We start from the raw sequence: 144,179 nt of genomic DNA on the forward strand, positions 1-144,179 counted from the left end.
TACCCCTTACGTTTTTTTTTTTTTTGGGTGAAAAATTAAGTATCCCCAATCTTCCTTAAACTCTGGATTCTGATAGCAGGCCATGAGACTTAGACCTGACTGCAAAAATTGAGGCTCTAGACCCTTCCAGAGCTGAGCTATCGAAACTCAAAATTTCGACCAGAAAAAAAAACGACAGTGTTACCCCTTACGTTTTTTTTTTTTTTTGGGGGGGGGGGGGGCAAAAAATTAAGCATCCCCAATCTTCTTGAAACTCTGGATTCTGATAGAGGTTCATGAGACTTAGACCTGAGTGCAAAAATGGAGGCTCTAGACCCTTCCAGAGCTGAGATATCAAAACTCAAAATTTCGACCAGAAAAAAAAAACGACAGTGTTACCCCTAACGTTTTTTTTTTTTTGGGTGAAAAATTAAGTATCCCCAATCTTCCTGAAACTCTGGATTCTGATAGCGGGCCATGAGACTTAGACCTGAGTGCAACAATGGAGGCTCTAGACCCTTCCAGAGCTGAGATATCGAAACTCAAAATTTCGACCAGAAAAAAAAAAACGACAGTGTTACCCCTTACGTTTTTTTTTTGGGGGGGGGGGGGGGGCAAAAAATTAAGCATCCCCAATCTTCTTGAAACTCTGGATTCTGATAGAGGGCCATGAGACTTAGACCTGAGTGCAAAAATGGAGGCTCTAGACCCTTCCAGAGCTGAGATATCAAAACTCAAAATTTCGACCAGAAAAAAACGACAGTGTTACCCCTTACGTTTTTTTTTGGGGGGGGGGGGGGCAAAAAATTAAGGGCCATGAGGGCCATGAGACTTACACCTGAGTGCAAAAATGGAGGCTCTAGACCCTTCCAGAGCTGAGATATCAAAACTCAAAATTTTGACCAGAAAAAAAAACGACAGTGTTACCCCTTACGTTTTTTTTTGGGGGGGCAAAAAATTAAGTATCCTCAATCTTCTTGAAACTCTGGATTCTGATAGTGGGCCATGAGACTTAGACATGAGCGCAACAATGGAGGCTCTAGACCCTTCCAGAGCTGAGATATCAAAACTCAACATTTCGACCAGAAAAAAAAAAACGACAGTGTTACCCCTTATGTTTTTTTGGGGGGGGCAAAATATTAAGTATCTCCAATCTTCTTGAAACTCTGGATTCTGATAGAGGGCCATGAGACTTAGACCTGAGTGCAAAAATGGAGGCTCTAGACCCTTCCAGAGCTGAGATGTCAAAACTCAAAATTTCAACCAGAAAAAAAAACGACAGTGTTACCCCTTACGTTTTTTTTGGGGGGGGCAAAAAATGAAGTATCCCCAATCTTCTTGAAACTCTGGATTCTGATAGAGGGCCATGAGACTTAGACCTGAGTGCAAAAATGGAGGCTCTAGACCCTTCCAGAGCTGAGATATCAAAACTCAAAATTTCGACCAGAAAAAAAACGACAGTGTTACCCCTTACGTTTTTTTTTTTTTGGGCAAAAAATTAAGTATCCTCAATCTTCTTGAAACTCTGGATTCTGATAGAGGGCCATGAGACTTAGACCTGAGTGCAAAAATGGAGGCTCTAGACCCTTCCAGAGCTGAGATATCAAAACTCAAAATTTCGACCAGAAAAAAAAACGACAGTGTTACCCCTTACGTTTTTTTGGGGGGGCAAAAAATGAAGTATCCCCAATCTTCTTGAAACTCTGGATTCTGATAGAGGGCCATGAGACTTAGACCTGAGTGCAAAAATGGAGGCTCTAGACCCTTCCAGAGCTGAGATATCAAAACTCAAAATTTCAACCAGAAAAAAAAAGACAGTGTTACCCCTTACGTTTTTTTTTTTTTGGGTGAAAAATTAAGTATCCCCAATCTTCCTTAAACTCTGGATTCTGATAGCAGGCCATGAGACTTAGACCTGACTGCAAAAATTGAGGCTCTAGACCCTTCCAGAGCTGAGCTATCGAAACTCAAAATTTCGACCAGAAAAAAAAACGACAGTGTTACCCCTTACGTTTTTTTTTTTTTTTGGGGGGGGGGGGGGCAAAAAATTAAGCATCCCCAATCTTCTTGAAACTCTGGATTCTGATAGAGGTTCATGAGACTTAGACCTGAGTGCAAAAATGGAGGCTCTAGACCCTTCCAGAGCTGAGATATCAAAACTCAAAATTTCGACCAGAAAAAAAAAACGACAGTGTTACCCCTAACGTTTTTTTTTTTTTGGGTGAAAAATTAAGTATCCCCAATCTTCCTGAAACTCTGGATTCTGATAGCGGGCCATGAGACTTAGACCTGAGTGCAACAATGGAGGCTCTAGACCCTTCCAGAGCTGAGATATCGAAACTCAAAATTTCGACCAGAAAAAAAAAAACGACAGTGTTACCCCTTACGTTTTTTTTTTGGGGGGGGGGGGGGGGCAAAAAATTAAGCATCCCCAATCTTCTTGAAACTCTGGATTCTGATAGAGGGCCATGAGACTTAGACCTGAGTGCAAAAATGGAGGCTCTAGACCCTTCCAGAGCTGAGATATCAAAACTCAAAATTTCGACCAGAAAAAAACGACAGTGTTACCCCTTACGTTTTTTTTTGGGGGGGGGGGGGGGGCAAAAAATTAAGGGCCATGAGGGCCATGAGACTTACACCTGAGTGCAAAAATGGAGGCTCTAGACCCTTCCAGAGCTGAGATATCAAAACTCAAAATTTTGACCAGAAAAAAAAACGACAGTGTTACCCCTTACGTTTTTTTTTGGGGGGCAAAAAATTAAGTATCCTCAATCTTCTTGAAACTCTGGATTCTGATAGTGGGCCATGAGACTTAGACATGAGCGCAACAATGGAGGCTCTAGACCCTTCCAGAGCTGAGATATCAAAACTCAACATTTCGACCAGAAAAAAAAAAACGACAGTGTTACCCCTTATGTTTTTTTGGGGGGGGCAAAAAATTAAGTATCTCCAATCTTCTTGAAACTCTGGATTCTGATAGAGGGCCATGAGACTTAGACCTGAGTGCAAAAATGGAGGCTCTAGACCCTTCCAGAGCTGAGATGTCAAAACTCAAAATTTCAACCAGAAAAAAAAACGACAGTGTTACCCCTTACGTTTTTTTTGGGGGGGGCAAAAAATGAAGTATCCCCAATCTTCTTGAAACTCTGGATTCTGATAGAGGGCCATGAGACTTAGACCTGAGTGCAAAAATGGAGGCTCTAGACCCTTCCAGAGCTGAGATATCAAAACTCAAAATTTCGACCAGAAAAAAAACGACAGTGTTACCCCTTACGTTTTTTTTTGGGGGGGTGAAAAATTAAGTATCCCCAATCTTCTTGAAATTCTGGATTCTGATAGAGGGCCATGAGACTTAGACCTGAGTGCAAAAATGGAGGCTCTAGACCCTTCCAGAGCTGAGATATCAAAACTCAAAATTTCGACCAGAAAAAAAAAAACTACAGTGTTACCCCTTACGTTTTTTTTTTTTTTTTTTGGGGGGGGGCAAAAAATTAAGTATCCCCAATCTTCTTGAAACTCTGGATTCTGATAGAGGGCAATGAGACTTAGACCTGAGTGCAACAATGGAGGCTCTAGACCCTTCCAGAGCTGAGATATCGAAACCCAAAATTTCGACCAGAAAAAAAAACGACAGTGTTACTTACCCCTTACGTTTTTGTTTTTTTTTTTGGGTGAAAAATTAAGTATCCCCAATCTTCCTGAAACTCTGGATTCTGATAGAGGGCCATGAGACTTAGACCTGAGTGCAACAATGGAGGCTCTAGACCCTTCCAGAGCTGAGATATCAAAACTCAAAATTTCGACCAGAAAAAAAAACCACAGTGTTACCCCTTACGGTGTTTTTTTTTTTTTTTGGGGGGGGGGGGGGGGGGGGCAAAAAATTAAGCATCCCCAATCTTCTTGAAACTCTGGATTCTGATAGAGGGCCATGAGACTTAGACCTGAGTGCAAAAATGGAGGCTCTAGACCCTTCCAGAGCTGAGATATCAAAACTCAAAATTTCGACCAGAAAAAAAAACGACAGTGTTACCCCTTACGTTTTTTTGGGGGGGCAAAAAATGAAGTATCCCCAATCTTCTTGAAACTCTGGATTCTGATAGAGGGCCATGAGACTTAGACCTGAGTGCAAAAATGGAGGCTCTAGACCCTTCCAGAGCTGAGATATCAATACTCAAAATTTCGACCAGAAAAAAAAACGACAGTGTTACCCCTTACGTTTTTTTTTTGGGGGGGGGGGGGGGGGGCAAAAAATTAAGGGCCATGAGGGCCATGAGACTTACACCTGAGTGCAAAAATGGAGGCTCTAGACCCTTCCAGAGCTGAGATATCAAAACTCAAAATTTCGACCAGAAAAAAAAAAAACGACAGTGTTACCCCTTACGTTTTTTTTTTTTGGGCAAAAAATTAAGTATCCCCAATCTTCTCGAAACTCTGGATTCTGATAGGGCCATGAGACTTAGACCTGAGTGCAAAAATGGAGGCTCTAGACCCTTCCAGAGCTGAGATTTCAAAACTCAAAATTTCGACCAGAAAAAAAAACGACAGTGTTACCCCTTACGTTTTTTTGGGGGCAAAAAATTAAGTATCCCCAATCTTCTTCTCTTGTCTTTCAATCTTCCTTCTCACACGGTTTCTCAGCATCCTTCGGCTTTTAGTATGGAACACAACATTAAGGTAATACATTTTTTCTTTTACTACTTACATGCATAATACTGGTTACATTCCATTAATAAAGCATTCTTGTTACAATATGTTTCTGTGTCTTTCTTATAAAACCAATAAACATTTGTTACAATATGTTTCTGTGTATTTATTATAAACAGTTTACGTATAAAAGAAGACTATCTATAAAGTCTTTTACATATGGTTTTATATAAAAGCTGTTTTACATAAAAGACTGTTCTATAAAGTCTTTACAAGCAGTTTACATATAGTTTCATATGAAAGCTGTTTTACATAAAAGACTGTTCTATAAAGTCTTTACAAGCAGTTTACGTATAGTTTTAATATAAAAGCTGTTCTATATAAAAGACTGTTCTATAAAGTCTTTACAAGCAGTTTATATATAGTTATTATAAAATAAATTGCATCATTCCACACAAAAACGCCAAAAAAAAAAAAAAAAAAAAAAAACACGACAGTGGTACCTTGTCTCGAGATCATGGAACTTACACCTGAGTGCAAAAATGGAGGCTGTGGACCCTTCCAAAGTTGAGATATTGAGATCCCACGTAGTATTTATGCCCTTATAAATATATCAATATCTCAGCTCTGGAAGGGCCTAGAGCCTCAATTTTTGCACGCAGGTGTAGGTCTCATGGCCCTCTATCAGAATCTAGAGTTTCAAGAAGATTGGAGAAACCTTTTTCGCACCCAAAAAAAAAACGACAGGGGTTACACTGTCGTTTTTTTCGGGGGTCGAAATTTTGAGTTTCTCTGATCTTCTCAAAACTCTGGATTCTGATAGAGGGCCAAGAGACTTAGACCTGAGTGCAAAAATGGAGGCTTTAGACCCTTCCAGAGCTGAGATATCGAAACTCAAAATTTCGACCAGAAAAAAAAACGACAGTGTTACCCCTTACGTTTTTTCTTTTTTTTGGGGGGGGCGAAAAATTAAGTATCCCCAATCTTCTTGAAACCTAGTCTCCTCACGCCAAGATTGAAATTTTACTGAAATCACAGACAGGTGTTTGTCATTTGAACTTGACTCACGTTCATCGCTCGGCTCCGTCCCCTCCCCACTCTCCCGCTACAGATTTCGCTGAACCACGCCCATTGCATTTATTAGTGGAGACAGATGTTCGGAAATAGAATTGAGCGAATAAACACTGACACATTTTTAATATCATCATTTATTTCAGGAACCTTAATGTACATAAAATCAAAATATATGCGACACAAAAAAGGGACATTGTTAGAGCTGCCCCTAAATGTCTCAAAGTAAGCTTTCAAGGGAGCTCAGGTCCTTTTCAGGGGAGCCGAGCTCCCCTTAGCTCCCCCGTAATTCGAACACTGCTCGTCCATTTCTGGTTGTGGAGATTAAAGCGAAGGAAAACCGAGGAAAATGGGATTATGGCAGTCTTCAAAACTTACTGTCCTCCCATCATTGAAAACGAAACGTACATACGTTTAGATGTAATTTAATATATATAGTTATGTTTATTTAATATAATTTTAAAAAGAAGCATAAACACAACGAGGAGTGTCTGTTTTATCTGTTTTTGTGACTAACGTTCATTTAGTATAACCATGGAGTATAAAATTCAATATAAATTCTCGGTATTGCATTGGACTCTACGATCGGCGGAAGTTATCGAGCATCATTACACCTTCACCGGAAATACTGCCGTGCATAGAGCCCATTGACCTATGATATTGACAAGAAGTGAAAGCCAATAGAACGTTCCATTGCATACTAGCGCCCAGCAGCAGCCCTACGCTTCCGCCATTTCGGGGTGAAAGCGACTCGGCCGTCATATAACATACATATATTTAGTCCAGTGCAGAGATCATTTTTAGGTTGAAATAATTAGGCTAGGTGATTATTTAACTCACAACAGTTAACTTTATAGCAGTTAAAAAATAAGTTGCTACTTAACCAGGCTTTTACCCCCACATAACTTGAGACAGGGAAGTTCAAGGATTTAATTAATTATATTACTCTCCACATTAAGTGATAGGTAAGAATAAAGTGATATCAGTTCATAAAGTTATAATAACATTTTTACGTTTACAATAACGTTTCCCGGGAGGTACACGTAACGTTACTTACAAAAAAAAGTTATAAATGAAATAAATTAATTCAGCAAATAAATGTTGTACTAAAATGTAAATGTTTGACAATAAATATATAACAGCAATAGAACAGGTTTACAGTAAACAGTTTTAGCAAGACCATGTAAACAAACAAAAAAACACAGCCAATGTCCAAAGTGGCAATTAGTTATAGGATAACACAAAAAACTGTTATCTGTGCTGTTGTCCAGTAACTCCAGTTGGAATTTTCACCCCGATATGGCGGCCGCGCTACCGAAGCGCCATCTAGTGGCTGTTACCAAAAAAGCATCCGAGTTTCGCCTCTTGTTCTTCTATACCATTTGCGTGAAGTGAACTGTCTTTATAAAGTGCTTCTTATTAAACGGTCTGTACACTTAGAAAGTTCTCAATGCTTCGTTTTGCATGTATGGAGCCTTGTTAGTGGTATAAACATAGCGATTTCTTTTTACTTAGTCAATGCCCCCATTACTAGCATTATACGCTAAACAGTTTTTAGAGATAAAACTCTTTACATTCGATTATCATGAAAACAAATCTCAGAGAACAATTGACTAGGTTCCGATGTTTTATTAGACCAAAGGTTCATTGTTCGCCGGAGTTCTCCTTTAAGGTTTTTGATTGAAAACATTCCAGGATTTTTCTCCATATAATGGACTTCAATGGGAACCAAACAGTTCAAGGTCCAAAAGAGAGTTTCAGTGCAAACTGTTCAAAGAACTTTAAACGATTCCAGACGATGAATAACGGTCTTCTCAAGCGAAACGATCGCTCATTAAAAAAAAAAAAACAAGTTTAAGTTTTATAAGCTCAAATGCTCGCCTTGCTCTGTTCTGTGATGCACGTTCGTGACTCTCCTGTTCGAACATAGGGGGTAGGGAGCAGTGGTTTGAGAGGAGATTTCGGACACAGCAAATGTCTTCCTCAGACTACTACAAAAAGTAGTATGTAAAACATCTTAATTCAAAGCTAGAACTATCACATTTTGTACATATATTCTTTAAAGGGTCTACTACTGATATATTATGAGAATTATACTCCTGCATATATATTTTGCTCGTAAGACTTGTAAATTTGTTAACGGTCACAATTGTGACCAGTAGTATTTGAACACGGTGCTTTAATTGAAAACACGGGTATTGGCTGGTATTGGAAGTCCTACACTGAACATATGCCACACTTGTTTAGGGGGATGGATGATCTTGGAAAAGGAGAAGTGCTCACTAACACAGTTTTGTTCAGTGTAGTTAATAGTATCCCAGAAAATTTCAATGTGTTAGACGTTATTAGTCTTAAAAACTATATGGCAAAATTATAAAACTGCAATTATAACATCATGAATCAAACAACTGCTATTTACTATTATATTTTTTTTTTTTGTGGAGAAGACAGGATAAAAAAAAATGCATACAAGCACTTGTACATACATATTGTACATGCACTTGTACAAGCACAATGCATACAAGTTTTTATAAGCAAAAATCTGTTTGCTCATAAATAAACATTTAGTATAGAAACTGTAATGAATTTTGCATTTGGGCTCTCCATTAGTTCGCCATAAAAACATTGTCACATATGTTCTGTCAGGATTGAACAAATGTGTCAACATAGGATGATGAACAACAAATGCCTGCATGAATGGATGAATGTTAATGGATGATTGCACACACAGACACACACACACACAAAATCATTTTTCAATTCAATTAGATCACATTTCTCATTCAGTAAAGTGCTGAAAAGCTCACAGCTTTCCATGAGATGTACTCGCGTTTTCCCGGGTATCATGGCATATGGTGCTTCAGAAGGGAAAGAATGATCGATTACTCTATTAGCGCCTAATGTTGCTCTCTTTTTCAAACTGGGGCAATATGACTCTCTGCTGTTGCTAAATTCATTTTCTTTGCCAGAAGCTGTTTGACCGATTCCACATCAGTTCGCGTCTGCCACATGATCCTCCTAATGCATTTCAACATCCTTCAGCACGGTGTTATGTAAATCTTCAGATAAATCAGACGACTCATAACTCTATTGCTACTGAGCGACTGCTCGTGTTGTAAACCTACTAGATGCATTAAAAAAAAAAGTCAACAAAAAATAGAAGATTAAGAAATTCCTTCAGCCTGAGGTTTATTCATTTCACTTTTGGTGGGAAAAGAGCCCTTACATTTGACAAAAATCTATTTTTTTTTTTCAGAACAAACAAAAAGTAATCCAAACATATCGTAATGCATTGCTTTCCAAAAAAGTAAGGCAATTAGTAACTTTTTTAGAGAGTAATGAATAACAATATTGTAATGAATTACCTTTAAAAGAAACTTTCCCCAACACTGACTGTAAATAATCAATGCAATGCACATGTAATTATAAAAGTGATTTATTCAGAGTGTGAAAAATGAGGTGAGTGACAATAAAATAAATCAAAGAAATTGAAACTACAGCTGATTTGACTGTAGTCAACCGTTAGTGACCTGTGCATCAAAGTACGCTGGTAACACTTGTTAGAGAAATGCTTCTTCGGTCCCATTAAGACGTTGTGCCTTTGAGCTTCGGCTATTAAAGCTCTTGCTTGCTTTTATTTGCTCGGTTGGCTGCTTTCTTGTCTCCTTTCTTCTTGGTGTCGTTTTGCTCATTGCCCTTGGCATCTTTCTTGGCATTTTTCCCAGGGAACACCTGTCCTTCCACGGTCACATCCTCACAGCGGTCCTGAGCGATCAGGAAGTCTTTAATCTCCCAGGCGTAACTCCCGTCACGCAGCATGAAGATGACTCGGTTGGATCCCACGACAAACCTGATGAGACAAAAAACAAACAGTAACCTTCAGTGATTTTTCACAGAGCAACCAAAAAGCATTTCAAGAGAAAGAAAGCTGGTTAGGAAAGCTTAAAAAAAAAGCAGCGATTCAGATCTGCAAAATGCATCTTTTGCATATTTGAACTCTTCCTGACAGTGACTGTGATTTTGAGATCCATCTTTTCACACGGAGGACATTATGGGGAGTTAAACGCAACTATTAAAACAAGGTTGAAACGTTGACTGATGCTCCAGAAGGAAACACGAAGCATTAAGAGCCGGTGAAAACTTTTTTGAAGGCAAATACATAATTTGTTCCAGGAACGTACATTGTAATGCTTCTGTAAGCCGTGGATCATTCAGGAAATGACATAGTACTGAGAATCAAGGGTACGTACAGTTTGAATGGGGTAATTTTTTATATATTTTTGTCTTGTGGACTGTTACGAAAAGCATATTACATTCACTTGAAGAAAAAAAAATCAACTCTGTTTTTCTGAATTAACAAGTTAATTATCTCAGAATTACAATTTCAAGATAATTTTAATGTAAAAAAAGTTTTTGCTCTGTTTTTCTGAATTAACGAGTTAAATGATCTTGTAATCCTGAGATAATCAACTCGTTAATTCAGAAAAAAACTTTTCATGAAAAATTATCTTGTAATTCTAAGTTAATTAACTCGTTATTTAAGAAAAACAGAGCAAAAACTTTACATGAAAAATTCTCTCGTAATTCGAGATAATTAACTCGTTAATTCAGTGAAACAGAGCAAAAACTTCTACATGAAAAATTATCTTGTATTTCTGAGATAATTAACTCGTTTATTCAGAAAAACAGAGCAAAAACATTTTACATGAAAAATTCTCGTAATTGAGATAATTAACTCGATAATTCAGAAAAACAGAGCAAAAACCTTTACATGAAAAAATGATCTTGCAATTGTATTTCTGAGATAATTAACTCGTTAATTCAGAAAATGGAGCAAAAACTTTTTTTACATGAAAAATGATCTTGTAATTGTAATTGAGATAATTAACTTGTTAATTCAGAAAAACAGAGCAAAAATTTTTACATGAAAAATTATCTTGTAATTCTGAGATAATATAACAAAAAAAACCAGAAAAACAGAGATTTTTTTTCTTCAAGTGAATGCAATACGCTTGCGAAATACGTAAACATCTTTTAAGTTAAAAAATATCATAGTCAGGACAGTACTAAATAAAAAAATACTGTCCTGAAAATATTGTCCATTCATTTTGTATGATACCTCTTATTTTGTTAAAATTAACACTTTCTGTTTTTATTGAAATAACATTTTACCAGAAACTTTGAGTTAGAATAGTTTATAAGTGTACACTTATAAGCATAATGAGACTGTAAAAGCGGACTGAGTGTACCTGTTCGGCGGGATTACATTTAATCTTCCTGACAGCCTCTGTAGTCCCATTTCGCTACTTGTTAGCAACCGCATTTTTAAAAACTCGCAACAGCTTAAATTTTTGTAAAAATAAATAACGAGTGGGGTAATGATGTATTTTATGCTTTGGAATAAAACCTGAAATAATCTTTCAGTATTTTAAAGGAGTAGTTCACTTTAAAAAAAAAACTTTTGCTGATAATTTACTCACCCCCATATCATCCAAGATGTCCATGTCTTTCTTTCTTCAGTCAAAAAGAAATTAAGGTTTTTGATGAAAACATCCCAGGATATTTTCTCCATATAATGGACTTCATTGGGAACCAAACGGTTCAAGGTCCAAATGAGAGTTGCAGCTTCAAAGGGCTTTATACGACACCAGAAGATGAATCGATCATTAACTAGCGAGACAATCGGTCAGTTCAAAAACAAATAAAAAACGTTTAAGTTTTATAAGCAGAAATGCTCACCTTGCTGTATTGTGATGAGCGTGACTCTCCTGTTCAAACTCGTTCATCAAAATGAAGAAATCTTTTTTCGAGTCATGACTTGAAGGGTCCTAGATAAGAGCCTTATTCATCGTCTGGTGTCGTTTAAAGCCCTTTGAAGCTGCACTGAAACTCTCATTTGGACCTTGAACCATTTGGTTCCCAATGAAGTCCATTATATGGAGAAAATCCTGGAATGTTTTCATTCAAAAACCTTAATTACTTTTCAACTGAAGAAAGAAAGATGTGGACATCTTGGATGACATGGGGGTGAGTAAATTATCAGGAAAAGTTTTTTTTTTTTAAGTGAACTACTCCTTTAACCAAAAACACATTGACTTCAGGATGATAGAACCATAAGTGCTAAAATGCTCATTTGTTTCCATGTTTTTATATTTGCTTTCATTGTTTGTAGAACAACACTGGCAAAGATGTGCATTAACAACAACAAAAAAAAAAACGCTCTTTTTTATCCAAGTAGAAAACACAGAGATATATCCTGTATATCGCCATTCAGCCCGAAAATATAGAGATTAGGGATTGACATTTCAAGCAAAAATAATACGCGGAGATCGCTGGGTATTATTCGATTATTAGTCGAAAATCACACCCCTCGCCCATGTGCAAGTATAGGCTACACTGTTTACACGCTTTGATCCTAAAATGTGACGTGGAAACAATGCCGACTGCTGATTGGTCAGAGGGAATCGTCTCTATTCTATGCGTCAGCATTGCACGCGCCAGATGGAGTATCCAGTATAACCCCGCCATTTTCACATAGTTTCCTTTGTTTGATTGCCGAAGAGAGGATCCAACAAGAGCTTGATGGGGCAACTAAGAACGAAAATAAGATTACGTCACGGCAGTTTCCTGCGGCGTCGCTATGACGACCGGGTACTATTTGTGGCGGTACTGTCTGCAATGGAAAACGCAGCGAAAAGCGAGCCAAGTCGAGCTGGTACTGGTAATGGAAAAGCGCCATTAGACAATGTGTAGGCCTATCTTATTCTGTTGTCTGAGAGTAGATGTCTGAGAGATATGTTCATTTTTTTTGTTCACATTTCCCAGCCCTGGTTGTTACCTCTGAACATCAAAGTTGGCATTGAAGAGGCTTCCCTGCCACAGGCCAGTGATCTCTTCCGTCTCCTTCTCTGTCGGGTTTCCTGACACAGAGGCAAACACCATCAAGGTCTTTCCCTTCTTGGACATCTTCAAGAGCTCCTCTGGCTTGGATGCATCTATTTTTGAGAAGTCGATGGGTGGAGGAGACCTCTTGTGCTCCGGTAAATCGCCCTCTTCGATGTCATCATCTTTCTGTCATAAATGAAAACATGTCAATGAGAAACACTGAAGAAAGAAAATCTCTTTTTAAAATGGCAAAATTGTATGGTTGTTAGGGCAGGGCGTAGGAGATAAAAGTCAAGCAAAGAAGGGAAAATATGATAATCACGTTAGAGCGTCATTTTATTTTCAAACTTTATATATCCAATATTTTATATTTAGATACTTAACTTTATTAATATAATATTTAATGTTAAAACTTTACAACATACAATTTTAAACTAAAGATTTTATATGGTTTATTTAGAATAATAAATATATTCCAATTTTAATGTATTGTCCACTGTAGACTCAGAATGTAAATATATGCAGGTAATATTACAACAGTTTTAATCTTTAAATATTTGTATACTTTAATACTTTGTAAATGACTAACACTACCTGGCTAAAAACTGTGAACCATAGTCTTTCACAGGCAACCTTTGACTCAAGGAGTGTCCCTATAAAATGTGTAAAATCAATCCATCTATCCATCTATATACAGTGCTTAGCCTTAGCATGAGAGAATACACCCATGCTAAAGTTGATTAAAAAGAGGAATAAAAAAAATAATCTTTTGGAAATTGATCTTAATGTCTAAATTTAAAAAAAAATAGGAAAAAAAATCAATCTTTAAGGACACCAATTTTCGTTGTGAATGAGTAATGTATTGTAAATAAATATTATTCCTTAAAACACAGTGTGCATAAGTCAGGACATCCGTATGTTAAATTCCCATAGAGTCAGGCAGAGTTTTATTTTTAAAGGCCAGTTATTTCATGGATTCAGGATACTATGCATCCTGAATCTTGATAAAGTTCCCTTGGCCCTTAGAATTAAAATATACATCACATAGAAGTCTACCCTTCCCCATAGCTAAAGATTGGCATGATTGGCATTTTATTTCAGTTAGCCAGCTGGTTTGATTTGCATTGAGAGACAATCTTATGGAAAATACCCCATGCCAATCTCTAGGTATTCCAATCTCAAGGTATGAAGGGCAGCCTATGTGATGTGGGGCTATTTTAATTTCATAGGCCAAGGGAACTTTATCAGTATGCATAGTATCCTGGATCCATGAAATAACTGGCCTTTAAAAATAAAAATCTGCCTGCCTCTATGGGAATTTAACATAGTGGTGTCCTGACTTATGCACCCTGTATTTTAAGGAAGCAACTTTAGCATGGGTGTATTAACTTATGTTAAGCACTGTATCTAATGCAATATGCATACAAAAGAAAAACTACAATTTTGGAAGGAACATTGAACAACGAACTTTTTTAAAACGTGTACATACACAGAAAGAACTTATGAATGAAGAATATACAAAAAACATGTAACCATGTTTATAGTTCACATCAAAATATGGCAGATACTGTTGTGGTAGAAATGTGGTAGTTAATCGATAAAAGTGTGGGGTTGATTAACATACAGACGCACCTACATAAACTAAATGACAAAACGACGGTATTCTGGCGGTTGCCGTGGTATTTTATTGTTAGAGGCACTTGAATGAAGTCTGCATCAGCACAGAAAACAGCGTATGAAATGCCTGCAGCTGCAGCGTGGATGAGTTCGTTCATACCTCCCATTCCTCCAGCAGTCTGGCCATATCCGCGTCATTATAATCCCTTATGTCTTTCTTCTTCTTTGCTTTAGTTTCTGTACAATGAACCGATATGAATAATATGAGAAAAAGCAATACTGATACAGCCCGGCAGCTGACGGGAGTCGCCATCTTTAAACATGGAGCTCGCTGATTGGGTAAAATCGTTCCGCTCGTCATTGGCTAAAGGAAGAGGACGTGTTTGCCTGATCACGTGGCAGGATTTTTTTATCTTCCATTTATTTGTTGCAAGGAAAATATAACACAAAATACTATAATATACATATACATTAAATAATTAAGTAATAAAGTGGCGAATGAAAAATCAGCATGGGGACCAAACACAAAATAGAAAGTTAATAAGTTTAGGCTACATTGTAAACAACAAAACAAAATAATCCACATTTAGGCCTACGTTTGGAAAGATTTTAATTTAGTTACAGATTTTGCATCTTTGAAAGAGTTTCAGTGCATATCTTAGTGGATTTACATTCTTATAATACAATAATAACATCCACTAACTCTATTTTAAAAGCTGTTTATATATGATCTACACAGTTAATTGGAATTTAGGAAAATAAATACTGACATGTACAGAATTACAACACTGTTATGCTTCACTGATTATTCTGAAGAAAAGTTAAATACTCTTACTCAGGCATACATGTTGATCAAATTTCACATTCAGTATTTATTTGATATACCTGAAACACTCTTGTGTTGATTTTATATTACCCCTAGCAAAAAAAAAAAATATATATATATGCATTGTTATATAATGTTCAATTTTTGCATAAAAAGGTGCATGTATAATCTTAGTGTATGTTTAAGCAATAACAAAACAAACAATGAAAACAAAAGGAAACCACACAGTCACAGTTAAATGAAGAGGAGACAAAATAATTCAGATTTCAGGGGTTTTCAGCTCTTCACTTCACATGGGTCTCTAAAGTGCTTGTCATGGGACTCATGTGAAGTGTGTGCGGCTCATTCAACAGAATCGGAACTGTTTCCTCTCAGGACACCCCACCCAATGGCACAGTGCCCCGTGCAGCTGTACAACTGACATGCAGTGTTCACAGCCTCCCTCAACCCCCAGTTCAGATACAACACACTTCATAACAAATGCTTTGTGTAATCCAGTAGCTGTCTACTTTTGCAATTTAATAATGAAACAGACCAAACAATGCCTACATCAGGGATCTATATTGAATATGAAGAGTATGTTGTTTGAAAATGGGCAATTGAGTAGTGAAACACACTGTATAATGTCAAAGGGTTAACGATAGGCCAACGTGTACTTATGAATGCGTATGCTTGTAAATCTTCAAAATGCAATATTTAGATAATCATAAGTAGTTCTTTGACGAAAGCCCATCCCAAATCCAAAGAGGGGTGGTTTCACTGCAACAGCCCCACCCTGTAGTTTCTCATTGGCTCCTTCACACTCCCAGCGTCTCTTTTTGTCTAATGAAAAGTACTCTACTGCATTTACGCGCATTTACGTCATAGTTTTGCATCGGCGAATCCTATTTCCCTTCCCAAGATAAATCAGCTGTTTTGAGGCAAATCTGATGTTTTTATGAGCGCGGTAGGGTAGCTTTTTGTTTATTATTATTTGCATTAGGATCCCACGAATATGTATACTTACAACTAAAATCCCACAGCACTAACATAAACGTTAATAATAGATAAATAAACAAAGTACTTACTGCTCACATCAATATAAATAAATGGAGCAAACTCCTATAATTAAAACACTATATTAACACGAAATATACTTAAACAACACAAACCTGTGACGGCAAATCTATTCAAGAAAGTCAAAACAATACAAGTTTCAGTACGTTTAAAATACAAACGCATAATAATACAACCGGCGTGTCCACTAAACAAAAAAATAACTCACTCTATGCCGCTCTGAAAGCGAACATTGTGAAAGTAGTAAATACCCCACACGCGAGAGACCTGTTGGATTTACAGGGAAGCGCAAACTGTATGGGCGAAACACCAGAAACAAGAAAAAACAAACAAACAAAAAGGGTAACACAAGGAACTTCTCTGGGATTTGTCTTTGGGTGTAACTTTTGCCTTCAGACCGGTAGTTGAGTCTCACAACGGGGCCTCGGGAAATGATGACTGGTGAGGAATGAACACGACTTCTCGCGCGACTAACATTACCTCTGTAAAATAAGCGTATCGGTTGAGCGGCTGCTGGATTAAAAGGAGGAGTTTCGTCTCTATGACCAGGAATAATGGTTGTGGAGTGTATAAAAGTGTCGGAGTTTGAGGGAAGCTAACAGGCTATTCAGCCACACCCTCCCGTCGCTTCCTGATACGCAAGATGTAGCGGGAGACTACAACCGACGCGCGAGAGTCTCAGTAGCGAACTAAGTTCGTTATTGTCGAGGAAACTACAATAAAACATTAAGCTGAACGTTAAAACAATGGCAAGCAAAAGCGAAACTATCTGCCACTGGACAACCGCTGCTTTTCTGCTGGAGAGGGCGTATGGACAATAGATATGCATAAGGAACTGTGTTTTCCCACAGAACTTGGATTGTGTACGAAAAAGAAACGGCTGAAAGTCGTTCGGGAATATTTGATGAGTTTTCAAGGTCTCGTGGGATGATGGTGCAGTGGCGCCGGGCGCCCGCGCGTCTCGAGCTTCGGACGCAGGGTCAGCAAGACGGTCAATACATCATCAGCATCATATTGCAGGACGTGTATTTCAATGCATTTAATTTGCATGACACGAAGAAAACCTGAAATGACAAATTCTGGAAGTCAACCTGCACTTTGCCTTCATCTGGCCATCTTCTCGTTCATGGCACTGCAGTAGCCTTTTAAAAGATTTTTTGGGGTTTGTTTGCATTGTTGGAGCAACATTGACAACCTGTGAAACTGATCAGACTGTAGCCTACCTTACCAGAGGTAGTTGTGAATTGTATTATTTCTTTCATTATGCACATTTAAAATCTGATTATTTAAACATTGGGCAATTCAGAGTTTTTCAATTGAAGGGATATTTAACTATAGCTCTCACCAGCCTATTTTGCCTGCATTTTTTATTATAGGAATATTTTTTTTTTTTCTTCAAAAGTACTTCCCTTATTCTCACAGGTGCATTGAGTGAAGTTTCATATTATTTTGAGTTATCAAAGTGTCCTGTGTGTTCGCAAAGAAGCTGAGTGGACTTTTTCTTCTGAAGGACATTATATAAGACTCTTTGGCCAGTTTCACTCTCCTTGAGAAGGTGTGGAAATCTTTTATTACTGAAGAAAATGACATAAATCACATGTTTCGCACAAGAGAACGTGTGTTGCGATCTTTATTTTGAACATTAGAGCGACCACACTACTATGGCTAGTAGTGGCTCTGGAAAATCAGATAGTGAGGTTTCTACCAACATCCCTAGTGGCAGCTTGCAACAAAGAAAAAGACTTTTATCCATCTGTGACGCATGCAAGAGCAAAATGCAGCTGGTGGCGGACCTGCTCCTGCTGTCCAGCGAGACCAGGCCGGTGGTGAACTCCGACGGCCTGCTCATAGCGGAGACGTTCGAGAAATGTCGCGACACCTTGATCGCCCGAACTAAGGAATTGTCTATTATTGTTCATGACATTCAGAGCCAGCTCAACATGGGGAAGTTTGTGGAGGTCGGGGACCGACTGTTGGAGATGGGGGACCTGGTGGTCTCGCTGACAGAGTATTCGGCGCATGCCGCGTACTTGGCGGCAGTGGAGATCCCAGGCTCACAGGCTGCCGTTCCCGGCCTGGTGGACCGCTATAAAGTCACCCGCTGCCGCCACGAAGTGGAGCAGACGTGCAACACTCTACGCCTTACAGCTCTGGCCGACCTGACGCCACAGCTCCTTCTGGAGGTGTCGCAGAACATCCTGAAGAACCTCACCACGCTCACGGACGCCTCCTCTCTGGCCAGTGATAAATCCAAGGACAAGTTCGCCAAGGAGCAGTTCAAAGCTAGCGTCAAGTGCATGAGCACAAGCGCCACGGCTCTGTTGGCGTGCATGCGTGAGCTGAAGGCCTGCCCCAGCGAGCTGACCCGCAACCGCTGCGTCCTCTTCAGTGGCCCGCTCGTGCAGGCCGTCCACGCCTTGGTGGGGTTCGCCACCGAGCCGCAGTTCCTCGGAAAAGCCGCCGCCATCACCCCCGAGGGCAAGGGGGTGCAGACGGCCGTCCTGGGCGGCGCCATGAGCGTGGTGTCGGCCTGCGTCCTCCTGACCCAGGGCCTCAGGGATATTTCCCAGCATCCCGAGAGCAGCTCCCAGATGCCCGTCTACCGGGAGCGTCTGCGCAACTCTGCGTGCGCCGTCTCGGACGGATGCACTCTCCTGTCTCAGGCACTAAGGGAACGATCCTCACCTAGAACTTTACCGCCAGTTAACTCTCATTCTGTGAATTAAAACAACTCCCCAGCACGTTATTTTTGAAGTACCAAAGAATCTAATCAGGTTTAACCCCTGTGTAGTATGAGTTAGGGCTGGGCGATAGTTTGAACATTGGAGAGGTTATCTTTTAATGTTAAAAGTATGTCTTAGAAAGGCCGTAAGCAGCTGCTTTCAAACACTCCCACGCATATGTGTGTGAGAGCACCGTAGACGGCATCAAATGTTTCTATTTGCAACATGTTTAACAGCGTTGAGCATTGTAGCCAATGAGCTCCGAAACACAATGACCAATCACAGGTGCTTAAATTAGTCAACGGGGAATCCACTTGTTGTGTTCTACATGCTTGAATCGTCTCATTATAACTAAACGTGATGTAAATAAGAGGTTCATATAAATAAGTAACTAGTGTTGATTTTTGCAGTAAACAATTTGTGACTAAACGTTCTGTCCAGATGTCTTTTTCACAGGGGACATTTTTTTTTTTTGAAAACAAATTAATTGTTAAATCGAATATAATGAAAATATCACGATTTTTAGCTATATCGCCCAGCCTTAATTTGAGTAAATGTAGTGTTTATCCATCTAAATTTACTTTTCATGGCAGTCGGCTTTACTCAAGGTCCCATTTATAGGTTATTTTCTCATACTGGATGTGATTGTGGGGGGAAAAAAACAGTAGCTTTTACTAAAACTGACAAATTTTCAGCAAATCCTCCTGTCGGTTGAGAATGTGGCCTAAAGCGGTCTTTACAACAGAAGCCTTAAAATAAAACTGAAAGTCTTTACCTCAGTGTTCAGCTGAATGGATGTCATTGAGATCTGTAGAAATCATCAGCATCATATTGTTCGTATTCCATGTGTGAATTTCTAATGAGTTAAAGCTGCTGTGAGTGTGTGCCATAGGTTTTACACTATTTACAAGACTTACAATGATATTTTAATGTGCTGTTCCCCCCAAGCCCCCCCCCCCCTCCCCCCTTCTCATTTTTTATCATGCATGTACTGGAGTATTTATTTCAAGTAATTAAAAATGTTGTTTCTCATAACTATCGTGTGACATCTCAGTCTAAAGATTAAAATACTTGATTATTTTAAATCTATGAAAGAGGCCGAACGTTTTCACTGAATGAACAAAATGTGTGCTCTGAGCAATTGAATGTGATTTATCATGAATGACGCATCCAAGCATTTCTAGTGAAGCATTTGTCCAAATTTCTATACAGGTGGATTGGTGAAGTTAAAGCTAATAATCCTGGTGCCTTGAAGAGCTCCTTTACGCAAAAGCTACCTTGACTAGTTCCTGATGTGTTCCATTTGTTATCATAGTCCTTGATAAGCCGCCTGCTATACCTTCATCTGTGTGTTTGAAGTTTGGAATGTTTATCTCTTCCACCACACATCTTATGTGCAGGCGTTTTTCCACACATTTCCTGTACATGGAAAACCCCGGATTAGACCAATAGTGAAAGAGCTACTAGCAATTTTTACTTAATATCCCTAGTCTAAGTTATGGGAAAATTATACAAATAAAAACAACGATCTGCGTTACGGTAAATCTCGCTATATCTGTCAATATCCTTATTCATATTATACCCAAAAAATAACTAACTAATATTTTGATGTAAACTATAGGCCTAAACATGGTTCAGTCATATTATACCCAAAAATCAAAAGATTTTTATAATGCCTCTACTTTGAATGTTCATCTTCTGTGAATTTTTGCGTTATATTATTATATAAAAAATAATGCACGTTTTTACCCAAAATTCTCATTACTGTAATACGAAAACAAAAACTATATGATGTATATATTAAATGATAAATAATTGTATTACATATATATTTATATTTAGTAAAGGGCTGTCAAATGGATGAATCACACATGTATGCATAAGCGTGTGTGTGTGTCTAATATATATGAATATGAAGTTCAGATGCAAAATCCTCTAAGTGCCATTTGACATTTTCTTCTAGAATGATCATTATCAAGCTTGTATATTTAAGCTCAGTAATTTTACTTAAATGACAATTAATAGGTAATCTTCATTGCTATTTCAGTGAAATTAGTGATCACACACACATTTATGCATGTGTGATTAATCGATTTGACAGCGACACACACGCACACTTTTATACATACATGTGTGATTAATCGATTTGACAGCGACACACACGCACACTTTTATACATACATGTGTGATTAATCGATTTGACAGCCCTTTACTATATAAATATATTTAATAAAAAATGTGTATATACACATATTAAAAAAAAAAAAAACTTTTGTGTTAGATGCAATGAATCAATTTTACAGCACTAAGTAAAATAATGTTTCTGAAATAGTAAAACACTCATACAGTCACAGTGAGATTTAAAGGGAGAAACGTTGAATTACAGTAATAATGCAGTAATATTGTAATTGTGCTTGTGGTATTAAAATATCTATGAATTTTATATAATATATATATATATATTATTTTATTATTTTTTTTTTCTGGGTTGAAATGTGTGTGTGGGGGGGAACTGTTGGTGCACAACAGGAAACCAAATGACCTCTTCTATCAGGAGACACTTCCTTCACAGCACAAAATGTCGGAGAAATAATTTCGACCCAGGTTTCGCCCATTTCCTGCTAAAAGGAGAGAAGTGTAAGCTCTTCCCCATCCTATTATGCAAGTGTGTGCTGTGAGGGTCTGTCTTCTCCCCCAGTCACCCAGTATCCTGTTTCAGATTCGTTATTATCAGTGTAAACACCTCACCCTCAAAAGCAGGGAGACGTACAGATGATGGGGGAGAAAGGGATGTCTGGAATGTTAACATCTATAATGAAATGTGATTGACATGTTTAGGGGGGAAAGTATTTTTTTTCTCTAAAAAAAATGTGTAATGTATGTAATAATTCATACACACAGTCATGTTTGCCATTGATGAATGCACAATGCACTAGAAGATGAAAGTGGTGCTTGTCCAGGCAAAACTCACTGATCACTTGGAAAAATTAACACACCAATTGAGTTGATTTGGATAGAAGCATCTGCTAAATTAATAGATGTAAAAGTTAACCTATTATTCATGTCTGGAGCACAAATGGTGTAAAATCAGCAGTAAAATGTAATACTTAGGGCTTTGTTTAAATTCATAATACAAACTCACATTTGGCAAGTTTTGATACTGTGGATATGGGTCTAATCTGCCATTTCATTTCTGGTGGCATTAACACTTTGTTGCTCATTTGAGACCTAATAAGATGCGCGTGGTGAGAGTAGAATGACACTGAGCTCATAATTTATGGAAAAACCTTATCAAATGGCAGACATTGCCGTCTAACTGACTCGTTATAGAAGGCCCGTTTGAGGGGACTTTCTAGTCCATGCATTTTGTGTTGCCCTTTTTTCTGCCGTGTCCTCAAAATAGGAATAAACATAAGATGTATGTATTAAAATTGCATATGAAATTTCTATCCATTTGAATTAGACCATTTTAACAAACAAACTAATAAAATGTTATGCATGTTTGTCAGTTTTGCATAAATGAAACAGGTAACAACAAAAGTTAACCAGTTAAAACATAATGGCATAGTTTAGCATGGCAACTATTTGCATCATATTTAAATAATTTTCTAAATGCATTTATTTAATATTTTTCAAATCATCAACCATAAAACCCATAATCAGTATGGCTAGCAGTGGAACAACCAATATGTATTACTTAAAATATATTTACCATTTAATTTATGTATGAATAACAACCATAACATTAACTTTATTAGTATGTTTATGTTAAAACAGTGTAATCCAAATAGATGCAATTTACATAAATCTTACATTTAGGCCTAAATATGTGTCTTTTTTATCTTTTGTTTTACTTAAATTAGCATAAATCTGAGAGACTATATGGGCTAGAAATGTTAGACACTGAAATAGACAACATCCTTTAGAGAAACTCAGTTACCCATTTAGGTTGGATTAGGTTTAGTGTGTCAAGCAACAGCTGTCGTCTTGGTCAGAAGTGTGACGTCTCTTGGTAACCAAGGCCAAATGTCAGTCTAGTGTGATTCGATACCGATCGTATCATATATCCCTCCGCTCACATAAAAGACACACCCAGGTCATTGTGCTAACGTTTGCAAAAGGCAGATCAAGTTTCATTTTCAGCGTTTTATTGAATCTGCATCATAGCTGGTAAATGTTCAAATGTATAACTGCCTTGTTCATAAATCTAAATGTTTAGCAGTGGCTTAGTATAGTTGCAGAGAATATTTCTCAGGTGATGTATACTGTACTTCATTTACAATTTTTGGTGAGATAGAACCAATTCGTTCAAAAGCACTGATTCCTTTTGTAACGAAACAAGCAACTGTCATCATAAAGGAGTCATCAAATCAGTCACTAAACTTGAACATTGAATGAGAAACACTGTTCACAGTTACTCTAAACAAACCGTTTTGTTAATTGAAAATGTGTTTTTTTTTAAAGCAATAATGTATTATTTTTATATAACATTTTCCACAAACAGGTACCAATATGCATTAGTTACAAAAATAATTCAGACATCATATATAATTTTTTATATATATATTTTTACTAGTGGGTGCAGGACACTAAAGTTCATTTATGCAAGTAAGGATAACAAAATAAAGTAAACTGTGACATATTATACCCAAAAAATTCTTCCGACAGTGGACTACCAGTAAAAATGTATTTGGGACCAAAAATTATTCAGACAAATTGACCTGACCATGTTTTCCTTAAGTGTTTTTTTTTATTTTATTTATTTATTTAAAGGACAAGTTCGGTATTTTACAAGTAAACCCTGTTTTAAGATCGTTTCTGATGAAATAGAATGGTTTTCAGTTTCTGTGGTTATAAAACGCATAAAACTTTAGTTTACAAAGACGTGAAACTCACCAAGTGGTCTGGGGTGTTCACTGATATGCTCACACAAAAATCGCTGAAAAGATGCTTTCCAACAGGTTTTATCGTAGTTTTTGTACAACTCCATTGACTTGTATCGTATGTTCTGTGATGTACGGTATTACTCCGCCGCCGGAAACGGAAATGGGGTTGTTTGTATTCTTTCTGTAGTCTAAAGCAGTCATGGTATCGTAGGCTACAGTATACAAGTGGTTTGCTTGCAATTGGCAAAGGTGCATTATCGCCACCAACTGGGCTGGAGTGTCTATTATTCAAGCTTTCAACGAAAGTTTGTACGGTTGTGAGGCGTTCGGACAAATAGGTCTACAGTTTTACAACGAATGGTAAAACATCTGTTGGAAAGCATCTTTTGCAGCGATTTTTGTGTGAGCATATCAGTGAACACCCCAGACCACTCAGTGAGTTTCACGTCTTTGTAATCTAAAGTTTTAAACGTTTTATAAAGGATTGTTCCTGTGCATCTATGCTACCATTGTAGAGGTGTGGGTGTTAAAACCACAGAATCCGAAAATTCTCGGGACAGCAGCATCTGTCTAAAAAACAATCCTAACCATTCTATTTCATCAGAAACGATCTTAAAACAGGGCTTTAATTGTAAAATACCGAACTTGTCCTTTAAATGCTAATGCGACCATTTTGCACGTCAAAATTAAGCATTGCTTGGTAATTGGTTGACCTCAATTGGTATTATCTAATTGTGTACAGCTGACAACTATTCAACCTTATTCATCTGTGAGACAGTCTAACGGAAGAATGACTAAAACAAGTGAAATATTGACAACTATTTGATAAGTTATTATCCTATTTTATTATTATTTTCTAAACTATAGTGAGTAAACTGTGATAAAGTGAGAAATGTTGAAGGTGTCTGAATACATTTTGGTTTGACTGTATATATTAGGTGCAGGATTGCTCTATAATATTCAAGGGGAATCATATTAGGAGGATACATTGCCCTGTGCCATCTGTTAGTTTGACATCTGCCCTGAATATTCAGCATAAACCACCCAGAAATCCTCCCAGCCTTAGAGGCAGAGAGAGTTTGGCAGGAATTCAAACAGAGCTGAAATTCCTCATCCTTCCCCTTTGGCTGACCTTGGACCAGCAGTTTTTTCACACTGCCCTCTCATACACCCACACCTTCTTTTGACCACCAACTGCCCAGGGCCTGTTATTGTCTCTTCTGAAGGACCAGGCTAGATGGGACGGTGCGTCACTGTCCTTAAATAAAACTGCACCACCCGGGAGGATGACAACAGAGAAACATTTCCTGACATTGTCTTATTCTGTCTTTGTCTAATGAGGCCTGGGAACAAAGTAATTTCCCTGTTAGGGCCAGACGCACTGCAAGCTGCCAAACGTAGACATCCGAATGGGTGCGTATGCTTTTGTCAGATGAGTTGAGGAAATACTCAAGAGGCATTTCAAAAATAGAAGAGCTCATCTGCAGCTTGAACCAGAGTTATTATCGCTAAATAAACTGAAAACATTTTTAAAAATTATTTACTCGAAATATAATCAACAATGAAAATAACATTTAAAATAGTTACTCATTTTATTTCAGCTTGCCAAGGCAGCATTACTCAAGTTAAAAGTAAAATTACTAAAACTTATTAAACAACAACTTTATAGACATATGTATATGTCTGCAAAAAAAAAAAAAAAAAAAAACAATAAAAATGACAGAAACATAAACAATTTCTTAAAACGTTAAAGGGGACCTATTGTGCCCATTTTTACAAGATGTAATACAAGTCTCAGGGGTACCCAGAATGTGTCTATGAAGTGTCAACTCAAAATACTCCCCAGATATTTTATTATACCACGGTTAGGCAAGAGCAGGTCGGTCCCGGAGAGCCATTGTTCTGCAGAGTTTAGCTCCAACCCTAATCAAACGCACTAGAACCAGCAATGTCTTCAGGATTACTATACAGGCACACCTTTTTCAGGGTTGGAGCTAAACACTGCAGTGGCTCTCCAAGACCGATGTTGCCTACCTCTATGTTGACTTAGGCTATGTTTACACGGAAACGAATCTGAAGAGAAAACGCAAAAGTGGCGTTGCGTTGTCACTTTTTATTCTGCGTATAGACAAGCGTTTTGCATGGGTGGGAAATCCGCGTGCATATGATGACGCAAAAGTGTGTGAAATTCAATGTAGTATGCACTCCAGGCGGCTAGGAGTGCATACTACAACAACACCAAGTCCGTGCGCCTGCGTACAACCTTCACTGTCAAGCAGACTTTCACGTTTTTACCCTTTACACAGGAACGCGGCGGTAGAGCGTTTTTAAGATTTCCACTCCGGAGGGTGGTTGCACTTTTTTGCGTTTTTAAGCCCCAAACACGGCGTCGCAATGTAAACGAAAGGCACATCCGATCAAATATTTTTACGTTATCCCCCACGAGCGTTCTCGTGTAAACATGGCCTTAGACTTCCTTTATTATTCCCAGATGGAAATACTTTGAGTGGAAGGAAAAACGTGCTGTTTTCATGCATGTATCTTTAAATGCAAATGAGCTGCTGCTCCCCACTCTGGAGGGCGGAGCCTGTTCGTGCATCCAAACGAAAACATCTGTTTGGTTTTGATTATCTAGTGATTTATATCATGCAATTCTAAATATTTCCCGCAATTGTGACTTAATATTCAACGCGTTCTCATCCCAAAGCGCCATATACGACGCTTTTGCAAAAGCGTAAATATCCAACACACATGGCACCCTTTAACGTCTAATGAGATGCTTTGGTTATGGTTAAGTTTAGGTATGGTGTAGGGTAAGGGTTAGACCACTAGGGGGTGCCTTCTGCCCAAATATATCTGCGTCTCATTTGACGTTAAAGGGTGCCATGTGCGTTGGATATTTACGCTTTTGCAAAAGCGTCCTATATGGCGCTTTGGGATAAGAACGGGCTCTAATATTACGCAATTCTGACTTTATAACCCACAATTGCAAGTTTATATCAAGCAATTCTGAATTTAGAACTCACAATTGCGATTTTTTTTTTATCACACAATTGTGAGATGCAAACTTGCAATTGCGAGGAAAAAAAAAAAGAATTGTGAGATAAAAAGTTGCAATTACCCTATTATTTTTTATTCTGTGGTGGAAAAAAGCTTCCATACATACATTATCAGTCTAAACTTCTGATATGGCACACATCCGAAGCATGCACACAGAAAGCTAGAGGTCATTTAAAATGTAAAATACACACAAGGTTATGTCAAAAACACAAAGTTCACAAATCTGTAGGCCTATAAGCAGCGTAAAATCACTCACTGATCTTGATTGAATTACTTTAGTAGCTTTAATAATAATTCATCTCTTACTTGAATGTTGCTGTTAAATGCTCTGGCAAGAAGATTAACATGGTGGACTGTGTACAGCTCACTAGGGGGAGGAGCTAAGCTAATAGGGAAGTGGGCATAGCTTGTTCCAATCTGACATCACATTATAACACATTCCTGAATGGCTCATTTTGAGACACTGTGAATTTGAATTACTACAATTATTCACACCCTTCGAAAATTCAAGTGAAAACAGAAAATATAATTTAAAAAAAAATAAAAAACAACTAATAGCAAATCAATGATGCTAAAATAACATTGGCTTGAACCGGATTGACCAACTCTGACATCTACTGTGGGCAATAGAGGACTTTTACTCAGGCTCGCCTTGTTTGTTTAGTTTTAAAATCATGTGATACTGGCCTTACGTGTGTCAACAGACTGTCATATAAATAAAAAAGAAAGCTCAAATCATCCAGCTTCGTGAGGAAATGTGTGCTATCATTTATTCAAATCATTAGACTAAGTTAAAATTTTCAATAAAGATAGCTGGAAGAAATTTTCCGTATTGAATTTTCACAGTTGTTAAATTGCGCGTTTCATTGTTTTTCTGCATTAAAGAAAACGTCTGTAAACTTAAGTTCCCGGTAGAAATTTACCAGTGGGCCTACTAGTTTCTTTAAAAATATAAAATGTTGTTTCATGGATTATTTCATTGCATTTTGATTTCTGCAATTGTTCAAAGAAAAAGGCAAAACATCCCACAGCAGCTTCTATCTATTTCAAGGCAAAACACTTAATGGATGAAGGAACGAAGGAAAAAATACTCTTGGCTGCATCTGTGTCGTAATCCATCTTTGTACCTTCCCAGTTGCTAATATAAACCAGCTCTAAGAGCATCCTATGGGAGCATTCCCAGGGAATGATATCATCCCTCCCTGACAGGCAGCATGCTGAACAGATAAATAATGTGTTTACTCACACTCACAGGGCTCAATTGTGCAAAAGACAAGAAAGATTTGGTTCTTGTTAGAAAAGTAGCATCTATAAGTTAAAGAAACACACACAAACACACTGCAGTATTGCTGCATGGGCCACGCGTTCACACAGATGTACTGAGAGTGTTATAGCAGGTGCGAGAGTGTCTGTGTGTTTAAGGCGATCCCAAAGACACAGACAGATTTGAGGTCATAACATCATGCATAATAATTTACTTTTGGCCAGGGTTTTCACTCCGCTCACTGCGCTCAGAATTGTATAGACAACCAGGAAGTTATATATAAATATTAAACACTACCCTTCAAAAGTTCAGGGACAGAAAGAATGTATACTTTTATTCAGCAGGGACAAATGAAATGGTTCAAAAGTGATAAACAATAAAGATATTTATGATGTAAAAGTATGCTTACAACATTGAAAATAATAAGAAATGTTTCATGAGCAGCAAATCCTCATATTAGATTGATTTATGAAGGATAATTAATGTGACACTGAAGACTGGAGTAAAGTATTTCTGAATGATAAATGCAGACTTGGTGAGCATAAGAGACTTCTTCACAGAAAACATTAAAAAGCTTATACTGACCCCAAACTGTTAGTGCAGTGTTTAAAAATACTACATGCTGAAAGTGGTGTTCGTGTAGGAGGGCAGAGAGGCGGGTGTTCCTTTAGCAGGGCAGCCAAAGTACAATGTCTTCCTCTTGGCTCTCTCTTTCTCTGTCTCTTTCTCTCTCTCTCTCTCTCTCTCCCTCCCTCCCTCTCCCTCTCTTTAAGGTGGGGCTCATTTCCTCTGACACAGACACACACACAGTCTCACAGTAGAAAACCATCATGTTCTCTATACAGCAGCTCAATGTTCACCGTCTTACAGCACAATGTTCACAAGCTTATGTTCACTGTCTGTCCAGAGGCCCCAAAAAGTATTTCAAAACGCTTTATTAAATGTTCATTCATATATCATCCTAAATGTTCATATATCATTATATTACCTAATAAAATATAAAATCAGCTAAACAAGTCCTGTTCATTGGCTGACACATGGTAACCAGTTATACTTTGTAGCCTAAGTAATTTTTAAAGAAAGCACATATTTTTGGCAAAATATTCCATAAAAAAGATGTTTGTTGGGTGATATACTGTTTAAAATGAAGAGAAAGAAATATGCGTTTAGCATGCACTGCTTAAAGTCACCATCAAAACGAATTTTTTTTTTTTTTATGGAATATTGCAGTGCTTATATACGATTTATCTATGCACACATCATTATTTATTCTTATTCTTATGCCCTTGTAATCTTTAATCAAAATAACTTCTCCATCTTGCAGTGACATCTCTTCTCTGATGAGTGTTTACCGGGTTTACAGGGCGGGACAACCTGTCACTCATACGAGATCCACCAATAGAAAACCACAACCATCAAATCAATTCCCAGTGGACAAAATCAAGTCCTGCTTTACATATTTTCTTGTTCCAGGAGCCATTTCACTTGTAAATGTCACAATATTGAAAATGGTTCTCACTGCAGAACATGAAATCCACGGGGAGGAGTCGGATCCAGATCCAGCTCCTCCCACCTTCCATATACCTAAACCTACCCAACTCCACCCCTCAGATCTGTATCCGACTCCGCCCCCTGGATCTCGTGTACAGCAGTGAGGTGCTGCTGCAATATTGAAGAAAAGACAATCGCAACTTCCATTTCATGCTGACTTTAAAATTTACCACACTGTATACTGCCAACTAGTTTTAAAATATACAGGTATGAAAAAGAATACATTGCATAACTAATGAATCAAGGTTTAGCTTGTTAACATGACCCGAATGGTAATAACATTTTCCGCTGCTCTAGTGATTATTCACATGGCATCTAGTGTGCAGGTGAGTGGCCCAAAAAAAAAAAAAAAAAAAAAATCTATATGGTCCCATGAGCACATGAGCAAATATCCCACTCTAGGCTTTGAGAAGGTCCTGTGCCAGGTAAGCAAGTGAGAATGCTAACCGTCCGCTTTCTCCAAGTATTATAGACCTGCTTGAGTCATTTGGTACAGCAAATGTACATACTGTGCAAAAAGAAAGAGTATTACAGTTTTGTGCTATTCTGAACATAGCAAGTGTGTCTTTCTAAGTGAAACTGAATGTGATGTGTTACAGTTGATGATCACCAGGTGGCAGAAACTAACTGTGAAACCAGACGTGATCTACGTCAGATGTACAGATAATGCTGCTGTCTACCAGTAGATGGCGTCACTGACCATCAAGGTGAACCTGATTTTACCAAGTACAACATGTTCCTGGATCAACATCTTTGTTGATTCTGGAACAACATTCAATCAACCAATCAGATTTAAAGGGACACGTTTACAGTTTTTTTCAAGTTTAGGCTTACAACCAGGGTTAGGTACTTCTACATCAGTGTTATACACCTATCACTTCCCTCAGATTTTAGGGATAACTTATGGGGGTAGATAGGGATAGGGATAAGGATTTTTTGACAAGAATGTTGTTCCATCAACAAAATATATTAATCCAGGAGCATGTCTTGTCAAAATCAACCGTTGTGAATCAACAAATGAGATAATGGCGTAAACCACAGTAAATATCTATAAACCACTGTAATGATAAAAGGATTTTTTTTAAACGGGACACTACAATTGTGTTTTTTTTTAATTTGTTTTTTTCTTTTCACTATTATAATTAATTATTTTAGTAGTTGTAGTATTAATAGCAGTAGTATAGCCTTCAAATTAACCTTTGAATATAATACAACTTCTGCACAGACAAGAAGCAGAATAATTACTATGACTAGATTGAATCAGAAAATGACAATTAAAAAAAAATATTTAAGCTTCAAATCACAACTCTTGTTAATGTCACTTGATATTGCTTGGAGTGTCAAAGCTTTTATTTAATTGAAATTGTTTCATTTTATTTCATTTAATTTTTTTTGTATAGTTTGTTTACATTTTTAGACAGTTTATACATTCTTCATCTTAGTTAAACATATACTCCATAACTTCACATATCCATAGCCAAGCTGATATGAAGTTTGTCCGCCAGAAAAACTAGAGAAGTACTATTTTAACATATAACATAGTGTTTTACTTTTGTCTATTTGTGGAGTCTTCCCAGGCCTGTGTATTTGCACATGGGATTCCTGTTTATCCAGTCAGAAATACACTGCACACAGACTCTCTATTCAGGCAAGGCGTGTGTGGGTGAGTGCGTGCACGTGGGTGAGTGCGTGCACGTGTGTGTGTGTGTGTACTGAGAGACCTTCTGTGCTATAGGACTGGGGTTAATTAAGGTAAATTACCCTAGCACTTCATTTAACACAAACCCACTATGTCCAGCAAAGCTACTAACATAAACACACTCGGACAGAGAACTCCTTCATACTGTATCTACAAACTCGGCATACTGCAGATCTGGACACTGAAAGGCTATAAAAGTGAAACCCAGATGTAAGGTACATGCACGAAAATGATTTGGTAAATTTGCTATTCGTGAAAGACAATGCTTGCAAAGCAGCAAAACAATAGTGTTGACTTGAAGACTTTGGTTTGTGGCATTGTGCAGATTTTGTTCTGTCAACTGCGCACAACTCACAAATCAAAACAGTTTAAAAAAATTATAAAATGTTAAAACATGAGACAAAACCAGTCACAATTCACTATGCAAATAGATGTAATTAAAAAAAAATATTGCAATGTCATTGCTGTCAGTTCACATAGATTTTCACTTACAACAATTATACAATAAATAAATAAATAAATAAATAAATAAACAGTAATATGCTAATGGTTGAAAACTAATTAAATGGAGACTCTCACCTCAGAATTTGTCTCCTAAAAAAAGTAATCTCAACGTCTCGGTTACACTTTATTTTATGTCCTTGTTACAATGTAATTTGTTCTGAGTTATATTATTTTGCTCTCACTATAGTGTTAGGGTAATGAATGATTATGGTTTGCTTTAGGGTTAGTTGCTTGTAATTATGTACAATTTGCAGTTGTAGTAAGTACTTGTAACATTTGTAACAAATACACCATAAATCTCAACAATGCCAAAACGGTTCTTATATTTGCAAAGACACTAAAGTCTGCAATCAATTCCAAAATAATCAAACAAGAGCAAATATACAAATATACTTTTGTCAATTAATGATAGATTAATATGAATTTATTTCTAAGTCTCCTACAGGGAATTTTAGAAAACCATTTGAGACAAACCTGATACCTAAATGAAACATGACAGAGAACTCCATTAGGATTCCTGAGCTATTAAAGAGCAACCTCATGGCAATAAGATATTCCTCTGAGTGATGCTCTCATAATAACTGCAGCAGTGATCATATTTATAGCATTACTGTAAGCTGCCACCACAGTCTCACTCTTCTTACAGACGCAACAAATTCATGATCAGAGTTTTGCATCTTTAGCCTGCAAATTAGGTCTGATATCATAAGCTTTGACAAAAATTACATTTAACACAGTATACAATACACTACAATACAATGTAAATGTTTTTTAAAAGAAGTCTCTTATGCTCACCAAGGCTGCATTTAATCAATCAAAAATTTAATATTATTATTACAATTAAAAAACACTGTTTTTATTTTAATATATTTGAACATTTAATTTATTTCTGCGATGCAAAGCTCAATTTTCAGCAACGTTACTTGAGTCTTCAGTGTCACATTCCGAAATCATTCTAATATGCTGATTTGCCAAAACATTTCAAGAAACCTTTTTTGTTAGTATTACTGAAATCAGTAGGGCTCTTGCTGTTTATGTGGAAACCGTGATAGTGATACAGTGTCTTTTCAGGATTCTTTGATAAAGTTTAAAAGAATAAATATATATTTTTTATAAATATATACTGTAAAAAATAACGGTACGGTAAAAACAGCAGCTGTGGTAGCCAGAACTTTACCGTTAAAAATACGGTAGGAACATTAATGGTTTTACAGACTTAGCTTAAAATTTACAATAATAAACCGTATTCCATTTTCTGATAAACTGTTGATTTACCAACCATTTGACAAATTGATATCTGTTTTGTACTATTGTAATACACTGACAACCAACAATCATCACAGCAGTGATGAGTCACATAATCAAAATCAAAACTAGTCTTCCATAAGAGGGTTAATACCAACGCATTCTCACCCCAAGGCGTCACCTTTGACCATGCTTCAATATTTGACGTTTTAGGCGCCCTTTAGCGTCACTTACATGACGCGATCCTACGGCGTCATCTAACTGACGCTAAAGGAAAGCGTCAGTTAGAGGACGCGGTTAGGTTTAGGTGTGGGGTGGGGGTAGGGTACACGCGATCCTAGGGCGTCATCTAACTGACGCTAAAGAGCGCCTAAAGCGTCAGATATTGAAGCATGTCCAAATGCTTCCCAAGGCGTCAGTTAAGTGACGCCTTGGGGGTGAGAATGGGCTGTTAATACTTACTTAAAGAAGCTGCAGAGTGTCATTCTCACAAACATTTAACACCATGGTAACACACATGAAATAAAAAAATGCAATAAACATTAATTCAACAACATTAAATGTAACGTAAAACCCTAATGTACATGACTGATTAGAAAAAAAACTATGAAAGAAAAAAATAACTATGGTTCATTGTAGTTTTCTTGTTTTTTTTTTTCTAATAAAACTACAAGGAACCATAGTTACTTCAACAAAAATACATAAAATGTGAAGTGTCACAAAGGGAATTGTGGGAAAGTCACTTCACAGTTTTTCACTGTAAATTAAACAATGGGTTGTTATTTTTCACTTTCAAAAACTGTAAATGTAATGGTATTTTATACAGTAAAATTATATCACAGTTATATACCATATATATTACGGAAACTTTCTGTTACCAATAAACAGTTTTGCACTGTAGCATTTTTAAGTCTTTTACTGTTGATTATTTTACAGTGTAAGCACTCGCATCGCTTCATAAAACCGAGGTTGAACCACTAGAGTCCCAGATTACTTTTCTACTACCTTCTACTATTCTTTACTATCTTCCCAAGGCTTGAAAGTGGTACAGTAATTGCATAGACTGTCAATGGGGGGGACAGAAAGCTCTCAGATTTCATTCAAAAGATCTTCATTTGTGTTCTGAAGATGAAAGAACATTGACATGAGGGTAAGCAATAATGCAGATTTTTCATTTTTGGGTGAACTTTCCCTTTAAGGTGCTTTTGTCCAATTCCACCATGAAAGAAAGCAGCATGAACATCTTCAAAACCTCAGTCATGCGGGTTTATTAAAATGACACCAGTAAATGTTAACAGAAATGCATCTTTTTAAGTATAAACCCAGTTATAAACTAATTATGAGAATGCATCGATTCAGTCAGAGAAAATCATCTTCTCATGCATCTCTGGTGGCCAGTATAAAAAAAGGCTTGCGCACTGACTAGGTGTAGGGTCACTTTCAGATGGAGAAAGTCTCCCTCTCTCTCTCACTTTCCAAACTGTCAGACAGGAAGAGGGTTGTGATTTGGTGGCCGGTTGTATGAGACGCCACTTGTGTTCAGCTGGCCGCTGGAAAGGGAGGGTAGGCGGCAGTTACAAATGCTCCTCTTAACCCACTGACAGCCTCTGGCACTACTCGAAGTGAGAGAGAGCGAGGAGAGAGAGAGAGACATTTCTGAGTATAGAGGGGGAACTTGTTCAGCGGTGGACTTTTATCATGCTGAACTGACCAGCGTCTTCCCCTCTGGAATACTCTACAAAACAACTGCTAGCAGGACGAGACTCGCAACACACGGATCATTTCACTGCAAGAAACCAAAATGCTCAGCTTTGGTGAGTGTTTGTTTGATCCCTCTTCAATGGAAACTTACATGCGACGTTTAGCCACACCTGATTCAGTGCTCAGAAACAGATGTTAGGGCAGTGTGATTGGCATCAAACTAACACATGCAGGACAAAATTGCATTGCATGCAAGGACAGAGCCACAAAAATGTGGCGAATCACAGAGCTTGTACGTTCAATACTTTACTGAACCCCAGACGCTAATGTTTGCCTTAATTAGATCGGATGGAGACAGATCCATCAACGGGCTCCCAGCTAAACCATGCAATCTGCCCAATGCATCAGTGGAAGAACAACATGCGCTGATTCATATTGCAGTTCTGAGACTAACCTACAATTTATTACCATTACAAAAAAGTTGAATGTTGTGTCTCAGGATAATTGAATGCAGGGTTTGCTTGGATGGCTTTTAGTCATTGCATAATATGGAAATGGTTTGATTAGAAAAGGCTCTGCTTGCTAGAATTTGACAAATGCTTTTGATTAAACGGGGAACTGTTTACATAAACAGTGACAAAGGTGTTTAAGGGAGAGGGGTAATAAACCAGAGTAACACACAAACTGAAATCTGTAATCTAGATTAGTTAAACTTATTTCAGTTCGTTTGCAATAATTAGGCACCCTAGCAACCACACATCAACTCGAAACATTTTAACATAGCAGCAAGTTTGCATCGGCAAACGCAGCTCAATTTCCTTCATGTGTCTCATTTTGGATTCAACATACTTCAACAAAGAGATAACAGTCGCATTATGATTCGTGCATTATTCTGCTCTCGTTCTGTTTAATGAAAGTCCGTCTGATCATCAGGGAGGACAGGAACAAACGCATCTTCAAAAAGTCTTTGTGGTAATCTATTTATTGAAATGCTATTTCTGTCAAGTCATCCTTTACAAACACAGTCATGAACCAGTGTTTCTTTTGGTCTATTTTTTTTTTAGAATGTTAAACAGTATGACGGTTCTGCACCATTACATCAATGTTTGAGTCAACATTTCAAGTGGGAAACAGTTTTATACTGTGCCACTGAAATAACTGCAAATTAGATTCTGCACACAGTTGGAAAATATCATTGTAAATGACATAAAAATAGAGTGAATATGTAATTCAAACATTTTACCCCCATTTTAGAGTTTAGTTTTTCAATCACGGTGTTTCAGCACAACATTAGGTTAGTTACACACTGCAAACACACTTCTTCTGGGAGATAAATCAAACAGCACAGCTCGAAACTAATCAAACACAACTTTATAAAACATAATTATGAAGCTTGCAAAAGATACTTTTTTTACTAGGCTTAAAATGTTGGCAAAAGTTTTAAAAAAGAGTCCCAGACATCTAAAGCAAAGTGCTAGACTATCAGCCAGAGAGCTGATCCCATTGCAAAAGATGTTGGCAGATATGCTACTTTTGCTCCAGTCTAAAGCAGGCAAACACAATGCTTACACAGACTTCACAGTGATCCATCCAGATGTCTATTAAGAGAAGCAAAATTAACTTCACAAACATACTGCCTTGCACTATACTGCCTATATACACAAGTGACTTATTTGAATGCTCTACAAAGGCAGTAGCCCAACTCACAACTGATTTCAATATAGCATGCTTCTAAGCAAATGACTCATAAGTTCAATAACAATAAGCAAACATAAGCAAAACACAAAGATTTGGTAAGATACATAACATACATAACTATTTTTATTTCATCCTTTTTTCCCTCTCACTCACTTCATTGGCCATCTTGAATGATTTTTTTCCACTGAGTTTGTTGTAAGATTGCCTTCTCCACAATGGATACATGCTAATAGAACACAGCAGTGTGACTTACAGTATGTTTGTAGGCCAACCTGCAAGTTACCATCACCCTACTCTCAGCCTCAGACTTCACAACCATGATGCATATGCATGGCACAAAAAAAAAAATGGAAACGCTTCAGGAGTTTTGAAGTCTTCATCTGATTGGTTGAATTCTACAGGACTTCTGGGAGACGTGTGTGTTGCGTACTTTAACGGTCCATCTGGAAACAAAGATGCAGTGAGGCCAAACCCCCCCATGGAAGAAGAACACCGTCATACAACTGTGAAAAGGAGTGCTTAACAGGATTAACTAAACGCTGCATGTAAAGTTCGCTGCATTAAAATACGTCCAAGAGTTTTACACACCAGTCTGTTATTGTAGGGATATTTGTTACATTTTCACGACCCTAAACATGACATGGAACAAAACAAACTGCGATTGGTTGCGCTGCATGTCGGTCAGACGGCATCCTTGGCCAATGAAAGCTGTTATGGAGTCTAGACATTCTGCCATCAGTCTGAAGGTCTGGCTATGCGTGACTGCATCACCCTGGTTCACTTTTGGTTTTGTGACCAACAAATAACACATTTTATTAATCATGATCATCTTAATGAAGCTTTTATTCATTATAAAGCCTATGAACACCTTCGTCAGAAGTAAAAAAGCTAAATTAAGTCTGCAAAGTCATTCCAATACCTCAAGGTTTTTGCATCTGACCACTTGTCTAAATACATGATGTATTTCTGGAGTTTGGCCAAAGTGTTCAAGTGAAGACTAGTGCAAGTTTTTTTTTTTTTTAATTTTGTTTACTCAGTGGAACACACTTATACAGTACACTGATGGATCGTGGTGCTTAAATTTCAAACGTTTTACAAAATACATATAATCTCTGGAGTCTATACCAATAAAATGTGCAACACTTTATGACCAAATTATATATGTAACATCTAATTAATTTAACTTACACTGGAAAGTTTTCCTAGACATGACACACAATCGTGGCACGTAAGTTCCTGAACGTAATGAATGAGGGGATACGCTCAAAAACTGCTCCAAAGTGGTATTAAAGTTAGTATGGATCAGTGTGCGTTAAATGTACTGTGCTTTGCCATTTTTCAGACCAGGGGCGGTCACTTACTTCCTTTCATGAGCACATGCTCTCAAGTGGCCAAGACTGCAAGGCTGTTAAAGTGGATTAGTGAGATAAGTTTACCTGTTGGTGTGGTGACACTTAATGTCCTCGACAACCTCTTTATAGTCCCATTTAGCCACTTGTTAGAAACAGCCTTCAAGACAAATAAAAGCTTTTAAAAAAATCACAAAGGGGTATTACTGATGTGTTTTATGTAGAATAATATCTATAACATGTGTTAACCACAGTGCTTGTATTCAGGCATTTAACCAAAAAACCCATAAAAGCCATTAACTTGGGATGTTGGAAGTGATGGTGCCAAAATGCTAACTTGTTTCCAGATTTTTGCCTCCAAAAATACACCATCCAGCACTCAATGCTGCCATACCTCCACACGTAGCTGTTAGGCCAATATTATCACTAACGTTACACTGAATCCAAAAGCAATCTTTAGCTTCTGTTATACGCGGTATATAACAGAAGCTAAACTTATACCTAATAACTTATACCTCCATACTGACAGGGCATTGATCTATTTGAATCATAGAGAGAGCATGGTCTGAATAGGTACATTACTAGAAAATAAACGAGTAAAGGCAACATCTTGTATAAAAAAAATCAGTAACGTAACGTTATGGCCGATCGCAAACGCTCGAGGCGTCGAGCAAATTCAAAAAATCGATTGACGTTAATGACTCAAGTAGGCCTACTGTATACTCCTAGTAGGCCTATTCATGTTCATAAACAAGGTTAACTAACTCTAAAACACACATAGCATTATCTAGAATATTGATTAAAACAAATTTCCAAGTTCAACCTACCTTTCAAACAGTTCAAGACGCCGTGGGTCGTGACGTCAGAAAAAACGTCTGACGCATGTTATCAAGTTCCCCAGTGGTGGAAAATAAAGCTGACCAAAAATCAACGTTGATTCAATGTTTGTCTTTTTCAACAGTGAAAGTAATTGAAATATCAACATTGATCCAATATTATTTAAGATTGAATTTTCAACCTCAACCAAAATGATGATTCTGATGGAATTTCAACATTGAAATGTCACATTGCTATCTGGGGATAATTTTGCAGGTTAAATTTTTTTCACGCGTGTGTTCATTTAAGTAAGATAGGCTACTGATTTGATTAGCTGGTTTTAAACTGGACATTTTTATTTTAAATTGGTATATTTGAGCACCTAACCCAAGCCCTACTTGACATAATTTTTAACAGTAAGTAGGCCTACTTCAATCAGTTACTTTACGTGTTCGGTGTTCTATATTGAGAAATGTTTAGGTTCAGGTGCTCAAAAATATTTTACATAATGTAGCCTAATACGATACAATTCCAACGACTTTGGCGGCAGGATAATTTTAAGGTAGGCCATATGCCTATTTACTTTGTATATTTACGCTAAATATTTGTTCTCACTCAATACAATGTATTTCAGTCTGCGTCGGTAAAAATACACTTTTCTTCGCGACGCGAAGTAGGCGGGTTGTGAAAAATCATTCCGCCTACCTTTATGAACATTACATCAGGAGCACGGCCATAACTGCTGTCTGTCTGTAGGCTGCTCAACAGAAAGCCTCACGATTCATTGCGTCAGGATCCATGCTGGTAACAAGCCTGGACAAGGGTCTCTCCTTAGACTAATTTCCCTATCAAACTTCAACAGCACCACAACATTAGAAAACTTTCTGGACGCTGGAGCCATTTAGTAGGCTATTTGAAGTTGGGACTAACCTATGCCAGAGAAAACAATGGAGCTGCTGGGTAATGTAGTGTTTAAAAGCCAAGAGTGGGAGCTACTATCATAAAGTTTCATTTGTGGAGGTCATAATGTTTCTAGACTTCAAAGGAAGGAAATATTTTAATTCTCACATGAGCAATCTGAGTAGCCTAAGACTGAAGGTAATGTCTTTCCATATAAGTGATTCATGCAAAAGTGATTTGGATTAAATGTCAAGTAAATTTGTGATGGGTGAAGGAGAGAATGTGCATGACAATTTATTAGTCTCACAATATGGTTGAAGGGATAGTTCACCCAAAAATGAAAAATTACTCACCCTCATTACGTTCCAACCCATTCACATTAGGCCAACATTTGCTGTGGAATACAGAAGAAATTTTGAAGAATCGTGTGTTGAGAGAAACAGACCAAATTTTAAGTCTTTGACAAGTAAGATAGCTAGGCTACTAAACCTGAATGTCCAGCTATATCAAAAAATGATTTTTAAAACAGTAAAATTGTACAATATTTTAGAAAACATAAAGTGTGTCTCTATGTTGTTGTTTCTCAGTGGCACAATAGCATTGTACAGTATAAGGCGATACTGCTCGATTGTTAAAGCATTGAATTTTATATCTATAACATTAAGACATATGTGAAATAGTTTTTGCATAATCTATCTTTACTGCCCCTTTCATTTCTAAACACTGTGATGTAAATAAAAACAGAAGCAATATTAGCAAACAACTTCTGGCTCCAATCCACTGATTTTAAAAAGGTCCCAGACCATAAGCCTTCAATAGGCCTATGACAAAGAGAAATATGAATATCTGAGAGATCATGAAACTTTGCACATGAAATCTTCTCTTTGTGGCACAGTAATGCCCACTATCACCACCAGGTGACTATGACATCATTCTCACCAAGCGCTTTATCCAGAAAGTACATTGCGATTTAGACGCTAGCAGTCACAGTATATTCCCACATGTCAGCGTGAATATGAGCTCATCTCACATGACTCCTAATGTATGTGCAGGGGGTCATTTATAATGCATGACAGATCCCGTCATGCCTGTAAGGAAAGAAAACAACAAAAACCATTAGGTTTAGGCCCCTTTTACTGATGATAATAATGCTTAATTTGTATAGTGAGATTTGCATAAATGGATGAAATGCAATTATTACTGGGGGAATACAGTCACCCTTCAATTACAGCATATTTAATTTTGGATTAATAAAATGAAAGACCATCATTATCCATATATTACAGTTTTTCTTCTTCATAATGGATTTTACTTATTATTTTGTATCTTATATTTATTAATTCCTTAGCACCTTCCATACAATTTTTTATAGGCTACTGTATCAAACCCTTTCCTTGTCATTAGGCTACTTGTTTTGTTTACAATGCTTTGTTGATATTGTACATTGAATTGATTTATGTAATCAGATTGTTTTTTAAAATTGGATTGATAAACTTGACAGTTTCACATTTAAATGATGTAATGAATTCAAAATGTCCAAAATGAACTATCCCTTTAAATCTGTGCAATCCATTTCATTTGTGCGTTTCCTTCATTTTGAAGGCATACAGTAAAAAAATTCCCTCTCACGGTCATGGGGCAATACTTTCTCTTTTTTCCCCCCTCCCGTCATGGAGCCGAGAAGAAAAGCGCTCTTATCTGTGCCTGTAGCTCTCTATGATTTCTGAGAACACTTAGGGCACAGAAGGATGGTAGAACGGACTCCTAACTGAATTTTCTAATTGCTCTCCTCTGCAGAGCGGCCCCCTCCATTAGCAGTGATGCATCCTGGGAGAGAACCTCCCTCTGTGGCCATCCTGCCTCTGAGAAACACCCACCACCAGCAACTGCACCACAGGAGGAGAACCAAGAGGATGGAGAGGGGGAAACCGGGACTGCGCTCCAAGAAACTGGCCATCCTGTCACGGTCGCTCATCATCTGTAGCTCCAGCACCAATGAGGACGCCTCCAGCCCAGAAGAGAGGTACTGTGAGGCCTGGGACGCTGGACTGGAGGAGGGATACCACAGGGACCCGCTGGAAGGGCCAATGGGAAGTTCGGAAAAGTGCATCACGAGGAGCATCAGTGTCCAGGCGTCTCAGAGGGGACAAGAGGGCCCCAAAAGGACTATTAGGAGGTCCTTCTCCATCAAGGTATGTATTGCTGATGACATCACAGCAGCTGGGCTTTCCTATTGGTTACATCAGATGACATGTGATGTGATTTTCACATGCAGGTAGAATAGACCTTAATCAGGGTAGCGCCATATTTAATGAAAAGTACAGAAGTAGTGTGGTTAGTGGATTGGACTGTTGTTAGTATGTTCATATGAAGAAAGTCTTTATTGTCTATATAGCCTCATTTTCATCCGAGTTAAATTCAATATGACGTCTAACCTGACTAAGGTCTATTAACTTTTGTCTCATTTAGGAAGAACTTAAATCATTTAAGTTTCTATCGCTATTTTCTGAACTTAAACCCACTGTAAAAAAATATATATATATTTTCATGATTTGTAATCACAACATTTCTTTCTTTTGTCAAATCAACTTAAATAATTTATGTAGTTCAGATAACATAATATTTTGAGTTTCTAATGGTTAAATCAATCTCCTTCGTTGTATGAACTCAATTTTTCCATTTCAATGAACTTAAAATTTTAAGGCAACCAGGTTACTTAATTTTTTAAGTTAAACCAACAATATTTTTTTTTTTACAGTGTCTTTTTCTAATTGGACAAATTAACGATTTTCCAGAAACTTTCGAAAGAGCTTTTCAAAAGATGAATCTGCATAATGCATAGCTTTTCTGTCATGTTTAATGTATTCTGCCGTTTACTAAATATAAGTGGTAAAACATTTTTTTTTTACTCAATTTTGTATTATTTTGTATTGAGGGAAAGATATGCGTTCACCGGGCGGTCTCTAAAGTGTTAACACTGTTATTTTTGCCGTTTATTAATCTGAAGCTGCTTTGAGACAATCTGCAAATGTGACTTGACTAAAACAAAAACAAAATGGGTATTGTTAAGAAAATGACTATGGATAAAAATGCACAGCACAATAATTTCACTGCAATAATATCTTTCATAAGCCTGTCACTTATAGACCTTTTAGAGACTGTGTCATTATGATGATATCTGAGAACGTCAGACTATTTCTTAAAAGTTTTCCAATGTTAATTCTGGCTTGCCTGGCTGGGATCACAGGGATCTCTCTTGGAAATGAATCATTATCACATGGCTGGTGTGATGGGAGATTCTGTGGTTCTGCCCAACTCATTACTCCTGCACAAAAGAGAGCTTGTTGTGATACAGAGAGACACAGAACGCAGAGCTCATACAGCTCACATAGGACATTCTCACATTCTTGTGAAGTCTTAAAGCAGAACATACTGATAAATCACTCTGTGACCTTTGCACAACATATAAAAAGTGTTGTAACAACATTTACTTTGTAATGGCACTGCTGGGACTTTATGAATAGGAGATAGACTATGTTCAGAAGGGATTGCTATAGCCAGACGTTTGACTTGTGGCTCAAATGCTGATGCACTTTGTAACTTATTCTGACCAAAAACGAAGAAAAAAAATTGAAAAAAAAAAAACATTGTCAGTTTTGGTGTCAGATCAATCTGAAATAGATGATGCCAAAATAATAATACTGCAGAAAATAAATATCATTCAGAGTATGGTGTGAGTAAGTTGCACACAAATTGTAGCACTTTACAATAAGGTTCCATTAGTTAACATGAACTTAATAAGTTGTATTTATTCATTTAGCTGACTCTTTTCTCCAAAGTGACTTACAATTGCTATATATATGTCAGAGGTCGCACACCTCTGGAGCAACTGGGGTTAAGTGTCTTGTAGGGGTGGCAGGTTCACAAAACCCACGGTTCGGTTTGTATCACGGTTTTAGGGTCACGGTTTTCGGTTCTGTACGGTTCTTGTTATTTTTTCTTTTAATCTTTAACACTCCAGAAATGTACTTCAGCATGTGATATATAGCTTAATTATCCACACTTTAGGATACAGTATTAAAAAAATATATATTATATTCATGCAATCATGCACAAACTGAATTTTAGATTTCATCTCAGATTTAGATACAGCAAGAGAGAAGAAATTGACATGCTTTTTGTTTATTTGGCAAAAAAGGAGAATGTGTATCACTATCTCTACAAGAACTTGTGCATTTTTATCACATAAATCTTATTTACACAAAGAAATTAACTTTCATGTATCAACTGCTAACTTTTGTAGCTCTTACCAAAATTCTATCTTTTAAAAGAAAAAGAGAGGAACTCTTAAAACACTGTCTTTTAAATGTCAATATACATGAAACCTCATTGCCTATAGATAATTAAGCTATAGCAATAGCAAAGGCCATAAACATAAAGTGAAATTGAAATTCAACCTCAACACAAAAACAGTATCAACAATGCTTCTATTCCCAAAATGTGAGGGTACTTTTTTCCACTTAAAATTAAAGTGCAGGGTTTGGAAACGTATGACTGAAGCTCTTATCTATACATAAAGTGCCACTGTAGTTAAATTAAAATATCATAACATGAAATCCAAAATGTTCCCACACACCGGACTTATACCATAGACTTATACGACGCTGGCGCATCCTCCAACTCCCTCATCTCTCCCACTTGCCACTTCTCCGCGTGCCGTGACCTGCAGCGCTCCATACTCCACTTTTACTGGCTTGTTTATTAACTTGAACCGGCGCTGCACAGAGCGATCGGTAATGACATCAAATACAGCGAAAGTGATAAATGCATACGGAGCCGAATCGCGCTAGATTGATGTTATTGATGAGCGCCGGTCCAAGTCGAACAAGTTTATGTCGCGCGAAAAGAAAACACACGTCACATACGTGCACGAGGTTACATTGCGCATGCGTCGAACCGTGAGACGCACACGCGCTCCGAACCGAGACAAGCGAACCGAACGGTTCGGGTGTTTTTTCATGTACCGTGCCACCCCTAGTGTCTTGCTCAGGGACACATTGGTGTCTCACAGTGGATTCGAACCCGGATCTCTCACACCAAAGGCATGTGTCTTATCCACTGTGCCAACACCACCCCTTGTTGTATCTGTTTATTGTTTAATGGACCCGCGCCTATATGATCTAACAATTAACAGTTGTAATTAATGCAGCAAACATTACTACTGTAACAAATGTATTTTGCATTGTTAGGTAATATGCATTAATTTGCACTAACTAAAGGGAGCCTATTGTAAAGTGTTATCCACAAAATGTATTATGAACCGCTATAAAACCAAACCAATCTCTTGTTACCTTAAATTACATGTTTATATCTATAAAGCTGCTTTGAAACAATCTATATTGTTAAAAGCACTATAAAATTGAGGATAACTTGACTTGACATGATACTCAGTTGTGAGTCCACAAAGCAATAATCTTTACACTAAAAATGAAAGGTCAAGTCAGCCATAATGCATTGTGGTATACAATGTTTCATAACTGATCGTCTGAGTATTTCACACTCTTAAAAATGCTGGGTTGTTTTAACCCAATTTTGGGTCAAATACGCACAAACCCTTGATGCACAAACCCTTGATATCTTGATGCTTATTGTCACTTATTCCATATTCTTAGTTCTGAGTAGCTGCAGATCATGATAGGCTCTCAGGCCACAAACTGTTAAAGCCTGTATCTGCCAAAGCACCACAAAAAAAAAAAAAAAAAAAAAAAAAAAAAAAAAAACGTTGGGTTAAAAATGTAATTAAAAAATTAACCCAAAATAATGGCTAGGTTTGTACTGTACATATTTGACCCAAAATTGGGTTAAAACAACCCAGCATTTTTAGAGTGCATGCAAACCGAGCATTCGGTGCACAGTAGGGTAGTTTGGTATTCCAACCTGAATGAATCTACGGCTGAAAAGACGGCCTTTTTGGAAAATTTGTTAAAATTAAAATTACAAGCACTTGACAATTTCGGTTTCCTGAGCCTAACACTCATCTAGTTAATTGTGAAGGCTCTCTACAGAGGGGCCCTGTAAAGGTCACTGATGTGGTTCATGGTCTAATAAAGCACAGCTATTATGGTCACATTAACTTCAGCTGTCAAACCATGGATTTTTTTTTTTTTTTTTTTGGTTGTTAACAGACTTTTTATTTGAAGAAATAGTAGTGCCCTTGTCTGACTGTTCTGATGGTTCCTCTGGAACAGGAAAGCAGTTTTTGGAGAATGTGTGTCGCCACACGTGAGGAGGGTCTACAAGTGGGTGATAACAAACTTCAGTCCAACGACAATGGGGCTACTGTTGGCCAGGATTTACACAGGTAATAATCAGCTCATTTCAACAGTTTTATGTTGTTTAAACACAGGCCTCAACAATAAAGATCTTTCTGCTGGTCAAAATGGGCCAGTATTTCAGAGTTTCACTAACCTTGAGACAAAAATGACACATTTTGCAATTTTTGGTAACATGTTGCTAAGATTTACAGTACTTTCAGATGTAATAATAATTCAATAATGATAATGATTTGTTAAATTGTATATTAAAGCTTATTTACAAGCAATATTTACAACAGATATAATAAATATTTATTATTAAAATGTACATTAAAAGTTAAATTTAAGGGTTCACCATTTAATGAAACCCCACAAAGCATGCATACATTTATAAATAAAGTGTAAAATTAAATAAACATAATTCATTAAATAAAATTCATTATTAAAATTGTAATAAAATAATAAGTATTTATTATTGGAATATAATTATATAATTTTATTATTTTATAATAATAATAATAATATTTTTATAATAAAAAATGTACAAAAAAGGGCCCCTGTTCATACTGTCAAGCTCTAGCAAATAATAATAATAATTGTTTTTATTATCAAAGTATTGAAATTACTTTCAACTATTAAATACTATTAAATAACTATTAAATAACATAAGCATAATTCATTAAACTAACATTTATTATTAAAATTATATTTATTATTAAAAATGTAAATGTTATTAATTAAGTAAAACAATAATAATTATTAATTAATTAAATTATTAAATGGAATCATTAAACCCAAATTAAGTATAATTCATTAGAATAATATTTATTATTAAAATAGTCTTTACAATCAGCCCATTCTCACCCCCAAGGCGTCACTTAACTGACGCCTTGGGAAGCATTTGGACATGCTTCAATATCTGACGCTTTAGGCGCCCTTTAGCGTCAGTAAGATGACGCCCTAGGATCGCGTGTACCCTACCCCCACCCCACACCTAAACCTAACCGCGTCCTCTAACTGACACTTTCCTTTAGCGTCAGTTAGATAACGCCGTAGGATCGCGCCATGTAAGTGACGCTAAAGGGCGCCTAAAACGTCAAATATTGAAGCATGGTCAAAGGTGACGCCTTGGGGTGAGAATGCGTTGTTACAATTAAGTTTTTTTAAATGAATAACAATAATAATATTGTAAATATATATATATAAACTAGCCCCAATCCATGTGTAATTACCTCTAACAAATAATAAACATCATCATTATTAATAGTATATTCAAAAACAGTCTATCAGTCCATCCTTATTGCTGGGCCCTCTAATCTATTGGCATATTCCCAAGAAAAATACATGCATGTAAACATACACCACACACACGTGACACAACTCTATGCATATTACAGTGAAAATGCAAGTGCCCTAATGCACATATTTTCTTTGTTGTCTCTAGGGACACTTATGTCTACTTTGGAGACAGGCTTGCCCCATTTAACGGACAGGTTATAAACGATCAAAGAAAACAGGAGCCTGATCCAGAGAGAAAGCCTGTGCTGAAGACTGTGTGCAGAACCACCAGTACTGAAGTAAGACTTTATTGTCCATTAGAAACATCAAAACATTCCTCTGATCTGATTAGAGGCCAGTTCTGTGGGTTGGGATAGATGAATGTCTATTCTAAGCTTTCTGAAAATGTCAGACGACCAGACGAGATCCCAAATAACTTCACTCCTACAAACTCTGCTATGCTACTGACAGCGGGCGGACATTGCTATGCAAAAATCAGGAGCTTACTCCTCTCAACAAAACATCTATTGTTCTCGTTTGATTTTTCAAGCCAACAAAATGAGCATGCTGTTAAGTTGAGAATGGTTTGAATTAGCCATATAACAGAAATACTTAAACTAATCAGTGAACTTCAAACATTCGGGAAACCGTCTGCCTTGGAAAAATGAAGGAGCTCTTTTGAATGAAGCAGTCTGAAACATTTTTTTTTTAATCTGTACAAATAACCATTTTGCTAATGAGATTTAGGTTATGCTTAAGATAAACAGTCCTCAAAGAAACTATTTTTATGACATTTTCAGTGAGAAAACTGGGTTCTTGGTGGTTGAAATCGTATGTTTGATATCTTGACCACTGCATTTCCAAAAGCTATTTGATTTGAGGTATAATTTAAATGTGTAGCACAACTGTTGTGAGATAAGTTACAACCAAAGTTTAATACTTAGGGACAGTAGTTTGTACAAATCACTGAGGTTATTGAAAGTCCACTTTAGACATTCTAGTAACTAGTTACTTAGTAACTTTGCAACTACTAAGTATGTCAACTAACTCTCATGTGTTAGTATAAATAAATTGAAATGTACTTGCAAAGTTACTTATAGTCAGTGGAATGTCTGTTGGGGAGCATCAAAATAAAGTGATATTAAGATAGTCTACTAATAATGTACTAATGAGAGTTAGTTGACTTGTAACTACAAAGTTACTAACTAGAAACTACAAAGTTACTTTGAGTTAGTAGAATGTCTAAAGTGGACCATTGGAATAAAGTGTTACCATCACATACCCTAAGTACAGTATAAGTAGTAGCAACAGTGATGTTTAACTTAGCAAACACCACACAACTAGCTAAGCACACTTGGTTCTTCTACCTCTCTGTGAGCAGATCTGAAATGCACAGGTCAAATGTGATTAAATAGACCTTAACCAACAGAATCCATTCAAGACACTGAGCAGATCCCAGATGCAGAAGAAACTAATTTGATTCAGGACGGGAGAAGAGACAGAATCTTACAGGGCTTTCGGTATGACCCATTCAGATTTGGAGGAGAATTGTTCCATGTTTTTCTGTTGTTTGTACTGCAGGGTTTCTCTCCATGTGAAACCAGAGCTCTGTCCACTAATGTCAATGAATCAGACCAGCTTGGCTACAGTTTCGGAGAAAAGGAGGTGATGGGAAACAACAATAACTTGAAGGTGGGAAGCAAACCCTGTTTTTCCCTTTAAATGGAAAATCCTCAAATTTAGAGTGTTTTGTGATGCCTCTTCAACTACATTAGGGTTATATATGTTGTGTTTTTTGTGGCATGACTAAAATGGATATATTATGGATGCCAGTTTCTGCCTTACAGTGAAAAAATATATGAGAAATAGTCATATTGTAATATTTAATGTCATAAGAAACACAGTTGCAGTTGTGTATACATACTCCCATAAGAAGCTTTAAAAATATGTCAAAAAATTAAAATGTCTTTCTAGCCCCAAACTTTTTAACGTCACCAGCCCTGATTCGAAGTGATTTGTAGAATCCTACATTTTTCTTGCAAACTACCACTATGTTCATGTATGCAGATGCCAATTATTAAGGTGTCAGACGATGACAGCAAGAAATGCGATGATGAGGATCAGAGCTGCCAAGAGACGTCTTGCAAAAGATCTCGCTCCAACTCCACCAGTGAGACAACCCTGCATGAACACAAGATATTTCACATAATGCAAGAGTCATAACACTAGTCCGTATTTATTTGTATAGTATAATTTGATCTTGCTAATCCCATTTTGGACCTCTGACTACACTCATGCAACACTGCACTGCAGATGAACGGCCCTTTTTCATTATATAACCTAATAAACTCTTGAAAACATCCAACAGAAGATGTTCTGAGCTCCTGAATGTAAACATATGATGTTCTCTTGCTTCCCAACTTTACACTGATCCATGCACATGCTTTTCACGTTGTCTAACTGTGCTCATTATCCAACACCGAAAGGACGTCTTATGTAACTTCACATGTCCACGTGCTTTTAGGCGTTCACCCGTACTGGATCGGAGACTTGGATACCATCATTATGAAGACGCCAGAGCTGTTCCCGTGTCACGCCCACGCCACCACAGGATTTTACGGCAACAGGAAGTCTCTCTCTCAACAGCTGGAATTTCCTCATAGCATTCCACAGGTGAGGGACATTGACCGGATCATGCAATCTGATTAAAGGCCACTTTGCACCAAGGAAAATAACATAAAAAGGCATAATGTTAACTTATGAGTTATGGCATAAAAAGCCTTAACTCATAGTGCCGACAAGGCTTAAATCTAGTCACAGACTGAAAGCTAAAACTTGCACTGATATACCTTAAAATATGTCAGTGGCATTGTTTTGTCTCAGGCATGTTTATAAAAGCTACTTAATGTCCTAATTTAACTAAGGCCTAATCCTGGATTAATCTAAGCCTTGTCTGTGAAATCAGGCCTGAAAGCCATCATTTTATTTTTTAATCTCATTTCGACAAATGTTTGACATTATGATCTGATAAATATGACTTAGCGTGTAATAATTGTGATTTTAATTTAAGTTTTAGACATTTTGTTATCTGCTTTTGTTATATATATATATATATATATATATAGTAGGGCTGTGCAAAAATTAACTGCGATTAATCGCATCCAAAATAAAAGTCTGTGTTTACATAATATATTTGTGTGTGCTGTATATAATTATTTTGTATATATAAATACCTATGCATGCATGTATATATTTAGGAATTATTTGCGCTTAAATTCTGTATATATATATATATATATATGGCATAATTAATTTTTTATAATTTTTTTATAATATATAAATATATATATATATATATATATATATATATATATAAACACATAATCTATATTATATAAATATAAATATTTTATATATGAATAACACATTTTCTTAAATATATACATGCATGTGTGTGTATTTATATATACAAAATAATTATATACAGCACATATATACAAATATATTATGTAAACACAGACTTTTATTTTGGATGCGATTAATCGCAAATAATTTATATATATATATATATATATATATATATATAAATTAATTTTATATATATATATATATATATATATATATATGGCATAATTAATTTTTTATAATTTTTTTATAATATGGCATCATCACCACTACAAAATGTACTTATTTTGCAGTAAATATAATAAAATAAATATAGTAATAAAATAAATATAAAATTTGCAAGTATATATTTTATATAAATAAATGATAAATTTGTATTATAATACATTTTTACTATAAAAATAAAAGTTTAAATATAAATGTTTTTAAAAATGTTTTTAAACTGTAACTGATATAACAGATATAGCAAAATCGCAACATTTTTACAATTGCACCAAATACATTGAATAATGCTAATCATTTAATGTTTTTGTTAAGTTAAGAAGCTCAAACTTTTTTTGCCAATCCATATTTGCCAAGCATAAGTCCTCTTTTTGCAGGCTGATTCTGGGTATAAAGTTGTGGAGAATGCAGCACACATTTACAATCTGGTGACTGAAGGACTGAAAAAATTACAATGAATTTAAATATGGCAAAGTGCCTGGTTATACTGGATGGGGATGGTTAGTGAATAACGTGTTTACACTGGGAAAATAAACACTTACACAAGTAGTGCAGCTGTTGTGTTTTAAGTTCAGGAATTGTTTTGCCTGAACAGTTCTGAATGAGACTACAACAGTGAATGGTCAATTTCCTTTCAGCTGTTGCACTTTATTTGATAAGGCCATCATTATACTGGTAATCAAATAAATGGCTGTTGCAGTAAGTGCTCAAAGCATCTCTACAAAGTGCTTTCCCTCTCCACATCAGCAAAGTGGCTATTTTTTAATGAATGTCATGGGAATGCCACATGTAACACAAATACAATACGAAAACATCTGCTGTGTGAAGCAGAATTTCATGAAATGAAAACATCTCATATTGTCCTTTTTTGTCCTGAACGTAGACCTTTGACATTCTTACCACATTATTAGTGTTCTCCCCGTTCTCTGCAGGCTGTGGTTAGACCATCTCGCTCTCTAAGTTCAGCGCACTTGGTCCCCTCCTGCAGTAGTGTACAGGCGTTCATCATCTCCAACATCGTTCTTATGAAGGGCCATGGCAAGGTAACCAAACACAAGTCAGATATGCAGCAAATAGTATGATGCATTGAGTTCTCACCATATAAAGCGCTCTCGTGGTATTCCAGGGCTTGGGATTCAGTATAGTAGGAGGCAAAGACAGCATGTACGGCCCAATGGGGATTTACGTGAAGACCATCTTCCCTGGAGGTGCAGCGGCCGCTGATGGAAGACTACAGGAAGGTGGACTCATTAGTTAAATATCATGCTGTCTGTAATTGGTAATCTATCCAGACACTTACCTCAAAATGTAGCTTTCCCATCAACACTCACAGCTGCATTACCCAGAAGTGGATAGAAAACGATATTAGTGTTTCTGGATTACAGGAGACGAGATACTGGAATTGAATGGCGAATCTCTGCACGGCTTGACACATGAAGAAGCCTTACACAAGTTTAAAGTGAGTAGCCTCACCTGGATGCCTTCATTTGTCATTTGACTGATGTGGTTGATGACTGATGGATGATTTAATAGTGACTTTAATAGAAAATGAAAGTAAAATGCCATTGTAAAAACTGTAATTGGTTAAGTGAAATACCATGTGTATACAGTACATACACTATATATATAAAAAAAAGTACAAAAGCTGTCACTGGGGCTGTACCTTTTCTAAATGTAAACTTTTGTACATTTCAGGTGCTAATATGTACATTTCAGGTGCTAATATGTACATTTTAGGTGCTAATATGTCCATTTCATGAGCTAATATGTACATTTTAGGTCTTAATATGTACATTTTTGTTGCTAATAAGTACCTTTTAGGTGCTAATATGTACATTTTAAGTGTTATTATGTCCATTTAGTTGCTAATATGTACATTTTAAGTGTTAATATGTCCATTAGCACCTAAAATGTTAAAATGTAGTACATTTCAGGTGCTAATATGTACATTTTAGGTGCTAATGTACCACTAAGGTACCAATATGCAGCCTTTGGGTACAAAAGTGTACCTTTTGAAAAGGTACAGCCCCAGTGACAGCTTTTGTACCTTTTTTTCTGAGAGTGCACATACATACACATATACGTACACACTCATATATATGAGTACAAAGAAAACGTATCCAGTAACCAAAATCCAATCATTATAAAAGCCAACATAGCTTACATTTCTTTCTATAAACTTAACATAAAAAGTAGTGTACTTTTTGTACTTTAACATAATATTATGTTTAACTTCCTCATAGAACAACATATAACATATATGTAATATAATACTGATGTGAATACTATAATATCTGTAATACTTAGGAAATTAATACATATTTATTGTATTCAATATTTACTCAAAAAGTCTAAAAAGGTCCAACTATTACCTGATTAATCTGCCTAGACAATATGTCGATCTATCAATAATCCATCATGTTTCACCTGCAGTAAACTTCGTTTCTCTTTTTTGAAGCAAGTGAAGAAGGGTTTGTTAACGCTGGTGGTGAGGACCAGTTTGCGGGTGGGCTCCATGCTGGGCAGCAACGGACAGGTTTCTCAGTTATGCAGATCCAGATCGCTGAGCTCCAGCACCGGTATAAGTCGAGTCAGTGCTGATTTGGGAGACTATAACTGCCTTAATAACTCTGCAAAACCCCAGGACAGAGTCATGATGGGGATCATGTTGCAGAAGGGTGAGTATCCAAATCTCATTGTTCAAAGTTGTAGGCTACACACCGGTACAAGTGCAGTGAATTGTTTTGTTAATCAGCACAAGCTATGAAATATAAAATTAGCTGTTATTAGTTTCTCATTCAAAACTACTATATGACTTCAGGAGAGTTATACATAATGCACAAGTTACATTTTTCTGATATCTTTTTAAGCTTGCGTTCAGTCTCTATTTGTAATTGCACAACAATGCTAGTGAATTTTTCAGCATTGCTTGTCTTGCATTTCACAGAAGAAAGAAAAACACACATTCGAATGACATGAGTCTTTTAAAGTGAGTGAATGTTGACAGAAATGTCATTTTTGAGCTAGTGGACTGCATTTCTACTTTACACATATCTGACTGGGTTACAAACTGCATTGCAATCATTCCTTAGACTGGGTTAATACACTATTCTGAGCTTCGGCCAGCTGTTGCTGAAGTTTCATGTCACACATCAATCAAACGCTTTCATTCTAAGCCCTGTACATAAACTTCTCCAGAGATAAAGTGTGCCTCATTCGTGCCTAACACCACCAATTAAAATCCTTGGGTTACTAATGTTAGGGAATTTACAGTTAAAGATGATTAATTAAGACCAGGAGTTAGAAGTGCAGTCAATTTAAGACAAGATCACAGCAGTTATACCCTTCAGGTCTAAGCTATGTCATTACTTTGGGTTGAATGATACTGATGGGCTAAGAAATAGATAAAGATAGTAAATTTCCAAACATGGACTGATAGGCAGTAGCACACCTCCAAAGTAGGGACCCTGTGTCCCTCCGAGGTCACGAGACTGTGCCTAGGCGCCAACATGTTGAAGAAAACAAGTCAGTCTATCTCCAATAATGCCACTTGTTCCTTAATCTGAAACCAAGAATAATAACACACGCCGACACACAGGGTTCTTCAAGGTTGGATATGGTCGGGCTCTAACTATAAACAGAAGACTCTTCCCAAAACATCCAGATAACATGTTGTTTCTCTCAGTGAGAAAAGTAAATGCTTTAACTAAGAAATGGTCACTGAAAAACTATTGGTTCCAACGACCCTTGTGATCTATAGTGGTCATGAACTAGAAGAACAGAGATCTTTTAACATGTTAAAGACCTTTCTTAAACTAAACGAGTCGGTAACACTTTACAATAAGGTTCATTAGTTAACATAAGTTAACTACCTTAACATGAAGTAAGAATGAACGCGACTTTTTCAGCATTAATTAATATTGGTTAATATTGATTTCAGTTAACGTTAACAACGATTAATAAATCCCGCAACAATAATAAAGTTCATGTTAGTTAATACATTAACTAATGTTAAAGCTGCAGTCCGTAGTTTTTCCCTCTTTGTCGCCATCTCAGTTCGAAATCCGCAATTGCAGTCATTTGAATTATCAACTTTACGTGGGTTGTGCCTCGGCACGGCACAGCGCGGATGAATCCAATGTTTGAGGAGAGTGTGCAGCTGTCAGTCACCGCGCCGGTGTGGATACTGGCATTCAGAATCACAGATTATTCTTTTTGGAAGTATGACCAACACAAGAATGTTCACCCTAAAATGTAATCTGAACAAATACATCCACTTTTGTTATTCTGACCAACTAACTGAAAAAAAAGCATTCCAGTAAATCCCGCTGATTAAATTTAACGCTCGATTATCATATCACGTCAAACCGTGCAAATTATACTTTGTTCTCAAATTGTTAATGTTAACAACGTCAGCATTGCGTGACTATATTTAAAGCTCTTTAGATATGTATCCTTGTTTTTGCATGGGCCCGGTTGCAGTCTCTTTTTCCAAACTCTCAGTCCAAAGTCTTTTGCATTTTACAGCGGGTGAAACTGTTGTCACTGGTGATTGTCGTTTGAATGATTTTGGATCAAATTGATAAGTTTAATATTATATATATATAATTAAACTTAAACTATAATTAAACTTATATAATACACTCATAGCCTACTAGCTGCGACGACTCCTTTATGTGTACAGATGTGACGTAATGACGCAAAGACATGATCGAATCTCCCGCAGAAATCCACAAGTACCACTGGAATTAAAAACATTATTACAAGCTTACCGCTTTGAATCGAGTTAAGGCAAGCAGATCGTTTTGAACACTCGCTGGTTATGTACTTGATCAATTTATTTTGGATAATTTTTTACCCCCAAAAAAAGTTACGGACTGGAGCTTTAACTAATGAACTTTATTGTAAAGTGTTACCAACGAGTCCATTTTTCATCCCTGGAAGCTGGGCTAAATACTGCATTCCTGGGGCCAGACCCTCAGTCACTTTACTTAAATGTTGTCTTAAGCTAAATTAAAGCTAATACTATTAGCCACCATTTTATTGTTCCTGATTATGATGACTACAAAAGTCTGAGAAGAAAATGAACATGTGAGTATTTCTTAATGTGTATTTTCGGAATATGTCTAGAGATTGGCGTAGGTCTAGGCATTGGCTTGTGCTGTGTACCTTCAGCTGGCGGCTACCCGGGAATCTTCATTCACACGCTGTCGCCAGGATCAGTGGCACACATGGATGGACGATTAAGGTTTGAACCTGTCATTTTGACAAAAACATAAAATACATTATTATGAGACATGAGACTCCAATGTTTTCTGTTATATATTTCTTCATAGTTAATTAGATTTGCACTCAAAAATAGATTATTCAATGAACTTAATTACCACTAAATTAATGAAAGCTCTGTGCAATTAGTTTAGATATGTACCAACAGGACTAAAACAAGTCTGAATCAGTTGGAAGAGAATGTAATCCTATAAAGCTTGCTGGGAAATACAGATCCATTGCCCAGTTGGTTATGTCACCAAAATCAATACATTTAGTCTGAATACAAAGTGATTAAGTTCACTTAAATTTAGCTAATTTTATGGGATTGGACTTATTTAAATTAAGTTGTGACAAAATATTCAAGAACTGTCGCATTAGCGCATTTTAGTAAAGTAATTTGATCAAGCAGCAATAAATAAATAAATAAATCAAATCAAATCAAATCTATCTATATATATATATATAGTAAAAGATTATGTCAATTTGATGTTTTGAGGCTACGTAAAGGCCTTTTTCCAAAACGTATTACTTTAGGATTAAGATGTATACTAAAAAAAAGTAATTTTACTCAAAGTTGTGGTTGGGTGCTGATCATTTTTGGTAAACCAAATGATACACTGCATATCATGTCATAAATGGCAATTATTTTATTTTCATAAGTGTGGTTTCTAGAACGTTTTTAAAACTTACCAAACTGCAGCGGTGTGAATTGTTGTACTAATGTGTGTGGTTGCTGGGTTGTTACTAAGTAGTATGTGTGTGTTTGTCAGATGTGGCGATGAGATCATGGAGATCAATGACACCGTGGTTTGCAACATGACATTGAACGATGTGTACACGGTTCTGAGTCAGTGCAGCCCGGGCCCGGTTCAGATCATCATCAGTCGACACCCCGACCCAAAAGTAGGTTTACTTTCCCTTCAAGAGTATAACATAAGAGAGTATCATGTGCCAGATTTACTCACATGTGTCAAGACAATTTGCACTTCATTATGGCTATGAGCAGTTAAACCTTCACATTATTGTTCATAAGTTAAAAGTTGTCTGAGTGTGTGCTAAAATTTAAAGGCTATTTCTCTGTGTACATGAAGGTTTCTGAGCAGCAGCTCAATGATGCAATCGCTCAGGCGGTGGAGCACAGCAGACTGAGGAGAGACAGGAGTCAGTGGAGTATGGATGGATGTAACAGCAGTGAGTTATTGATCTTTTGTTTGCTCTGAAGGCCTATTTCACATAGTGATTTTACAGAACAATTGCAACTGTAACTGTACAGAGCGTAAACTTATTTCAAGGTTACCACATTCACAACTTTCTTTATTAAAGGAGTAGTTCACTTTTGCTGATAATTTACTCACCCTCATGTCATCCAAGATGTCCACGTCTTTCTTTCTTCAGTCGAAAAGTAATTAAGGTTTTTGATGAAAACATTCCAGGATTTTTCTCCCTATAATGCACTTCAGTGGGAACCAGACGATCAATAAGGGTCTTATCTAGGACCCTTCGAGTCATGACTCGAAAAAAGATTTGTTCATTTTGATGAACAAGTTTGAACAGGAGAGTCACGAACGCGCATCACAGAACAGAGCAAGGCGAGCATTTATGCATATAAAAATTAAACTTTTTTATTTAGTTTTTAAATGAGCGATCGTTTCGCTAGAACAGACCCTTATTCATCGGTTGGTGTCGTTTAAAGCCCTTTGAAGCTGCACTGAAACTCTCATTTGGACATGAACCGTTTGGTTCCCATTGAAGTCCATTATATGGAGAAAATCCTGGAATGTTTTCATCAAAAAACTTAATTTCTTTTCGACTGAAGAAAGAAAGACATGGACATCTTGGATGATATGGGGGTGAGTAAATTATCAGCAAAAGTACTCCTTTAATGGCATTAAAATTGTTATTGTGAGTGGCCATCAATCAAATGGATGAGCATGAAATCTAATTAATATTAAAGGGTTAGTTCACCCGAAAATGAAAATTCTGTCAGTATTTACTCACCCTCATGTTGTTCGAAACCTCTATGTGTTTATGTTTTCTGCTGTACACAAAGGAAGATATTTGGAAGAATGTTTTAATCAAACAGATCTCAGTCCCCATTGACTACCATAGTATGTATTTTTCCTACTATGGTAGTCAATGGGGATTGAGATCTGTTTGATTAAAACATTCTTCCAAATATCTTCCTTTGTGTTCAGCAGAACAAATAAACACATAGAGGTTTGGAACAACATGAGGGTGAGTAAATACTGACAGAATTTTCATTTTTGGGTGAACTAACCCTTTAAGGATCGCAACCACATCCAAATGATGCAGTAAGCCATTTCTAAGAAACACTGTTTGAACACTTGTAGCCAATCAGCATTAGGGGGCATGTCCACTCATGATGGGGGAGGAGAGAGAGTAAGCAAGAGGGAGATTTGAAGAATTTCTGTAGAAGGAGAGATGGTTGAGAGACATTACAAAAGGAATATCACTGGAAAAAGAAGTGTAATGATCAGGCAAGAGCTTTTAATATTAGAAAAACTTTCCAGCACTAGAGACACCTAAGCGGGAAGGTCTGAAAACGGACTCCGAGGTTGCATTGTTTCGTCTCCATATGTGAGTAACATAGTTTTTTGCTATGTTTCACAGAACCATAATATGCGGTTGTTGTAATGCTAGCAATAGTAAAATGACAGTTTTGGGTGTCATTGTTTGTCTGGAGCTGGTGTGTATACATATATATACACATACACACACTGGGCCTTCGAAAGGTATAGTGATGATTCTCTGGGTCAAATCTCAGACGCGCACCCATGTCTTCTTAGTCGCTTATTTACACTGTACAAAATGAACTGTCCATGGTGACTCTTTTGCAAAGAAGATAGGCAGTTGGTTTAGACATGTCTGTATCTGATCTCAGGTCTGAAGAGATTAGAACCCTGTTCGCACAGCAGACAGAAGTGCATCCGCTGTCTGGACAGGAGCGGTAGCCATCTGACCTGTCGACGAGCACAGAAACCCATGATCCGATCCTGCAGTGAGGGCGCCTACAGCCAGAGCCAGCGCTGTACACCAGCCAGCGCCACCACTCAATCCCTTCTACAACCGGAGCACGTCACCAGAGTACAGAGCTTGGACGTCTCTTTAACAACCAACAGTGAAACCTCACTCAATAACACATTTTCTCCAGCCTCGTTCACTGATGATGACTATAACATTCCCTATAAATGTCCAGTAAATTTCATTGGACAACAAACATTAGATGTGGATACAGGTGGGGTGAGAAATTCTACGCTAGGACCAACAAATCAGACACGAAGGTACTGCAGACGACAGGAAGTCACCAGTCAGGAAGCGCTGACTGATTCGAGCGGCTCTAGTCGAGGTTCTCCGGTAAAAGAGGAAGATCTGCTGCCTTCTCAAAGCAATTGCCAGGTATGGCTATACACTGTACACGTATATGAAATGCAATATATTCTACTGAGCAAAAACGTTTTTGGTCAATTAAAATGTTTATTTCTTTGTTTTCTCTTCCTTGTGTAGGGTTTCACATCATTTAATATCATGTCAGTGATGTTATTTCTAATAAATGAATTAAATACAGGATTTATCTACATGTACGCTTTGGATTATATTTGTACTGTTGCTTTTTTTGCTCTCTGCCAAAGAGACTATTCACAAGTATAGGCGTTTTTCACAGTGAGATTGTTGCATTGCCCATAAATGGTAGTTGAGTATTGTAAGTCAACACATGATTGGCTTGACTTCAACACTTGCCTTATTGTCAAATTCTTCACAAGTGTTGCATATGAAAATCTTGCACCATCATTGTGCATATGAATAGCTGTAATGTTACGGGTCTTAAAGGGAAAAATACCATTACATTTTTTCTTATAGTCTGCCAAGTCTCTTCATGATCTGTGAAAAACAGAAATGTGTCAAAATTAACCAAAGCATTGATAGTATCTAATTAGATATTCTTTCCCCCACACCTGCCAATGGCCAGTGATTTAAGGAAGTGTACCGGTCATGAACAATTTTTACCGGCCATTAAATTGTTTTTGCAAAAACAGGCAGTAATGACACCAACATTTTAGATGCCAGTGAAAATACACAATTCTCTATTCCAATATACCACCGCTAAAGGTACTAACTAAAATAAAATTTAAAACATTGTTAAAGACAAGTAATCAGTCAGTAATAAATTAAGAACAAATAATCATATTACAAGCAAAAGCTACATAAAAAATACAAGATTGCGACAATTCAATTAAACAGTGCTTTTAGGTTGTTTAGGTAGGTCCGACAGAAGTTTTCAGGTACAGAAATTTGATAAAGTAAGCAAATGTAAAATAACTGTATGGTCTCCACTGTATAAATTAAACATCCCTAATTAATTAATCCTTAATAAAGTTACAAAAGTTATTCAGTCAAGAGCATTAAGTTATTTTTTCTTTATCCTATGGTTAACATTAAAATACAGACAGCAGCAGGAATATTAGGCTGCTGTCACTTTAAGACCAAATGAACGGATCTAATATATACTAATACTGAAACTTACTTTCTCAACTGTTTACGCTCACTTAAGACATAACCGACTATGTTTATCAGGACCGCAACAGGAAGTAAATAAGACATTTTAAAACTCTTAAAGGTGCATCCGGTCAACAGTGTTAGATTTTCCGATATCAATGCCAGTGTAGAAATGCATTATTTTAGCACAATTTAGTTTAATTTATTCTACAAATAAAATTGTACCAAAACAGGGGTTTAGCCATGTAAAAAAGCAGTATTCAGCTGGTATTTTTATTCTAAATATTTAAACTACACTAAATATTACACATCATCATTTGTCACACCAGTGGATCATTAAAATAAAATAGTTTAATGTTAACAGCATCTATAACATGCACTTGCAACAATTTTATAAATATATGTCCTTTATATCAATATTTCCTTCACAAATAAATAAATTCTACCTTAAATAGACCTATATATTTTACAGTGACTCAATATTTAAAGTATTTTATTGCCTCACAGTCTTTTATTGTCTCTCCACATGCATCTAGTTTTTCTGCAGTCTATACAGGGCTTTGAGAAAGATCTCAAGGCTTCTGTTTAAAAATGTACGTAGAAAGTCATGCTACCTCTTTTTGGACGTGTTCATGTCAGTGTTTGATGACAGTTTGAAAATGAATTTGTGTGCGATTCATACTAAAAGTTTATCGCACAAAAGTGCATCTTTTTGTTACAGGAATCGTAATGCTTGAGCGTTTTGCATGGGGCATGGCTCTTGTGTGTGTACTGTGTACATGCCTGTGTTTCTGTTTGCAACAGTGATGCATGACGAAATGATACTGAATGCATTTCTACACCTTTTCAAATTTTTTTTTTTTAAAAGATTTAAACTCAGCCAGTCATTTCCTGTTTTTGTGACAGGAAGTGGTTGAACACGCAGAAGTCAGAACTAAAGCATCTGCCTGTATCTCCGAGCCTAAAAGTGACTCAACACACAGAGGGGACAGACATCACAAAGGTACGTTAATCAGAAATACACCTTCTAAAAAAATAGCGATATGTCATGTAGGTTGCAAAACTTTCATAAGAGACTTTTACTTTGTATTATTCTGATATCTGATATTCAAGAAACGTATGCTGAGACTTTTCATTACCTAATTCAGCTGTAATAGTAATGGTACATTTTACTATCCTAATAACAATATTTTTATAAAACAAAGTAGCATTTTTTTGACATTTATATTACAGCTGTTCTGTTTTTAAATGAAAATAGAACAAATATTGTGACAACTATTGGATGTGTGGCTGCACGTGAGTTAGTTCTCACTTTGAACTTCTCTGTTCTGCAGCTAAGGAAAGGGAAATAAATGTGAAAACTATTATGTTACAGGTTCAGAGTCCCCATCTCAAGTGTGTAGTCCGAGTAAGCGGGTCAGTCTGAGACGTCAGGCTCGTTTGGAGGTCAGTACAGATCAACCACTTGACCCTTGGGTAAAGCTGACCGAAAGTCCAGAGAACCAGTCATTCTGCTCCAAAAACATGGGTGACCATAATGGAGATGCTGAAGTTAACAACACTGCCTCTGAAACCACAAACATCACCTCAGACTCCAAATATGAACAACCTCCCAATGGTAAAAAAGGGCCCCCGGTGGCTCCAAAGTCTGCAAGAGTACGTCAAAGCATGAAGAGTATTAAATCTGGGAAACCGATAACAGAGGCTTTGAAGCACCCAGATAACAGCAGCCACGATACTGGCAGGACCTTTGGGATTAGTCGGAGGGCTGCTTCATCAGGAGGCAATTTGTCAATCAGGCAGAAGATCAGCTCGTTTGAGACTTTCTCAAGTGCCGAAGGAGCCGAAAAGCCGAACAGGCGACTGGCCCCAACAGCATCTCTTCCTCCAATGGCTAAAAACTCATCTGCAGACTACAGCAATGCAGAGAGAACCAAAATTAACACAAGCAACTTGCACAATAATGATAACTGCCAGTCGACACCAACAATTTCAGCCACCACCCAACTGCCAGAGGAAGAAGAGCAAACAGCTTCCCTCAGTTCAGATATCATTTCAGCGCCCCATCCTGCAGAGGAAGAAAAACAATCAACTTTTCATGATTCAGAGCCCTGTAAGCCAATCCCTATTGAGGAACCCGTGCTGGACTCAAAAGAGCTTCCACCTGCTGCTGAGAATGAGCAAGAACCCCAACCTTCTGAAGAGGATTTGCCCCCGTCAAGCCACGTACCAAGAAGATCTAGCAGCTCCAAAGAGGGTCTTGGAGAAAAAACAGAAGGTGCTGGAACTCATACGGTGAGCTTGAGGACCCGAAGTCTACCCCTCAGTCCCTCTTCAGATAGCCCCACCTCAAGCGGATTGGAAGGGGAGAGTCTGGGGATAATCTTGTCCTTCAGCAACCAGGTGTCCAATGCTCTGATGCGATCCATGCAATCCCTGCCGCAGTCCCCTTGCATTCGAATTGGGAACCCTTGGAGCGCCCCACCTGGATCCCCTCTTCATAACCCAATAGAAGAAGACTCTTCTACCGAAAATCCCTCACCTTCACCAGCACTAGAAAACAGTGAGAGGGGTTTCTCTGTTAGGTATGTAACTTATCCAAACATATTACTGTATCTCTAAAAACAATGTAGGACAAATGCATTCAGAAGATGAAAGCGTTTGGGGTACAATTATACTCGATGCAGTGTTTTGTTGGCTGATGGTAAGGAATAAGATCACTTGCTGGGACTGAAGCCAACAATGTCAACTTCTTTCAAGTTGAGAACTGGCTCTACGATAAAGGCATTGCAGAGTTTTGAATGATTCGGGAGTCTGTTTTAAATGAAACGAGAAGAGGAAATGCGGCTCAGTTGAGTTAGTCACAAACAACAAACCCTTTCATGCTAATGTCTTGTAAACTCTCACACTAGTTCTTATCACTGTAAGAAAGAAAAAAAAAACGTTCCCGTCATGCATGTTTGACCTAAAGTAGTTTAAAGATAAATGTGGTGAGATAATAGCTAATTGACCGCAACATTTGCAAGTGAAACCTAAAATTAGTCTAGTTTGAAGAAGTTTAAGGTAGTAGACCAGGGTAGTCCAATCCTGCTCTTGGAAGGCCTCTGTCTGGCAGAGTTTAGCTTCAGCTATAATTAAACACACCAAACTGAGCTATTCTAAAGCAGCCGGGGTAGTGTCCAAATTTTCAGTTATAATAAAACATAGGCCAAAAGTACCTGGGTGACCTACTACTTCCAGCAATATTTTGAATTTTGCATATGATGGATACTTTACTATCCCATGAGGCCACAGGAGAGTATTATGAAGCGCAACTGACGCTGGTTGTAACTCTGGAACTGACCAGGGGTGCGTTTCCCGAAAGCATCGTTAGCCAACTATGGTCGCAAGTTCCGTCGTTTTCCAATAGAGTTCAATGGAAATTGCGACCAACTTGCGACCATAGTTGGCTAACGATGCTTTCGGGAAAAGCACCCCAGACTGATCTCATGAAATGGCGTATGTATGACACGCCAATTCGTATTTCCATTTTTGCCGTTCTATCAACACGCATTATCGCTTTTCAGTGTGTTTATGAACGCAGTTGACTTAACGTTATTACTGTAGATATAAATATATGACCTACCCCAACCCCGTCCCTAAACCTAACCGTCACTGACATTGGGGTTAATAGCATTTATGAGTCTTCCCCTACCATCCTAGGAAAAAAAGATCGCTCCCCAGATGTATATCTACATTTTGCTTCGTTTCGCTCTGACATTTAACAGCGTGTACATACACACGGAATCACTCGGACATTAATGGCGTAGACATAGCTCAAAATGCTTGACTTGAAAGTGGCGTGTATGTTTACGCAAAAGTCATGTCATATTGAACCGACATAGTCTCAGCCATGTCCCAAATTGAGTTTGAGCCAACCCTACTCCATGAGGTATACCTTTCTACAGACTTCAGTTTCAAAACACAAGTAATCCTGAACACCATTATTAGCTGGCTCAGTTGTGTTTGATTATGGTTGGAGCTAAACTCTGTAGGATGGCAGTCCTTCAGGAGCAGGCGCTAGGTTGGCTTCCCCTGTTCTAAATCACTTTCAAACAAGCTCATTTATATCTGGTCTACAGCTTGGCTGAACTGAGAGAGCGCACCATCGAAAGAGGGGAGGAGTGCGAGGAGGAACGGAAACCCGAACGACCGCTCACTTCAGCCTCAGCCCTCTGTGCCCAATCGATGCTCTCGGCCCTTCCTCAACAGGAGATTCAGCGGATGATTCAGGAAGTCAAGGATCTGGATGAAGACACGCTAAGGGTGGGTTTAGCTCTGGTTTAATAATCATTGGACCAATACAACAAAGTACATGCTGTCGGCTATTGCCTGGCATAGATTAGTTTCATATCCTGCTATGCAAACCTGAATATGTATGAGGTGTGACAGATTAACAATCAGTTCTCTAAAAAGAAACAGCATGTTAAAAGTGCTTTTAAAGTTTAGTGAGCTTTCTTCTGTTTTGCTATCTAAAGCTCACTTGCTAGCAAGTAGTCAAGAGTGTGACTTCCTGACCATGGCAGTGTTGCAGTGTTTCTCTGGGGTGCATTTTGCTGCACTGTTTATGACATTTATGACCGTTTCCTTGATCAATTAGTTAAACTAATGTGTCTAATGTGTAAAGTGATATGCGCTCAAAACCTTCACATGCCTAAGACATAATGTGCTTTAGAGCTGTAGGAGTGAAATGCAGAAGAGGAGGAAGTGTTGATATTTTGCAGAAATTTCTTGAAAGCATGCCAGGTTTTTTCCGTTGGCTGTAGAAATAAGAGAACAACCCTAAAAGCTGTTTAGGATGAGTGATTGGCTGTATTAGTCTTCAGGACTGGATTACTTACCCAATGCCTTGAATCAAAAACGCTTGTTTTAAATTGTCCTGTGGTGTGGCAGATTATTATTTTGTAAAGTATTCCAGTGTCTTAACTGATATTATATGATCAAAACAGCATGCACAACAGTTTTAATACAATTTGAAACAAATATTATTAGAAAAAAATGTTTTAGCTTAAAGCTAACTATTAGCATATCCCTTGATAGCCTGGTTAAAACCAGACCATTCTCAGTTGTAACTAGGGTTGGGTATCGTTTGAATTTGAACGATTCTGATTCCGATTCCTTGGTTCGATTCCGGTTCCTAACGATTCTCGATTCTTTTAAGAGGCAGGGTCAAAAAAGTTTAGCTAACCTTGCTAACCAATGGCCTTTCAGAAGGAAATAATCCTTTCTGAAGGAAATACTCCTTCTGTAAAAATACTCCTTTTGTCACAAATTTTGCATTTTGCCGAGATTTCGTTATTTTTAGAAAAGCGAAGCCACACTTTGGATCGCCGACGTAAGGTACTCATGTTCGACTCGCGTGGTTATGCCAACACTTCCGGTAGACGCTTCTTTGTTGGTGTTGTTCAGCGGTTTCTTCTTCCGCTCGGCGGACTGTGAATATCGAAACTAGGAATCGAAATTTTAACTTTTGAACGATTCCGGGAAAAACGAAAAGTTAGTCTCGGTTCCAATCGATACTCGATTCTCGATACCCAACCCTAGTTGTAACTCAGGCGTCACCAACGGACGTCGCGGGTAGACCTAAAACCAATCAGAGCGATGAAGGAGATGACGTATGCAGAGCGGCGGCCGCCGAAGAAACATCTCCGAGTGTTGTTCTTTGCTCGGTTTTTAACAAAAAGGAAACGTTCAAATCGCGTAAAACAGACTAGATAGCTGATTCGAACGAGTGATGTTCGACGGCGGCATCCATCTTTGTAATGTAGGCTATAAAATCTGCTTCAAAATCCCAGTGCTGTCATCATCGTGTAAACCCCGCTCCAACGTTTCTGATTGGTGCCGCGATTTCGACGGATTGGAAATGGGCTTGAATGAGCTCTTCGCCAGACTAACTTTCAGAGCAAATCTAAATTTGCCGGAAGTTGTCTGGGTTTTCCCAGGCTAGTTGCTTGATGTAATTTGTCTTAAGTAAATAAGCTCAAAACACCAATGGAAACAAATCAAATGTTAGATCCACCTAAATAGTGTCACACAGCAGGACTGTTAAAATTAACCTTTAATGATCAAATAGTATGAGAGGTAAAACAAGATTGTGCCCTGTTCAGATTTGCATATATTTCCCTACAATACAGTATGCAAAAAGCAGTATGTAAAAGGAGTAGTACGTTTGAATACACAGTTTTATAAAACAGTAGGTGAACATGAATACCTGCATTACCTGATACTTCCGTAGAGATTAAAGTGTGTATCATATCTGATCCATAAAGCCATGAGAGAGTCATCTCCTCATTGATGAAGAACAGCAATGAGGCTGACATCAATACACTAATTTGGATGCAGCTCTGGGATATTTGGCTCAAATCCCAAGACAAATTCAGTAGGTATGCCTTTAAGGCTTTGTATTTGAAGACACTTATGATTCATATGGCTGCTAAGATAGATTTGTATCCTATGTAGACCAGATGCTTGACAAAATAACTATTCATGAGATTATTTTGTGCTATTCAATATTAGGAACATACAAGGGAAGGCTATATCTTAATCTCTTTCTCTCAAAACTGCATGATGTAATAGAGTGGGAACATGATCCAGCCCACCTGGAAACCATCAATGAGGCAGCTGTTCTTTACAAAGCGATAAACCCATGTTTTTAAATGCAGATTGTTCTCTGGCATGTTCTAGAAAAACTGCTATCCTAAATGCATTTGAGTACTAAAACTCAGCTTACTATACAGCTACAGGTACAAAGGGTTTTTAAACCACAAAACACTCTATAAAAAAGGCTGATTTGGATTTCTTGATGTCCATTAGCAACTGGAAGGCATCCAGGTTGTGATTCTACATAAAGAAGAAGGAGCTGGCTTGGGTTTCAGCATTGCTGGAGGTATTGATCTGGAGAACAAAGCAACTACAGTGAGTGACGGCTCCAAATCTCCATAAACCACACACACCGCAGCTCATTTACTTCACCTTTCAACAAGAAACACAGCCTATTGAATGTTGTCATCATTTCCACACACTCCTGTCGTTCAGTAGCCTGGTAATACCAAACTCTGCTTCACTTTGCTTTGTATACAGAGTCTGGCATGGCATAATTGATAAGTGTTTTCTTTCTCACGGTGTGGCTTGTCTGAAGTATAAAATCATTGGTTGCCCGTAAGCCAATCACAAAACGTTTGGTTATGGCGTGTGTTATTCGGCAGTTCAGCCGCATCAAAAACGAAACCATCGAGCGAAATACCGAAGTGAACATGACTGACCGAGTTTTGCTGCTTTCTCAACCTGATCCTCCATGAGTGCAACCAAGGCGGACACAATCACAACTATCACCTTGCCAGCCTTTGGCCTGCCCAGTTTCTCGCTGACAATCAGTAATATTTGATAAATTAAACTTTTACCAAAACCTGTCGGGAGTAGGGCCACAACATCACCTCCATTGAAAATGTCTACCAAACACTTTTCTTGTTCGGACTTCAGTTTGGAAATGGCGGGAATATTCTCCACAACAGAGCAAATTGTATAACGTGTCTCCTTATCCGCGGCCATTTTTCATAGCGTCTACGTCACGGCTTTCAGCCCACCCTCTGTTCGTTGATTGGCCGGCTGTTTTCAGGCCGGAGGAAAACTGAGAGACATGTCGATATCTCAGACTGAGTACAGAAGTGACAGACTGATCTCATGAAACGGCGAATGTATGACACGCCAATTCGTATTTCCATTTTCAGCTTGTTTATTGACTTAACGTTACATTACTGTATAAATATCCTACCCCAACCCGTCCCTAAACCCAGTGGTGGAGGAAGTACTGAATCTCAGTACTTAAGTAAAAGTACAAATACCCAGATAAATATTTACTTTAGTAAAAGTAGAAGTAACACAATGACAACCATACTTAAGTAAAAAGTACTTTATTTTAAATGTACTTTAAGTATTAAAAGTAAAAGTACTTGCATAACAATTTATTATCTCAATGTCTATTTTCTAATGATTAATAAAACATTTAATTCTAACTCATTCAACCTAATAGCCTACTCCTATAATGATGTTCAATAATGATGGAAAAAAATGTCACCATTTCTGAAACAAGCTTGCAATTAGGCAATATCATGCTTATCCTAACTATATGTTAATATGTTTGGCAGTAAACGCGATTCATTTATGGTGTAATTCTGAACCTCTTGGCTTGCCATAATCCTAACCAAACCAAACATATATTACACACGGTGTGTTTCTTATGCACGTAAAAACAAATTTTCGCGTATGAGTTGCACAATAAACACACTGCGTGTGAGACGCATTTAGTGTGACCGGGTTGATATACTGTATCTATGGCAACCAAACGTCACTGGTGAGACAAACGTGCAACGAACGGACGGTCAGATTACGTTTTGGCAGGGAAAAACTGATCAGAAAATGTAATGAAAATGTAACAGAAGTTGTAGAAATGTAGTGGAGTAGAAAGTATAATAATTGCTGCAAAATGTAACGAAGTAAAAGTAAAAAGTATGAACTATTTATTTTACTTAAGTAAAGTAAAGATACGTGAAAAATGTACTTAAGTAAAGTAACGAAGTATTTGTACTTCGTTACATTCCACCACTGCCTAAACCTAACCGTCCGTCACTGGCGTTAATACCATTTATGAGTCTGACCCCATACCATCCTAGGAAAAAAATTTTCGCTCCCCAGATGTAGATCTACATTTTGCTTCGTTTCGCTCGGACATTTAACGGCGTGTACATACACACGGAATCATTCGGGCATTTTTAACGGCGTAGACATACACGTGGATAGCTCAAAATGCATATAGATAACACGCCACTTGACTTGAAAGTGGCGTGTATGTTTACGCAAAAGTCATGATGCCATGTTGAAAGTGAACTGAAATAGAGTGGAAGTATAAAGGCTGACGTTGTAGTGAGGCTAGTCATTCAGACTCTGAAACACAAAAAAAGACCTTAGGCAGAATGTCAAAGCTTCAAATCTAATTCATGCTTCTGCTCAATTAAAAATGGCACATTTGTGGCAGGGTTGACATCATTGATAATAATCATCCCTCCTGGCATGGCTTTCAAATGTCATGTTTTTCATATATTTTTACACACGAAATTTGCTATCTTTGCCAGAAGAGACTTATTTGGGTCGGTTCCTTACACAAAGCTATCATGCGTCTTGGACATTCTTGTACATGTAGAAGCAAAAGAAAAAAAAAACACAAGCTCAAAATGACACAAGGATGAGTAAATGATGACACATTTGAACTATTTCTTTAAGAAATACACTACAGGTACATTACATTTACACGTGTAGAAGACACTTTTATAAAAAGCAACATAGTAGAGGAACATTAAGTTTCATACCATTCAAAACATTTTTTTTTTAAATAAATTAATACTTTTACTTTTAAATGATTTCTGAAGGATCATGTGACACTGAAAATTCAGCTTTGCATCAAATTTTCAAAACTGTATTTATACAAGAAAATGCAGGCTCAACGAACCTAGGAAACTTCTTTCAAAACATGAAAAAAATCTTATTGGTAACATGAAAACATATTTTCCAAACTTATGAATGGTGTAATCTTATAGGATACTATGGTAGCTTGTTTCTACTACAAAATAAAAAACAAAAAAGGTAATTGTGACTTTTTATCGCAATTCTGAGAAAATTCTCAAGAGTTGTGAGATATAAACTTTCAATTGAGAGTTAAGTCAGAATTGTGACTTTATAATTCGCAATTGCTAGTTTATATCTCACATTTATGAGACAATAGTCAGCAATGTGAGATTATTATTATTTTTTTTAAAGATTGGTCGCAATTACCTATTCTTTGTATTCTGCTTCGCTTCCATAGGATACAGTTCCAAGCTTCCAGTGGTTCCACTTTAGCTGTAAATGCAAAACGAATTCAGTTAAAGCTAGAAAAATAATATTTTAAAGTATTTTAAATAATAATTGTATTCACTGTATATGTACCTTCAGGTTCACAGAGTGTTTCCCAGTGGCTTGGCAGCTCAGGAGGGCACCATTGAAAGAGGAGATGAGGTGTTGTCCATTAATGGTCAAACGCTAAAAAATGTCACGCACAGCGATGCCACGGCGATACTCAGGCAAGCCCGCACCATGAAGCAGGCTGTGGTGGTGGTGTCCAAGAACAAAGAAGCAGAAGGAAAGGGAAGCGCTAACGCTAATGAGTCTAGCAGCAGCGGGGCAGAAAGCAGCGTCACAGGTGGGCCAACATTACTGACGTCAGCACAGCGATGGCAATAACACTTTTGTCAACACTGAAAGAGATAGTTCAGCCAAAAATGAAAACTCTGTCATCATTTACTTACCCTCGAGTTGTTCCAAACCAGTTGTTCAAAGGAAGATAGTTTGAATAATGCAAGTATCCAAACAGTTGATTGTGTATGGAAAAAAAATACTATGGAAGTCAATGGGGTCCATCAAGTGTTTGGTTACTCACATTCTTTAAAATATCTTCCTTTGGGTTCAGCTGAAGAAACTCAAACAGGTTTGGAACAACTTGAGGGTGAGAAAATTATGCATTTTTGGGTGAACTATCCCTTTAATACAGCATAAAGGGAAACAGAAATAGGTTACAAAAGCTACATGATGTGTAAAAAAAAAAAAAAAATAGACCAGTTCAAATAGGGCTTTTTATTTTACTTAAGGAAATTAATTCATGTTTCATATATGTACTAATTCTGTCCATATTTAACCAACAGATGTTCTTGCACAACTTTGGTAGTTTTTTTTTTTTTTTGTATTTTAGATGACTTGAATGGAAAAACATTTTTTTCAAATGCTTCTTAATTTTTTGTGCCGCCTGGTGGGCCTTCATTCTCCTTTTTTTGTGTACATTAACAGTTGGTGTAAAAACGGACTAATAATGATAAACAAATCACATTTCAGTGGGTTTCATGATGCATCTAAATGTTCCATGTTAATATTTGCTACTCATTTAGAAGATTAATCCAAATAGATAAAGACTAACATAATGCAAAAATATGTGTACATTCATTCTATGATCTAAAATGTCTCTTAGGGGACGATGGAGGTGAAGCTGTAACAATCGAGCTGGAGAAGAACGCGGGTGGAGTTGGATTCAGTCTTGAGGGAGGAAAAGGCTCCATAAACGGAGACAGACCACTAACCGTCAACAGAATATTTACAGGTGAGATTACGACTGAACCTTTATGCAAAACCTGCTCCAATATCTTACATTCGTGATGACAAATCAGCAGATTCTATTCACATTTAATGTGCTGAATCATGAAATGGATGTAGACATGGTAAAATCTGTTAAATAGCCTTGTGAATTCTGCAGTCTCACTGGTATGTGAATGACAGTGTCTCTATTCTGCATGAATCTCTATCGCTTTCTTTTAAAGGGATAGTTCACTTTGAAATTAATTTTTGGTATGTTTTAGCTTAACCCCAAGGGCATCCAAGATGTAAGTGTCTGTGTTTCCGCAGTAGTTACAATTTTGATATTTTTTAGGTTAAACTGTTCTTGTCTGTCAGTCATATAATGCAGGTCTATGGTCACCACCTCAAAGAGCATGCTCAGAGAAGTCCAAATTAAACATGATTTAATGACTCGTGAATGTAAGTACACATTGATGGCCTAAACACGAAACAAGTGGTTTGTGTGAGAAAATTAACAGTATTTATATCGTTTTTACCACTTGTGTCTGAGGGCGAGGTCGCTTTGGTCTGCGGCTGCGCAAGTGTTGGAAGTGATCTCTCGCGCGTGTACGTCACTCATTGTTTACACAGAGATTTCGGAAGCGTTATCTTTCACTGTGAAGATCTAAACATATTTATATAAACAGGAAATCGCAATGGAAGACGATTTCGATATATTAACAGACAACGTTGATTTTTTTTTGCAACACTTCCGGCGGTCACTTGGACGTGGCTGTGGTTACAATACTGTTCGTTTTCTCCCACAAACTGCTTGTTTCGTGTCTTAGGCCATCAATGTGTACTTACATTTACGAGTCGTTAAATCATGTTTAATTTGGCCTTCCCTGTGCATGCTCTTTGAGGTGGTGACCATAGACCTGCATTATATGACTGACAGACACGAACGGTTTGACCTAAAAATATCAACATTTAAACTACTGCGGAAACAAAGACACCTACATCTTGGATGTATTTGAGGTAAGCTAAAACATACCAAAAAATAATTTCAAAGTGAACTATCCCTTTAGGTTTTCTGAGCCATATGGAACCTGCAAATCAGTAGCATAAGTCATGCAGTACATACTGTGTTTTCTCTGGCAGGAAGTGACGCTGAGCAAAAGGGGCTGAAGTCTGGCGACGAGGTACTGCAGATACAGGACTCGTCTCTGCAGGGTCTCACACGCTTTGAGGCCTGGACATTCATCAAAGGTCTGAACGACGGGCCGTTCACACTCGTCATTAAGAGAAAAAGATGCGAGTAGAACGAAAACTCCATTCAAAAGCAAAAGCAAAGAAAAAACCGAACACATACTGGACTACCAGTTTTGAATCAACTTTAAATTATGCAAAAATGTTATTTCAAGCCTTGAGGAAATGCCGCCAATTGCTAAAAATGACAAATCACAATTTCTTCAAAGCAGGTTTCCCAGTTGTTTCGACCAATGAGTTTAGTCTATTTTTGCAGAGGTTGCAATACAAGAGAGCAATTTAAAAAAAAAAAAAAAAATCAAGTATTTTAGATTTGAGCCAGAAACATGCATATTCACATGACTTTTCACATACACTCCTCACTCTCATGAGTTTCACAATTTAAAAATACCCTTATATTTCCAGGTTTTCCAAGACTGGGAAACTTGCTAGGATCATTCAGTTGCATTTATTGCTCCATATATGCATTTCGACAGTTGTATGACTTTCATATCTTGTATGACGTGCATGATGTGCATCACTGCATGATGTGGTACTACGTGATCAGGAAAGTTTGTTTTTCTGAGCAGAGTCTTATAGCACTTCGCTGTGCTGGAGTTGTACTGTTTTACTGTCACGATCAGGGATTCATAAAAAAAAAAAGAAAAAGATTCTTGTCAAGTCCTGTTTTGATGCAATGATTTGCACAAGCCTGTAAATATACACTTTCAGATATCACATTATATTTCTCTACATCATTTCACCAAAGCCGAATGTAAAGAACGTGTCATGAAGTGATCGAGGCACAATGTTTTCAAGAGGAAAACAAATGGACTAAGCATTAAGTATAATTTTAATAATAATTATTTGTTTGCTTTGTCAAACGCTGCCCCTAACAGCACATCACTCTTGTTTTTCATCATATGCAGAAATAATAAATACATAAAAAAAAAAAATCTATGCTCTTCTATTAGATTCCACCTTTGTCTTGTTAGTTAGGTATTTTTGGTTTCCCTTTAAAAGAAAAGCCTTAATATATTGAAATGGTGTCAGAACAAAGATGAATATTAAATGTAATTACTTGGTAAGGTTTGTAATGTCCAAATAAAGTATGATACAAATCATAAACGAGGTCAATCAATCATTTTTAATATCCGAAAAACAGAATCAAACAATGGGTTTGACAAAGTGCAATTTCTTTTTGGGTATTAACACACAGTACACAGACGTCCCATTGTGCAACTACACTGAGCAAAAATATGTTTGAAATCAACAGGAAATGACAATTGACACAATTTGAATGCATATTTCAGGGTCTTATAATGCGTGATTCATCATCATTCATCATGTTATTAGCAAAAAACAGTTCAGCGTCCAATTCTCGCTATTAACTAGTCGCTTATTTGCATGTATATTACTAGTATATTGGCTGTTTATTATTACTTAATGAGCACACATTTATGCCTTATTCTGCATGAGCATATTCAAAATCCCTTAATCCTACCCAATTTCATACTACTTTGCCAACCATTAATAAGCAGAAAATAGGAGTTTATTGAGGCAAAAGTTGTAGTTAATAGTAAGAATTGGACCCTAAACTAAAGTGACCAAAAAAAAAACTTGACAAAAACTTGCCCCGCCTCTAAAATGACAATTATCTGCCAGCATTCTTGTTTGTACCCCCCACTTTTCACGATCCATTCCAATCAATTCCAAATAGATAAAAAAATCAATTGCCTCCAATCAAAATGTAATATTAAAAACACTTGTATGTCAGTTTACACAGAAGTAAAATGGTTTGCCGACAACATTCCATGTCGACTTCAAAATGAAAAAACCCGGAGCGAATTGACAAACATTACACACTGATAACTAGTGTTGGGTATCGTTTGAATTTGAACGATTCTGATTCCGATTCCTTGTTTCGATTCCGGTTCCTAACGATTCTCGATTCCGATTCTTTTAAGAGGCAGGGTCAAAAAAGTTTAGCTAACCTTGCTAACCAACGGCCTTTCTGAAGGAAATAATCCTTCTGTAAAAATACTCCTTTTGTCACAAATTTTGCATTTTGCCGAGATTTCGTTATTTTTAGAAAAGCGAAGCCACACTTTGGATCGCCGACGTAAGGTACTCATGTTCGACTTGCGTGGTTATGCCAACACTTCCGGTAGACGCTTCTTCATTGGTGTTGTTCAGCGGTTTCTTCTTCCGCTCGGCGGACTGTAAATATCGAAACTAGGAATCGAAATTTTAACTTTTGAACGATTCCGGGAAAAACGAAAAGTTAGTCTCGGTTCCAATCGATACTCGATTCTCGATACCCAACCCTACTGATAACAGAATGTAAATCTGCGTTTTATTAAAGGGGTCATATGATGCGATTTTCAAAGATCATCATTTAGTGTATTGGTGTAATATGTGTAAACATGCTTATTTTTCTCATACTGTACATTATTGTGTCTCCTCTTTGTTTCTAAAACGCGTGGAATTCTACAAAACTCCTCCTACTGAAAAGCGCAGTGTACTCTGATTGGCCAGCTGATCCAGTGCATTGTAACAGCCCTTACCACAATCACGAGCTTCAGCTTCCAAAGCAATTATAACTTAATAATAATGTTGTCAGTTTAACCACATCAGTCGGATTCTGAAAACGCAGAAGACCAAGCGGAACCAACTTTGTAAGCGTGACTTCAGCAGAATGTTTTTAGTTTGAAACTCTTCCTTTTCAGTATAACCTTGTTCTCCCACTGCACACACACAAGCATTTTGGGTAGTATTGTTCTGGAACAGTGTTGTAAATAAATTTGAATCCAACTTTCGCATTGAAACAAACAGCATCTCCCCATGAGACGGCGGCGTTATGCAAATGTGAGGGAGAATCCGGTCGAGCCATTTTAGGGCCGGTTCACATATCGCGTCTTTTGCGCGCTCAAGTTCGTTATTTCAAATGTAGGCGCACGGTATGCGCGCTCATAATGAAAGCGGTGCGGCGCGCTCGTTTTTTCCATGCGCGTCGAGATAAAAACATCTCAACTTTTCAGAATACCGCAAGCGCACCATACGCACACAATAGGTCATGTGACAAGAACCAACTGAAGCGCAACCGCCCTGGCGCTTTGCAAAATGGAGAATGCGGCGCGCCCAGCGTTTTCTACACGTTTTTAGGCGCTATATGTGAATCCGGCCTTATCTAGGTTCTGCCTTCTCTTTTAGATTGAATAAATCTTTTTGTGGAAGACTTTTGTAACTTATAAATGCACATAAAACAGCTACATAGCACGCTTAAGAAAACGGAAAACATAAATAGCATCTTATGACCCCTTTAAAATATATAGAGAACTTTGCACAATACTACTGAAGGCAAGCACCTTGCAAAACAGATGTGTCCCCAAAATAATCTTAAAATGCACTAGAGAATTTTGCTCATTTACAGCATATAAAAATAAAAAAGCACAGAACACATCTCCAGGCCATGAGCATGCGTTCACAGTCATTTCACTGATGGCATATAGGCATAAAAACACAAAGTACGGATTGGCTAAGACGCATGTCAGGAGGATGGACAGGCATATAGGCATAAAAACACAAAGTACGGATTGGCTAAGACGCATGTCAGGAGGATGGACAATCGTGCAGCTGGACACAAAACGGGCAAACGGTAATTAAAGAGATAATAGTCAACAAACAAGACATACAATACACTCTCTGTTCTCTCTGAGGTCTGTGACATACATAGCATTAAACAGTACTTTTGTCCATGTGCAATTTAGACAGATTACAAGCAAAAATGCAAAGGGATTCATTTCTCCTAATATGGGGGAAACAAATATTTTTCTTCCATGCTTTTTTGGAATGTTCTAATAAGGCTTGGGCAAAATCCTGAATTTAAGAATCAACTCCCTTTCGATTTATGGCCATAGCCCACATGATTTAAAAGAATACATTTAAATTTGAATTCAAATGACAAGAAGTGATTGACATTCAAAGACATTTAACACAATCAAACAACAGAACAATTCATTAATCTAACACGACGACAAAATGTAGACCTTGGGGAAAATGAGAGCATTCTAGGAAGTTCAATCAAATGTGTACAGTAAATTAATATTATTATTACAGCTAATTTATTAAATATGTATTCTTTTACATGCATTCATACTTATAATATATATATATAGGGCTTGGTATTGTTATTTGTTCTTCGATATACAATAGTCAACATCTGAAGTGTATCAAAACCTTTCATCAAAGTTATACATGAATTTTGACCAATACCCGTTCTTGTCTTAGGACAACTTGTTGATGGACTTTTTTGATCCACTTCAAATGTTGACTACTGTAGATACAGATACCTTGATTTCGACACCTATTTTTTAAAAATCCATTTTAACAAGATTGTTAACTGTTTTTAACAGACTCAAACTCATATAGGCCACTGGGGGGCGGAATATATCCCTCGCGCTCAAGCACACGCGCTGAAGCTTGCCGCAAAGCACTGGCAAAAGTAGCCTAATGATTATGAATGTGTCTGGAAAAAAAGCCATTTCAATTGTTTATTAATAAACGAGTGTTTTCTGAGTCAGTGTTGGCTGCAAAGATGAAGTTGACGTTTCCGACTCGTCATCTCCGCAGCATAGTGAACATGCGTGCGCCTATAGAGAGAAATGCACCTTTCATTTGGATTACATAATCAGAGATTATTTGTTTTAGATTCAAATTGGTTAGTTTAAAAGTATACATTTCAAGCTTTCTACATGCCTATTTCTCATGTCTGTGAGGCATGTAGCCTATATGCAGAGTTTCGGTTCATTTATGTAACGCCCTTCAGTTCATCTTGTAGTCGAAGACGAAGCGACTTTCTGCTCTTAAAGTCGGCGTGAAACGGAAGAGAGTATATCCGAGTATATCCGAGTGAAACAGCTTCTGAAATTAGAAAAAATTTAATTTCCTCGCCACAGACAATTGGCTCACTGACGTTGACGAGATTAACCACTTAGGTATCGAAATTTGGTACCCAATGACAAGACTTGTCGTCAAGATGCTTGATGGTAGAGGCAATTCGGTCGTCGGCTTGTAAAAGTATTGAACTTGATACCCAGCCCTATATATAAAATGTATATTACATTTTATTCAGGTAATTGTCAACTTCCATGAATTCAAATTAGAACTGTGCATCTTGTTCTCTACCTCATTTCAAACTCAGGAAATCTTTTGGAATTGCATTAATTTTTAATTACTCTGATTCCACTGAACCATATTCCATAAATGTATTATTTGTTCCTTTCAAAGTGATGTATGAAATAACTTTCATCCATTAGCTTATCCCAATTGTCTTAATGGCAGTTGCTCGGCTGGCTGGCACAGAACACGGATACTATTGAGTGGCCATCAATGGAGAAAAACACTTTTTACTGGTTACAGAATCACCAGTGGGAACTAATAGGGTCACACTAACCAACTAAACCTTGAGCCTTTGCGTTGCTTTTTTTATCATCATATCACAACATCCCTCATTCGGCCCTTCTTGTGTCAATCTCAAACATACAGTACACAATCTCAGTTATGCTAACCGAGAACAGCAGCAAATGCAAATCTTCAAATTTCTGAAGATACTCGTCTGTCGGTAAACATTGGATTGCCAAAATTCCAGTTATGCGCAATAAAATCACTATTCAAATATAGAAATACTAGGTTTCAGACTTGTGATTTAAATGTCAAACTCAATTATTCAAATAAAAATGTAATCTTCAAACTCAGACAACTGACATCAAATATTGGACTGAAATTCTAAAAACAGCTCATTAAAAGAAGGCTTTGTTCCAAAAACTAGTGAACTGCCTATTTAGGCCAGACATTAAAGGCGAGCTCCTGACAACAGTTTCAAAAAGTAAGCAGCAACCCAACGTTGCCTTCTAAGATAGCTCAATCTAAAGCAGCGCTGCATGTGACTGCACATGTCAATGGTAAGCTTTATTAAAATCAATTGCGAGTCGAGTCTCTCGATTTGTACGACACACACAAATCAGTAACTTAGTAGAAACTATGTTTACTAAGTTATTTTAGGCCATTTATGAATTATATATTTATCATAATGCTACATTATAGGATCACACCATTCCCCTGAAACAAACTGACTGATATAAAATGTCATTTGAATGCATTGAACGTCACTTTGGATAAAAGCATCTGCCAAATGCATATGTGTAAATGTCTGGTTTTTTTTGCAATAGTTCCTCATTTGAATCACTAGTTTTCAGAATTTATGAAAAAACATGGTAAAATGTTCCTGTTTTCTATACCTACAAAACGGACTGTTCAAGTGTTTGGACACGGTACTGTAGCCGCTGGAAGAATCAGGAATAAGGTCATTTCACTTCCCACCTAAAGCTTGATTAAATGCAAGGTGTGTCAAATTATCAAAATATCCACATATATGATTAAAGGGGGATATTTTCTATAAAGTGTCTGGAGCTATTTCATCGATTTTACAGCTTTGGTCAGGTTGCTGTAAAACTCCACCATACTGGAGGGGAAAAACGAATCGACAACTGAACGAGGAAGTAAACCTCCAAGATCAGTCTGGAAAAAGCTGAACAGCTGCGTTTTGCCTGGTTCCCTACAGAGAAAAAAAAAAAGGTATACTTATATCTGTTTTTTATGCTCCTGAAAAATTTGAAATGTCATTTTGTCACCATCTGCTGTCTTGTAGTTGAATTACATCAACCCAAGATGCTTGCATTGAATGGCATGCCTATCTTTCCGAGACACTTACCCAGGAACTGGAACACATAAACAACCACACGGGTGGTTGAAGCCTCTGACATAGCCGGGTTGAGGAGGACAGTTTGGATGGCTTACATTGGTAGCTATAAAACAATGAAAATCTGATTTTCAATAACAGTATTATTAAGATAGATACAAAGTCTTATATCAATGGAAAAATTTCTGAAATTCTGCATTAGAATAGTGTCAGACTCAAATCCAATTAAAGGAGGAAGGCCAGAACACTGCATACCGTTTGAGGACACCGTGCCATCCTCATAGCGTTTAATGGAAATGACATCAACAAAATCTCGAGGTGATATAATGCCCATAGCAGCCGAAGGCGTGACGGTTCGGCAGATCAAAACGTCCTAGGCAATGAAAAAGAAAAGATTTGGAAAGGTATCAATCTGCCGTTGTACGCATCAAATCATTGCAATGCCATGTGCATCAAAAAACATCTCAATGGAAAGTAGAAATAAGGCTTATTAAAGGTGAAGTTTCACTAGGGTCAGAACGAAAAATTACTGTTTTCAAACAGGTATCCCAGACATTGATCTCCAAACTCACGCCATTGGTTGAGCCAATGTTACTTTCGGGCTGGTTTGTAAACTCCATGTTTTGAAAGCGTCATAGAACCGTTGAAAGTGTTTTAACAAAAAAAGTACAAGCATCACCTTTAACGATCCAAGTAAGAATACAGAAATAAAACAATGTTACACTTAGCTGAAAGGAGGAACTGGTCAACCATGAGATTTAACTCGATAATCTGCTTTCATATATGAGTGTATTTGTGTTGATCTTACCGCTGACACCTGCTCAAGCAGCTCAAACTTTTTTATATTAGAATCCCATTTTACACGAAGTCCATTGATTTCAGGTTTCAAGCAGTCCCACACTTTCTCTGGACTGCCATTGACAATCCCCTCCCCTTTATACCTGAGAAAACCAGAGAACACACAATCACTGCTCATGCATACTGGACAAAGGTTAATGTCACTGCTGTCATGTTTGCACATGATGTCGACAGTGTGTGAATGCAGCAAAAATATATCTTAAAATATTAAGATTATGATGTAAATGTAGATAAAAAGCAAATGTTGATGAATGCAAATACAAATAGATGATTTTACCAACAAATGTACATTTTTTTAAGACTGCACAACAATGTTTTTGATGTTGTGACATTATGGACATTACAGCAATTCGTAAACAAAAATAAAAATAAAATGTCTACACTAGTGCAATTGATGGGAAGGTTTCTGAGAAGGGGACAAACCTAAAATGAAATTCTGGGGAACCTAATGTTTCACTTTCGAGGGGAATTGAAGAACAGCATTGAAAGACAAGTAAAGCTTTTGTTGATAAATTCAAAACAGTTTACATCATATAACTATTTATTTATTTTAACCCTAAAACCGTATTGTGGAAAAATGTGGGCAAAATAGTTTTGATTAATTTTTTTAAAATACTTCCCTTGATCTGTTCGGTACAAGACTTTTCCTAAGTTTACCTCCTGAACACACACATTTTTTTTGACTCAATTCTACAATGTTAAGTGGGTGAGAGAAAAAAAAAAACTCTTCTTGTATTTGAGTCAAAAATGGGCACCCATAGAAATGAATGGGAAACACTGTAATTTAGAGCATTCTAAAATGAGCCAAAATAAGACACCAGGTGACAGCGAAGTCACTTCATTTTTAGGTTTTAGCTCTAAGAACGTATTGGAATTATATTTTAATGTAGTTAAAAAAAATAAAAAAAAAAACATAAATTTACGTAGAAAATATGGTATTTTTAAATTCAAAAATACCCCTAAAATAAATTAAAAACACCATAAATGGATAGACAAAACTTTATCGAAGACAGTGATATAACATTTACAATAAATAAAAATTAGGATCACACCTGAGTCATCTGTGCCCACATTTGTCCACAATTACAGGATTAAGGGCTATATAGTGAATACGGTTTGAGGGCTACAAAGGAATCATTGCAAATATTACAAAACATTTAATTTTGAGAACATACCAAAATCATCAAGGCCACAATCAAATCTTTTATTCCTTCAGGAAACATGTTTCATTTTCTACAAATCCAAGAAGTTATATGACCCTAATAGAAGACTATAATCTAGTGATTATATTAAGTAAATATTTGTCAAGTGAAATACTCTATGAGATCTGAGCAATGCATATTCAACATGATAAACGTCGAAACTCTTTAGGATTATTTTTAAATAACTTATAGCATGTGTATCGATCTTATTCTCAGACTAAATTATGTCCAATTTAGTGAGTGCACAATATAATATGTAACAGGGTTGCCACTAACTAGAACACGAGCAGTCAGCACATATGACGTCACGATGACAAATATACAAGATCTGTAATGCACAATATTTTATACTTACACATATCCCGCGAATTCACAAGAGGGTCTCCAACACACCACAACATCATTCTAGAAAAAAAACAACAACAACAAAAAAAACAACAACAGTGTTTAAAGATAAACCACCGCTAAACATGGAAAAAAAAGACACTTCTGCTTCATACTTACAGTTTTCTTGCATGTTTTCCATCCGGACTCGTCTTTTTTGTAGCCCATAAGACGATCCTCCACTGATCTGGCCGTGTGCATATAATCCATGACGATGGACAGTGTATAGTTTTATTTGATATTGTATTGGCTTGTCCTTTAACAGCACATGTATCCAAAGCGTTCGCGATCGACCGGCAGCAACCTTCTACTGTATAGCGTAAATGACACACTTTACCTTCGATTCTTCCGAGATCTTTGTTCAAGTACATTCAATATTCATAAACTAACAGTGGCTACAGTTAAATCCGGCAGTTTCTGGTATAACATACAGATGTTTTCAGTTCATTCATTAGTTTCATCAAATGATAAGGGTGACTGTCATCTTGATTGAACGGCGGCGACGGATAATAATCGATACAGTTCTATAGAGATGAAAGGAAAGCTTCAATTACACATGCGCGATCAAAATAATAAAAAGAGATACAATTAACCCGTCTAATGCCACGAAATCATCATAATTTTAAAAAGGCCACTTCCTTAGTCCTGGAGATCGTCAGACAAATGTTGCATTCTGGGAACTGGAGTTTTCTCTGTCGATCCTGTTATACAGAACAGTAATGTCCCTATTGCCACGCGACTCGCCGTTTAAATAATACTTCTTAAAATATTGTAAATATTTGAGTGAATGTGAGACAATTTTAAACAATTACACTATTTCGGTTTGAGCAGATGTTATATTTTTTTTTTCATTCTGAACCATAACAAGTAGAGTTAAGTTTTACCAATGATTTTGATACATTTTATATCAAAACATTATATCCATTATAACCTTTAATAGAGTCAGAATATCAATAGGCTACTCCGAAAGGTGGCTAAAAATGAACTTTATGTTGACAAACGCATCTGAAATAATTTTGAAAATGTCATTGATCATGAAAAGCACATCTTAGCTTCTGCATGTGCCTGAAAGTGAGAACATATTTCTGAAAGAGTTTAATTGTCCTTCTGGGAGTACTTCTTATATTACAACAAAAGCATATTCATAACCCTCCTGGAGTGGACGCAAATATGGATTGATGTGATGCTATGATTTTTTTTGCACATATCCTACTTTATTTCAAGACTGTAACCAGATATTCAGGATTGTACATAAAAAATAGTTCAGAAATGTAATAATTTTATAAACTGGCAATTGAAAAACTCGTACACGCAACCTCTTAATCTGAATATTGATATTCAAAGTATTGAGGTAACCATAAGTGCTTTAGAGGTGCTTCATTTGTACAGTATCAAGGCCACAACTCTCAGAGATTGAGGGGGAAAGTGTTCAATAAGGGTTTTCCATTGTCTGTTTCAAAATGTTTTCATTTAGTACACACCCGATCTTGAATACATGGTTACAGCCTTGAATAGGATAGTGGAGTCCAAAAATGTTCAAACAATATAATTTTAATATCAGATTTAATGAAAATCTACAGATACATGCAAAGTACACTTATACAGTTTGGTCATTTATTTGTGCTTTACTTTACAAGGCCAACAGCAACTTTTATAGGATGAACCTGCAGGTATTACACTGAATTATTGAATGTTTCAAAACCTAGTAAGCTCCCTTGCTGTGGGCTACCTACATAAGCAGCTGCCTAGTAATGAGGGATCTAAAGTACACCTCATAAATGACTGATATGGAACGCACTATTCTATGTAGGCAGCAACTGCATGTTGCTAAGCTAATGGTGCAATACTTACATCAAGTTCAAAATGATGTAAAACAGTCCATTTTTAATTAGCTAACCTTTTTAGCATTATTTTTAGAATGTAATGAAATGCACAATAATTTATAGCAATAATTTATCTCAACTCCATACATCACCTTGGATGGATTTGTGCTGTTTCAGACAGTTTGAGTTTACCATTTGCAAACATTTTTTAGTCATACTGTGTTCCAGACAACTCAGAATTCACTCACCTCCACTTAAAATAACCAGTGGAACATCACGTAAGTTTCTCTTGGAAACAATGCTTCTCAAAGTAGTTGAGGGTTGATCGATCAGCTCTGAATTAGTGCAAGCAAAGTTCCAGTAGTTACTATCAAGTAGAGATTTACGTAATTTCAGGGATGACATTTTTGTAGGCCAAAACCCACTTATTATTATTATTTTTTTTTTGCTCTTCCGTTTCCAGTCAATGGGTTTTTGGTTAATTGCCTGAAATAAAATTAAGATGTTTTCATGTTTTATTCTACAACATAAAATGCATAAAGTACAACCCACTTGTGATTCTTTAAAGCTTTTACTTGTTTTGAAAAGGGCGGTTGCTAACAAGTGGCTAAAATGGACGACAGAGGTTGTCGTCATCATACCAAACAGGTAAACTCATTTTCTCACTTAATCACTTCTATAGCCTTGTGTTTGTAATTGAACACTTCCAAACTATTATAACAAACTTTCATAGGAAATTGTTGGAAATTTGTCGGAAGCTTAAAGTGTTAGTTCACCCAAAAATGAAAATTAAGTCATTAATTACTCACCCCCATGCTGTTCCAACCCCGTAAGACCTTCGTTCATCTTTGGAACACAAATAAAGATATTTTTGATTGAATCTGAGAGCTAAATCAGTCCTACATAGACTGCCTAAGGGACTGGCTCTTGACGGCCCATAAAGTCATTAAAGAAAAGGTTTAAATATTCCATGTGCCTACAGCGGCTCAATTATAAGTTTATCAAGCGACGAGACTACTTTTTGTGCGAAAAAAACATAAATAACGACTTTATTCCACTATTCCATTACTTCCTTATGGACGCATGCGCGAGAACTGAGACGAGGACGTTCTCCTTCGTCTACTTCTTGTTACCGGCTGCTCACCGCTTAGGAGTTTTACCGCCACCTACCGTATAAAATGATGATCCATATATAAGGCGCTCCGGATTATAAGGAACACTGTCGTTTTTTGAGAAGATTAAAGGCTTTTAAGTGCACCTTATAGTGCGGAAAATACGCAAATCGAAAAGCGTATGTACAGCGCGCATCTTCCTCTGCTTGTAAACAGAAAGTTTTGCGCTTCCAGCTATATCAGCACATCATCTTATACGGTAGGGGGCGGTAAAACTCCTAAGCGGTGAGCAGCCGGTAACAAGAAGTAGACGAATGAGAACGTCCTCGTCTCAGTTCTCGCGCATGCGCCCATAAGGAAGTAATGGAATAGTGGAATAAAGTCGTTATTTATGTTTTTTTCGCACAAAAAGTAGTCTCGTCGCTTGATAAACTTATAATTGAGCCGCTGTAGGCACATGGAATATTTAAACCTTTTCTTTAATGACTTTATGGGCCGTCAAGAGCCAGTCCCTTAGGCAGTCTATGTAGGACTGATCTAGCTCTCAGATTCAATCAAAAATATCTTCATTTGTGTTCCGAAGATGAACGAAGGTCTTACGGGGTTGGAACAGCATGGGGGTGAGTAATTAATGACTTAATTTTCATTTTTGGGTGAACTAACCCTTTAATGTTGGTGACAGTCATGCCACTGTGGCGTAGTTTGTTTATAGCGTAACTCTAAGTTTATGAATTTTAAAGCCAAGAAATTCAATCGCTAGAAGTAAAAAGCTAATGTTCATTTGTGAGGATTATCATAATGAAACATGTGTAAGAATAATAAACATAATTTCTATGATAATCCAAAAGCCGAATGGGTTTTGTTTAGGGAACCAGGATGATGCAACCTTTTAAGTAGGACTACAAAATACATCATCACTCCAGCACTCTATTCAAAGTTCCAAGTTCACTGGAATGCAGCATTATTCACAGTGCATTCTGGGAAAGGCTATTGGCCATACAATTTGGCCAATAGAAGTTAATAGAAGGCAAGATAATAATGCAACCTACCTTTTGAAACAGACTTCGTGTTGGTGTGCGCCTATGAGGCCTTTAAATGCTTCCTACGTAGACAGCTCACTAGGGTTTTTGAAACAGAGCCATAATCTCGGTTTTAGATCTAAACAGGTTAAACATTGGAGCACACAAGATCATTGGTGCCAGACACATTGAGTTTAACGTTTTTCTTTAATTTCTTTTTGGTCGGCTTTGCACTGGGCTTCAGGTACTTTTCCTTGTTGTGAATGACCTGGATGTACTGGTCTGTGCTGCTGTTTTGTTGGTCACTACTAGAAGCCAGTGATGCCGAATCTGACTCGGTCAGTGACGGCTCCACTTTATGCTTGGTCTTGGGCTTGACGTATTGTTCACCGTATCTGTGAGCCGACTCTGGGCCTCGGATGTTTGTTTGAGAGCAAGGGTGCAAGCCATCACTCACCCAGTCATCTTCATGATCATCCTCTTCTTCGTTGCCATATAAACACTGCTCCATAGACAACTGACTGTTGACCGCGTCGCCAATGTAGAAGCGTGCGGTCTGATGGAGGTCTGTCAGTGATCGTGGACGGTTCGATCCCCTCCTCGAGCTGCTCTTGGGGTCTTCCTCTTCCACCTCCTCTTCCTCGCTGAGGTGTGGCTGGTGGCTGCGGTGAGGGGTCCGAGGAATGTAACACTTTACATTGCGTGGATACAGCTCTACAATCTCCGTCGGTTCATCTGCTAGTCGGTAATGTCTCGGTACGCGTGTAGTGGAGCGCACAATCTTCTTGCGAGCTTCATGTTCGTTCACGATGACGTAGCGCGTCGTGTGTGCCCGGCGGCCCACATAGCTCTGAGCCGTCATTATGCCGGGCTCGTTGTGCATGGGCCGGATGGTTTTCCGAAACAGCGGATCGGAGTGGATGTTCTCGGCGTACCGTGAACAAGGGTTGTAGGCCATGTTGTGGTAGGACTTGGAGCGGCAGGAACCACTGGAGCTGCCCAAGTATCCAGAATGCCTGGATATCAGAAAATGCGACATGAATATGTATGTTTGTACATAATTCACCATAAACTTGAGAAACAAAGACATTTATCTTGATGGTGCAGCTTGTAACTAATGTTAAAGGAAAAGTTCCCCCAAAACTCTTTCCAAGATGTATTGTTTTCTTTCTTTTGTGAAACAAAGAAGCTGAAACAGGATGGTGATTTACATTATATTGTCATGGACTAAAAGCACCCATGAAACATTCTGCCTAAATTGTTCCTTACAGCTTGCTTTGTGTTTCACAGAAAAAGAGCAAATAATATACAGTTAGAATGTTGTGAGGGTGAGAAAATGTCAGCATTTTCAGTTTTGGGTGAATTGATCCTTTAATTAAATAGTATGAAGTGCACTGCATTATGAAATGAAAGGTGAAGCCTAATGAAGTTTTACTCCCTTTCCCTGATCTGATATAATACCATACAGTAAGTGTCTTAAAGTGAAAACTATATATATATATATATATATATATATATATATATATATATATATATATATAAATGAATAGTTGAGTGCTCGCAGAAGAATTGTCTTTCACTATAGCTGCGATAAATGCGAAAAAAGCATATTTACAGTAATGCATATCCACAATTAGCAAGCCAGTGTTCTGAAGGGTTTAAAAGCTGAAGTATAAAGTATTTTGTTAAAGCACTTTACATTAATTATTCAGACAGAGTTTACTGCAGTTTATAGTTTGGTCAGTAAAGCTGTCTAAAAATCATCCTTTTTGAGCTGGGACTAATTTTTTAAGTGGGTGAACGTCTGGCTATGAATTAGACATCATTCCTGACTGTTATTGAGGGGCCTTAATGCATATCAAGCGGAAGTTACATGCTATGACATTCCAAAAGTTTGGATAAATAACACTTACACGCACACTCTCACATCATCAGTAAGTGGTTCTGTCATTCAAGTCTTACTTATATAGGTGGTGGGAGAGGCAATTTATTTGTAACTTGTGTATGTACGAATGTACGAAGCTTCTGGCATCATCCGGTTTGTTATTTTAGCTAAAAAAATAAACTGTTGTGGTGCTTGATTTATTATCGTTATCACAAACACATTGGTTTGTAGAGCATATAGTTTCACCTACTTTACTGCACTTTGTCATTGTTCTAGTTATTTACCTGTAGTGGCTAATGAATCAGAAGTCTTACACATTCACGTAAAATAGCTTACGGCCTCGTTGCAAAATAAGCTGGATGGTGGCTGTGCTTTTGAAATTGTGTGTATTTTACTCTACACTCCTTACTGTAATCCAGTGTTATTGTAGTTTTATTTATTTACCATTATTTTGAATTAGTGTTTATTCGTATGTTTTCATTTTCATATTCGTTTTCAATCAATCAATCAATCAAATGTCTTTATTCAGTCATGATGTTATTATAGACACAACAATAATCTCCACAACAACAAAATAATAACATTCATTACTGAATAGGAGCATAAAGAAGACATAGTCTTATAAATTAATGCCCCTTTTTTCAATAATCTAAGCTTATACAGAACAGTTTTTTTCCCTTCCTTTTTATATATATATATTACTTCAGTATTACTTCACATCTCAGTAATTAACAATTACCAATTTAGAAAAAAAAAAAAAAAAAAAAAACCCAGAAAAAAACAACAAAAAAAACAAAACAAAAATAAAACATTGTTTCTTATGCTTCACTTCCTTCGTATTTTTCAAGTACAGATTCGTTTTATGTGCTTTTAGAATTTTTTTTAATTGTTTTTAATATTTCTATTTTACTTCATTTTAATTTCAGTTGTAGTCATTTCCTAATGCTTCAATATAGAAAAATTAAGCAAAATTAAGGAAAATAGTTTTAGTTGCTGAAATGATGATTTTTGTACCTTTAAATAAACGGAACAAAATAATCTGAAATGATTTTCAGCAGTAATCTACATTACGCCACAAACGCTGTTGATAGAGCTTAATTTGTATAGGAAATAGAATAGGTAGAAACACAAATGTAGAAATAGGAATCATTATCAGACTTCATGAATATAGCAAACCTGATGGGTATGTACTCCACTCGTCGTACTTGTCTTTGAGGAACTGAGGGGCTGCAGTACATTCTGAAAGCATTACATGGGCAGAAATGGAGGGCAGTGAAGCTTCATGAACAGCAGATGTATGGAACCTAAGCAGCAGTGAATTGAAATATAAAGCTCTTATACCACAGAGCAGCACAGACCTGCTGGCAACATGCTCTGCTTTGTGTTTCTGCCGCACTGGGACAGAGGGACTCCTCGTCCCTCCGGCAGCTCTGGGGACGTCAGGCCGTGAAGCCGACTGGGATATTGTCCGGATGCTGTTGCAATGGCGGACGGGAGATTGGAAGTTGGTGACGCTACCGTTGCGCCGTGGAGGGGAGGTGGAGCGGGCGGACGACTCCATACTGGTGATGTCGCTCTCTTGTTCCGTCTTTTTATCGCCTCCCTCAGGTGCCTGCAGACGTGCTGTAAATCACACATTTACACACCCAAATGTCCAGCCAACTGGTGACAGGCTGATATTGCCTTATGACGTTATATATTGTGAGTACATTACTTTGGCCGTTACTGCTCAGCGGCCTGAAATGTGCCCGAGACGTTCCCTTGTATTCATAATGAAGATAGTTCATAGACAAAGTACCTGCAGCCAACTGAAATACTTTCTTCTTGTCGTCTGTGCGCTCCTGCAAGAGGAAATTTAATTAGCGTTATAAAATAAACTGCTGAAGAAATGAGATTATATGAAATTCAAGGACCGTATCCTGTTTCGCTCGGGTTCCTTATTGTAAATCCCAGATCTGTTAAATGAACTGAAATACATCATAATGATATTCTATTTGGAGTGACTCACGGTTTGAAGCTGGAGTCTCAGCTGGCTGTTGGTGACTTTGAGTGATCTAGCGATGGATTGTAGGTAGTAGATCAGCATACTGAAAGGGACAATGACAAACAGCACAAGGTTGGGTGCATTGAAGGCATTTTTTCCTGCTTGCCTGGTTGAATTACGCTGGCTTGACTAAACCAATGTGCTGTTATTGTACAAACAGGGGTAAAGGGCTTTTTCAAACTCTCAAACCCCAGACCAAAACTTGTAAATGTAAAAGCTTTCAATCTACATCCTCTAAACTAAGCACAGTCGTAAGGCTATGTTCTTCCTAACTGAATCAACCTGTTTGTTTATATTACAGCAGACTATCAAAAATACCCAAATACCCTTCTTTTGTTCAAAAGTAGGAATCGGGATCAATAAGTGTTTTTTTTTTTCTTTTTTTTTTGTTGAAGAATTTTCGGTAACACTTTACAGTACGGGTGCACTAATATGCATTAATTCATGCTTAACTAATACACAGCCAATCATGAGTTAATGTATAACTAATGGAGAATCAAACCATTAATTAATGATTACTGCATCAGCAACTAATAAAGAGTCTATATGATTAATAGATTAAGTAATACACGAATTGCTATTAATTCACTGTGTCATTGCGTATTTATTCCTTAATAGCATATTTTATTAACTAATAGTGTAAATTAATGTGTTAAATACCACAATTAGTCAAAGCTATGCACTTCAACTTCCAGTTGTCTGCTTTTAATTAATCATTAGCTAATGATTTGTAAAGGTATCATTATGGTATGACTTTACTTGTTGGGGCACATCATTATTAACTAGTCATTTAGTAATTGTAGTAATTTTCACATGAATTTGCATGAACAATTAAGTAATTAATCATGTATTAATGCATATTAGTGTATCTGTCATATTATCTGGAAGTTGAAATACAAGGCTATGGCTCATTCTGGTAATTAATATATTAATTAACCCTATTAGTTAAAAAATGAGTTATTATGGAATTAATCCACAATTAAATATTTAATTAATAACAATTCATGTATGAACTAATACATTAAACTTACAGACTCTTAATTAGTTCCTAATGTGGTAAATCGTTAATGAATAGCTTAGATAATCATTAGTTACACATTAATTCAGTATTATCTGTGCATTAGTTATTAGTGCACCCGTTTTGTAAAGTGTTACCGAATTTTCTTTTGTTCAGCAAGGACACATTAAATTGATCAAATGTGATGGAACAAAACATTTATAATGTTACAAATTGTGTTCACAAAAAAGTTTTGGAAATGCTTCTTGAGCAGCAAATCATCATATTAGAATGATTTCTGAAAGATCATGTGACACTGAAGACTGGAGTAATGGTGCTGAAAATTCAACTTTGCATCACATGAATAAATAACAATTTAAAATATATTATATTTAAAAAGAGTTATTATAAATTGTAATAATATTTAATTAATATTTTTATCAAATAAATGCAGTCTCGGTGATCAAAAGAGACATAAAAACAATTTTATTGACCCCAAACTGTAGTGCATCTCATTAGCAACCACATATAGCGATGCACTAGCAACCATCCAGAACATTTTTTTTTTTGTCAGGCCAACATCCAATGTTTGTCTTGATGAGCTTTCAATTTCTAGCTATTTTCTCTCAGTGTAGACAGAAGCACTTACAAGAGTAGAAGCAAAGCGGGCAGCACCACCACAGGACTGGTGACGTAACTCATCACTTTATTGAACCACAGCGGGAAGTCGTTGGCAATGGTTTCGGAGATGATGTCGTAAATCTTCTCCTGGCCACTACAGACCGGGAGAGGAGATTGAAGAAATGCAGAAAGACATCAACTATGTATTTTCATGTAAATTATTTCAAAAACAAAAGCATATTATACAGAGCTCAGGAATACTTGATTCTGATTGGTCAATCATTCCACAATCATTTTTTTTATATATTATATTGACACTAAAGTGTTTCAACCAAAAAAAGTCTTCTAAATACTGTATCTCGTATCACTTTAGTATCTTTCTTGTAACATACCATTTTAACTTAACTCAATATTTCAAGTCATGTATTCAATAATTTTGAATATGCATGTGTAGTAATTGTATAATAATGTATAGTTCACTAGGCATCACTGCAAAATAAACGATTTCAGGGTGATAGAAGACTGATCCCCCTGGATTTATTTTGCATTAATGATCAGCTGACTATATACTAACACTTACTTACAGAAAGCATTGTGTTATTAATTGGAGAGGAAATGATTTCAAGCGGCCTCATATATGAAATTGAAAATGTAGCATAGCGTCTATGCAATTTCTTCGCATTTCCTTTAGCGTCAACACACAAAATGGCCAAAAAAGTTTTTAAAATATCCCAAAATTAGTATCCTCCCAAAATTCTACCATTGGCTGAGTCAATATCGCTGTTTTAGCAATGTTTTAATACTGTAACGTAGTTGACACTTTTTGAGGGTAGTCAACCACAGATCGCTTACTTGTAGTTGTCTTTGCATATCTTTGGGATACGTGATTTCAACATAGTACATCACCTTAAATGAGATTAGATTTAAATGGCCCCACATTACCTGAAGGGTCCACAGTATTGAGACGGCCGGTACCGCACAATGGCAAAAATGGTCGGTAACATACACAGGAAAAGCATGAAGAGAAGCATCGCCAGATAGAAGTTATTTGATCTAGGGAGTAAATAAATTTCAATTAAAAACAATCCAGTAAAATACTATGAATTCACTCAGATATGCAACCAAACTACTATGATTTGACGGCTTCATATTATCTGATGCTAAGTTTTTCACTCCACGGCTGCAGTGGGATGATCCCTTATTATCGTATAAAACACAGCAGTATCGGCGAAGATGAAATATGTGTAGACCACTTGGTAATGTTTCGCCTCACATCTGCGACTGACTGATAAAGCTTCAATGAAGATGCAATTACATAAATCTGAGCTTTGACCAACACAGTCGCTTGTCACACTGAAGTATCCACAGTTATCTCTGCACTCACCACACTGGAAAATGAGAGGGATTTGGATTCAGTGAAGCAGAGAACAAAAGTGTACCATTTACAGAGTCCCTGATCCGTACACTGAATGCTCGCTGATTTTAAATTAATCTCACAGCTCGTAAAAAAAAACCTGAACAATGTTTCACATTACAGCTCAGAGGAATTTACACTCCAGCCATTTAGATCTTCAAAAATGGTGGTTTTACCAGCAAAGGAATCACATTTCTTTGTTGCAATTTAATTAAAAAAACATATCAGCATATGACAAAAGTGGTTTCTTGTATGACAAAAGTGGTTTCTTAAGTTTGATAATTAATCTGCTATGTCATGTTTATGACAGGTTGTGTTGTCTTAGACCTGACCAAGACACTGACAGGTTATGATGTTATGGTTTATATCAAGGTGTCAAAACAAAGACACCTCAAACAATGTCATATTTGCATTAAAAATGTCATAACTGAGTGAATGACACTTACTGACAGTTGTCATAGACATGCATAAAACTTCCTTCATATTCATAACACGTCATGTCATGATTATGAAGGTGTCATGTTAGTCTTATGCACACCCCTTCAAGTAAAGTGTTACCAAACAATGTTCTAAATGGTTTTGTTATGTTGTAAGCAAATCATGGCAGATTCTCCTAGGTCAGCTACCCTTGTATCAGATCAGAGGTAAATGAATGTACAACCTTTAATGACCTGATTCTGCCTCACTGACCTGGAGGCCTTAAAGACCTGCTGATGGGGGACGTTACAGGTCAGCACAGCCCAGCTCCGCAGGTACATCAAGCCAATGAGCTTCAGGACATTAAAGGCGGGCAGACAGGGTGAAAAGAATGCTCCCATCCTACAGGAAGAGAGAAACACTGGAAAGATTTATCTCCCCTTTTAAAGGAGTTCTGCTTGTGCACCTAAGAGCTTCAGAAAAGTCATTATTGTTGGATTACAAAGCTGAAGGGAAATGGAGCATTGAGGTAAGGAGCATTACAGCAACAGGACAGTTTAATGCAGATATAGATATACAAGCATATATAACAATAGACCCAGAGAGATTAGAACTGCCAGAGATAAACAGCAGTCATCGTAATGTAAAATAATAATTGTGATGCATTTCTTTTTATATAGACAATCAGATCAAAGAAAATGTACTGATAAATGGATACATTGTCACTTACCATATCATTCCCTGGTTGTATATCAGATGAAGAACATTTTCGGCTATTTTAAATTCACCATATTCTGGCTGGAAAAGGAATTTAATTTAATTGGAAAGAGAATATAATTTATTAATACATGTTATAGAACAGGGTTTCCCAAACCAGGGTTTGATGTGTGAGTTGTTGAAAAGCTAATAATTAAAATAATCATAAACATTCAAAGTAAATAATAAAGAAGAAATTAAACACTTACTACAGTAGATGTCAAGTCTGACTTGTTTACCTGAATGCCATGTGACCATTAACGAATATCAGAGAACCATGAACTTGCGAATGTGTTGGTAAATTATATCAAATTTTACTTCAAGTAAATATTTTAGGTCAAAGGGGTTGAAAAAAATTTGGATTAGAGTTTAGGAATCCCTGTTATAGAAAATTCAGAATCCAAAACATAAAAGACAAGTGATAAGTTCAATTAAGTAACACAATGCTTTGTCTTATTAACGCATAAAATAGCACACATTATTTTCTGCAGTTTGTGAGGGTCAAATCAGCAGATATATGCTATTCTGCCATTTAATTTGACAAAAAAATGACAAAAAAGCTTAAAAGTGATGGGTTTTTAATGTTGAAAATGTTCAGTATGTTTCAACATACTTTATCCCATCTAAACAGGCCTATCGATTGGTCACAAATCTGTTTGAAGAACCTCTCAAAGTGTGTTTTTGAACAGAAGTGACAGACTTACAAACTTGCTCTCCAAGTCCCAACAGCAGCAGTCACTCAAGTATCGAACCACCAGTCCACGGATAAAATCAATGAGCAGGATACTTGCCACCGTGAAGATCATATCAATGATGGAGAGCTTTAACATCTCCTGTAAATAAGATAAATAAAATAAACAGCCTGCATTTACCTTCCTTGTGCAGGGTGCAATTTTACCCATCCACAGACCATCAGTATCTCCAAGCAGGACGCTAAATCAGATCTTGGGATTTAAAACCAAGAGAAAGACCAACCTGACAGCAATTTCATTAAATAAAAGCCAGGCTGGATATTTCAACCCACAAATACAATCTATAGTCTTTTCCTACAGAAGGAAACTTATTTATATTGTTTGTCACAATAATGCCTCTGTATAATGTATCAGTACACACTCACCTAAAGGATTATTAGGAACACCATCCTAATACTGTGTTTGACCCCCTTTCGCCTTCAGAACTGCGTTAATTCTACGTGGCATTGATTCAACAAGGTGCTGAAAGCATTAATTAGAAATGTTGGCCCATAATGATAGGATAGCATCTTGCAGTTGATGGAGATTTGTGGGATGCACATCCAGGGCACAAAGCTCCCATTCCACCACATCCCAAAGATGCTCTATTGGGTTGAGATCTGGTGACTGTGGGGGCCATTTTAGTACAGTGAACTCATTGTTATGTTCAATAAACCAGTTCGAAATGATTGGAACTTTGTGACATGGTGCATTATCCTGCTGGAAGTAACCATCAGAGTATGGGTACATGGTGGCCATAAAGGGATGGACATGGTCAGAAACAATGCTCAGGTAGGCCGTAGCATTTAAACAATGCCCAATTGGCACTAAGGGGCCTAAAGTGTGCCAATAAAACATTACACCACCACCACCACCAACCTGCACAGTGGTAATATGGCATGATGGATCCATGTTCTCATTCTGTTTACGCCAAATTCTGACTCTACCATCTGAATGTCTCAACAGAAATCGAGACTCATCAGACCAGGCAATATTTTTCCAGTCATTAACTGTCCAATTTTGGTGAGCTCTTGCAAATTGTACCCTCTTTTTCCTATTTGTAGTGGAGATGAGTGGTGCCCGGTGGGGTCTTCTGCTGTTGTAGTTCAGGAGAATGTCTTGACCAGGAACACCCACCTAAATGCATTGAAGCAACTGCCATGTGATTGGTTGATTAGATAATTGCATTAATGAGAAATTGAACAGGTGTTCCTAATAATCCTTTAGGTGAGTGTAGATCTAACAAACAATATCGAGCATGTCTGGGTATGTCTCTATACACATTTGGCCACTTAAAACCCACTTAAAGGGTAACTAAACACCAAAACAACTTTTTTTAGTTAATGATCTGTAAGAATGGAGCTTCATAAATGCTGTTCATTGATTCGAGTACATTTTTTGACAATTGAGTATAAAGTGTTTTGATTTTCAAATATATGGTGTAAAAACGTCTGAGTGCTGCCCTCTTCAGGTTAAACGGAAAGCTCCTGCAGTAGGGGTACTTGCTGACGTAGCGAACTCTCAGACGCACTCTGTCACACCCTTGGTGCGAGCTCACCACGCCCTTGGCAGCCCCTGGTATAAAAGCATCTGGTTCCGTCAAAACTACTGTAGCGAGTCAGGAGTTGGATTTATGAGTATTGAAAACGATCAGGATAACATATAATAGCATCTAGTTAGCATAGCATTTATATAGTTATTTAGATTATTTTTGAAAACGACCAGGATAGAGTATTGTTGCATCTATTTAGCATAGCATTATATAGATAATTTAGATTATTTTGTGTAGCTAGTAGCATAGTACATTTAGGATAGCTTCAAGTTAGCATAGATTTATCAGTGTTTAGTACAGTGATCAGGATAGTAACGGAATAGAGGTGGACATGGGCTTCTCCACACGCAGTGCCAAACACTGCTCGTCCTGCATGGACTCCTCCACCGCAGCGGCGTCTTGATGTGAGTGATCATGGATATTTTAATCACAATTTATGGTTAGGATAAAGTTAATCCTCTGGGGTCGACAAACGAGCCGGTGCATTTTGCTGGATTTTTTCATATAGCGGCATAATATCAATATGAATATATGCCAGCATGCGCTATTGAGATCAACTCGACGACATAACTCATCAGATGCCGGTCGCGATGCGGGAGTTAAGACCGCAGTTTGAGCCAGCAGCTCGAATGGATTTGGCCCTGTGTATACATACAATTCACCCTCATCCACTTCAGGTGAAGGTGAAGGTGAGGGAGAAAAGTCCTCGACTTCAAATGGCCGCTCTGTTGCAAAGGCAGCTACTTGAGTCACCCCAGACCAGTCTCGCTCTATTTTAGAGTCTGACAGCAGCTGTCACTCACGGCGGGTCTCAGGTGCACGCCCCCTAACCCCGCTGGGGTCTGCCCATTTTTTCAGCATTTTTCAAATATTGCTAGTGGGTGGAGTCAGGCTCTGACCAGGGGTTTAGTTACCCTTTAATGTCTTTGCATTATATAACAAAATATATAAATCAGTTATTTCTAGAATAGAAATAGACTTAAAATAGAAATAGTAGAAAATTTGTTGCAAAAACACATTTCACTCAAAACGCTACACAAAATTAGGGTTTAAAGATATGAAATGTCTCGGTTTACGCATGTGACGTGACCTGACGAATTGGGATTTGCATCTTGTTTAAATACGGAAGCGGATGAATAGCATATTCAGGTATTAGCTGAGGATGAGCCTATGAAGGGACCAGCCGGGAGTCAATACCAGCAAAGTCCCTAATAATCTGGAACAGAGAGCAATGATTTCCATATGAAGGAGTACCTGGCCGACATATGTTTCCCAGCAGGGATCTAGCTGTGACTTGGTGTTGTACTCATAGAGGACGGTCTGGTTTAGCAGGGACTGCATTCTCATTGGCTCTCTGGAGGATGTGGTGCTCTTGATAGTGGTCACACTGTTGTTGAGGTCCAGAAGAGTCATGTTCAGCATGTTGTTCCGTCGCTCCACGATATCCGGGACAATGGTGGACAGGTTCTCCTCAGTAGGCTGAGAAATGGTCGCTAGGTATGATGTTGAGTCCGACAGATTTACTGTACCCACAGTAATCTGGAATAAATCCAAACGTGTAAGATTTACGTAACTTTTTTAATGTCACATTTAGTTTTTCTAACTAAAGAATGGTAAACATCTGAATAATATTTTCATTGCATAGAAGAAAAAGGCTTTGATGTTGAATGTTTATTATTATATACAGTAGTGGGCAAAAGTGATGGTCGGGGAGATATTTGTTTTTAATGAGATGTTAATATTCCTAGGCAGGACATTATTTTTGGTGACTACTTTATTTTCTGCTGAGCAATAAATCAACAGTAAGCTGCATGATTTTAAAAAAAAATCTAATAAATAATAATTATTATTATTATTATTACTACTACTAAATACATATATTAGACAAAATAAGAATTATATTGTAATATTTTGGTTTATTATATTTCTTTATTTTTAATTTAATTTAATATAATACAATTATTTTTTTATAATTATTTTCATATTGTACAGCACAACTGTAAAATTACAATACTAATATTAATAGCTGTCTTAATTTCTTCATTTTCAAACATTAAACCATTGAGCTTTTATTTTGACAGAAACTCGCTTCTCAAAAGCTTGGGCAGATGATCGGCGCCTGTTGCATTACCAAATGCACGTTATAAGCAACTCAAACTCAGAGCAGATGATGAGTTCATGTTCACCCAAGCTGCTCTGAGACTGAAACCACTGGATCAGGAGTTGCTTGTGTGTAAAACAACAGAGTGCTGCGCATATGTTCATTTAATTAAATCGCATTGCAATTTGATAATCACACTAACCCATATCGCGGTTTCGGTTTTATTTTGATCAGTCGTGCAGCCTCAGAGAAAAGGTTGATGATTAAATAAGAATATAATTGTGACTCACAGCAGAGCTCATACTGTTGACTTTATCCAGCAGGGCAATAATCAAACTGTAGAGGTTTCCAAGGTACAACACCAGAACTCTAAACAAAAAAGGTACATTTCTCTTTTAATAAACAAAACACAAAACCAGAGCAATAACGCTGTTCAAACAGTGATGTACCTGGCAAGCTGGAAGCGGAGACTTGTTCTGGGGTGGTACATCTCCAACTGGGACACTAGCTCAAAGGCTGAAGGAGCAATCATTGTGATGAGGGATACCACCACACTCACCTGATGAAGAAACCCAATTCACATCATTCATCTTCCTCAAATACACACCACATAAACACTAATACTAGATCAAATATCTGAAGCAAGAACAATTAAATAAGAAGATGAAAAAGAGGAGGGGAAAGGAAAAACAATTAGATAATAATAATACAAATAAATAAAGTAAGTAAATAAATATTATATGAAAGATATAATAAGACAAACAAGTAGATATTTTCATTTAATTATTTATTAAATTATTAATGTAATTATTTCATTTAGAGTCCGTTGGTCATCCAAGAATTGAACAAAAATTAGATAATTATTAATAATAATAATATGAATTAAATAAATAATGAAAACAATAACAACATGTAGAAGAAAAGTCAAATAAGTAGACAAATTGCAAAATAATGAATCAAATAATAATAATAAAAAAGTGTTGAATAATTAATAGAATAATTATTTAATAATAATGAGATGAAGAAAGAAATAATAATTTAGGAAGAAAAATAAAAGTGGCCATTTTTGGCATTACTGTATATCTATGTGTATTGAAGTTCATTTGTATAAAACATAACATACTTCGTTCTTCTCCCAGAGTGTTAGCTCAGGTTTCTCTTGCTCTAGTTTCTGAGAACGATCCACCACAAAGTAGATGATGTAGATGCTGCCGGCCAATGACAGCAGCACCAGAATGTTTGCCAGAATCCGCAAACTGATCAGTACGGCTCTGTTGGGATAGAAGCCAGAAGTCAGATATGCCTTTAAACAACTGTCTATGTTCTACAATAAACCTCTAGTTACAAAGAAAATAAATAGGGAATAATCTAGACCTTTTGCAGGGGTGATCAATATCCTGTATCTTCCTGAAAGGGATTTATTTTGTGATGATGAATGACTGACTATACATTAACACACTTATAAATGGAAATTGACTATTGATTCCTGACTTACAATTATTGTAGGAAGAAAGAGGACAAAGAGAAAAGCGAGAAACCAGAAACTATCACAACTACCTAGGCAATTGAGTAACAGGAAAATTTCAATTATACAGTTTAAGTCTATTATACAAAAATATAATATATCATGCTGTTACTGACCAATCAGAAACATTCTGAAACAAGATTTCGAATCAGCTTTTCGATTCTAATTCTTATAGATTCCTAATTTCAATTCCAATAAGGTAAAAAACAACAACTTTGGATATCATTCACATTTATTCTAAGTCGTATTGTAAAACATATCTAGTAGCTGAATATCATGAACAAATATTAACAGGCTAAATAACAGGTACACAAGGAACTTTTGCCTATAGTTTAAAAATACCGTAAAACAACTAGCCTAACTAATAGAAAATTTAAGCATTAATAAAGATAACTAAACACTCAGTAATTTAAATAAATTTGTAAACGCTCAAATAAATACAACTGAGCAAAGATACAATTGAAATAAATAGTGTTTTAAGATTTTTAGGTATTCAGGTCCAGAAACTGTAAACAAATGTAAAACAACACTATATTTGTAATGTATAATTTGTTTCTTCAGTTAAGAACAGCGCCTGAATTTTCTCTTTGCCTTTTGATGTTTGATTATTAATGTATCAGCAGGAATATTAGGCTGCTGTCACTTTAAGAGCTGCACAGACCCAATATAATGTTACACATGTGAGTCTTCTTGCGACTTGAATAGTTTTAAAAATACATGTTAAAAACACTTTTTCTGTGAGCACACTTTGGATGTGTACGCTTGAATTGTTTAAAATCACATTAAATGACCTTTTCTGCACTTTGGATGTATGTGATGCACAAGAAAACAGCTTGCGGGTCTCGCGCATGATTTAAAATCATATTAAAATGCACAAAGGAAACGATTAGAGGAATACAAACACATCCGATTCCTGACTAGTATTTGATTCCAGAATTGGAATGAGAAGCACAGAAAAAAGTGTGCAACTTTTGAGCTGGAATGGTTCAAAATCAAAATGCACTCACAGGAACCGATAAGCATAATCGAAATGCTGATCATCTTATCGATGATTCTTATCGAATCACCGGTTCTTAAGACATTTGGAACCAGTTCTTAAATGGAACCATGATCTCAATACCCATCCCTATATATTATAGAGAGATGAGTAATAAGAAAAACCACAGTATTATAAACTGATTTACTTTATGACTAATGTGTAGCCAATAAGCAGTTTCTATTGCCAGGGTCCCATAAACCCCCCAAAAATACTTCAATAAAAGTTCTTTGACACCAAGTTTCTGATTTACGAGGTTATAAACACGGTAAAAAGTGACAGAATACATGCTTAAGAGAATTTCAAGCATCTTAACAGGGTTTATTTCCCCTAAATCAGCATTGGCTGAACACTGCAAGCACAGCATCAATAAACAATCCCTTTCTGACTTGACGCACTTCATTTCCCAGTTTGCCTGACAAGTTTTATCACAGACAAAAGGAAATGAGTAATAGGCAAGTACTTCAGAAATGTTTTGTCATCATATTCAAAACTCTAGGGATGTATAAGAAAGTCATATATACAAATATCTCATGAAACCGGCCAAGGTTTGTCATCTGGAGTATATTTCGCATTATTTAATTTGTAGAGCATGCATTCTTTAAAATTTACCATTAAAATAATAATAACCTCATATTACAGTTAACATTTTTAATTAAAAAATACTATATAGAATTAATGATAATTGCAAAACACGTCTAAGCACATTTAGTAACGAGAATACATTGAGAAAATGTGGCCTGAAACTAATGTCATAATGCAAAATAAATAAAATATAGAATGGCTTCAAAATTAGGCTTCATTTTCTACAAGCAAAACATAACTTCTTTTTTTTTTCAATTTGTTTTTGGGTTGAAATGCTATGATAATCTAGAGATACAGTACAAATGTTAGCATAGCCCTGTGTGCATGGGTGTTGCATTCCAGCAATATAATAATCGGCTTAAACGTGTGAGCAGGTCTGATGGCAATTTAGGTGCAGTCATCCGCCTGCAGTAAAAGGCTGTTTGTATAAAATATGGCGGGGTGTTCTCCGTTTCGCATGTTCTGCTGCGATTGCATTGGAACAGGGTGGAGATGTATAAATCAAAGCTGTCCGAGGCAGCATTACAAGAGCCGTGACAACAGCCCCAGATCGAGAGGAACAGCACATCGCTGTAAGTCACTTACTGATACCATCATTCCCACCCTCAAAAGCCCGTTTTGTTAAACATGCACTTCTGAGAAACTTTGGAGAAAACACTTAGTCAGCACTTAGCGTTTTGTTGAGGTGATAATGGAAACATAGAAAAAGAGGAAAACTTGCAAGCTTGTTTCTTTCTTCTTCTCTTGCTCTTCTACAATGGCCTCCTAAAAAAAGTAATAAAACATTTTTGGTAAAGATGGTCCAAAACAAGAAACATGAATCATAATTTATGCCAAATATGTACTGTAGTTACTATTACTTCAATAAATTGTGGTAATTTGGTACTGTCATAAAAAAAGAAGGAAAATTAAGATTTTTAAAACAGTCAAACAATATGATAACAATTTCTAGAAAAGAGGACAGCCGATGGTCAATATAATACTGTATATTATACAGTTCAATGATATCATTAAATTAAATGGAACATTTTACTTTAATTAAATTATATTTGCTCTCAAATTTGACAAAAATATGTAAAAGAAAAAAAAAATGTTTACTTTGATAGACTTGGACATAAGGAAGAGCTAAATATCATGATACTGATGAGACTCAAATAACATGTTTTCCTTGGGAAATCAGCACTAATAATGAAACATAAACCTCCCTTAACTGAATTAAAACTGGATGATCATTGAGAATTAAATCAAGGACAGATTGTTTATTTCAGTCTGTTGGATGTAGAAAACACTCACTCTGATGCTATTGACGATGGCTGCCCCTTTACTCTCGGCCGCCTCTGGGTTCCCAATCAGGTAGTCCCACGCACAGAAGACACGCCAGCAGAAAGTGAAATTCTCATCGGAGGTGCCGGCTAAACTCGTGCGGGAGTTTTTAGCCATTCTGATAGAAAACAGCATATGAAGTTGAATTATGGAACTAGTAAGCCACTACTTTTCCAAAGAACACACATATAGCTTTTCCTAAAGAATTTCCATGCAGGTATTTTGCATATCAGAGTTTATAATGACCATGACTGCATATAAATAAACCACATGGCCTTAAATTACTTAAAAACATCGTAAATTGGTAAACCAGCTTCAACAGAAAGTCTTGATTTGTTAAAGTCATGGCTTTGATTCATTCTAAGGGAAGGCAGCTTGAATATGCTGGACGTCTCGAATGCATAAATGTGAATGTAAGTTAATCAGTGGTTTCAAGCAAAGCATCTTTGTAGTGGTGATTACTTTCTTAACAAAGTGAAGAAGCTGTAGGCAAAAACTGCCATCCCGACCATAAAATAGGCCAAGGGTAGTCTGTAGCCAGCGCTGCCGATTTTACGCACATTGCCATAGTAGCCGTAAAAAAGTACAGAGTATTGTAGATATCCCTGCAACACAGACATAGAAAAAAAAAATACACAGTGGCAGATTGCGAAGCACAAATAAATGATTTGTGATTAAATGATTAAGTTACGCTGATAATATTTACAGCACATTCATAAAGCAGTAAAAAAAGAGATAATAATCTTGCCCCCAACGACCAGATGGTGTCCAGGTCTTGTGCGGAGGAAAGGTGATCCTTGGGAATGGTCTTGCTGCGGGTGGTCCCAAATGGAGCGCCGGCCAGGAGCTGATTGGACAGATTGGAGAGACAGAGGGAATGATAGAGGACAACAGATCATACCCGAGCAGAAATTGCTTTGTGTCTCTGCACTGGGAGTGAAATAAATCTAACCATATTTTCCATTTCCAGGTCTAAAAATGGCCTTGTGGAGTTTCAATAAAAGATGTTGTCTACAAATAATGTATGAACCCACAGCAGCATTTAAATATCTGCGCATTCTTCCTGAAATAAAAATAAAGGAGGATAATGTCACATATAACACTTAAAAGGCCAATTCGCACTGCACCGAAAGATGCCGAATAACGCTATAAAACATTTGGTTGGGTTTTGTAGGATCAGTGTGTTAACCCATTGGTTGACGTGGTCGGCACTCGTTTTTACCAAATTAACAATTGTTGTTTGTTGGATTGTGAAATGTCTGAGAAGTGATGTACTGTAATCTGCCGAGTGTCTGCGTCTATAGGTCGGTTTGCAAAGTTAAAAAGCACAAAAGCCACTCCAAAGAGAGTTATTCTCTATATTAATAAGCACTGTTTCTCAACCCCCTGAAACCCCTCTATTGTAGCTTTGAGTTTTCTTCCAGGAACGTAGAGTACGTCACATTATTCCTCATTTAAATAAGTCCTGCCCAAGGCATACGCATAAAAAAGGGGCGAGGCCTAGTTGATTTGCGTTACTAGTGTATTAAAACTCGTTGTTCAGAAGAGAGTACAAAGCAGGCTATACACACAAAAACTTCTCCTGAAAGATGTAACCATTCCCGTTTTGTCGAGACAATCTGGTGTAGTATGTCTTATAATTTGTAGTTGTGTTTTCTATTAACAGTTTCAATTATAAACTTTATGTAGTTGCTATGATAGTTATGATTGAAACGAAGGGCAAAGCTTCACCTCCGCTAGCCTGCTAACTAACATTACAGTACTGATGTAGTGTTTACTTCAGCTTTTGTAAGCTCATTTCCCGAACACGTGCTACACACTGGGCCAGCTAACCAATCACAGCACATTTTGTATTTCGGAAACAACACGTTTAACCAGATTGGGGAGAGAGGAGCTGTAATAATGTAAAATATGTGAAAAATAATGTGTTTTTTTTGTAACAATCAAGCATGAAAACACATTCTAGTACACCCCAAAAACAAAACAAGACTTCGTAAAAGGGCATAATAGCACCACTTTAAAAGATCCTTTGGTAATATCTTTTATTATGACACAACTACAAATATTAAGACATGACACTTATTATAAATATTTATATTTGAACATATAGCTTATTAATTACTTTTAAGAATTAATGCAGTGCATACAAACCTCAGGCAGCACGATAAAGGCTCCGGTCATAATAGTGAGAACTATATTGATCCCAAACAGCCATCGTAGGAATATGAAGTAAGAGGCCACTCCTGATCCAAAATGACCTTCAAAAACAACATACTGTTTAGTGTACATTTAATGCAGTATATGGACTTATTTCTACATGATCTGACCCTTAAAATACTTATAGCTGTAAGGGTTATATTGTTACACCCTAATTACATTTTTGACGTTAATCACACTACTTAATCTAGATAGTTTCCACAGGGATGTACATTTTAGGTTACTTAGATTACATTTTAGGTTACTTAGATTTCCAATATTATATTCCAACTATTTTATCATTCACATAAGTTATGTGATCAAATAATATAGATTTTTCCTTACGCCTTGCAATATGAGGATAACATATATCTATATCTGGAGACAAATGAAACACATGCTGTTTGTCAGGATACTAACTTTCAATCTTTTTAATCCTCATCTCCCAGGGAATGAACAGAACAACAATGTTGTAGAGGACTCTGGAAATCTTTTTCAGCAACTGCAAACAAACATTTATGATCACATGAGAACAAATACAACAGTTAGATAAAATGATAACATAAGCACATGCTTGATTAGGATAGTTTGTAGACAGATGAATCCACAAGTAAATAAAGATTCAATGCTGAAAGATCTGTGAGACCCGAGTTCGCATGTATAAGTATAGTGAGATCATAATTTGTGAAAAATCAATGTGTACGGATATCTGATTTTCAATCTGCAATAAAAAGCCATCATCAGAATTAATAATTCACCATCAAATCCACTTGCTAAAAAGTCAATTAATTTTAATGGTGCTTGGGCAGCCTTGGCGAATGCCATTGGACATTTTAATTAAACCAGGCTATAACAACAGACCATAAATTTGAGTGCAGCGTCTGTGAGCAGATGAGGAGCACCGCTGAACCAAAGACATGCAGAATCTTAACCGGAATCTCACAAACACAAAGCTGATGAAAAAACAAAGAAAAAACTGAGAGAAGCTATAACATGAAAAAGACAAAAGTAGTTTAGACAGATAGATAGTAAGGGTGTAAAGGTACATGTTTTCGTATTGAACCGTTCGGTACAAGGCTTTCGGTTCGCTTTTTAAACCGAACAATTTGTTACACCAACAAATCGTTGCAACGTGATCAAGCAACACTTACTACACAGCGCTAAGAGATCCAATAAAGAAAGCATTTGAATTCTCCACAGAAGTAATAACATCGCTGCGATGAGATCTAGTGGGATCTAGTGAGAAGCATTCAAATTTGATTAAAATCGCTGCCCTCAAATGTTAAAGGTCCCCTGACATGGGGTTATATTATTATTTTATAATGTTTCCTGGGTTGCTCTTATAGTGTTAGTAAATAGTCATAATTTAGAAATAAAGGGCAATTTTCCTATCCTAATTTTAGCCTCTGATTTGAACGCTCTGTTTGAAGGGGCGTGTCTGCTGTGAGATTCAGTGTAACCGCCCACTGCTGTGATTGGCTGACATGCTTTCATATGAAATAGCTACATATTACATGTGAAACTCCCTCGAATACTTTTACTAAAGCTATTATAAGTTTTTACTATTACAGCTGTTGAGTCTACCGAATCGTGAGAAGTTTTTGAAGTATTTAGAACTATTCCCATCACATAAAATGTTGCTGTGATGCCGTGTGTCGGCACATTTCCAGACAAAATAAAATAACCCATTGCTAAATATGGATAAATATGAAAGCAGTTATAATTGGCCTATGTGACAATAACATTTGTTTTGGTTAAAATCAACAAGTAAACGTGATAATTAATCGTGATCTCAATATTGATCAAAATAATCGTGATTATCATTTTGGCCCAAATCGTGCAGCCCTATCGTAATGGCTACAGAAGAAAAAAAGAGACTGCAACGGCCCATGCGAAAACAAGGGTACATATTGGAAGGGCATTAAATGTAGTTGTTAACATTAACAATTAGAGAACAAAGTATAATTTTCACGGTTTTGCGTGATATGATAACTTAGAAGCAATTTTTAGATTTAATCAGCGCGGTTTACTGCAATGTCAGAACCAGAACAAAAGTGGATGTTAGTTACTTGTTCAGATTACATTTTCCAGTGAAAATCCTTTTGTTGGCCGTATTTCCAAAAAGAATAATCAGTGATTCTGAATGCCAGTATCCACAGCGGCACAGTGACTGAGATCAGCATACTGTCCTCAAACACTGTGTTCATCCACGCTGTGCCGTGTCGAGGGTGTCAAACTACAACTCACGTAAAGTTGATAATTCCGCGAATAACTGCAATTGCAGATTTTCGAACAGAGATGGCAACAAAGAGGAAAAACTGCAGACTGCAGCTTTAATCTGGAGCATTGAAAACTTAAAATAAACCTGAAATAAAATACACCTTTGTTTATAACTAGGAATATTTTTTATAAGGAGCTGTTTTTTTGTTTGTTTTATATACTGATTATGTTTTATAGAGTATTTATACGTTTTATATATTCGATTTGCTGTCTCGAAAACATACCGAACCATGTCCCCACTGTATCGTATCGAACCGAACCGTGAATTTTGTGAACTGTTACACCCCTAATAGATAGATATACTTACAGAAAGGCAGACAGATAGCAATACTTGCCTTAGCAAACACCATGAATAATGAAGTAAGCAACATGCACACAACTTGTGTTAAAATTGTTAATGAACAAATTCTGTAGATAAATAGTTTGCATAAAACGTACATCTGCCCCGGCTGCCTGGTAACCTCGTGTCCTGGTTAGTCTGCCCTCATACTTCAGAACAATCTCTCTGGCTTGCCTAAAACACACACAAAAAATACACTGAGCTTTAGCAATTTACACCATATCCTGATATGGACTGACAGCTGTGGTTAGTGTGTTCCTGTTGTGTTAACATGAACACAAACACACACTTTTATTAATGTTCGCCTTTCATAGATGTTTTGCCCATTAACTGTGCCACTTCATTGGTTTCTTTATTAATAAAAATAAAAAACAAACCAAAAAAAAAAAAAAAGCCATAAACTCAATGGCAACATAATAGAAACATCAAACAAATACAGATTGAAAATTGATTTTGGGGGGTACTTTCTTCAGAAGGTGGGTGTATGCAATCATGGGCACTCACCCAAAGATGATGAGGACACTCGTAAAATGTAGCATGTTTCTCTTCCATGAACCATCAGGCATAAACCTGCCAGTTATTGTAAGTAACTTCAAAGATAAATGTGCTAATAAAATTCTTGGTTGGATAATCAGAATTTTTTTGATATTATGGTGGACGCAAACGTTCAGAACCTCTGAAATAAATAAATAATAAAAGCGTTACGTTGGTAAGTTAACTGACATTTGGAAATTTGATGTCCTGTGCTGTATAACATGCAATACTCCATTCCATCTAAAGCTATTTAAAACATTTTTATTTATACCAAACATAAATGTAGTTGTATTGCATTTTACAGTATTTTGGCATGGCTTAGCCAGATGCATAGACTTTACCAGAAATAACCACAATGTGTTCTTGCTGTAACATTTGCGCATCCTTGACCCCCGCCCAAAGAAGCCTCAGTGATCGGTAGCCAGTAAATTGAGAAACTGCTGGTTAGGCTAATGAAACAATTACTCAGCCAATTTAGTTTGTTCTCCAGGCATCATGTTGTAAATATGGTGGCCGCTTTCAAGCAATGAAAGTTAATTGTTATTTACCTTACGGGTTTAATGCACAGATGCTTTCCTCAGCCATTATCATCAGTTTCAAACATTTGGAAATATCGTTTCTAAGTAGAATAATGGCTGTAATGGAGTCAAATAATAAGCTTAAAAAAGAAATAATGCTTATTTCTTTTCATTATTCCTCATTATGTATCGAGCATCACAGGCTTTCCTGCAGTCACGTCAACTGCTGTAAACACTGGCCTCAGCTCAAAAATACCTTTACAGCACATTATTATACTGCATGTCAAGAGCTTGAAACATTCTACGCCCACTTTTGGCCTTATAAATGCTGAACTTATAAATATTTTATCCTTTATATCTTGTGCTATTTAAAATGTTCCACTAGAGAACAATACAACTTTAAGATCTGTAGTAATTTTAATACATGGATGACATTTTCTTAACATATACTTGGCAGGGTCTTACTTTAGTACTTTTAGCTTGCGTCTTATTGGCCAGGGTTTGGTTTGGATGTTGGCGATGATTTCCTTCTGAAGCTGAATGTTCTGGAACATCTCCTCTGGATCATTACTCTCCACTCTCTCTCCATCCTTATCTTCATCATCAGATGGTCTGAAACACAACCAAAGATCAATAATCACTTTAATTACATAGTAATCTTACAGTAACATAGTAAAATTTGCAGCGCATAATAAAACTGTTGCTTTATACGGTATGACAAAAGAACATTAAAAAATATTAAAGTGGATGTAGAAACAATAAATATACATACATCATACTCACACACATATAGTTATTTTTCATGTTCTTTTCTTATTTGTGATATTTCATATTATAATATGACTATATTATTAAAGTAAATTTTTACATTTTAAGTAAAAAAAAAATGAATGGTTAAACAATGTCAAATTAATTAATTTTATTTGATAGCGCAAAGTAGGTAAACACACACTTTGAAGGATGAAGGTGAAATGGATTCATAACCCTCCAACTGTATATACACAGGATAACCTGTTTATGTTATATGTAGTTATATCTATAAAATTATGATCAAAGTCACTTCATTTTTATTTTCTCTAGTGTGCATGCTTAATGCCCACATAAATCATTAATGTATGTGAAGAAATGTGCACTGCATATACAAAGCAACATGCGATGTGTGTCATTTTAATTCCTTGTATTATGAAAATCAAGACTCAAAAATATGATAACATTATGGTATACAAGAATTTATAGAGATGAATTTATATATGAATAATAATAATTGTTAATTTATATAAATATAGCTTTTGTACCCAAACGTTTAGAAACTTTATGTTTAAAAGAAATATCAAACTCTGTTCCACTGCAAAGCATGAATATTCATAATAAAGACAGAAATATTTAGTCTACAAGTGTCATGTGTGAAATAAGCCAATGCAATTTACAGTAAAAAGCCAACTTACCCATTATCGTCCTGATATGAGGAATAAATCCTTCTGGAATTTTTTCTTATGCTCTTGTGCCGCTTGGAGGATATCAGGGGTCTGGTTATTGTTGCTGGTTCTGCCATTTCACTCATTTCCCAGTGTTAAAACTTTCTGCAGTCTTCAGTGAGCATGTGCCCCATCTGTAGGAGTTCTCCCATGCCTATGTTGCTGATGGGACTCAGGGGGGGGAGAGGACAGGAACGAGGAGTGCTACCTGCCCGATTGGGTCCAACTGAAGTGCTGCATAAGCCCCTCCACGAGAGGAGTTTAAGCTCAGACAATCACTCCAATGACAGCTGTACTGGCTTCTTAAAGGGACAGCACAAGAACTGCAACCTGGTGATGAATGCATATGCGTCTGTGCAAAATGATTCAAACAAGAGAATAGATATAAATACTATTCTGCGACCTCTCTCTCTCAGTAATTGTGTGCTATATTCTAATACTATACAATAACATTTTGTATGTTTTAAAACTGAAATATTTTTAAGTCATTTTTGCCTCAAAACAAGCAGCATAAAATCGTAATTTTATTAGTTCATACTGCTTGTGTGCCATATTCTGATGACGTACAATTCCATTGTGTATTTTTTAAGACTTCATCCCAGCTAACAGGGAACATTCCCAGAACGTAAGCTAACTTGGTAGCAAGGTTCTCTCAAAGTCTCTCAAATACTCTTGCATTACTGCTAATCGAACATTCGTTCAATGTTACCTGGTCTTTATTATTGTTCTCAAAACTTTACGACACAAAAATATTACTTATACATTGTTCATGGAACATTTTAGTTGGACATTCATCCAATGTTTTTTTTTGATTACTAATTGTTTCAGAATGTTAAGAGAACATTTAAAAGTACATTTCCATGATGTTTATAAAATAATTCAATTAAATGTTCCCTAAAAAAAAAAAAATTTTGGAACATTCATAAATAACAAAATGATAGCAAAATGTGCTTGTTAGCTAGGTATTCAGTCATAACATTCCCCTCTGCGGGAGCTCTTAAATCTCATTTGTGTTCATGTTTAACCAAGTAGCAAGGTCGCAATCAAGAGACAAACAAGATGAAGCCAAACATTGCGTGATACATCTAAATATGCCTTTTTTTTTTACTTGCACGCCAACACAAATGCTCCTATTCCTTTAAACAGCCTATTTTAAATTAAATTTGCAAGTCCCTCAGCAGATTTTCAATTTTTCTCTTGACAATAGTTAGTGTTCTGTGCTGTGATCGATCACTTTAATTTACTCTGGAGTTTTGTCTGAGCGGTAATAAACCGACAGATAATATACCCCCAAAAAATGCACAATGAATTTTAAGTAGGCACACATGGGCAAATTTCCAGTTTTCCATACAAAGAGTCCTTAGAGTGCGTTGAAATTAACATCGTCACGTACAAGGAAAATAAACGTCCCCGATTGTGAAAGAAAAAAGGCCATAGCAGCTCAATATGATAATGTGCCATATGTACAGTAACTCTAGCTCATCGCTTTCACTTTTCCATAAGCAGAAGTCTAATATAGACTTTTACAGGGCACATCAGGAAAAAAGGCCTATTCCAGGAAAAAGCACTCGGCCCATGTAGAGCACCAAAGTGTCTTACAGGGCTGCAGTTCTAAAGTGCTATTTTTAAGAGGTTTATTGCCAAGTATGCTTGCACACACAAGGAATTTGTTTTGGTGACAGAAGCAGCTTCCAGTGCATAGAGACAACTAAAGTACACAGACAGTAAAATTTAAAGAAAGATATGTAAATAAAATAACATTTTATAGAATAGGACGTTTCAGAATGGTATGTTTTTTGTTCGATTGTTGTAGGGTTGTAACGGTATACCGGTATGGTGGTTTATCACGATATTGACATGCACGATTATCATACCGTGAGCATTTGCTTATCTCACCTGCGCATATGCAACTTCTTTCCACTTGTCTGACTACACCCATGCAGAGATAATGTCTGAGATAGAGCCTATGATTTCTAATCTCTATTACCACAGAAAAAAAGGTCAAATCTGCAGTTTTGGAATACTTTGGGTACCCGAAAAACGAACGCAGGTGTTGTCCTTGAAGATGGTCGGATATCCAAGGATATATGGTATGGTCGGATATCCGGAAGACTGGCTGCAAAAAAAAAAAAAAAAAAAAAAAAAAACCTCTTCGATCCTGTTTACATACAATTTCCATTATTCTGATTAATCGCTTTGAAGAATTGTGGATATTTTTACTGTCATTACTTATATACCCCAATGCATGGTTTTATTTAATATGTTTTAATCTGCTTACATCAAATGCAAAACACATTTCTGTGGACAAAATTACTTTTTTTCGGTGACAAAATGCCTAAAATATCTTAATTTCAATATTTTTGACCATCAATATATTATATTCGTATTGCGCAATATTGAATACTTTATTCATTTAGCTGACGCTTTTATCCAAAGCGAATTACAATTGCTATATATATGTCAGAGGTCGCACGCCTCTGGAGCAACTGGGGGTTAAGTGTCTTGCTCAGGGACACATTTATTTTCTCACAGTGGATTCGAACTCTCACACCAAAGGCATGTGTCTTATCCACAGCGCCATCACTAAATCTCATTATAATTTCATGTGAAAAAGACAATTTTTTGAGAAATGTTGCTGCACTGCACTCTTTTAGATCTCTAAATGGATGGGATTTTATTTGCTACAGCACACTCAAAGTTGGGATAAAAATGTGGTGCAAGATCATTGTTCAGTCCTATTGTTCAAGTGGACATTAATGAAATTAAATCCAGAGTGCGGTTTTAATGGACCTTTGTTAATGTTCTCTCAATTGGTTCATTATCTTATTCTTTAGAATGCTTGTGGACTTTTACTACTGTATTTAGCAAAATGCAAAAAGAGGTAGAAGTAAAAAGTCATCCAAAAATACCTTTAAAAGCATTGATGTTCTCATTTATCAGAATCATATGTATGAGCCATTTTGTTGTATTTTTTTCACAGCCGACTATCTATATTGAGCCCTGAAACAAATGACAAATTACAGTCCCAGAGGTCAGGTTTCAACTTGACATTTAACCCAATAAACAAATCAATGAGGCTCATTGATTGCATTTGAGCTGTGCTGAAACAGTAATGTAAATTGACCCCTTCCCAAACATAGCATCAGTTATCATTCCAATCTTATTATGATATCAGTTATCATGCCAAGAAGAGTCAAATCAAGCTGAACAACAAACATACTTAACCATCATCTATAAATTCAGTTAGGCAATAGGCACCAATGATTTCTATTGCTTGTTCTTTTTGTTCTAGTTTCTAATTATTTGATAAGACATTATTTGATAAGACACTCCAACATATTGCATAATTTATTAATTAATTTAGAATTTTTTTTTGGCAGACGCGGATCTGCCAAAAAAAAAAAAAAAAAAATATATATATATATATATATATATAAATATATGTATATATATATATAAATATAAATATATGTATATATATATATATATATATATATATATATATATATATATATATATATATATATAAATTAATTAATAAATTATGGAACACGTTGGAGGGAAGGACCTACCATAGATCAAGTTGAAGGTCACTCGCAATCATTCAAATTCATTCTTCATTTCACTTAACCATAGTCCCATAGAGATTGGTCTTTATGAGAGGACAGACCTAAAAAGAGAAAAGTCAAGTCAAATTTATTATCCCATAGAGGAAATTTGGATTGCAGGTAGAGTGTACAGTTTAGCCATTGCTATAAATCTAAAACACAATCAAGCCTGGCCAAAGTGAATCGTCTGAGTTGTAATATAACCAATGTCAATGTAAAAAGTAATTGCGTGCCTCTCTGTAAATCCGACAAAGTTTTATCTGGTTTGCAGTAATGCAGTTCACATTGTCAAAGACCTTGCAGTGCAATGAGAAGGACACTCAAGTCTATCTTTTATGCCTGTTACAGACTGTGCGATTTTTAGTAATCAATCATATAAGATCATTACAAATCACACTGTATGTCATGGATCTAATAAACGGTTCTAAATGTAGACTGACGATGGTGACTCCCATTAAATCACTGTCTACAGGCAAGATAGTATAGAATAATAAAACGTCATCAGCATGCACTAGTGGTAAACAAATAGAGCAGGATGAAGTGTACTTATCCCGGTAAATTCCGCATCCTTTTAGGGATTTTAAAATATTTTTTTTATTTTATTTCTCCCAACTCAGCTGCTTCTCCTCGTTTGACTTTCTGGTATGTTTACATTTGCGAAGTTGTCAACATGGCCGCCACGTCCCAGAATGCAACGCGACGGCATTCTATGTTGCATTTTTATTGGCAAGTTGGTAAAAAGAGACTATTGACAAGAACACAATGCCATGTTTAATGTCACAGAACTGAACACACCTGAGTCAGGTTTGGTGTCATATTGAATTTAACGCGGATCAAAATTAGGCTCATTTTAACATAGTCAAAGCTTCATTTACACATGTGGCTGATGCTGTGCCTCTCTCACCACAAATGCCTTCTCTCATCAGTTTTTTGCACTCTTCTCTTTAACTTTTGGCAGTCTATAGAACTCGAAGGTTATTTCCCGATGCGATCGATTAGTATAGACCAAAACTAGACCATTTCTCAGCAGAAATAATCAGCCAAATTTGCGAGTCCGTTTAGTTCAATGGCATTGTTTATGTTCTGTGCCTCCAAAATGGCCGACTTCCGGATTGATGACGCGAGATTGTGCGACGTTGACAACACGGTGATGGCCAACAAATAATAAGAACGAAGAGTTTTTTTTAAGTCCACGCAGCTGTTCCTTAGGCATATTTATAGGGTATTTGGTTTGTTTTATTCTATTGCATCTCTAAAATATGTAAAGTATTATTTCGTGGAATATGTTTGTGCCGTTTGAAAAATATGCTTTTAGCCAGTGAGGCCTATGGGACAATTTTGTGGAATTAACGCTATACGTGCTAGTTATTCTGAAGTAAAAACAAAATATATAGTTATCCCCAGTAGGATTGTCATTCAAAGATGAGATTTCTCATAAGAGATTTCGTTTACTTGCCTAGAATCACCGTTCATGACCATGACCCGGCGTTCAAGATGGCGAGGCTTCTTGCACGACGAGACAGACCCAGACGAAACAGGAACGGGATTACCGCAGGATTTCCCTCACGCAGGTAAGAACTATTTCATTTTCCACTCTTCATTTTGGCGTTTCTTGAAGATTTGACATATATCTTTGACCTGAGAAAGCAGGTTAATAGGCTTTTAATCATCAACGGACTTAAGTTGGGGTAACGTTACCATAAAAAAGATATGCTGACAGATTTAAGTTGATTTAACTTAGTGTTATTCTAAAGAGGATGGGGTAAACTGGTAAAAAAAAGGCAGTTCAAATTTGAGAGCGCATTCATTGAAAATTTAGATTTAGATCGTGTGTAATTAACTGGAAAACAACTTAAAAAGCAAATAAAATATTTAATTTTGGGCTCGTCTTTTACATTATTAATGATTTGAATTCAGCATCAGTCAACATTCTTATTTGTATAATTTATGTAAATAGCTGTTCAAATTTTTATTTCTGCTAGTTTTTTTTTTTTTAAGTGGACGTTTTACATTCACTGTGTTCTAAAATATAAGGGCTGCATCCGAAATGGTATAATTTCTGAGTGAGGAGTCACGTGCCGATTTGTACATACTTTTTTAGATAGATACTTTTAGATAGATACATTTTAGTGGAAATCTATTTATGATGTTGGTGGCACAGAGTTATGCAGAACCTTTGAATTTATATTATCTACCTATGGCAGACTTATCCTAAATAATTTTTAATCATACAAGACAAGAGATTAAGGATCATCACTGAATAGTTGCTGAACCTTCTCTTCACCAGTACACCATGTCATCTTCTGTCATCTCCACCATCATCTTATCTCTTGTCTCCAAATATATCTTGTCAACGCTTCGAATGGTATAGTGAATTATTTAATTAACCCACATTGCATATTAAGTTGATGACCAACAGCTGTATTTATTTTTGATGCAGATCAATTGTTTTTGACTAATCAAAGAATTGTCTTTGATTAAAATAAGTTATTTTACTTTTAAGCGTACGTCTCTTTATGCAAGAACCTTGATGCAAGAACATTTTTTTGTGTGTGTAATATTTCTAAATATTTGTCAAGCATGACATCAAAAATGCGTGAACACTGTTTTCTGAGAAACAACTGACTTTAAAACTAATTTTCAGAAGTTGCGGTCAATTTCTTCCTAAAAGTTACTAACAGATATTGTGATTACATAATTACATAAAACTGCATCATTAAGTATAATACACAATGACTTGAATCCAGATCATTTGAGCTGGTTTGCTTGATCAGGTCAGAAGAACAAAGATGCAAAAGGGTTCTAACAAATCATTATTGGATCTGTCTTCTGTGTTCTCATCTTGTTCTGGAGGTTTAGTGGAAGTCTTTCACTCTCCTACCCCTGGAGAATGTTATAGTAACTGTAAATATTTTAATGGTACTATTGGAATACATCTCTTCTAAATAGTCAGATGTTGAGTGGCAGAAACATAGATTAAATAAGATCGATGTATGAATCATTTAGGTTGTACCCAGTCTTGCCAGAGCTAATAAGTGAGATGACGAATCTGGTGAACAAATCAAAGTGTGCATAGAGCGCTGCTGACACCTAGTGGACATAAATACATATTGCATTGTTGATGGCTCTGCCAGTTCATTTCACAGTAATTTGTTATATAAATGTGCATAATATGCAACACAGATTTGTTCATGAGTCTTAGCTGTACATTAAGAAAGGACGTGCAGTTACTTTGTGAGGGAGATTATTTTTTAAAGAAGGACTTTTATTCACAATAGTCTGAGAGCAAGACAATAAAGAAAAAACCTACATATGCCTGAAGAACACAGTGTTAAAGTATGGGGATGTGTTAGAATACACAACTGCAAAATAAATGAGGCATCTATAATTGTATTGTTTTCCATTTTCCATGCATTTTGATTGATCAATATAATAAATAACTTTCCTTTTTCAGTTAATTGAGTGAAGTTTAGCATAATTCAAAGAGAATATATGAGTGTATATCATGTTATAAAGGCTAAACGTGGCACTATTAAATATTGAGCTGGTTTGATGTACACATTCAGTATGAAGTGCAGATTAGACCCCTTTTGCTGCTGTGAGGCTGTAGGCGGCTGGGAGACAGACATGAAAGGGTTGTCATATGAAAGGAAAGCAGACGTGAACTTCCTGTGAACTTGTCTCATTTTTTGGAGTATATTGGTGCCAACTGAGAGATCAGCTCTACAACCATTGCTGCTGCTAAGACTAGTTTTAATTTTTCTTCCCCTTTTTTGCTAAGGGGGTGGTGTGACCCCATTAAGTCCATGTATATGCAAGCTCACAATTTTGTTGTTTTGAATTTAAAGACAAAAAAAAAAAACAGGAAAGAAATTAGTTTCACAGAAAGTGTGCACTCATCTGTTATCATATTGTTATTATTTGGAGCTAATTAAATGCTTAGTTATTTGTGATCATCCACTGTCTAACAGTCACTTTTCTGTATTTTTGAAGATGTAATTTTCTCCTCTGACCTCTAGCATCAACAAGGCATTTTCGCCCACAGGACTGCCGCATACTGCATGTTTTTCCCTTTTCACACCATTCTTTGTAAACCCTAGAAATGGTTGTGCGTGAAAATCCCAGTAACTGAGCAGATTGTCAAATAATCACAACCATGCCATGCTCAAAATTGCTTAAATCACCTTTCTTTCCCATTCTGATATTCAGTTTTGAGTTCAGGAGATTGTCTTGACCAGGGCCACACCCCTAATTTACTGAAGCACCTGCCATGTGATTGGTTGATTGGATAATTGCATTAATGAGAAATTGAACAGGTGTTCCTAATAATCCTTTAGGTGAGTGTAGTATTTATTAATCATTTCATCAAAAATATCTTAATTTGTGTTCCGAAGATGAATGAAGGTCTTACGGGTTTGGAATGACTTCTTAAACTAAGAACCGTTACACCCCTAGTATAAGCATCTGTGCAAATGCAATTTTTTTCCTGTACGTCAAAGCAAAAGAGAGAAGAGTGCACGTTCACATTAAGCTCAATGAGTAGCTGTGTTTGAGAAACCCAAGCCCTCTTTGTTAAAATAACAAGTCTGAAGTCAGTTGTGCATCTACATCAGCAGAAGATTTGTTCTTTTCAAGAGACCTTGATTCAGCAGCACACATTTGATTTCTGTTTGCTAATCGCATTGGTCACCAACCAATTAATTTGATCAATTTCGTACAGATGTTCACCTTATGTGTAATTCTTGATTCTGTTAAAGGAACCGATTGTGCCTTCAGTGCTTTTTGTGACTCTGAAATTGGGTCTTATTTTCCTTGCTGCTAAGGCTCTTTTGCATGCTTCACAAATCTAAGTAAAAGTAAGGGGATTTAGCACTAATCTGGATTCATATTCGACCCAATATAAATAAAACACCTGTGATACCTAACCTAAAACAGCAGGTGTACAGAAAGGCACGATGAAGAGAACTTGAACAGGGCAGTGTTTTGGAATGCACCCTGCAGGCTGTCTGTGAGTCTTTTGATGCATGGATTCATTTTGTGCTCATAAGATGCCTCATATATTATTAATGGTGCTCGCTTAGGTTTTAAACCTTTGCATGCAACTTGTTTCATACTGTTTGTGCTATGGACATAAATAATGCCTCAAATCAAGCAGCTTGAGGAAAGATGAGCTAATACTTTAAACAATCAGATTTAGGATTTATGCCTGGTGAAGTATAAAACAGGTCAAACAATCCGAAAACAAAAGCAGCAGGGATGTGAAATATGTATACAGATTTCTTCTGCATATTAAATTAATATTATCAGTTTAGTTTAGCTTAATCAGAAGCATTTCTATCAAATTCATTTTGATTTATCCTATCTTTTTAAAAAGAATTTCTATGTTTGTTTGTTTTTAAAAGGCAAAAACTAAAAAAAAAACTAAAAAGGTGGTTATAGTAAAGGAAGTTAATGGGGCCAAACTTAGGGCTGTCAAACGATTAATCACATCCAAAATAAAAGTTTGTGTTTACATAATATATGTGGGTGCACTGTATATCATTATTTTATATATACAAACACATTCTTGTATGTATTTAAGAAATATTTTCATGTATATGCTGTATATGGATGTATATATAATTTATATTATATAAATATAAATATTTTATAGATGAATAATATATTTTTCTTAAATATACATGCATGTGTATATATATATATATATATATATATATATATATATATATATATATAATTATACACTGTGAACCCACATATATTATGTAAACACAAACTTTTATTTTGTATGCGATTAATCGCGATTAATCATTTGACAGCCCTAGCCAAACCCATAACATTAAAATATTCACTTTTTAATAGTATCACCCCAAGATGTAAGCAATAAATAAAACAATTTCAGTTTCCTTTCCTATGTAAAGTTATATACAATTTTACAACTTGAAATGAAAATGGAACACCTAAAACCCAAATGACTATATTAAAAATGGTGACTTAGCAGGTCAAATGTCAAGTTTAAACAAAAAAAAAAAAAGTAAGTTATAGAAAAATGTCTTCCATTGTAAGTGCCTCACTGTGACCTCCATTTTAGTCTTTATTTCAAAGTAAATAAAACAAGTAAAAACAAAACATTTCTTTGTAATTAATATTATTCCACAAGTGCTGTCTGTTGAGTTTAAATTGAACCATACCAATTTTCTTTAATGGGATAGGTCACCCAAAAAGGAAAACTGTCATTTACTCATCCTCATGTCCTTCCAAACCCAAGTAAAAAAAGTAAAGTAAAAAAGTAAGTAAAAAAAAAGAAATTCAATCTGTTCGTCATATAAAGTGATCATGTCCTTTCATAAAATTTGGACCAAACCACTCAATTCATATGGATTCGATTTACGATTTCTTTATGAACTTTTTGAAGCGTCAAAGTGGTAGTTGTGCAGCTGTCAATGGAGGGAAAGAAAACTTTCAGATTTCATCGAAAAGATGTTCATTTGTGGAATATGAACGAAAATCTTACGGTTTTGGACAACATGAGGGTGAGTAATTAATGACAGGATTTTCATTTTGGGTGAACTAACCCTTTAAGCTTGGATAGGACCACATGTGAACATCATATATGCACAGAATTAGTATTGTACAGCAAAAGAGAGTGGGATATAAACAAAAAAAATCATTACAATCTGCTAGTTTGTTTTGTGAATGGAGGTGTTCCTGTGGCCTGGCCTCAACATCTGCAAGTTTTTTTTTTTCCCCTCAGCCTCCCTCACCTCATCTCCCCTGGCACAAAATAACAGCTTCATTGCTAGTTGGCAGCAACCTCTGGATTGTGTCTCTGTGATTTGTAAGTCTCTGGGGGCCTTAACCATAGACTTCCTTTTGACCCCCTTTCCTCTGCCCCGCCCATCCCCAAAATCTATATACTAAGTCTGTGAGACCTAAAGACCCAGCCAAAAACAAACGGCCTCTGTATCAGAGTCCCAAGTTTTCTTCCTGTGGGCACTTAAGCCCAGATGCACAATATGAGCCTATGTGCTCCACATCTGTATAATCACACGCATGGCGATCTGTTATTCTTCCCCATAATGACCAGGACCTCAGATTAGACCTCTAAACATCAGCTACCTCCATAAAAGGCATTTATTTTCCCTCTAGTCTAGCTGCCTCACTGAATTTCAACACTGAGGATGTATTGTTTGCTTTAGGCTTTTACTTTGGGAGCTTTTTCTTGATTTTTTTTTATTTATTTATTTTTGTAATGTCACCGTACTATTGTGCATGTTAATGTTGTCTTAGTATGCTTAGGAAACTATACTCAGCTGTCTAATCTATGAGTGACACAGAGATTCTTTATGAACCGGTGGAGAACCGGAGATCTCCATCTAAATGGCAAAGAAGTGCCAGTAATGTAATATGTGTTAAACATTATTTGTGTATTTTAAATGGCATCAAAGTAAACAACAGTATATTTCATCATCTGTAGTAGAAAATGCATTTTTTTTTTCTTGCACTTTCAACATTTTCAATGCCCCCATCAAATTTTATTTTAGAGCAATGCAATTTTAAATCAGCTGGAAATAATAAAATATATATTTTTAATAATTATTTTAATAATAACAAATAATGTCTCAAATTGCTGAATTGTCAGTAAATTGTGTTTGCAATTCTGAAAGAAAATCTACAAGACTGATAATAAATAAATGATGAATAATGAATGACATTTTTTCTGATAAAAAGTAAATTTGAAACAAGCTTTGAACTTCACTTAAAATCTAGAAGCAACAATGCAAAACATTACTGATTTGCAGTACACTTTTAGGCTTTCAAGTCCATCAAAATTCTTTCTTCACTATGTGAGCTATAAAGCACAGGAAACCAAATTTATGCAATAAATTAAAAGTTTGCAATAAATAAAAAATTGTCATGATTTTCAGTGGCAGCGCCGTGACTATTGTCAACTGACCTTAAAATTCTTGTTTTTAAGCCATGATTTCTTGTCCTTAAAAAAATAACGCTTGTATTATTACCAAGTCTGTTGACACTTCACCTTCTTGAACATTTTCTGAGTTGTGAACAATGATGTAATCACATTAACAAGAAGTCTTTTTTATATATTTGCCACTAGGGGGCAGTCTCAACCCTCAAGGATCTTAGAAATGTTCCCTTGTCTTTTGTTTGGTTGCTTGTTCTCAATACATTTCCTCAGTCCTGTCATCTTCTCTACAGTTCTTACAACACCCACCTTCATACAAGTCCATTCAAAGATACAGTTAGCTCATGTGAAGGCTGAATGGCTGTTGTAAAATGTAAAAAAATGAGAAATTCTTGCCTACTAAAATATAGTATTATTTTTTTCTCATTGAATGAATCAAGCCTGATTCATTAAGAAAGTTTTGTAACCACCAAACCAGCATGTTTACACAACACAAGGAAGCTTGATTTCTATCTTTTAAATTAAATTGAAAAAGTTGCACAAATAAATTCTAGAAGTTTTTTTGTGGTGGTAGTTAACTCCATTGTTCAGATACAGAAATACAGATACTGAATAAAAAGTGTTCAATTGTAAAACACTGGATAGTATTATAAGTTAATTACTTAGGCTATTAATCCTGATTCCTTACAATTAAAGCTATCTTTTGTTGTTTTATCAACATAAATGCATACACACATTAGGCTGCTGTCACTTTAAGAACTAGTACACAGATCCATTATACTGTTACAAATGCGTTTTCTATCTCTCGCCAAGTCCGGAATTGACATCATTTTGTGTGTTTTTGACTAATAAAGTGCTATAATCTGCAAAAAATAACTTTTGTTTGGGCTTAACCATGGATCTCTCAAAGAGTGCGTGAGTTTTGAATAGTTTAAAACTGCATGAATGTGAAATTGGTAAGACTTTAAAAGACATGCAATGCTAAATGTTAGTGACGATACAACACTGGCCCAGTTGTGCAAGTTACAGTTCAGTCAACTGTCTTGGAACAACTGTTTGGTGCTTGCCTTGTGCTGATGCAATGTGGTGATGTTTAGTGCATTTTGAGAGAGAAACAGAGAAAATCACTCACGCTGTTTGAGAAATTACGTCTCGCAGAAAGTTTTCAAATTTGATTTTATAATCTGGGTGGATTAATTTACTCATACATCCCACATGCTAAAGTGAATAAATGTTTGCAGGAGTTTCCCACATTATAAGCACGAGACCTGTGGGAATTATTAAAATCATGCGCAATGGCCGCAACCCTTACAATTTGAGCCCTGTCTGATGCATGCTGAAATACTGCAATGCTGAGGAAGCTCTCTCTGATTCTGCCGTTATAATGTTACATTAACACAGTGTTAGCAGGCGAGCCAGTTTGGGACTTGAAAGTATTTTCTGGCCCATTTAAGACTGAGCTCAGCAGGTCTGCTCAGTTAGTATAGCTGTCCGTCAGGGAGCATCACGGCCGGCGTGGCCGAGCCAGAGATCAAATAGCATTATTGATGAAGGTTCCTCACCCCTCGCCAAGTCTGAGCTGTAATGAGGCTGACTGCAGATTCATGAAGATCCTGTTGGATGGGTTGCATTGACGAGCATGCAGTCACTGTAAAAAATCGACCGTAATTTTTCGGTAAAAAACATTATTGGCTTTACATACTTAACTTAAAAACGTATGAAATAAAAAAAAATGCAATAAACATTTAATTTAAGAACATTAAAGGTAACATTTAACCCGTAATGTACATGACCAATAACAGTTATTTCAACAAAAATACATCAAATGTGAAGTGTCACGCAGGGAATTTTGGCAATGTCAATTTATGTTTTTTTCACTGTAAATTATACAATGAGTTGTTAAATTTAACGGTATTTTACTATAAAATTACATTAAATGTACTATCAGATCTATCACACACAGACATTTACCACATAGAAGGGAAACGTTCTGTTAACCAACTGTTTTTTTCACAGTACATTTAATGTAATTTTACTGTAAAATACAGCTAATTTGAACAAGTCATTGTATAATTTACAGTGCAAAAACAGTTGGTTAACAAAAAGTTTCCCTTCTATATATGGTAAATGTCTGTGTGTGGTAGATCTGATAGTACATTTAATGTAATTTTACTGTAAAATACAGTTAATTTGAACAAATCATTGTATAATCTACAATCAGATCTATCACAGTCATTTACCGTATATAGTAAGGAAACTTTTTGTTAACCGACTAACGTTTTTCCACTGTAAATTATACAATGAGTTAGTACATTTAATGTAATTTTACAGTAAAATACCGTTCAATTTAACATCAGATCTATCCCAGTCATTTACCATATATAGAAGGGAAACTTTCTGTTTACCAATTAACGTTTTTTTTTTTCACTGTAAATTATACAATGATATGATTTTATAGTAAAATTACATTAAATGTACTATCAAATCTATCACAGTCATTGACCGTATATAGTAAGGAAACTTTCTGTTAACCAATTAACGTTTTACCATTACGTCTATGTTCCGTTTATGTCTTTTACCATTAAAATCACATTCCTTTTTACAGTGTAGGTTAAAAAGCTGTATTCTGTAAAGAGAAGTTGTTTTTATGTTTGATTTAGTATGTTTATATAAGTGATAGTCCTAATAAGAAAAAGCAAACTCCGTACACTGCTTGAATTGTTTAAACGACAGTCGTGTAGTGATAGATAATTAAGGGCATTCAGGCCCTGTTTACACCTGGTAAGATGCATTTTCACCAATCTGATCACAAGTGCTAAAAATACATGTGTAAACGGGGTTTAAAATTTGAGCTTGTCCACTTTTGACCACTTCCAGGTGTCGTCGAAAACGTTTTAGACCAGATTGCTTTTTTTTATTGTAAACGCTCATGTGGTTGAATGCTTTCGAACTGCCAAAGCCCGTTCTCATCCTTTAACGTCATATAGAACGCTATTTGCAAAAACGACACTATACTATGCACATGGCACCCTTTATCGTTAATATAACACGCGAACCCAAGACGTCATAAATCCTTTAGCGTGAATGACACACACACCCTACCCCACACCTAAACTTAGCCCTCACAGCGCGTGTTATATTAACGATAACGTGTGCCATGTGCGTAGTATAGCGCCGTTTTTGCATATAGCGTTCTATATGACGTTAAAGGATGAGAATGCGTTGTCTACTCTCCATCTACTGACCTAAAATTTGTCGATTGAAGTCCTAAGTCTGTTTTGAAGAAGAAAAACATGTCAAGCACTAAGTTCTCTCTCCATTCCTGATTTGTAACACACACTCACAGTGTTCACTTGTGGCTATCAGAGCAGAAACGAAAGCTGCTGCTCTCCGTATGTTTTTCCATCATCTCCTTTCGCATGCATATGTAAGTTGCGCAAGCTTATTTCGTCTATTAGTTTGAAAGAAAGCCCATACATATACCCCGCCTTTAGAAGAAATCAGGACAAGATCTGGTCAAAATTGGACAAAAGAGACTGATTAAAACAGCAGGTGTAAATGGGTATGCCTCCATCTACTTGTGATCCAATCGACCTAAACGCATCGTAATACCAGGTGTAAACAGGGCCTTAGATTCAGAGCTCAACATGTGTGCTAACCCATATAGGCCACATCTCCAAGTGTTCTAAATGAAGAATTTCTGTAATATGACTGAAGTTTTGTGATTGCAATTGCATAGAATTACAAAAGAATCATGCCACTGATTGTTTTTAGACATCATGTGTCCTTGAGTATCTGTACTTGCTGTAATCAAAACATCAGGCCAGAATAGCCTTAATTGTGAACATCGTAATGAGCTACACACACAAAACATTGCGGTTTCTCAACCACTGCGTTACATTTATGCCAGTATTAGTAAAATTTCAAATGAATAAAAGAAAGTATTAGTAAAAGGGAAAATCAATTCAGTTTGTTTGGTTCAAAAGCAACATGTGGAAAAATTTACTCCCTCACATTCTGTTATCCTCTCATGTCCCCTTTGGGCCTTAAAAAATGCATAGCAATATGAAAATTAAATAAAAATGTTTAATATTGAAGGCGAGTTGAGAAATTGCTTCCATAGACAACGATCTGTCTAAAATACATGTTCCCAATAACAACCCATGAAGATTTGCAATGGATCTACCAGGACACTAAACCACAAAATGATCTGAGTGTGCAGAAGTAAGGCACTCTTTATTTGTGTCTCACTGATTATATTTCTTTTTAAGTATGCACATTGCACACTAGTGCTAGCTATACCTGCATGCATGCATACTTGTGTTTTTTGCACTCTTTTCCTCTGAATTGTGCTGTGGGGCTCTGTAAAATGCATCTATATATCATTGTGTCAGAGAAAGCAAACACCTCTTTGAGACTGTAAATGTGTTGCATACGATTTTACATTTAGGTCAGAAGTCAGAAGGTGACACACAAAAATAACTACAAACAGACCAGGGGTGCATTTCCCGTACATCTCGCTGCTTAACTACCATAATACGATGCATCATGACTGTTTCCCGAAACCGTATTTTTGCAAATTGGTGGTTCAGCCACGTTGGTTAATGATGTCACGCACATGGAGTAATAACTACTTTTATTGAATCTGTTTGAGCTCGAATTAATGCTATATGTTTTGCAATAATTTCATCTGAGGACTATTTCTCATTTTTTTAAGTTAAATGACACTTGTTTGTAGGCTATTCTAATTAAAAGACACAGATTGCACTGAATGTCAGCTTGCTTATTTTGTTCAAGACAAGGATGTATTGAGTCCACATTTCAATTTTCAAGCAAACCAGAAACTCTGCTTCTAACCACAGCTCGAGTCGAGAGCTGGCTTAACAACTACACAACTTTGCAAATGCTGTTTGAGAATGTTCATTAGAACTATGGTTTTGGGAAACACCGACTCATTGAACTATGCTGATAATGACAGAACTTGCAACCATATCGTTGACTAACGATGCTTTTGGGAAATGCACCCCAGGATGGGTAATAACAGCCCACAGAGTCATCCTCAGTATTTGGAATATCCTTAGGGACGTGAAATTTGGTAATTTTTACATACTTGACAAATAAATCAGCTGAGTATGCAACAGTTCATTTAATGATTTTATCCATTGAGAATTGATTGAATCATGTAAGACAGGTGTATCACACCAGAGCCAAGCCAGATGGTTTTTTGGTGAGGGATTTACAGCCAAAATGGAAAGTCATTTCTGAGGTGGATCAACTTATTACATTTCGATACAAAGGTTGTGAAGATAAACCATTTTATTTGTAATTATGTGCACCAATAAATCATTCACAATAAGGAATGTTAAAGAAAACACAAGCTCGATTTCATGTTGACTTTAACATGCTCATCGTATGTTTATAATTGTGCACAGCTAGGTTGCATGACGGGTGTCTGGCTGAGTCTATTCCTGTCAGCTTCCAATTCTCTGCAATGTCTCTTCTTTTTCTCTCCCTCCCTCTCCTGTTTTTCCCTCTATTGTTGAAGAACAAAAGATAAGCAGAAACAAAGAAGAGCTGTGGAAGTTCAGCAAGCATGTTGTGGTTCACCCCGCCACCCTCTCAAATTCAGGAATATGAATCTACGCATGCAAACCAGTCTAGATGACAAGCACCTCAGCATCTCACAAAAGGAGTCTTCGTTTCACCCGCACAGACTCCTTAATTCAGTCTAGACGCTACTCAATTCTAGCCCAAGGATAAATGTGAATTCTTAACGCTGCTTTGGCAAGAGCTACTGTAGATTTGTAGCGAGCGATAACAAATAAAGAGTGAACAAGTGCTGAATAAGTTAATGCAGGGTTTAATTATTGGGTTTTCTGATTGGACAGTCACAAATTGGACAAGGTAAAAATAATTTGGATCAGGTCAATATTTATGATACCTGTCCTCTAAGGGAACTGAATGATTGCACAGTAAACTGTAATTATTTCAACTTATTTCACTTGATTCAATTGATACTTTCTTCTGTGCAGCACAAAAGATATTTTGAACAACGTCTGATAACATTGAACCCCTCTGATTTTTGTATTGAGAAACACAGTTCAAAATGGACTGCTGGTACTGGAAAAAAAAACTGGCATTGTGATATTTTGTTTTTCTACTATACATATTGCGAATGCGATATGAAAACAATTTGACCAGATGACTTGAATAGCTCTATTTGGAAATAATTAATCATTCTAAAATGATTGGGGAGATTTTGTACTGGAGAATGCATGGAAAATAACTAAATTGCAATATACAACAGAACAAAGATACGAATGAAATAAACAGTGTGGTATCTGTCTGACACTATTCAGGTAAAGAAATTGAATAATCAAATGTAAAATAACGCTGCATAGTCTTCACTGTATACATTTAAATGTAATAATCTTTCTTAAAACCACAATGTTGATTTTCTCTTTGTCTTGTTGTTGACATAGACAACAGGTTTTTTAGGTTGCTATCCCTTTAAAGGGTTAGTTCACCCAAAAATGAAAATTCTGTCAGTATTTACTCACCCTCATGTTGTTCCAACCCCGTAAGACCTTCGTTCATCTTCGGAACACAAATTAAGATATTTAAGATATTAAGATCGCTCCTGCATACAGTCCATAGGCTTCTTGAGGGACTGGCTCTTGCTGTCCCCGAAAAGTCATTAAAGACATCGTTAAAATAGTCCAAGTGACTACAGGGGCTCAATCTTAAGTTTATCAAACGACGAGAACACTTTTGTGCGCAAAAAAACAACAAAAATAACGACTTTATTTCAACTATTCACTTCCTTCTCCATGGGCCTCTAAGTCAGTTAGCGTAGTGAGATTGCGTAAAGCTACGTCACACGTAGGCTCACTATTGGCCGACGCTGGTCATGTGTGTGTGATGCGTGTGACGTACAATAACAGAAGCTTATACGCCATTAAACTAGTAACCTGACTCGCGCAGAGGGAGAAATAAACGAATAGTTGAAATAAAGTCGTTATTTTTGTTGTTTTTTTGCGCACAAAAGTGTTCTCGTCGTTTGATAAACTTAAGATTGAGCCCCTGTAGTCACTTGGACTATTTTAACGATGTCTTTAATGACTTTTCGAGGATAGCAAGAGCCAGTCCCTCAAGAAGCCTATGGACTGTATGCAGGAGCGATCTTAATATCTTAAATATCTTCATTTGTGTTCCGAAGATGAACGAAGGTCTTACGGGGTTGGAACAACATGAGGGTGAGTAAATACTGACAGAATTTTCATTTTTGGGTGAACTAACCCTTTAAGAGTGAATCCAAGGATCCAATATAATGATACGCATTCCTTTTCTTTCTCATTGTTTACATTCACTGCCTGTGTTTACAAGGATACTTTACAAGGAATTTTGTGTATGTGTCCGTTCAAGCCCGACAAGACTGGAAAGAGAACTAAGAGTCTCAAAGTCGCTTTAAGACAAGTCATTTCACTTGGTGACCAACTTTGAAACTCCTGGGCATGCAAGCGCAACTCCTTTCTTTTTGAATGGGGAAACATCAATTCTCCAAAACTGTTCACAGAGCATACAATTAATTTTCATATTTGAAATCATCAATGAAATCTGACAACAACTGTCTCATAAACCGTCTCATAAATGATCAACTTTCAATCTATGATGGATAAACTTGAAAATTAATACATGAATCACATACAGATTACGGATCAACTACATCCTACTTGTGACTACCGCGGATGCGCATGTCGCAGTCATTGCTAAAACTATATATTGTGCTGCCCAAGTTCACAATATCTTCTTTTGTGTTGAGCAAAACAAAGACATTTTATACAGGTTTAGAATAACATGCGGATTGCAAGTTTTCAGAAATGTGGACTGTAGTTCTACACAATTTGGGGGAAAATGTTCCCTTTTGCTAGATGTTATTAGGCATCAAATATATTTCTTTATTATTAATATACTTTTATATGACTCCAAAAACCATGTGCATCTCAGCACAGCTGTTGCTTCACATCAAATGGTCACGGTGTGATCTTTTGTTATTCACTCTTGTATTGATTTATTTAGGTCCAATTATTCATTACCGTTTCTGCCTCTTCCATTGGTCCTTTTCATTGGTCCTCCATCGCTCTTTCTCTTGTTATATGTATCGATCACATAGTGAGAATGTGGATGGTTTAGACGAGAAGAGTGCAAGCGTTAAGTCTGAAATCAATGTGTTTGTGCGCTCTGCAATAACAGTGTTTTAGACTGCGTTTAGTTGGTGGATGGCGCTGACAGGAGATGAATCCGACCCGGAGAGTGGGAAATTACGGGGGAGACGCATACATCCGGCGCCCCATTGTCTCCCTGGAAATGAATTTGCATTGCCTTTTGCTTTCTTAAAATTCCTCTCTCTGGTGAATTCCTCTTCATATCTGGGCTCAGTTAGGAAAGCCTGTTTCTTGGACACCCTCACTGCTGGGATTGAGTCTAACACCTGTGAGTTAACATCATTTTTCAGACAGAGCAGATTATTACTGTCAGTCTCTCGACGATGTAAATGCAGCAAGTTATCCAACACCGTTCTGCTGTGTTTGAGCTTATGCATCAGAGCGATGAGAGCGATGTTTTGCAGCCAGATCAAATCACAAGGTTCATAAAATGTTCAGATAAGGAGTTTATTACAAACGGAGGCCAAAATATATTTGACTAACTGCTTGATAATGTCCAGGTAGATCCTTGACTATTTCCTGTCAAGTGTGCGCATCCAAAAAACCTCATGGAGATGAATTTAAAGTGCCCCTATTATGCTATTTTAAAGTTTCCTAATCCTGTTTTGAAGTCTCCTACAACAGGTTTACATGGATCAAATGGTCAAATTGGTAATTTCTTCATAATATACATTTGCACATCACCACATTTTCAATGATTCTCAAACAACTCATCAGATGAATCAATCCCTCTAAATCTGTCTTTTCCGTGAGCAACTCTTCCCTGATTGGCCAGACAGCTCAGTCAGTTGATTGGTTGTGAATCTTGCCTTTAACTCAGATTTGAGAAGCAGTCGTTAGTAATATAGCAAAAATTTAGGATTATACTGCTGTGATATCATGGTAAAGATGAATTGTAATTGAAAATTCTTCACATGCTCGTCCTTGGGCAGCGAAAAAAAAAAAAAAACTGGCTTTACCATCACATTGTAGATCACAGCATCTTCTCATCATCGTTCGGTCCAGTATCCACAGGAATCAGCTGCAGTGTTTTAGGGTTCAAGTTGTCCCTGGTCTCTGCGCATGCAATAAGTGGGCGGGCAATATGCAAAATTTAAGGCCTCTTACATTTTGAAATACAATTACTTTTATATCCAGTGCATTTTCAGATTTAAAACTTTGCAGGATGTTTTCATTCACTTTGTTACACAGTACATGAAGGGTCATTTCAAAAATCCATAATAGGGGTCCTTTAAAAGCATGACATGGCAGTGGCATCTGTTTGGAGTCTGATGAGAAATAAAGCAGCATAAATAGAGCCGCATGTAATCAGTCTGTTCAAGTTTTGATGAGCTTTTAATGTCCCTCAACATAAAAAAATGAAATATTGGACTGAAACAGACTGTGGTTTTATGCGATTAGGGTGTTATGTATGTTTGAGGGGAGCTGTTGGTTCAACAGCATTAGTGGAGGACAGCAAGATCTCTATTCACACCATGTACTTTTAAATGCATGGTTTATCATGTATCTGGTTGGGGTGGCAATCTCTAGTCACCTCACGATTCGATTATGATTTCGAGGGCTGCAATGTGATGATAAAACTATTATCGATGCATCCCCTGTCACACTTTAGATTAGGGTCCAATTCTCACTATTAACTATGACTTTTGCCTCAATTAACTCCTATTTACTGCTTATTAATAGTTAGTAGTTAAGTTTAGGTATAGTAGTGTCACGTCCCTTTTTTACATTATTTAGGGAATAAGGGAATAACACTTTTAAAAATTGTGTGTGTGTACCTCAATGTGCAGGACAGAGCAAGAAAAGAAACCGATCTCTCAAAACTCAGCTCGAAAGGATTTATTAATCCAGTGCCAAAATGAATGAAGATTAATTTACAACATGCACAAACAATGAATGAGAACAATAAAACAAAATAAACATTAAGCACAAACAAACCCCAAAGTGGGAAGGCTAATTCAACTAAACTAACCACCAAACATAAAATGCAGGAAAGAAAAGTCTTCGGCGTCAAGACGCTCTAACCAAACTGCTCTAACTGTATTATAAAAAAAACCTACAAGATGGGCACTCTCCTAAACTAGTGTTTCTAACCTAATTCAAAATATACTAAGTGGTGCAAAGTGTATGTCACCCAACAAACTAACCTGCTCCCGCCTCACACGCTCTTTGTTAAGTTAACTGACCAGGATGAACAGTATAATAACAAAACACTTAACCACTGTTTGACAATAGATTGAACAAACGATGGACACGCAGATTATCAGTGACAGCGAGTCAGTATGCCAAAATGCCAAATTGAGCACACAGCTGCTGCCGACATGGAAGTGATCACGGGTATTTGAATGAAGTGGTGAGATGTGATTGGATGAGGTGAACCGAAACGTCATTGTCCTTCATGAAGATTAACAGGTGGTATACAGTTGATGATTTCGCAAATAACTGCAATTGCAGATTTCAAACAGAGATGGCGATAGAGGAAAAACTACGAACTGCAGCTTTAATTAGTTCTCTTTAATTTTCTTTAAATCGTACATTTAATTGTACCTCTTTTTAGTTATTTAATTGTAAGTACTACTAAGAAGGTTCAGCTAACAATATATAGTTTCAAAACATACAAGCAAATTGGTAAACAAATCACTCTTAGACACTTAGATACTGAAAGCACTTATTACTCAAGTATCTTAATGTTTTGCAGTCAAGAGCATCAATTATTTGTTTTTATTAATTATTTGTAATTATTTTATCCTCTTTCTTAGCATTACTGCTGTTTGATTATTACTGATGACATCATGGGCAGCTGGTGATCTAAAAGGTCACTTTAATCCACTGCTCTATTTTGATAAATCAGATGTTTAAGACATAACTGACTTACTTTCATTTTGCAGCTTAAAGGGATACTCCACTTTTTTTGGAAATAGGCTCATTTTACCACTCTCCCGGAGTTAAACAGTTGGGTTTTAGTGTTTTGGAATGTATTCAGCCGATTTTTTGACATTTAGAAAAATATCAGTAACCAGACAGTTTCTGGTCTCATTGACTTCTATAGTAGGAAAAAAATATACTATGGAAGTCAATGAGACCAGAAAATGTCTGGTTACTGATATTTTTCTAAATATCAAAAAATCGGCTGAATAAATTCGAAAATGGTAAAACCCAACTGTTTAACTCTGGGAGAGTGGTAAAATGAGCCTATTTCCAAAAAAAGTGGAGTATCCCTTTAAAAGCATTATGAGATGCAAGTGCATTTAACTACTAACACGAGATTGCAGACATCCGCATGCTTTGAGCGCCCACACTTGAGCATTTGAAAGGAGCCATCTGTCAAAGTAAGTTTTGTGTATTGAATTTTTAGACCTATGCCTTCCAAATGGTATAAAATAAGTGATTCCTTCATGGAGCATTTTCGGGGGGAAATGCTGAAATACCGATGAGCAAGACCACACATTTAACAGGGCAAAGCACACACATAGCTTGAGGCAAAGCGTGCATTTCTCACAGTGCATATCCTGTGCAATGAAGCCTGCGATTGCCCTTGTAATTTCCCTCAACCTTCTTGAACTTTATAGATCATGTTATGGAAGGTTTAAGGTTTTTGTGAATGTGTTTCCGTGTGTGGAATTGGAAGCAAGCAGAATATGGCTGTTTCTAGAGTGCAAATAGTGCCATCATCTGCGGTTAATCGACTACCACCCTTAGTATCTGGTGCGATTGGCCATTAACTCCTCTACTGAGAGCTTAATTTTGTTCTGTATGGTGTTCGGTCATTTACAGAAATGACAGTGGCATTCTGCAACCAATAAAATGAACCATTTTTATTAGGCTGTATACAATTGACAAACAACTTGACTATAGTATTCAGTTGTTTTAGTCAAGAGTATGATTTTGCAATGATTTACAGAATTACTTTTTTTTTTTTAATTTTTTTTTTTTAAATCATGGATAAATATTCTCAGGACTTTTTGGATTGTTAATCCATCTTGCTTTGATTTCAGTGTGTAACGTGATTGGTGCTTTTTTTTCAGGAGCCATTTGAAGGTAAAAAATAGTTTGACTTGACTTTTTTTTTAATGTTGACTTATATTCTTTTAATATTTTTTTTCCTGTAAATGATTTCTTTTCTAAAATGTTTTCCTCCAATTTTCCTCTTCATTTGAAAGATTTTTAAACAAGTAATGTTAACCAATTATATAGCCTAACATGTTTGATTCTATCAAATCCTGCTTTACAGTTATACCTTGCTGATGTTGAATGCATTATTATTAATGTAGTTTCATGTCATTTAAGGTTGAAACACAGTAACCCATTTGACTTAATCTGATGTATTTCTGAGTGAAAGAAAAAAAAGAACTAAATAAGAAAAATGTAGGACGGGATTTAATTTCTTCAATAAAATGTTTTCTTTAGATTAACATGCACATGTAAATCATGCACATTAAGAATGTGTATTAGGAAACTAAATTACAGTCCATTTTGTGTTTGCTCACTTTTTTGCCTTTCAAAACTTCAAAACAATTTTTAAAGGAGACCTTTTGTGAGCTGTGCTCTGATATCTCAGAGGCTTCTTGGAAACTTGTCAGTTTACCAAAATCTGAAGCTCTTTCTCTGTCGATCAGGAAACAGACAAGGACAATAAGTCTGTAGAGAACAATTAACACTTTAACCGCTTGTTTTAACTGTAGTGTACAAGAGGATGTTAAAATGTTAAAACATCTTCTCAAGCAATACCAATCTAGTTGTGGTTATAAACAGTGCCTGTTGTTTGAGACACTAGTTTTTATATATATTATACATGGCTTCAACCTGTACTCAGTCTCCTTCATTTTATATACGTTTATGTCATCTGGTTTTGATTTTAAGTGCATTGGTAGACATGCAATGTTAAAGTCTGGCTTTTGCCAAGAAATACTACTTCTATTCGTTTAACTTCCGTGAGCAAATATCCAAGACTTCGGGTTTACAGAAGAAAAAAAAGAGGGGAAAGGTGAAAGATGGGAGGAGAGGGCCAGAGAAAAGAACCGTTCTTTTGTAAACACACTCTGCGGCCCTGTTTAAAGCCGAAGAGGTGATGTTGTACGCTGCGATGAGGGCACCTGGTTTTGATTTGGTCCTGCATGTGATCTGCGGCAGTACGCAGTGATGAGTCTAGCAGAGCTCCACAAGTATTAGATTCCATGGAAACCAATTAAAGGCACTAACTCACTCTTCTCTCCTTTTTCTTCATTTTATCTGTAGACTTTCCCCTCCATTTTTCCCATACAGTTTTGTGCTTTCCCTTTGACTGAGAGACATTACAGGAGTAAAGGCTGCCAGGAAAAATAAAGCAGCCGGCTGGATTTGGAATGTTGGAAAATGAATCTCCTGCCAGTGAACAAAGAGATGTAGTCAGGCGTTTGCATCAAGCGCTGCGACGGTAGGATGACCTTGTTGAACGGCAGTTAAATGGCCTTAGACTCCAGCAGCTAGAGACTTGAATAGTTCACAAGTGTATTGAAACCTACAGCACGTTCTTGCTGTGTAGGATAACATGAGAGTAGACTTTGACATACCAAAACAAGGCTTTTGTGTTCTTGGGTATTCAATTGACATATGGATGGTCATTTGATCAATATATGGATTGCCCTATAGACCTTATGTAGCCCCGCCTCTTTTCAGCGCTGAGCTCGTTGTCTTTTGACTTCCAGTCTGTATTTTCACAGCGATCTTGCATAGGTATTAATGAACTGCTCGTAAAAAATTCCCAGTCGACATTTGTTAAGACATCTGCTTTACAATGCTTATGATAAACATTAAAATGCTCATGATGCTCTTTTGTTAACTCTAATAAGTAAATCCACTTCACCAGCTAATTACTCCTCGATGCCATAGAAATATACAGAGTGACCTCAAAAACGGAAGTTCAAAGACAATATTCTAAAGATGACGGCGCCCACGTTTCTCTAGTGCAGTGGAAACTGGAAAATATCTGGATCTTTGCTATGGATCTATTAAAGGGGAATACAAGTTGTCCTTGAGAGCCCCTTTGGCCCTGACTGACAATAAAGTTGTCTACCTGGCTCCTGTTTATAAGCCTGCTCTGAAAAGGGAAAACAGAGAGAAAAGGTTTGTTCCGGTGTGGTCTGATGATAATAGGCTAATAAATAGTGAGGAAAGTGAAATTGCTGTACAAGGAAATGGTAGAAACTTTGTTTACATATGGTAAATCTTATTTAGCGTGGGACGGACCTGGGCCATTTACTACAGGGCAAAAAAAAAAAAAAAAAAAAAAAACGATGATGGGAGTGGAAAGTTCTGTGAGTGATCTACTGATGATGTGCATAATTAAAGTGCCCCTATTATTCTATTTTAAAGGCTCCTAATTTTGTTTCAAAGGTCTCCTACAACAGGTTTACATGCATCAAAGGTAAAAAAAAAACTGTTTAATTTCCTCATCATATACATCGCACATCATCACATTGTTCAATGCTTCTTGAACGACTTGATGAATTAACCAGTCTCTCTAAATCCCTTATTTCCGAGGGCCTACTCTGCTCTGATTGGCCAGATGACCCAGTCTGTTCTGATTGGTCTACCACTTACAGCATGTTTCACAAGCTAACGCCCATTACCGCAACTGAACCTCCTACCCTATCTCACGACCAATTCGTACGAATTCGTACGAGTGATTCAAAAGTGGCTAATTCGTACTAATTCATACGACCTCACTCGTACAAATTTGTACGATTTGTCTAAACCCACGTGACGGTTATGTTTAGGGGCGGGGTCAGGGGTAGGTCATTCGTACGAATTCATACGAATTGGCTAATTCGTAAAATATGTACGATTTAGCTAAATCGTACTAATTCGTACGAGTGAGGTCGTACAAATTGTTACGAATTAGCCACCTCGTAAAATTCGTACGAATACCCGTGAGATCGGGTTGGAACCTCCGCTTCATCTGGAAGCTTCCTAAAGCTCAACGATGGCACACACTGTAAAGACAGTAATGATGACGTTGATTTTACCAAATCAATCCGAGCATGAGCCTGATGATGAAACACTGGAAGAAATACTTATTCAACCCGTACCTCCATCACTTGAGCAGGATGTTTCTCTGTAATACACTTCTCATTTTGTGGTACATTATGAGATTTTGCAACTAATTCCTTACCATCAATATTAACAAGAGTATGTCCATCAACAAACCAATGTGTATATTTCTAATGTATTGCAGTGCACATGCGAGAACTGTATCAATAACGGTGCATATGTTAGCCGAACACTAATGTGAATGACTGATGTTACAAACGTTTGTAGAAGAATTCTTGTTCCATACATTAGCTTTTCTCAAAGTAGAAAGAACACCAGACAATTTGCATTAATAGACGCCGTTTTAGATAATAGTGCACAGAAGTATTTCAGTAAGACAGAAATAATGCAAGTTAGCCAAGAATTTAAACCAGGAGTATAAAACACAAAACTACCTATTTTGAACATCTAGTAGAAAATGTATACATCAATAATACCAGTAAATTGACTAGTGCAAACCTTAGTAAATCACCTTGCATAATTCATTTAAATACTCCCCTCCCATAAATGTTGCGTCTGTCTGGGAAACTCCTACAAATGTAAATAAATAGTAGAGCCAGACCAATTTATCAGCAGGCTGATATTATCGGCCGATATTAGGCATTTTCCAAACTATAGGTATCGGCAGTTATAATGGCCGATAAATGAAAAATTTCACAAATCAAATAAAAACGGACAAAACACGCTTCAACCATGTCATGGGTGTTGGAGTTGTATAGTTTGTCCACCAGAGGGCACTCTACACCGTTCCTGTTGGCAACACTCGTGTACAACGCACCACACATCCTGCAACCTGCTGATCCAGGTTGCAGGTAGCTTATAAGGCAATGTAGGGACTAATTATTATTTTATTTATCAGAACTTTAATATATTTTGATGTTCCTCTGTTCTGTTGTGACAATAAAAGAAACAAGTTTCTTTTTAAAATGCATTATCATATTATTTTAGTTAAAATTCATAAATGATTACAAATAACTAATGTTAGGTAAATATGTTAATGTTTTGTTGCTTGTTTCTGGAAAAAATTAAATAAAAATATCGGCCGATATATCGGATTTTAAAACCAACAAATATTTGTATCAGTATTGGCCTTCAAAATCCTTTATCGGTCGGGCTCTAATAAATAGGTCAGCCTCAAAAATAATCGTGTCCACGCCTTTTCAGTGCAAAATTTTAGTAAATTCTGCATGTCATCATGTATTTAGTAAATCCTGACAGTAGTTTTTAATGCCAAAAGAGGGTTCGTTGCACTAGTCCAAGCTGTTAGTAAATTTGGCCCTTAAAGTAGTCATTTAGGAGGGAAACTGTTATGAATTAGCAGATGATTTTAATAATTAATTTTAAATACGACTTGAAAATTATGATTTTTGCATCTGAATCGTCTGATTATTGCATGAATCATTCATTTTTATACAGTTACGTTAAATTTCAAATTGATATAGTTGATGTTCGTACTTGTTTTGGTCAGATTAAGGTTAGGAAGAATCCAGGCCCTGTTTTTATTTTAAATAAATCATGGCAGGTTTCTAAAGTCGAAAAAAAAAAAAAAAGAAATCTCTTTCTATTCGTGATTATAGGCCTGTTTCACTTTTAGTTTTTAGGTCTTTTAAAAAAATATGTAGGTAGGAGATTTTAGCCTCGACACAATCAGCACTTGATCCTCTGCAGTTTGCGTATAGATTAGGTATAGAAGACACTACTTGCACCTTATTATATGATTTGAAGTTATTTGGAAGGTACAAAAAAATCATGAACGTTTGCTTTTCATTGATTTTTCCCTCTGCTTTTAAGTGTGTTCTGCCCCACGGCTTTGCAAGTAAACATTATCGACAATTTTCTTTTAGATTCTGAACATTGTGTGTTGTTAGGTGTATTTTTTAAACTATTACATCTCACAGAGTATGTGTAATGGTGTGTTGTCTAATGCACTGCTGTCTTCCGCTGGCCACCCCACAGGGTTGTTCTGTCAGCCCTTTTGTTTTCCTTATACTTATGACTGTCGGGGTGTTTTTGAGGGTAGACGCGTTATTAAAATCACAGATGACTCCGTCTCTCTTCATCACCGAGTCAGATGGAAGTCACGGTCCAGTGGTAGATCATTTTATTCAATGTTGTGATGCTTCATTTTTAAATATTAATGATTTTAAAGGAAAATAGAGGTCCATAAGAAGATTTCCGTAAGAAGAATTCTGTACCTGTGTTTCTTGCAGTCATAAAAGGACATCAGGTAGAAATTACTGAGCGTTATAAATATTTGGGATCAGTCTTTGAGGATGAATTGCATTTTGAAGAAAACACTGACATCATTAGAGGGAAAAGTCAGATTTTCTGAAGATAATTCACATTTTTAATATGAATGTCTCTTATGACAATGATTTATACCTGTTTTATTCTGAATCTGTCATAAGTTTTTTCTATTATTTCTTGGTATGGTAATCTTAATGTAAAGAATAAGAGTAAATTGAGTACTATGGTTAAAATGTGCAGCAAGATAGTGTGGACCGACTTTAGGACTATTACACAAATTTATGGTTTAATAAGGCCAGTTAGTCCGTCGTCTCCCACCCCCAATCGCGGTCATGATTGCATATATATATAACCTTAACCAATGAAATTAGCTGATTATAGGCAGGATTTCCGCTGAACTGGTTTGTTGCTGCTGTGAAACACAAAGAATACATTTAAGTGCCATATAGCATATTTATACTTTAAGTATTCAAATGGTGCTATGTAGAACAATAAGAGAACCACTTAACCACCCCAGAGAAGAACCAAACTGGGCTTAACAGGTTCTTAAAATGGTAGTGGTGCTATATAGCACCATGACTACTGCAAAGAACCCCTGAAGAACTGCTTCCGTTTCCCTCGTTTTTGTTTGTGTAAAATTATATATGGAATCTACCTTGACTAACCCAAGACAAACGAAAGCAGATCGTTTTATCCCCCTAGTCTAGTATCTTTTTACGTCACGAACAAAGCTACATTCAGCCTAACAAAGAGCTTTTCAACTTTTTCTCACAAATGCACAGAGCGAAACATGCTGCGCACATTTAACTGTCATTAATTACTACCTGTGCGGAATAAGAAAGGACAAAAATGGATACTGTGAAACTAAAGCTGTTCTCTCTGTTGGGGTTCACTATTGCCAAAAGGCTTCTACGGGGAAAAATGTTTGCTTCATTAAAATTCAATAGAGAATGTTCTCTCATCACTGTTAATTGGGTGCTGCCCCTTTCAACTGAGTCATCACAGAGCAGTTTAAATATCTGCTTTGGTTCATTTGCACAGTCTGTCTACTGCAAGAAACAAAACAAAAGGGAAGATGTTTTGCTCATCTGAGTGAGTTCAGAGCATCCTTTAGTGTTTCTCAGATGACATTCTCCTTTTTAAAGTTTTGCTTTGGAGGTTGCTAATCTTTTTTTGTGAAAGCAAGACATTGATCCCTCCAGTGATCAGTAAGAATTTCTTACTCTGAAATATACACAAACAAAAAATACTCGTCTGATACCAATGAATTATTTACTGTATATTTGCTGTTTCAAAGTACCCTTGAGAAGGATACAATATCTGACAGGTTTCAGATTTATTAATTCAAAATAAAATTTAACCAAACTAGTAGTATTCTTTATAGTCCTTTACACTACATAAACAGCTTAGGAGAATGGCATGGAGGAGAAGAGATGGTTGAATAAAGTCATTATTTTAGTTTTTTTTTTTTTTTTTGCGCTTACAAAAAGTGTTCTCGTCGCTTAATAAACTTAAGTTTGAGCCACTGTAGTCACTTGGACTATTTTAACAATGTCTTTACTAACTTTTCTTTGCTATAAGTCAGTAAAAATATTGTTAGGCTGCTAATTACTGTACATAGCAGCTTATGAAGAAGTGAGCCAGTTCTCAGATTTCATCAAAAATATCTTAATTTGTGTTCCAAAGATGAACGAAAGTCTTACGGGGTTGGAACAACATGAGGGTGAGTAATTACTGACAGAATTTTTGGGTGAATTAACCCTTTAATAGTAGTAGTTAGTAGCCTATTAGTTAAAACGAACATAATTAAATTAAAAAAAGAACGTTCCAAGTGCAATAAGCTCCATCATTAACATGTGGCATGTTGTTGGTTTACCAAAGAAAATAATTTCAACTTGTCCCTCGGCTTATTTAAGATTTAAAAGAACAATATTTTAGTAAAAGCATTTTTGATGCTAGTTGAATGAACCAGTTTGCACCATGTAAATAGTGCTTGTAAGTTCATTTTATTTATAGAGCACATTTAAATTCAGCTTGCACGTACCAAAGTGTACAAAACGATCATTAAATACCAAAAATATATAATTAAAATGGAGATTACCATTACTAATCCATAAATGAATAATCAGGAATGGCTAATGAGTAAAGATGTGTCTTGAGTCAAGATTTAAAAACAGAAATTTAAGGATCACTCTTAATGTCACACAACCATGGAGCAGCAACTGCAAAGGCTCTGTCACCTTTCGATTTAAGACGTGACGGTGGGACATGTAGGAGCGCTTTATTGGCAGACCTGAAGGACTTAGGGGCTGAATTCAAATAAATAAGATGAGAAATGTAAGCTGGGGCTTGTCTGTTAGAGCTTTTAAAACAATCAGCAAAACTTTGAATTGGTTTCTAAGAAATAAAGGAAGCCAGTGAAGAGAAGCTAAAATTGGAGTGATATGATCATGCTTTTTTTTTGCACTATTTAACAGTCTAGCTGCTGCCTTCTGAACCATCTGGAAACTTGCTGGTGAAGATTGAGGAAGACCATGGTATAAAGAATTACAATAGTCCAGCCGTTATGTAATAAATGCATGAATAACCTTTACAAGTCTTGAAATCAAAGTGTTGATTTAAGTCTAAAAATGGTTCTCAATTGACAGTAGCTGTTTTTAACAACTGAGCTAATTTGTTTTTAAGACAAAGCTCAAAGTCAAAGATAACACTTTTTTTTTTTTTTTTTTTGCATTGAACATGGACTGAGATTGCCTAATCTATCTCAGTTAATCATCTCAGTTATCTCATTGTTAAGCTGGAGGGAATTATTTGCCATCCAGCATTTAATATCCTTAAAATAGGCCATGAAAGGTTGCAGAGTCTCTAGATTTGAATGGAAGGAAGGTACAGCTGAGAATCATCAGCATAGAAATGAAAATAAATTGTATTCCTTATTATATTACTGAGTGGAAGGGAAGCATACATAGCTTGACTGTGGAAGAGGCCATGCATTATTCTGTCTTAATTAAATTTTTACATGGGGGGGAGAAAGACTTTAAAACTGTATGTCATCCATAAACCATTTTATTGATATAAGCCAAGTATCTAGACCCCTTAAGTTGGCTGGCAATAAAATTGATCGCATATTCAGTGTCGGCGGTGGTGCTTAAAGGATAACTAACACCAGGTACTGATTTGGAAGTGGTCTATCACAGACGGGCATAAAGCTATTTCAGAAAATGCTCATCCATAATACAGAAGTATATATTGTGTGCTTAGAAAGATCTGGACAAAGGACTGATCAAGACAAAGTCTGGCCACTTAGGACATACTTTACAAATCGTTACACCACTAGTGTCCACATAATTTTTCATATCTTGTGCATATAATGTGAATGATCTTTATAAGGTCATGCAAGGCCTTGCCCATTTACCTCAATGTTAGTTTTTTGTGGATTTAAGAACGAGTTGAATTAATGTCTCATGCCACAAACTTGCTCAGAACATTCATTTAAAGCAAAATTTCAATCAAACCTTTGCATCGGTGAGGAACATCAAACCAACAGATCCAAATTATTCCTAACGCTGCTCGTTGGATGAGTTGTTCGGTAAGCCTAAAACTGTCACCTTTTATATAATCCATAAGATATGTCTTGCAGAGGAAATGACCCACATGCGATTCAGGGTAATTTATCATCTTTCTTGCGTGCACTGCAGTCCCACGTAATATATTATCACATCATGTTACTACTCAAATGTTGTTTATTTTCAGAAACAGCAAGTTAAGGTGTCGTTTGGCAGGTAATGTTGAGCGATCTGCAAAAGTAATTGGGCTCCATCCACTGTGCATGTACTGTTGAGGTTGGCAAGATTTCTTTATTGTTTCTTGCCAAGCATCACTTACTATTGAACAAACCTTTAACCCCAAGTATTAAACTTCATAGTGTAAATCCACAGTCACCCTAGACTTTAAGCACTTAAAATGTTTAAGGATGCTGCACTCTGCGGCATCTTAAAAAAACAAAAAAACAAAAAAAAAACAAACAAACATAAATTCCACATATAACAAATAGAGCCAGACCGATATATCGGCCTGCCAATATTATCGGCCGATATTAGACATTTTCCATAATAACGGTATCGGCAGTCATAAATGGCCGATAAATGAATATTTAAAAAAATAATAAAAAGTACAAAAAAAAAACACGCTTTAATCATCTCTTCTTGGCCTGTTATATTGAAAATGTATGTTTTACAATTTGCAGTATGATATCTATTGCTAAATTATGGCTCATCATAGACTAGCTAACCACAAAGCTAGCTAATGCCACTATCATCAGTGGAAGACCGCTAATGTTAACATTAATGAGCTTGGAAACCACAATGAACTTTTTCTGCCTAAATAAAGTAATTATTACTGTATTTATAACTAGCATATCTCTAGTGACAGTCCCTGCATTGAAAAAAATGTAAGTTATACTTGCGAGGAGTGAACATTTAGACATAGAGAAAAAGTATCAAACGTATCTTGTGCAGAAAAGTTAGCTTTTCTTTTACACGTGTGTGAAATCCAACAATATTTAATAAAAAAAAAAAAAAAAATCGGCCGATATATCGGAATATCGGATTTTAAAACCCAAAAAATATTTGTATCGGTATCGGCCTTAAATTCTTTATCGGTCGGGCTCTAAAAAAAAAATAAATAAATCCAATATGTAAGAACATACAGTCTACTCCTT

The 144,179-nt window shown here is 36.6% G+C and overlaps 5 protein-coding genes and 1 long non-coding RNA gene across 10 annotated transcripts; 2 read left to right on the forward strand and 4 right to left on the reverse strand.

The window, feature by feature from the left end:
• Positions 1 to 9,114: 9,114 nt before the first annotated feature.
• On the reverse strand, positions 9,115 to 14,572 carry mesd (mesoderm development LRP chaperone). Its single transcript, XM_039659092.2, has 3 exons — positions 14,357 to 14,572; positions 12,533 to 12,765; positions 9,115 to 9,544 (listed from the first exon to the last, which is right to left on the reverse strand). The coding sequence occupies exons 1-3, from the start codon at positions 14,555 to 14,557 to the stop codon at positions 9,310 to 9,312; spliced, it is 669 nt and encodes a 222-aa protein (XP_039515026.2). The 5' UTR covers positions 14,558 to 14,572; the 3' UTR covers positions 9,115 to 9,309.
• Positions 14,573 to 17,604: 3,032 nt separating this feature from the next.
• tlnrd1 (talin rod domain containing 1) lies at positions 17,605 to 19,449 on the forward strand. The gene has a single exon (XM_039659091.2). It carries the CDS (start codon positions 17,740 to 17,742, stop codon positions 18,802 to 18,804), a length of 1,065 nt encoding a protein of 354 aa, XP_039515025.1. The 5' UTR covers positions 17,605 to 17,739; the 3' UTR covers positions 18,805 to 19,449.
• Positions 19,450 to 34,553: 15,104 nt separating this feature from the next.
• On the forward strand, positions 34,554 to 74,864 carry il16 (interleukin 16). 2 transcript variants are annotated; one of them, XM_089129710.1, is made up of 23 exons: positions 34,554 to 34,824; positions 41,272 to 41,666; positions 45,723 to 45,835; positions 47,233 to 47,365; positions 48,648 to 48,758; positions 49,134 to 49,236; positions 49,591 to 49,739; positions 51,626 to 51,736; positions 51,820 to 51,934; positions 52,079 to 52,152; positions 53,152 to 53,371; positions 55,824 to 55,941; positions 56,732 to 56,864; positions 57,053 to 57,152; positions 58,864 to 59,378; positions 61,013 to 61,069; positions 61,383 to 61,479; positions 61,852 to 63,061; positions 64,598 to 64,781; positions 67,329 to 67,430; positions 70,500 to 70,746; positions 71,566 to 71,694; positions 72,810 to 74,864. In XM_089129710.1, the coding sequence occupies exons 1-23, from the start codon at positions 34,812 to 34,814 to the stop codon at positions 72,968 to 72,970; spliced, it is 4,590 nt and encodes a 1,529-aa protein (XP_088985836.1). In that variant the 5' UTR covers positions 34,554 to 34,811; the 3' UTR covers positions 72,971 to 74,864. The 2 variants fall into 2 exon arrangements, with proteins under 2 accessions (XP_088985836.1, XP_039514939.2); XM_039659005.2 differs by lacking the exon at positions 61,013 to 61,069.
• On the reverse strand, positions 49,284 to 51,880 carry LOC120469807 (uncharacterized). The gene is made up of 3 exons (XR_005620434.2): positions 51,792 to 51,880; positions 51,594 to 51,675; positions 49,284 to 49,781 (listed from the first exon to the last, which is right to left on the reverse strand). It is a non-coding gene; the product is annotated as an uncharacterized LOC120469807 (long non-coding RNA).
• On the reverse strand, positions 74,030 to 82,760 carry stard5 (StAR related lipid transfer domain containing 5). The gene is made up of 6 exons (XM_039659598.2): positions 82,221 to 82,760; positions 82,072 to 82,121; positions 80,465 to 80,597; positions 79,912 to 80,029; positions 79,669 to 79,762; positions 74,030 to 79,512 (listed from the first exon to the last, which is right to left on the reverse strand). Exons 1-6 carry the CDS (start codon positions 82,308 to 82,310, stop codon positions 79,368 to 79,370), a joined length of 630 nt encoding a protein of 209 aa, XP_039515532.2. The 5' UTR covers positions 82,311 to 82,760; the 3' UTR covers positions 74,030 to 79,367.
• A 2,819-nt stretch (positions 82,761 to 85,579) lies between these two features.
• tmc3 (transmembrane channel like 3) lies at positions 85,580 to 114,636 on the reverse strand. 4 transcript variants are annotated; one of them, XM_089129713.1, is made up of 24 exons: positions 113,957 to 114,636; positions 110,355 to 110,736; positions 109,375 to 109,521; positions 107,956 to 108,031; positions 105,658 to 105,739; positions 105,193 to 105,299; positions 103,790 to 103,888; positions 103,504 to 103,646; positions 103,012 to 103,159; positions 102,440 to 102,483; positions 99,696 to 99,843; positions 99,022 to 99,131; positions 98,863 to 98,941; positions 97,726 to 98,010; positions 94,893 to 95,021; positions 94,163 to 94,230; positions 93,706 to 93,834; positions 92,544 to 92,654; positions 91,630 to 91,755; positions 89,948 to 90,026; positions 89,738 to 89,780; positions 89,298 to 89,562; positions 89,116 to 89,178; positions 85,580 to 87,070 (listed from the first exon to the last, which is right to left on the reverse strand). In XM_089129713.1, exons 2-24 carry the CDS (start codon positions 110,468 to 110,470, stop codon positions 86,203 to 86,205), a joined length of 3,465 nt encoding a protein of 1,154 aa, XP_088985839.1. In that variant the 5' UTR covers positions 110,471 to 110,736; positions 113,957 to 114,636; the 3' UTR covers positions 85,580 to 86,202. The 4 variants fall into 4 exon arrangements, with proteins under 4 accessions (XP_088985839.1, XP_088985837.1, XP_039514309.2 ...); XM_089129711.1 differs by lacking the exons at positions 103,790 to 103,888; positions 105,193 to 105,299; positions 105,658 to 105,739; ... (2 more) ...; positions 110,355 to 110,736; positions 113,957 to 114,636 and having other exon boundaries at positions 85,581 to 87,070; positions 89,654 to 89,780; positions 103,504 to 103,691; XM_039658375.2 differs by lacking the exons at positions 89,116 to 89,178; positions 103,790 to 103,888; positions 105,193 to 105,299; ... (3 more) ...; positions 110,355 to 110,736; positions 113,957 to 114,636 and having other exon boundaries at positions 85,581 to 87,070; positions 89,654 to 89,780; positions 103,504 to 103,691.
• Positions 114,637 to 144,179: the final 29,543 nt, after the last annotated feature.

Source organism: Pimephales promelas, chromosome 1, assembly GCF_988280905.1.
Source record: "Pimephales promelas chromosome 1, fPimPro1.hap1.1, whole genome shotgun sequence".
NCBI lineage: Eukaryota > Metazoa > Chordata > Actinopteri > Cypriniformes > Leuciscidae > Pimephales > Pimephales promelas.

Coding starts and splice junctions, on each gene's coding strand:
- mesd (XM_039659092.2), bottom strand. CDS start 14,557: ATGACGAGCGGAACGATTTTACCCAATCAGCGAGCTCCATGTTTAAAG. Junction 12,766..14,356: donor GACTGCTGGAGGAATGGGAG/GTATGAACGAAC, acceptor CATTTATGACAG/AAAGATGATGACATCGAAGA. Junction 9,545..12,532: donor GCCAACTTTGATGTTCAGAG/GTAACAACCAGG, acceptor TTGTCTCATCAG/GTTTGTCGTGGGATCCAACC.
- tlnrd1 (XM_039659091.2), top strand. CDS start 17,740: ATGGCTAGTAGTGGCTCTGGAAAATCAGATAGTGAGGTTTCTACCAAC.
- il16 (XM_089129710.1), top strand. Junction 51,935..52,078: donor TGATGGAAGACTACAGGAAG/GTGGACTCATTA, acceptor TCTGGATTACAG/GAGACGAGATACTGGAATTG. Junction 57,153..58,863: donor TATGGATGGATGTAACAGCA/GTGAGTTATTGA, acceptor ATCTGATCTCAG/GTCTGAAGAGATTAGAACCC.
- stard5 (XM_039659598.2), bottom strand. CDS start 82,310: ATGGATTATATGCACACGGCCAGATCAGTGGAGGATCGTCTTATGGGC. Junction 80,598..82,071: donor TGTGAATTCGCGGGATATGT/GTAAGTATAAAA, acceptor TGGTTTTCTCAG/GTATAAAGGGGAGGGGATTG. Junction 79,763..79,911: donor TGGCACGGTGTCCTCAAACG/GTATGCAGTGTT, acceptor ATTGTTTTATAG/CTACCAATGTAAGCCATCCA.
- tmc3 (XM_089129713.1), bottom strand. CDS start 110,470: ATGAGTGAAATGGCAGAACCAGCAACAATAACCAGACCCCTGATATCC. Junction 102,484..103,011: donor CCATCGTCAATAGCATCAGA/GTGAGTGTTTTC, acceptor TACTTTTTTTAG/GAGGCCATTGTAGAAGAGCA. Junction 98,011..98,862: donor TCAACAGTATGAGCTCTGCT/GTGAGTCACAAT, acceptor GATTTATTCCAG/ATTACTGTGGGTACAGTAAA.